This window comes from Dama dama, chromosome 22 (genome assembly GCF_033118175.1).
Source record: "Dama dama isolate Ldn47 chromosome 22, ASM3311817v1, whole genome shotgun sequence".
In the NCBI taxonomy this organism is placed as follows: Eukaryota; Metazoa; Chordata; class Mammalia; order Artiodactyla; family Cervidae; genus Dama; species Dama dama.
The window spans coordinates 22992252-23136430 of NC_083702.1; the positions used below are offsets into that span (position 1 = coordinate 22992252).

The window sequence follows — 144179 nt, forward strand, 5'->3', positions numbered from 1 at the left end:
GAAATCCCATGGACAGGGGAGCCTGGCAGGCTGCAGTCCATGGGGTCTCAAAGAGTTGGACACGACTTAGCGACTAAACAGCAACAACATCTAACCAGAAATAGACACCAGTAAACATTAATGATAATGATGACTCCATAGATTGTAGCCTGCCAGGCTCCTCTGTCCATGGGATTCTCCAGGCAAGAATACTGGGGTTGGTTGCCATTTCCCTATCCAGGGGTCGAACTCGGGTCTTCTGAATTGCTGGCAGATTCTTCACCATCTGAGCCATCAGGGAAGCCCAAGAATAGACACTGGTAAATATTAACGATGATGATGATTTCTGTTTCTGGGTCCGGAGCAGTCAGTTTCTAAGTGCACTCTGGCATCTGCTCTTCTTTTTATTTTAATTAAACTTTTATTTTTTATTTAAAAATATTTGTTTATCTATTTTATTTATTTGGCTGTGTCCGGTCTTAGTTGTGGCATGAAGGATTTTTGCCATGTGGGACCTTTTTAGTTTCACATTCAGACTCCTAGTGGCAGCATGCAGGATCTTAGCTCCCCGACCAGGGATTGAACCTGGGCCCTTTGTAGTGAGAGCACAGAATCCTAACCACTGGTTCTCCAGGGAATTCCCTCCTTTCTGTTTCTTGCTGCACAGATGGTCAGTGGTGCGGGTCTGTGAGCACAGCGGTGCTGGGCCCCAGCAGTGTGCCCAGAACATTAGGTCTCTTGGAGAACTTCTGGCCCAGTGACTGCCTTCCTGCAGCCCTCCCTATGTGGTTCTGCCCACTCCAGGCCTACAGCGGTGCCCAAACCCCCTCTGCCCACCTGTCCACCAGCCTCAGCGGGCCAGCACCCTGGGGAGTTGTTCCCTGCCTGTCTAGCAGTTGTGGACCAACTCTGTTCTGATCAGCCTGGTGAACTTCACCACCCAGTGGGGTGCAATCACAGCTTTTCCAACAAGATCAGAAGCCCAGCCTTTGGCGGGGAGCTCCCCTCCACCTTTGTCTTTCCTTGGGTATTCTCCTTCAGCCTTGAAGTATACTCTAGAGGTCTTTTTACAACTTATAGTTACACTCCTGTCATAGCTTCATAATTCTTTTTTAAAAATCTTTCGGCCATGATGCACAGCATGTGGGATCTTAGTTCCCTGACCAGGGATTGAACTTGCCCTCTGTGGGTTGGTAGTGCAGAGACTTAACCACTGAACCACCAGGAAGTTCCCATAATTCTTTATGTTAAACATTTCCTGTTTACATTGGTTTTTGCCTCCTAATGGGATCTAAGCTGATATACATACATCTCTTTGACAGGGAGCTAAAATGCAGAGTCTTTTCTTTTGCAACAGAGGTTCTTTGTCTCCTGACATCTTGTTTGATCTCCCAGACTAGGATTCCTTTCATCCATGAATTGCAAATATTCGGTTATGGTCTTGAAGGCATCTGCGTACCTGGCCCTCATTCTGCTCCTGTTGTTCAACAGTTATCTCAGCCAGATTGCCTTCACCAGCTTATCTTACCTTTCAAAGTTTATTTACATATTTCTGTAATGACTGGAAGATAAATTCTGTGTGGCAGTGAAATCAAGCCACAATTTTCCTTTCTGTGAAAGATCAGCCCTGACTCCATGGTACAAATAATGAGAAGCAAGGTGTTGAGGCGGTGTTGACCGCTCTGGCGGTCCAGTGGTTAGGGCGCTGCACTTTCCTGGCCAAAGGTCTGGGTTCGTTCCCTGGTCACACGGCCAAAAAAAGAGAAAGAAACGTCTGAATGCTAGAGAGTGGTTTCAATCAGAAGTAGCTACATAGCCTGTATCGCAGACGGTTGTGAGAAGTAAGTGCAGTGTTCTCGGTAAAACACTCAGCCTAGCTCTTGCCCTTTGTGTTGTGAGTTCTCTTCCTCCTTTATTCATTCATTCAGCTCCTCCTTAATAAGCAGCTGCCTCATACCAGGCGCTCTTTATCAGCATGGAGACATGAGGCTGAACAAGGTTCACTTCTTGCCCTCAAAGAGTGGCTAGTCCAGTCTCCTGTTGATGATATTTATCTGTTTATGATTGTGCTGGGCCTTTGTTGCTGAGCAGGGGCTCTAGGGTGCGTTGGCTCAATAGCTGTGGCTCCCGGGCTCTAGAGCACGGGCTGTGTAGTTGTGGCGCATGAGCTTAGTTGGGCTTCCCTGGTCGCTTCGCTGGTAAAGAATCCACCTGCAATGCAGGACACCCTGGTTTGATCCCTGGGTTGGGAAGATGCCCCGGAGGAGGGCATGGCAACCCACTCCAGCATTCTTGCCTGGAGAATCCCCTGGACAGAGGAGCCTGGTGGCTGCAGTCCGTGGGATCACAAAGAGTTGGACACAACTGAGCGACTAAGCATGCACTAGCTTAGTTGCTCCTTGGCCTGTGAGATCTTCCTGGATCAGGGATCGAGTCCATGTCTCCTGCATTGGCAGGTGGATTCTTTACCACTGAGCCACCAGGGAAGCCCCAGTCTACAGTTTAATATGCACCAAAGTCTGAGGAATAATCTCTCTCTTCATGCTCTCCCAAAGTAAAGAAGAAATGGATTTTCTGGTAAATGGAATAGAATGAATAAATTAATTCAGTCACAAAATGTACAATGCGGATGTAAAGTCACATGTCTAGAGGGAATTTTCTACGGTGTTAGTTTGACAGGAAGGTTGACAAGCTCGGGTTATTGTTGGACTGTATTCTTTTTCTGTAATTAGCCATGTGTGTGCTTAGTCACTCAGTAACTGTCTGGCTCTTTGCGACCCCATAGATTCTAGATGGGGAAAGGGGGATAGGAGTCTGAAATGGTAGGCAGGGGCCAGAGCATGGCTTTGTAAGTTCTGCAAGCTTGCTTGAATTTTATTCTAGAATAAATGAAGAGATGGTGCAGATTTTAAACAGGGGAGAGTGGACCAGATTTGGGATTTTAGGAAGGTCTCTATACTGAAGAACTCCAGAGTGGCAGAGACTTGAGGGAGGAGAAGAACTAGAGACAGAGATCAGTAGGAAGCTGTGTAGTCTAGGAGAGGGATATAGTGGCCTGGCTTAAGGTGATGGTTTCAGGGATGGAGAGAGGCGGCCCTGATAAAGGTGATGGGGCTGGTTAGTGACAGGGCAGGGGCTGAAGCTGCTGACTAATTACACAGGCATTTCCTGCCAGGAAATTAACTTTTTTTCACTTGTTTATTTAGGCACCCAGTTAAAAGTGTACAATTTGATGGAGACAGATGAGTAGCTACAAGTAACTGGGTGGAGATAGTTTAGCTAGGAGGTATGGGTCCCATTTCCACAGCTTATGCCTGCAATTACTAATCATTAATTGATGTGTCCCCCCCACCTCCCTGCCCCCCCCCCCCCAGGGGAAACCAAGCAAGCTAAGTAATGATTCTCTCTGAGAGTTTTTTCCCCAGCTGTACTGGAAAAATCACACCCCATCTTTCATAACTGCCTCATTTGTTCTCCTGTGGGTCAGACTGGGAGTGTTTATTTGCTTTTTCTGTTTTATTTGGTGTGTAAAACACTAGGAAGATCTGATTAGCTGCTCTGCTGGGGCATCCTTGGCCTTTCAAGCTGTGTTTCTCAAATATTCTTTGGGGACACGTGTTGGCCGTGTAGCCCACAGTTCTTAGAAGTTCTGGGAACATCTGGCAACAGGGGACTCCGGTGACTGCAAAGGGGACCTTGGGCAAAGAATGAGCCTGGTGGTGTCTCATCTGCTGAATTAGGGGACTCTGAAGTTCTAAGATTATGCTTTATTTTAATTTATTGATATTTATTTGGCTGTGTCGGGTCTTAGTTGTGGCAGCACACAGGAAATTCATTGCATCATAAGATATCTTTGGTTTATGGCTTCAGAGCTCATAAGTTTAATAGTTTCAGTACGTGGGTTTAGTTGTCCCACGGCATGTGGGATCTCAGTTTCCTGACCAGGGATTGAACCCACGTCCCCTGCGTGGGCAGGTGGATTCTTAACCACTGGACCACCAGGAAAGTCCTAAGATTGTGTTTTAAATGACTGACCTCTGACAGGACCCATGCTAACCTCTTGTCCAGGAACACCTCATGCTTGCTCCCGGTTCCACATGGGGCCTTGAATGACAAAGTCCACAGCTCACATCTCAGATCTGTGAGAGCCTCTCCTCACTCTTTTAGCCACTGTGGGTCACTCCCCCAGACCTCCATCCCCCCAACCTTTAAAGAATCCCAGAGGAAGAGCGAGCACCTTATAGCAGCACTTAAGCACATGCTGTGTAAGTTCTTCATCCAACAGGGCACTACTCTAAACATCTCCCAGCTTTACTGGAAACACCTTGAGGGCTGATGGTTTTCTGTCCCTCATCCCCAGAGCACCTCTCAGAGTTTCCAGGCAACCACTGTGGATGGACAGATCTAGAAGTCTGGAGAAGGTGTTAACCCCAACCTACAGACTGGGAAGCTGAGGAGGAAAGGGTTAAGCCACCTACTTAAAGTTGTGAAGGCTGGCTTGGGTTCAGGAGCTGAGCAGAAGGATCCCCAGTTAAATAGCTCTCTTCCATGTGTTGTTTTATCTTTCCAGAACCCTGGGCAGCCAGGCCTGGGTTCTGGTTTGGGGACGTCTGTGCCCCGATATGGCTGACACTTCACAGGTGTAGGCAGAGCAGACTTCAAAGGGGGGACCATATTTAGCAACTGTTAGGAGAGGAGGGGACTTCCCTGGGGTCCTGTGGTTAAGACTCTGTGATTCCAACGCACGGGGCGTTTCACAGCAAACTAGCATTTCAAAGTCAGAATCTGACTGATGCTGGTGGTCCACCTCCAGGTAGATGACAGGGTTCTTTCTGGCAGGAGATTTGGGGGTTAGATGGGCCTTCCTGACACAGCTCATGTCAAAGGCTGGCTTTCACTTAGCCAGAGATGGGAGTAGACTTGAATTGGATTATAAAATGCTTAGGCTCGGGAACACCTGCTGTAAAGTGCCCTCCACCCCAGCCAAGATGTTTGCAATGCAAATTGTTTTTCTCACTCAGGGGAACGGGGCAGGGCCCATGGGTGCTTTGACTATGTGTTATTGCCATTGCAGAGTGGAAGACTGGGCGTTTAGTGCTGCGCACCCATGGGTGTTAGATTAGCAAGTGTTGAGTGAGTGCTTCCCAGGGGGAGGTGCCCCTCTGGAGGGGCAGCACGCACTGTGTCGCTGTTACGTCTGGCCTTAGCTTATTCTTCAGCTCATAAATCACTTCTATTTTTAAAATTGGAGTATACATGCTTTACAATGTTGTGTTAGCTTCTGCTCTACAACATGAATCAGCTATACGCATACTTATGTCCCCTCCCTGCTGAAGCTCCCTCCCACCGCACCCCATCCCACCCGTCTAGGTCATCACAGAGCCCCGAGCTGAGCTCCCTGTTTTACGGCAGCTTCCCACTGGCTGTCTGTTTTACACACGGCACTGTGTTTATCTCAATGCTACTCTCTCAGTTCGACCCACCCCTCCCCTCCCCCCTCTCCAAGCACACATGTCCGTTCTCTATGTCTGCCTCTCTGTTCCTGCTCTGTGAATAGGCTCATCTGTATCATTTTCCCAGATTCCACATGTGTGTGTTAATATACGATATTTGTTTTTCTCTTTCTGATTTTACTTCACTCTGTATGACAGACTGTAGGTCAATCCATGTCTCTACAAATGAGCCGTTTTCATTCCTTTATATTTCACCTCATGAGTCACTTCTGTGAAGCCTTTCCTGCCTTCATCCCTCCAGGAGAAATCATCCTCTTTCTTTTGAATTCCCAATTATTTACTTCTCTGCATTTAACCCACGGTCTCATAAATCATGTGCTTAGGTATCTATCTCTCATTAGACTGTGAAGGCCTTAAGGACGGGACCTACTTGACTTCTGTCCTTAACTCCAGAGCCTGGTTCCAAGTAAGACAATAAATGTTGATTAAATGCATGCATGAATGAACCAAACGGCTAAGCAGGATGTCTGTTGACTTAAATTACAATATAAATATGTACGCGAGTGTGTCTGTGTGTGTATTTGTGTGTATGTACTTAAAATCGCTTAGCTTGATGACTCCTTTCACTCACGGCAGTCTACCAAGGACAAAACTAAACAATGATTTCTGAGGAGTAACAATACTTGGTAGTAGTACTACTACCAAGGCAGGTAAAGAACCTGCCTGCCAATGCAGGAGACTTAAGAGATGTGGGTTTGATCCCTGAGTCAGGAAGATCCCCTGGAGGAGGGCATGGCTACCCACTCCAGTATTCTTGCCTGGGAAATCCCATGGACAGAGGAGCCTGGTGGGCTACAGTCCATGGGGTCCCATAGAGTTGGACATGACTGAAGTGACTTAGCATGCACACATGCAACAGTACCAAAGGGATGAGGCTAAAGAAGAGATCAGTCAGTTTCTGGGCCTTCCAACTCAGTCAAGTGCCTTGGATGGAGTAGCTTGGATAACCAGGCCTTTTTCGAGAACAGATTGATGCTCCTTGAGCACATGGGAGAATGAAAATGGGAGAGGGTACTTCTGTTCCATGCCTCCATGACAGATGGCAACAGAGAACAGGGACTTCATTTTTCTATGTGTTTACATATTAATTCATATGTTACTAATATTAGAACATATTAGTTACATATGTTTGTTCTTCTTACAAAGTATCTTAATATCTGGAGCTTTATAACAAATCTGTAAAGCAGTCATTCTGAATCATGAGCCAGTTGAAGGTCGTTGAAAATCTCAGAATGACATGAAACATCTCCCCTGAAAGAGGTCAAGAAACATTCACAAACTTTCTGCAGTTTCAAGTTCAGCAACCTCCTTTGTCTAGAGATCTTTGTGTTGCAAGAGTAATATAATCCCTTCACACAGAAGGTGCGTAGTAAGTACCATTGTGTTATCGACTGAGTTGCTGCTGCTGCTAAGTCGCTTCAGTCATGTCAGACTCTGTGCGACCCCACAGACGGCAGCCCACCAGGCTCCCCCGTCCCTGGGACTCTCTAGGCAAGAACACTGGAGGGGGTTGCCATTTCCTTCTCCAATGCATGAAAGTGAAAAGTGAAAGTGAAGTCGTTCAGTCGTGTCTGACTCTTAGCGGGACTGCAGCCTAACAGGCTCCTCCGTCCATGGGATTTTCCAGGCAAGAGTACTGGAGTGGGATGCCATTGCCTTCTCCGGTCAACTGAGTAATGATACTGAAACCATTAGGTGTTGTTTACTGGGACTCCAAAGAGCTCTGGTACCACAGTCCTTTATGTCTCAGCACAGAAAATAATTCAGCAAGAGGCTAAGTTCATTTGGGTATGACCTAAATCAAATCCCTTACGATTATACAGTGGAAGTGAGAAATAGATTCAAGGGATTAGATCTCGTAGACAGAGTGCCTGAAAAACTATGGACAGAGGTTCATGACATTGTACAAGAGGCAGTGATCAAGACCATCCCCAAGAAAAAGAAATGCAAAGAGGCAAAATGGTTGTCTGAGGAGGTCTTACAAATAGCTGAGAAAAGAAGAGAAGCTAAAAGCAAAGGAGAAAAGGAAAGATATACCCATTTGAATGCATAGTTCCAAAGAACAGCAAGGAGATATAAGAAAGCCTTCCTCAGTGATCAGTGCAAAGAAATAGAGGAAAACAATAGAATGGGAAAGACTAGAGATCTCTTCAAGAAAATTAGAGATACCAAGGGAACATTTCATGCAAAGATGGGCACAATAAAGGACAGAAATGGTATGGACCTAACAGAAGCAGAAGATATTAAGAAGAGGTGGCAAGAATACACAGAACTATACAAAAAAGATCTTCATGACCCAGATAACCATGATGGTGTGATCACTCACCTAGAGCCAGACATCCTGGAATGTGAAGTCAAGTAGGCCTTAGGAAGCATCACTACAAACAAAACAAGTGGAGGAGATGGAATTCCAGTTGAGCTATTTCAAATCCTAAAAGATGACGCTGTGAAAGTGCTGCACTCAATATTCCAGCAAATTTGGAAAACTCAGCAGTGGCCACAGGACTGGAAAAGGTCAATTTTCATTCCAATCTCAAAGAAAGGCAATGTCAAAGAATGCTCAAACTACCGCACAATTGCACTCATCTCACACACTAGTAAAGTAATACTCAAAATTCTCCAAGCCAGGCTTCAACAGCACATGAACTGTGAACTTCCAGATGTTCAGCTGGATTTAGAAAAGGCAGAGGAACCAGAGATCAAATTGCCAACATCTGTTGGGTCATCGAAAAAGTAAGAGAAAAAAAAAAAAAAAAAGAAAAAGTAAGAGAGTTCCAGAAAAACATCTGCTTTATTGGCTATGCCAAAGCCTTTGACTGCATGGATCACAACAAACTGTGGAAAATTCTTAAAGAGATGGGAATATCACACCACCTGACCTGCCTCCTGAGAAATCTGTATGCAGGTCAAGAAGCAACAGTTAGAACTGTACATGGAACAGCAGACTGATTCCAAATTGGGAAAGGAGTATGTCAAGGCTGTATATTGTCACCTTGCTTATTTAACTTATATGCAGGTACATCATGAAAATGCCAGGCTGGGTGAAGCACAAGCTGGAATCAAGATTTCTGGGGGGAAAAAAAAAGATTTCTGGGAGAAATATCAATAATCTCAGATATGTAGATGACAGCACCCTTATGGGAGTAAGTGAAGAAGAACTAAAGAGCCTCCTGATGAAAGTGAAAGAGGAGAGTGAAGAAGTTGGCTTAAAAGTCAACTTTCAGAAATCTAAGATCATGGCATCTTGTCCCATCACTTTGTGACAAATAGATGGGGAAACAATGGAAACAGTGAGATACTTTATTTTCTTGGGCTCCAAAATCACTGCAGATGGTGACTGCAGCCATGAAATTAAAAGATGCTTCCTCCCTGGAAAAAAGCTATGACCAACCTAAACAGCATTTTACAAAGCAGAGACATTACTTTGCCAACAAATGTCTGTCTAGTCAAAGCTATGGTTTTTCCAGTAGTCATGTACAGATGTAAAAGTTGGACTATAAAGAAAGCTGAGTGCCAAATATTGATGCTTTCAAATTGTGGTGCTGGAGAAGACTCTTGAGAGTCCCTTGGACTGCAAGGAGACCCAACCAGTCCATCCTAAAGGAAATCAGTCCTGAATATTCACTGGAACGACTGATGCTGAAGCTGAAACTCCAATACTTTGGCCATCTGATGCAAAGAACTGACTCATTGGAAAAGACCCTGATGCTGGGAAAGATTGAAGGCAGGAGGAGAAAGCGGTGACAGAGGATAAGATGGTTGGATGGCATCACTGACTCAATGGACATGAGTTTGAGTAAGCTCCAGGAGTTGGTGATGGACAGGGAAGCCTGGTATGCTGCAGTCCACAGGGTCACAAAGAGTCAGACACGATTGAGCGACTGAATTGAAATGAACTGAACTGAATTAGAATAGGATGCTTGTGAGGTTTATAAACTGACGGGTGAGGGGTGTGTCCTGCCCTGAGAATTTACTGTGTTACAGTTTTATAATCAAAGGACAAGTGGGGAAGGGGAAAAGAACTTCTTTGTCTTTCTTGAGTAGACACCATGCTTCCATCATCAGCTCCTCCTACAGGTTGGGCAGAGGAGTTTTCTTGTCCCTGGGTGGTCAATCTAGGTCCTCAAATTATTGTTTTTTATGTGTTCAGAGAGCGTATCCTAGGGATCATTAACTTACTGAGCTCACTGGGCAGGATGTGGGTCTCATGCGCCCATTGTTTTATTGTTTTGGGGGCATGTCTCATGCTTCTGTTGCCTGGTTTTGTTGCTAAGCATGCCAGCTTGGTTTTGTGGTTAAGCAAACCTGCTTTCTTGAGGAATCATTAACTTACAGGGTCTCCCGTATTTTCCTACTTACAGTCCCCTAGTGGGATTAACTATTTAGTCACCTACTTTGTCCTTCACTCTGTCCCTATCAATACTGTTACTGAGTCCAAGCTGGTTCTGTCAGTAAGTCTACAGACAAAGTGTTGAGGCAAGGAGTAATGACTTTATTTGGAAAGCTGGCAGACAGAGAAGATGGCAGACTAATGTCTCAAAATAACCATCTTGTTGGGGTCTGGATGCTAGGTTCTTTTATAGAACAGAATTGAGGAGGAGGTGAGGAATTAAAGTAAAAAGGCAAATTAATTTTGCAAATATCTCAGAGCAGGTTTCCTGAGGTTGGTCATTATGCACAGACAGTACCCTTTTCATGAACGAAAGCAATGGGAAATAAAAGTTGAAGTAAAAGAAATAGATTCTTCCCTGTAACAATGCTTGCCAAGGTAACAACCTTGAAAAAGAGGAACAGGTGACCCTGCATCTCATAACATGATCCAGCGTCTCAAAGGAAGGTACCTCCCATCTATCAAACTACACCAAACCAAGCACTGCCTTCCTTAACTGGCTGACTAATACTTTTGTATTTACAATGGCAGACTCAGCTTTGGTGGAAGTTCTGTTTCCACTAAAGTGTCCCAGGGCTAAATGACCCATTAAACCATATCTGTCTGGTTTCCCTTGCCAAGAATGTGTTTATCAGCTTCTTCCTGGGAGGGAAAAAGGATTGAAAGAAGGCCTATAAAGCAACTAATGCTGGGCCTGGCATCACATGGTTCTCAACAGATGTCGGCTTAAAACAGAGAACAGAGACTACCCTGGTGGTCCAGTGGCTAAGACTCCACACTCCCAATGCAGGGGGCCTGGGTTCGATCCCTTGTTGGGGAACTAGATCCCACATGCTGCAACTAAGAGTTTGCATGCCACAATTAAAGACCCTGCAAAGAAGATCAAAGATCCCAGCCCAGTCAAATAAATATTAGAAGGGGGGAAAAAAAAAAACAACAGAAAAAAAACAAAACAAAGAGTTCAGAACACAGAGGAAAAATGGGGAAGGATGTGGAATCAGTGGAGAGGGGAGGGGACAGGAGACCCCGGGCCAGAAGCATCCCCTTCTCTTTGTGTTCCAGAAGCCCTTAAAGTTACAGGTGAGCTGCAGCTAGGAAATGAGGTCCCTGATGAATACTCAGTTATGCCTCTCAGAATGTACAGAAATACAGCAATGGCACCAAATCCTAATCACGGAACACAAGCGGTGAATGGAGGCGGTTGCTAAGAAATGCCAGGCTGGCCCCAGTGAAGTCAATTTGTCAATTCTTTTCACCTGGGAAAGAGAGAGGAGGGGAGGAGCCACAGCTCCTGCCAAAGCTAAAAGAAGCAAGCTGTTTGAGGCCTCAGGGCAGGGCCAGCTGCAAATGAACTCAGCAGGGTGAGGCTGCCAGAGCTGTCAGGGAAATCATGGCAGTGACCCGGCCCTGAGGTCCCTGGAGAGTCAGCCACATGTGGGCCGAGGGGGCCGAGGCAAGTGATCCCCTGAAAATGGCCTGACTGTGGAGTCAGGAGGGCCTGGGTGTGTGCACACGGCTCCACATTCTGCAGGTTGACCGATGTGCAGGCCACTTGCCTCTCCAAACCTGTCTGTTGTTGTTCTGTTCCTAAGTCGTGTCTGACTCTCTGCAACCCTATAGACTACAGGCTTCTCTGTCCTTCACTATTTCCTGGAGCTTTCTCAAACTCACGTCCATTGAGTCAATGATGCCCTCCAACCCTCTCATCCTCTGTCGTCCCCTTCTCCTCCTGCCCTCTATTTTTCCCAGCACAGGGTCTTTTCCAATGAGTCAGCTCTTTGCATCAGGTGGCCAAAGAATTGGAGCTTCAGCTTCAGCATCAGTCCTTCCAATGAATATTCAGGGTTGATTTCCCTTAGGATGGACTGGTTTGATCTCTTCAGTTTCCTCATCCATAATTTGAGGATAATAACATCTGCACTGGAGAGTTTCTGGAAACATAAAATATGAGACAGAAGACCCAAGTGCTACAGAAACTAGACTCTGGATGCCAGGTGTCACAATTGTGGAAAAGAAAGTGAACTGGTCGTCTGAGTCTGCTTGGGTTGCCTTAACAAAACACAACTGATGGGGAAGCAACAACAGAGGTTTATTTTCTCCTGCTTCTTGAGGCTGGAAGTCCAGATCAAAGTGCTGGCAAGGTCGTTTCATTCTGAGGTCGATCCACCATCTCACTGTGTGCTCACATGACCTCTTTTTAAATTTTAATATTTATTTTTATTTGTTTGACTGTGTTGGGTCTTAGTTGAAGCACATGGGGTCTTTGATCTTCCCTGCGGCATGTGGGATCTTTAGTCGTGGCATGCAAACTCTAACTTGTGGTGTGTGGAATCTTGTTTCCCTGACCAGGGATCAAATCTGGGCCCCCTGCATTGGGAGGCCCCTTGGCCTTTCTGAACTTCAGTCCTCTTATTGGTCAAGCTTATTCCCACCTAGAGCTGCTAATCACTGATACTGTATGCATCATGGGCCAGGCATACTGTGCTGTTTACCTCACCCCCAATTATTAACTAATAGTTCAACATTGCAAAGTGTGCATATATACCTAGACAGCATATTAAAAAGCAGAGACATCACTTTGCCAACAAAGGTCCATTAGTCAAAGTTTTGGTTTTTTCAGTAGTCATGTATGGATATGAGAGTTGGACCATAAAGAGGGCTGAGTGCCAAAGAATTGAAGCTTTTGAACTGTGGTGTTGGAGAAGACTCTTGAGAGTCCCTTGGACTGCAAAGGGATCAAACCAGTCAATCCTAAAGGAAATCAAGGCTGAATATTCATTGGAAGGACTGATGCGAAGCTGAAGCGCCAATACTTTGGCCACCTGCTGTGAAGAACCAACTCATTGGAAAAGACCCTGATGCTGGGAAAGATTGAAGACAAAAAGAGAAGAAGGCAGCAGAAGATGAGATAGATGGATGGCATCGTTGACTCAATGGACATGAATCTGAGCAAACTCCGGGAGATAGTGAGGGATAGGGGAACCTGGTGTGCTGCATTTCGTGGGGTTGCAAAGAGTTGGACATGACTTAGTGACTGAACAACAACAATATCACACGCATACAGTATTAATATGGAGGAGAGCCATATTTCTTTACAATGAGAAAATAAAGTTTCCTTAAGTTTCAATCCAGAAATCTTCCTCAAGGGACCCAAGACTAGCCTTGGTTCTGGGAAACTGACTAGTCACCCCAGAAATACCTGGGGCCTTCATCTTTACCAACATGAGGTCGGCTTGGTCTTCGTCCACTTTCCGTTAACTTTGTCTTCTTTTCTTTTGTTGGTGCCTATTTACATTGTTCCCTCCCAAAGCCACACCTGTCGCTTTCTTGAAAAGATGTTTCAAGCGGTGGTGGTTTGGGGTAGCACCAGGAAAATAAGGAAGTGGCTGGCAGGCAGCGGTAGGGCCAACAGCAGTCTTATTTTGCTCTGCACTTGCCTCGGGCCAGGGCGGTTTAGAGGTACCATGGGTGTGTGTCCCCGTTGGTGGGGGGCCCCTGGGGTGTTGCCCAATGCCAGCCTAGCGTCTTTCCACAGGAGTTTCGCTCCAGTTTAAGTCTGTGTTTTCCTTGGAATTAGCCACTGATTGAGCAGCATATGGGAAATATAAGAGTGTTTGGGTAGCTGGACACGAGGGAGAGACTTGACAAGGGCCAGATACCGAAGGACAATTTGGCTCGTTTCCCGGTTTTGCCTGTCTTTCATGCACAGGCTCAGGAAGGTGCCTTCCTGTCTTCAGGGTTGGAAATCCACGTGAGTGCGTGCACATTGCTGAATCGCCAATGCCTCACACTAACTCCATGTGATGCTCCTGACAACACCATGAATTCAGTGAAATCAGCTTCCTTTGTTCAGATGAGGAAACAGATCCTGGAGCTGTTTACAAGATTCAGGGCAGATCTTCCTGACCCCAAGGGTCAAGTCATGGAAATTCATTCTAATGTGAGTCCCTCTCATCACTGACTCCCTGCCCTGGGTCGAGCACAGCCAGAGCGGGAGACAGAGACAGAGAAAGGAGAGAGGGAGGTCAGGGCAGATCCACTGGGCAGGTGTGAGGGAGCTGGAAGAGGAGACTGGCAACTGTATTAGGTTTCTCACCGCTGAACCAGTTTGGGCACTTAACAGGGTTCTCCACTCCAGCCTTGGGGTCACTGGTGGCACCTGTCTCACGTGGCAGCTTCAGCTCATAACTTTCCTTGGAATCAAGACCCTGAAGATGAGCCCAGTAGTAAAGCCAGTTCCAGAGAAGGTGGGCGAGTGTGAGCTATAACCCCTGCATTTTTAATGGTTTGATCACAAGAGGCAGGGCTGGAGGTTGGCCAGCACACTGCCCGCAAGCTCGGGTTCCCCAACAGGCTGCTCCTGGGCCCTCGAGTGTCGTGTCTCCCGAGTCTCACGTGTTTATCCTCCGCACTCACCACTTCTCCACTTTGACCTCCTGGACGTGGGAAGATGGAACCATGGCCGCATCAAGACAAAGACCTGGGTCTCCCGCCGTGCCAGCTGGGCTCCTCTCCGCATTTCACAGAACCTGCTGGATGACACACAGATGCCTTCATTCCAGAGTGCCCTAGTTTCCCAGGGCTGCGTAACAAAGTACAATAGACCAGAGCAACTGAAGTTTGTTTGGGAGGCTGGAAGTCTGAAGCCCAGGTGTGGGTGGGGCTGGTGCCTCCTGGAGCACTGAAGGAGAACCTTCTGGAGGCTGTTGTCCATCCTTGATGCTCCTTGGCTGGTGGCAGAGCAACCCCAGCCTCTGCCTTCCCGTGGCCTCCTTTGTGTCTCTGCCTCGTCTGTACCTGTGTATGTCTCCATGTCCTCGTCCTTTTTTTCTTTTTTTTTTTTAGCCCCAGGGCACATGTGGGATCTTAGGTCCCTGTGCATGCGGGCTAAGACTCTTCAGTCATGTCCGACTCTTTGTGACCCCATGGACCACAGCCTGCCAAGCTCCTCTGTCCATGGGGATTCTCCAGGCAAGAATACCGGAGTGAGTTGCCATGCCCTCCTCCAGGGGATCTTCCCAACACAGGGATCGAACCCATGTCTCTTATGTCTCCTGCATTGGCAGGCCAATTCTTTACCACTAGGACCACCTGGGGAGCCCCCTTAGTTCCCCGATCAGGGATCAGACCTCTGTCCCTTGCAGTGGAACCATGGATTCTCAACCCCTGGGCTGCCAGGAAAGTCCCCTTGTCCTCTTCTTATAAGGACCCTGGTCACTGCATTGAGGACCCCAGCAGAGCCTGCCCGTCCCCCGCCCCAGGTGAGCCGCCTTCTTCCTGCTGCAGTGCCTGTCTGCTTCCGGGATGAGTCTGGCCCTCCACTCACCACCTGGCCACGGTCTGCTTGTCTGGCTTCATTGCCTGCTGCCCACACTTGGTGTCCATGCTGCATTGCTGGGCAGGGCTGTCACAACCTTGGTGCCTTGGCAAATTCTGTCCCCTTGGCCTGAAGTGTCCTCCCCCTCACTCACCCTCCTCCCTCTCCACCTGAAAACCTTACCCATCCTTTAAGCCTTGCCCCTCCCCTACCTCTTGGGAGGGCTACTCTGCACGCTGTGGCCTTTTGTGCCCAGCCGTGGCCCTGTGTGTTTCTTCGGTATAGCATGCAACACAATGGATACTTCGTGTTCCAAAGCTGTATTTTTTTCTCAATTTATTTATTTTTAACTGAAGGATAATTACCATATTGTGTTGGTTTCTGCCACACATCAACACGGGCCAGCCATAGGTATACCTATGTGTGTCCCCTTCCTCTTGAGCCTCCCACCCACCTCCCTCCCCATCCCACCCCTCTAGGTTGTCCCAAAGCCTTGGTTTGAGTTTCCTGAGTCATACGGCAAATTCCCATTGGGCCATCTATTTTACGTATGTTAGTATATATGTTCCTATGCTACTCTCTACAATGCATACTTTTGTTCCATTACATCCACCTCCCCTCCGGGTGGAGCTCGTTCAAGGCAGTTTCCTTATGAATCCCCAGCATGTTATACAGAAGATCATCCCCGGCGGCTAAATGGCTAAAAAAAAAAAGGTGGAGATTCCCTCCAGAGGTAGAGACTGAGTAGCATCTTTTTCATATTACGTTCCCTGCGATGCTTGTGTAGTTGGCTCTCAGATGCTCCTTGTATGGTTTAGCAATTGGATGGAAAGGCCACGGTTAGTAGGAAGCTGGCAGGCGCTGAGGTTCAGTGATCCGTGCTGTTCCGAGTGTAATTGACCCGAGGACACAGAATTCCCCTGGGTTCCCCCCACCTCGCCCCACCCCAACTCAGATGCTTCTCTTCCTCCTCCTTCCTTCTTCTTTTGACCTTGCTGAGCGGCATGGAGGGATCTTAGTTCCCTGACCAGGATCAGACCCATGCCCCCTGCAGTGGAAGAGAGGAGTCCTAACCATTGGACCTCCAAGGAATTCCTCACATGCTTCTTAACTGGGATTTAATGGAGGTCAGGGGCGGGAGCAGGTGGTGGTTGGCATGTGGCACCTTCCATCTTGCTGGTGAGGAAGGGCGGGCAGAGAAAAGGGCAGCCCCGGTCTGAGGTTCTACAGCCCTGAATGCCGAGGGGGCCTTGGTGAGAGGGTCCGAGCACCAGGACGTTAGGGAGAGCTGCCTGTGTGACCAGTTCTGTCCTGCAGTCAAGGGTGGGGTCCTGGCTGGGATGGTCGGCTGTGGAGGGGGTGGTGGTGAGGGAGGGGTCAGCAGGGACTGCGTCCTTGGGCAAACCCAGGCCCGTCCTCATGGAAAGTGATCCCTGCTGGCCTTGCGGCTGAATGCAGGTTCCCTCCAGCCTTGGGAACAAGTGCCCTTATTGTGAGTCTCTCTCCTCTCATTTCCAGTCACGTGGGCTTCCCTTCTTGTCCGTCAACAATGCCACCGCTCACTCGAAGTCGGATAACACTCAGAGGAGCAGAACTCCATTTAGACTCCCTTTAGGCTTTTTCTCTCACTGATTTCTAAGGGCCTCAACCTTGCTCTCCTGACCATCAGCAAGTGAAATATTTCAGATACTAGGTCCCTCCCTGTCTTCTTTGGGGGCATCACAAAATTACTCAGCTAGTGCCCTCTCCTCAGGCTTCCCCACCTCCCAGAGAGCTGGACCCGCAAGGATTCTGGGGCAGGGCAAGGTGCCCAGGGTTCAGCATTTAAGGAGGTGCCCACTCTCAGGGCTGAGTTGGTGCCACCTTAAATTTGGTGCCCTGAGGGCCTCACCGCAGTCCTGGATGGGGCTGGGCTGGCTATTGATAAAAAGTTTTCCAGGTGGCACAGTGGTAGACAATCTGCCTGCCAATGTAGGAGACATAAGAGACGGGAGTTCGATCCTTGGGTCGGGAAGATCCCCTGGAGGAGGGCAAGGCAACCCACTCCAGTATCCTTGCCTAGAGAATCCCATGGACAGAGGAGCTGGCAGGCTACAGTCCTTGGGGTTGCAAAGAGACAAGACTGAGTGACTGGGTACACATGGGAAGAGAAAAGGAGGTTAGAAGAGAGAGTGTTGTGACTTCCCTGGTGGTCCAGAGTCTAAGACTCAGCTCTCCCAATGCAGGGGGGCCAGGGTTTGATTTCTGGTCAGGGGACAAGATCCCAATTGCCACAACTAAGATCCAGTGCAGCCAAATAAATAAATAAATATGAAAGAACAAGATGCTGTGCAGGTTAGTCGCTCAGTCGTGTCCAGCTCTTTGTGACCCCTTGGACTGTAGCCCACCAGGCTTCTCTGTTCATGAGATTTTTCCAGGTAAGAATACTGAAGTGGGTTGCCATTTCCTTCTCTAGAGGATCTTTCCAACCCAGGGATTGAGCTCAGGTCTCCCGCGTTGCAGACAGACTCTTAACCGTCTGAGCCACCAGGGAAGATTCCAGAGAAATAAACACAAGATACTATTAAAAAAACAAAACAAAACGGAGAGTGCTTAGAGGCTTAGGTGGGAAATCTGCAGTAAACAGAAATGTGGGGACTGATGGGCACAGTGACCACGGGCAGCGCTTCCAAATAGACATGTCCACAAGCCTCCCCTGGATGCAGCCCTGGGTCTGCCAGCCAGCCAGCCAGCCAGCCGGGAGCAACAGGAAAAAGAAAATGCACTCACGTTTTTCTCATTAGCTTTCCCAGAATTTCTTGTGGGAGTTAGGGATCGGGGGATGTTGGGGGTAGGGAATTCCCAAAGTCATGACCCCCCTCTGCTTTTACCCCCTCTGTCAACTTGATATCTTTTTCTTGGTGTCATGAACCTCATCTTAACCTTGGTGATTCAGACCCCTAAAATACTGGTGCCCGAAGAGCCCTTAGAGACCACCAGCCCAGGGCTTTTGAGTACTGGAACTGGGGCTGGTTCAATTTGGCCAGGACTGAAAGTGTAATATACTGCACTTCTGAGAACATAGTTTGAAGCAAGGCTGTAAAGCAGCTCATTAATTTTTTTTAAAGAAATGTCGATTACATGTTGAAATGACAATGTCTGGGATCTCTTGGGTTAAATAAAATACATCATTAAAATTAATTCTCCTCTTTTTATTTCTTGTAATGTGGCTGGCTGCTAGAAAGTTTAAATTATACCTGTGGCTGACCTTTGTGGCTTGCATGACATATACATGTGACAAGGATGAACCACTTCAGCTTCCTCCTTTAACAGACGAGAAACCTGAGGTCCAGAGAGAAGACCTGGTTTAGTAGAGAGCACATGCTAAAACGTGCTGTCACTTCCGGTCCGTGACAATCACACACACACACACACACACACACACACACATTCACACACAAGTGCGTGCGCAGGCCTAGGAGCCCGGGAGAGGAGCCCGTGGACTTAGACCCTTGAGCTGCAGACCTCAAGGGAAGTCTTCCAAGATGCTAGACATTGGCTGTGATTTCTTGAGAGAGAAATAAAAACTTACAAAGCTGGAGTCACTGTCTCCAAAATACCAGATCCCACATGCCTTCTGGTCCCCCCCGAAAAGCAAAACAGAAGCAATGTTGTAACAAGTTCAATAAAAACTTAAAAAAAAAAAAGACTCTGGAAAGTTGGGGTGTGAGGAGATGTGAGGAAAAAGTTGGGGAGTCCTAGACCTTCACTTACATGCATAGTAACAGGTGTGCTGACCAGGTGTGCTAACGAACCAGCACCTTAAATGCACCCAGCCCCCTCCTTGCATGGCAGTGGGGTAGAGCCTTGCCGGAGGCTGGCACCCAGGAGGCAGCCACTCAGGGATTGTTTGACAAGTCAATAAAAGCAGGTTTCAGTGGCAGAGGAGTGGGCAGTGGAGGGAGGGGGAACCAGACAGAAAGGCAAATTCCTTTATTTCATAATTTTATCTGGCATCCATTCTCTTCCACCTGCATTGTCAAGACCCTAAGAGGGGGTAGTGAGGAAATGAAGACGTAAGGACCTGTCCTCTCCATCTCTCTGCCATCAGGCAGCACTGGTGGGTCTGGGGACAGTTCTGACCGGGGGAGTTGCCATGCGGGGCTGAATATTTTTCTTGGCCTCCACCCGCCTTGACTGCCACTGCGGAGCACCCAGGCGCTGGCCAGTTCCCCCTTTCCCGGGCCTGGCTTCCCAGGGTACCCAGGAATTACATGGGACGTTGCGAACTGTCCAGCCCGTGTCCTGGGCGGACTGGAGTGCCCGGCGGGAGGGCGGAGGTGGCTCCCTCCTGGAGCTGACAGCTGGCCAAATGGATAGGAAGCATCTGCTCTCTGACCCCTTTCTTTACCCTATGCCCTGGGACGTCCCAACCAGCTGATGCGCCGCGCGCTGAGCGGAGCGGGTGCTCTGGGTCTCCCCTCCCACCACCACCCCGCATTGCAAGGGTGACTGTGCCGCTGACGTCAGGCGGCTTTTGGCTCATGCCCTGGCCCGGGGACTTTATTTTCATAACAGCGCGCAGTGCCGTGGAACTGGAATAGGCGTGTCCTCTCCCCCTGACCCTCTCCCGCCCCTTGTCCCTCTGCTCACCCCCTCGCTCCCTCCTCCCTCTGTCGCCTTTATAACTGCTCGGCGCCGCGAGGGCGCGATCCCTGCCCACGGGCTCCCCCAGAACCTACAGGGGCTGCAGTGCTCCCTCCACGCGCGAGAAGCAGCGCCGAGTTCACGTGCCAAAGCCGAGGCTTCAGGGTAAGTGAGGCGCACGGAGCCAGAGCGCGCTGGGTTCGGGGATTGAAATCCTCGGGGGTCGGGGGGGTGCGGAGTAGGAGGGGGCAGGGGGTGCTAGAAGGGGGAGATGCAAGAGGAGAGAGACCCCGGTAATGAACTGCAGCTGGCTGGGAGGGAAAAAAAAATCCCAGGAAAGGAATTCCTGTAGTTTAACTCAACTCAGATTTTTTTTTTCCTGCCTGGACTTCCCAGGCTAAGAGGCAGAGAGCAAAAAGATAATCAGGATAAATAGTTTCTGCTCAGATACACTGAACAAACCCAGTAGGTGGAATCCTGGCCCGGCAGGTGAAAAGTTCTGGGCTCAGTCTAGGGAAAGAGAAAAGAGGGAGGAAGATCTTAGAGGAATGGCAGGGAACTGGCTGGGTGGGCAGGAAGAAGGAGATGGTGACCCCTGCTAGTTTACCCAGATTCTGAGAGGTGTCCATTTATTTTGTCCTTTCACAAGTGTGCCCTTCTGAATTTTGGGAAGTAGATTCTAGAAGCCACCTCTTCTCGTGACATGAGCGTGGCCATCAACTCTGCAGCATTCTCCCTTCTGCTGTCTCTTGAGTTACTCTGGACTCCTGGGTTGAATGTCCATTTGAGTATCCAGTAACAGCCCACCTTCAGGCACCAACCAGATGGTACTCAGCAATGACCCCCAATTGTCGTATATGGTCCCTTAAACCTCCCCCTGGGGAAAGGGAAGCCAACTCAGGTCCAAGGAATTTGTAGGACTTTCCATTCCTGAGTTGCTTCCAGGCTGATGTTTGTACACGCCACACCTGTTGAAGGGTTTGATTGAATCAGCCAGGGCTGTGGACTCATTCCTGAAGGGAATACTTGGGTTACTTGTGGCCCCTGGGAGGGGCGAGGGTGGGGGTCAGAGCTCTGCCCTCTGGTCTGTGTGCTGGTACTGGGAGGATCAACAGAGGTGTCATCTGGGAGACAGGCGCCTCGAGGTGTGGAGCGGTAGATAGGTACTTCAAAGGCACATAGGAATGAGCGGAACTCAGAAAGAGCTAACATCCTGGGAAGTGCTCTTAGCCTTGAGCCGGCAAGCCCGACTTCTCATCCCAGCTCTGCTGGCTTGTAGCTGTGAAAAGGCTGAGCTGGGCTGTGAGTTCCTCCTAAGGGGACTTGGAAGGATCCTCAGCTCCCTCCCAGGGCCAGGGCCGAGAGTCCCCCTCTATCTATATATGTCTCTTTGAGCATCTTCTTTGGAGTATGCTTTTTTGTATCCCACTCCTTAGTGAGAATTGAAGATAACAGGGTGTGAAGAAGAATTTTGACTATGATTTATTCTCATTCTCATTCTGGGGGTTTGTCTTCAGGTTCATTGTATTTTAAAAATCTACAGATTGAGCTGAGGAAAGGAGCAGGAAATGATGTGTAGGTATAATAGGGCCCTTAAAAACAATGAATGGAAGAATGATTTTGCTTGAGGAGTCTTCGAATTTTCTGAGTAGTTTGGTGTGTTTGTTTCTGCTTATATTCCTATTTTGATTGCCTTGTGGTCAAAATATATGGTCTGTGCATTTCTTATTTTAGACTTTATTGTTATTATTTTTTGTGGTCTAAAATATGCTGTTTTGTAAATGGTTCATAACCACTTCAATAGAAGAAGTCATATAAAGAAATTGGTAAACCAGATTCCTGGCCAAAAACATCCCAAGGTCTGTTTTTGTAAATAAAGTTTTATTGGAACTCAGCCATGCTCATTTTGTCTATATATCATCTATGGCTGCTTTCGGCTACAAACAAATGGACTGCAAAGCCTAAACTACTTACTGTTTGGCCCTTTACAGAAAATATTTGCTGATCACAGATATAGAGGATCTGAATTATATTACTAATCATAGAGATCTAATAAAATATAAAGATAGAGCATATTTTGATTAAAGTATCCATAGAACACTTTAAAATTTTACCTTATTGCTATTTATTTTTTCTATTTCATTTGCTGAGGAGTGATAAAGAAGTGTTAAAGTCTCTTGTAACTATAGTATTTCTTTTGATTTCTTTTTGTATTCCTGGTAGCTATTGTGTTATGTATTTTGGTGGTGTATTATTCACTGCATACAAGTTTATGATGGTTATATCTTCAATGTGGAGCATTCTTAATTATTATAAAAAAGTTTTTAGGTCAGCATAATAGCTTTTTGCCTTAACTAAACTTTGTGTGATAATAATAACTCAATTCTTATTTTTCTTACCTTGAACAAGCTATTATTTAACTTTGTACGTGATACATAATACTTACTAAATAAACCTATCTGTTGCTGCTGCTTTTTTTGCACTTATTTTTATTTTTCCTTTTCTTTCCTTTCCACTTTTCTGAATCCTGTTGTTTTAGGTGAGGTTCTTATAGGTTTAATACGGTTTGATTTAGTCTTTTCAAAATAAAAAACATTCCATTTACATTTATTGTAATAATAGTTGCTTGCTATTGTCGTCTAATTTTGGCCACATAGTCTATTCTCTTCATCTTCTCCCACATTAGATAATTTATATTGTATTTTTAGATACACTGAGTATATGGTAGTACCATTCTCGGGGTTTAGAAATACAGGTTTATAAGGAGAGATAAATCTCAGAACATAAATATATCACCTTTATATGTGGAAGTAAAACACTTGAAAGAAGATGTCTTTGAGGTGGTATACCAGAAGAGGAGTTCATCTTATCCACCTATTTTCTTGATGCTTTTCACATCCTTAAATTCTGGGCATAAGAGATTTAATAGTTTCACTCAAAATCTTAAGTCAAAAAAAGTGATTTCCTGTATTTTATTTTATGTTTCAGTAATTTATCTAAAGTTCACATGCATTGTTTAGAATAGAGGAATATGATAATACCTCGAAAAAGTGAAGAAATTGGGATGAACACTGTTCTTATTTTGGGTTGGCCAAAAAAGTTCATTCAGGCTTTTTTGTAAGATCTTGTGAAAAGCCCAAATGAACTTTCTGGCCAACTCAGTGCTTGTTTGACTGCCTATGTAGGAAGGATGATTTATTTTCTCCTAGTTACTACTCAGAAACTCAACTCAGTGATGTTACTCAGATGTTGTTCACACGCTGTTGCGACGATGCATCATTTTTATGTCATCAGAATCCAGATGGGTTACCTGGAAGAGGGGTTCCTGGACATTTTGTTGTAGATACTTTCCATTTACAGCTAATCCTGCACCTAGTACAGAGGAATTTCTGTGGGACTCCACCCTCATCTTAGAACTCAGCCTAGACTAAAACACAAGGATTAGCATCACATATGCAGCTCCCAAAATCTTTCCTTTCCATTACTCACACTTACTAATGAATAACTTGCTTTGAGTTTTATTCACACCCAGTATTAGTCCAAATCATTTGCTCAAAAACCACTGTGCAGAGCATATAGTGAGGGCAATACCAACAAATAGAAGATTTGCTCTATTTCCTTAAAAGTTTGCTTTCTGATAGGCGAGTTAGCACTGATATTAATGTATGCTGTACCAGGGGGCCCCAACCTCTGGCATCTAATACCTGATCATCTGAGGTGGAACTGATGTAATAGTAATAGAAACAAAGTGTATAGTAAATGTAATGAACTTGAATCATCCTGAAACCACCCCCCAACCCCACATTGATTCATGGAAAAATTGTCTTCCAAGAAACCAGTCCCTGATGCCAAAAAGATTGGGGACCACTGTAATATATGACATATCTATGGAAAGACTTGAGTGCTGAAAAATAGTTAATAGTTAATAACTACAATGAGATCACAGGTTTAGAATGAGTTGGGACTGATAACTAAAAAACCCTCAAGGTAGAGGTAAGTTTGGGGTCAAATTTCTAAGAAACATGGTACATGAATTGTGATTAGGGGGAGAAGGGTCTTTCTGGCAAGGAGAATAACGCATCTGGTGAGGCAAAGAGCCACTTTGTCAGAGAAGGTCTTAGATGAGCCCCAGTTCCCTTCCAGAGAGAAAATGCTCTTGGAAGTTTTTCATAGATGTGGGGATGGGAGTTAGGAAGGTTGGAAAAAGTAGGTGGGAGGACTAGCTGGAGAAAAGCCTCGAAGCTCAAATTGAGGCTGAATCTGTTCTAACAGACAAAAAGGAGCTGATATGCTTTTTTTTTAAAAGATGTTTTTGATGTGGACCATTTCTGAAGTATTTTTTGACTTCATTAAAATATTGCTTCTGTTTTATGTTTCAGTTTTTTTGGCCGAGAGACATGTGGGATCTTAGCTTCCCGACTAGGAACTGAACCTGCACCCCCAGCATTGGAAGGGGGAGTCCTAACCACTGTATCACTAGGGATGTCCCCTGGCAGATCCATTTTTTTTTTAATTCCTAAATCCAAAAGTCCATTTTCAGGTCTTCTCTTCTTTGCTGTCCTTGGAGCATCTTACTCCATCAACCACTCTGGGAAGCTGCTCTTTGGTTCCTGGGAGACCAGCTGGGCTTATTTCTTGTACTAACACTGGCAATCTCTTTTGAACAACCTCTGCTGATTCCTGCTTGGTTGAGGCGGTGTTCCAGGGTTCTGTCCTCAGCCCTCTCACTGCCATACATGCTCTCTGTATGATCTGGTATCCACAGCTGTGACCCCTCCAGGACCCCTCACTTGTGCTCACAGCCCAAACATCTCCTGAGCCTCAGACTCGCATGTCTGAGCACCGGGAGGTCAGCACAGCCCGGGTCGTGGAGCCTGGCTTTTATTTATTTATTTATTTTTGGCTGCACTGTATGGTTTCTGGGATCTCAGTTCCCTAACCAGGGATTGAACCCTGGCCATGGCAGTGAAAACCCAGAATACTAACCACGAGGCCACCAGGGAACTTCTAGGAGCCTGGTTTCTAAAAGTCAGGTCATCTTGGGCAAGTTATTTAATGTCTCTGTACCTCACTTTCTGCACTGTAAAAGGGGGCATAATCTGGTGTGAACACACCCACACTACTATATATGAGTCAGAAGATAACCAACAAGGACCTACTGGATAGCACAGGGGAACTCTCCTCAATACTCTGCGTTAACCCACATGAGAAAAGAATCTAAAAATGAATATATGTATATGTGTAACTGAATCACTTTGCCATACACCTGAAACTAATGCAACACTGTACATCAAGTAGACTCCAATAAAATAAAAAATGGGGGCATAGTAACAGAGCTGTTGTGAGGATTAAATGATGCCTCCCTGACCAGGGATCGAGGAATGGAACCTGTGCCTTCTGCAGTGGGAGCTGAGTCTTAACCACTGGACCTCCAGGGAAGCCCCTCCAATTCATCTTAGATTCAACAGATCTAAACTGGGCATCTCTTCCCACAAGCCAGTATTTCTAAGCTCCATTGATTCTGCCTTCCTAAGAATCTCCCACCACTCCTTGCCCATCTCTCAGGCCTCATCTCCCTGGTTTCCTCTCTAAAGCCTTTTTTTTTTTTTAATTTTTTTTTTTTTTTTATTAGTTGGAGGCTAATTACTTCACAACATTTCAGTGGGTTTTGTCATACATTGATATGAATCAGCCATAGATTTACACGTATTCCCCATCCCGATCCCCCCTCTCACCTCCCTCTCCACCCGATTCCTCTGGGTCTTCATTTAAAAAAAAAAAAAAAAAACCCATTAGGGAGGGTGGGTCACTCTTTTCCGTGTGCCCTCAAGATCCCCCAAACACTCTGTAACCCTTATTTATGTGTCAGTGTGACTCTGTTGGTCGTCCTGGGACAGCCGCCACACTTTGGGTCTGAGGGTCTGAGTGATTTGTATACTTAACAGCACCTGACACAAAGCAGACACTAAAATGTTGATTGGAAAAAAAAATGTTGATTGACAGGAAGATTGGCCAATTGCAGGATTGCTTACTTTGGCGACTTCTCAGATGTTTAAATAGAGAGAGGCTTAAACAGACTTATGGTTGCCAAAAGGGAAGGGGGGCTGGGGCTGGAATGAATTGGGAGTTTGCGGTTAACAGATGCAAACTATTATATAGAGAGTGGAAAAACAAGATGGTCATATTGTGTAGCATAAGGTACTGTATTTAATATCCTGTAATAAACCATAATGGAAAAGAATATGAAAAAGAATATAAATATGCATAACTGAATCACTTTGCTGTACCTGAAACTAACACAACATTGTAAATCAACTATACTTCAATTAAAAAAATAAAAATAAGAAAATAAATAGAGGCTGGAGTCAGGGAGAAAAGCTTCAGGGAGCATAATAGTGATTTAGAGATGAAATGAAAGATTAAATTCTATTCCTAAAGATTAAAATTCTATTCATAAAGGGATAATCTTCCTTTGTTACACTGAATATGTAAATTCAATATGTAAATTCTCCAAGAATCAGTCTTATCACCTACAAAATGGGTTGTAGGAATATGAAATGATAAAATAGATGTAAAACCATGTTAATGAGTGAATACACCTGGAAACATATAAACTCTCAGCACCGAGTCTAGCTTTTAAGGGGACTCCATATGTGACAGTAGTTGTCATTTGTATTGTTCATACTTATATTGTGACTATTGTTATTACTACTGAAGGCATGTGGCAATTCCAGAATAGAGAGAAAATTAAAATGTTAGAAAATTGCCAATTTGCCTGGCTGGGATGGTGTGAAGACTTGGCTTGACTTAACAAACACTTGAGTTGTTTTTTATCATCCCCCAGGCAGTTATCCTAAGAGGTCATTATCATCCTCTTCTTTTTATTATTTTTTTTTTGCTATTTTTACTGGAGTATAAACAATTTACAATGATTTACAATGTTGTGTTAGCTTCAGGTCTACAGCGAAGGGAATCAGTTATATATATGTGTGCTAAGTTACTTCAGTTGTTACCCCACAGACTGTAGCCCACCAGGCTCCTCTGTCCCTGGGATTCTCCAGGCAAGAATACTGGAATGGGTTGCCCTTTCCTCCTCCAGGGGCTCTTCCTGACCCAGGGACCATACATAGGGACCTCCCAGGTGATCCTGACCCAGGGATCGAACCTGCATCTCTTGTCTCCTGCTTTGGCAGGTGAGTTCCTTACCACTAGCAACACCTGGGAAGCCCCTATGTATATATATATATATATATATGTGTGTTGTGCCAAATCGCTTCAGGTGTGCCCGACTCTTTGTGACCCTGTGGACTGTAGCCCGCCAGGCTCCTCTGTCCCTGGAATTCTCCAGGCAAGAATACTGGAGTGGGTTGCCATTTCCTCCTCCAAGGGATCTTTCTAATGCAGGCATCAAACCTGAGTCTTCCGCATTGCAGGCGGAGTCTTCACCATCTGATGTCCTCTTCTTTTTAGATGACAGAACGAGATAAATCTCATAAGGAGGAACATTAATTAAGATCAGCTCTGGGCAAAATTCAGGGCCATGGGTGATTCCTGCTCAGATAATCCGGGGAGGGTCACATACAGCCAGCTAGGCAAGCTACTAAGTCTGGGTGTAAGTAACTCCAGACACCCTCCCCACCTCTCTGGAAAAGGGGGGTCTCAGAGGTTGGAAAGGAGCACCCAAGAGACCCTTCACATGCCGGCATTTGACCTTGCATCCCCATCAATGCCTGTGTCGGTCAGGGCCACTTTAGGGTCAGTCCTGCTCCAGTGACCCTGTGGCTCTGTCTAGCAGGCGAGTGTTCCCCTGGTGTCCTAAGCCGGTACTCAGACCCTTCAGCCTCACCTTCAGCCCCGGTCTGGAGTTTGGTTAGGAGTTTGGGGCAGACATTCTTTTAATGACAGGAGACGGGGCAGGAAGCAGGATGAGGGGATGGGAGAAAGAGACTTGGGAATTGTCTACAAAAAGCTGTTCATCCCTTGCTGGACATGGGCTCAGAATGCCTAGTTCAGCACCAGGCTGCCTTTCATAGAGGAGAGAACGGAGGCTCCAGGAGATGGTGTCCACACAGAGGCAGCTGAAACCCCTTTGTCCTAAAGGTCGGAGTCAGCGTCCTCGGAATAGAGCCCAGTGACTCCCTCCCTCCCTGCTTCCCTCTCGTCTTTCCCCCCAATCCCCGCTTTGTTTTTTGTTTTTTTTCTTTTTCCTCTCTCTTTCCTCCATCTTTCATTTGTTTTTTTTAACCTTTCTGTCATGCATTGACTCATCTGAAAAGGGTTTAAGCCAGCACCAAGGGCTGTCGGGGTCTTGGCTGTGGGCGTTGGTGGATTACTGGATGGGAGTGGCTGCCTCAGCTGCAGTAATAAGTGAAGGGGGTCTCACCCTTATGACTCAAGGTCCTTGCTCGTGTCTGGGGCTAGGCTGAAACCTCACCATCTCCCTCCAGAGCGCAGGGTTTAGTCATCAGAGAATTGGGTGGGAGCGAATGACTGGATTCCAGTAAAACCTCTGCTTAGTCAGGATCCAAGCTACCAGGAGGCACCTGGAATCACTTAGTTGCCCAGCTGCGGCCAGACTCCTACCTCAGACCCACCTGAGAAGGATGGGTGAGAGGGAGTTAGAACTGGGGCCAAACACAGTGGGGGCTTATGAGGAAACCCGCTCCACCCCACTGTCTCAAGAGTAGCACTGCTCCCCACCAGATTCTACTTCTATCCACACACTCACTCATCCATCCTGGTTAGGTGCTTGCCCTTTCCTTGTGGCTCAGATGGTAAAGAATCCACCTGCAATGTGGTTTGATCCCTGGGTTGGGAAGATCCCCTGGAGAAGGGAAAGGGTACCCACTGCAGTATTTTGGCCTGGAGAATTCCATGGACCATATAGTCCATGGGGTCGAAAAGAGTCAGACACGACTGAGCGACTTTCATTTTCACTGCGTCAGGCGCGAGGCTAGTGGTCGGGGAGAGAATTTTAACAGCTCAATCCCTGCTTTAAGGAGGCTTTGAATTTAGAAGACAAAGACTCACCAAGGGGCACTATAGGATTTTGTGATAAATGCAGGCAATGTGAAGGCTCTCTGGGAATTCAGGGGATGTAGCTCTCATCAGGGGGGCTTCCCCGGTGGCTCAGCTGTAAAGAATCTGCCTGCTAATGCAGGAGATGCAATCCCTGGGTTGGCAAGGTCCCCTGGAGTAGGAAATGGCAACCCTCTCCAGTATTCTTGCCTGGAGAATTCCATGGACAGAGCCTGGCAGGCTACAGTCCGTGGGGTCTCAAAGAGTCAGACATGACTTAGTGAGTAAACAACAGCAGACTCTCATTGAACCAGGGCATCCAGGGAAACATCCTGGAAGAGGGGACCTCTAAGGTGAGGGATGTCAGGGAGAACGCCCCATACAGATGGGGCGGCAGATTTGAAGCGAGATAGTGGGGCTTACTGGGGAGATAATGAGAAGCACACAAAAGGGGATGATGAGGAAGGCATGGTGAGGCATGAGGCTGGAGAGGTAGGCAGGGGCTGAGGGTGGACAGGTGATAGCTCGTCCCCTGGCCACAGACAGAGTGACTCTGAGAGCCTAAGCCTGGGAATTCCCTGGTGGGCCAGTGGCTAAGACTCCATGCTCGAAAAGCAGGGGCCCAGGTTCAATCCCTGAGCAGGGATCTAGATTCCACATACCACATCTAAAAGATTCCATGTGCCCCGACTAAGACCTGGCACAGCCAAATAAATAAATAAAAATAAATATTGAAAAAATGATATGGGCTCTATCATAAGGTGGTTGCACAACTCAGACAAGTGAGTTGTATACAGCCGTGCTTGATCCATTGTGAGAATGAGTTATGAGACCTTCCCTCCTCTTCAGAGCAGGTCTAGGAGTAAATTGTCTCTTTTTGTCCTTGTTTGGCCTTTGTAGGAGCACCTGCTTTCTTGGTTGGACTCTAGGTCTCTCTGCCCACCCTTTGTTTTTTTGGGGGAGGGGGGTGCTGTGCTGCGAAGCTTGCAAGATTTCAGTTCCCTGAGCAGGGATTGAACCTGGGCCATGGCAGTGACAGTATGGAATCCAAACCACTGGACCACCAGGGAAGTCACATAGGTCTCTCTGCCCTTGACTCTGGTTACGAATGACCTCTAATCTCATTTCAGTTTCTCTCTCTCCTCCAGCCCTCAGGTTCTTCTCCAAGGCTGTTGCTTTTTTATTCTCTTTTATTTGAGTTTCTATTCTCAAATGGTGGTACTGCTCTTTTCTTCCTCAAACCCTGCTTTCTAAAGGACTTCAGCTCCTCCGAACCCTGTCCCTTTCCCCAGCCCCCATCCTGGCGGCTCATCTGGGCCATTCCCTGAGTGACCCAGCACCTTCTCAGTGCAGATCTGCTTGTGAGTGAGTTTGTTCAGTTTTATTTCCCTCTGACAAAACGTAAAGTGCTCGGGACATTTCAGACCCATTGTGCAATCGCTGTAATGTTGGGGAAAGGGTGGAGGAGGACTGAGAGGTGAAATAGGAAGAATAGTTTAAAAAAATTAGTCACTCAGATAAAAAAAATTTACCAAGAAGTTTTCATTTGAAAAGTTTTTCAAATTTTCTCAATTCGAGAGAATTGAGAACTGTGAACCTTAACTGGATATTTGATATGAAAGTGTCATTGTTAATTTCTAAAGTGGGATGAAGTTAAAAAGGAGTTTTCTTCTTGACAAATATATGCTGAAGCAGCTATGTAGAGAATGATGTTTGAGATCTGGCTAAAAATGATCTAGTGGAGACTTCCCTGGTGGTCCAGTGGTTAAGACTCCTTGCTTCCAGTGCTGGGGGCATGAGTTTGATCCTTGGTTGGGGAGTTAAGATCTCAATGAGAGGTGTAGCCAAAAAAAAATCGTTAAGTCTTATGGCCAGGCATAGATCACAAAATAGTTTAGACTAAAAATGGTTTCTCTTATGTTAAGAAAGTCATACCAGGTTCTCTTTCTCCTCGTGTGCTTACAGTGTTGGACCCTGGTCTGGGGGTGCCAGGAGGCCCCAGCACACAAACCCTCCCCATACAGCTGCACAGAAGTGAGGGGCTCAGAGGTCCAAGTTGGGGGCCGGGCAGCACCAGAACGTTCTTTTAGTGGAAAACCTCATCAGTCTCTCAAGATTGAGAGTTCCGAGTAGACTGGTTCAGAGTCCTTTATAATTATCAGATAATTATGACAACAATGACTTGTCAGCCAACAGCACTGCCCTGAGGGGTGGGGAAGGAGCAGTGCCAGGGAGGGGCACGGAGGGTGAGAGAAATACCTTTCCAGCTGGAAGCCGCCCTTGTGATTAATCCGAGAGGAGTGCAGCGGGGAGGGAGGAGAGAGTGAGCCTGGTCCCTTCCCCTGCGGACACTGCCCTTGACCTAGACCGCGCCCTTCCTCTCCTACATCCTCAGCCCCCCTCAGGGGGGCCTGTCCCTCTCCCTGTCCTGTACCCCCATATCAGACTTTGGGGGGCCGTGTATTTCAGGGGTTGCCTGTATCTGAAGCTCATCTTCCTTTCTTTGTCCTCTTGCGTCTCATTCTGCACCGCCTTGTGGAGGTGGAACATCACCCATCCTTTGCTCTGTGCCCTGCATGCGGTTGGGATGACCAGAGTGTCATATCCCTGGGCTGGAGTCCAGGTGACAGACCCCTGGCCAGGGGAGTCCATGGGAAGGCTATGCAGCAGTGGCAGGTTAGAGCTGTTTCTTCTACTATAACAAGGAACATGTCTTATGTCTGTTTCCCCTTTACCAGTTGATCATCTGGAAGAATGATGGACACATAGTGGCACTGGTTGAATGAATGGCTGGGTTACAAAGTGAAGCTTGGAGGGACTTCGCTGGGCCTCAGTGGTTAAGACTGTGCTTCTAATGCAGGGGACACGGGGCCCACCCCTCATCAGGGAACTAAGATCTCACATAGCACCCCTGCAACATAGCAAAAAGAAACAAAAAAACTCCATAAACAGCATACAACAAAACAAAAGCTTTCTGTTGTGTCATAGAAACTTAAAAACAGTCAAATGATTCAGAAAAAAAAATTATATATCTGTTGAGAAGCTATTAGGCTCCTCTGTCCATGGGGTTTTCCAGGCAAGAATACTGAAGTGAGTTGCCATTCCCTTCTCCAGGGGAATTCTCCCGATCCAAGGATTGAACCTGAGTCTCCTGCATTGCAGGCGGGTTTTTTTTTTTTTTTTTTTTTTTACCATCTGAGCCACCAAGGAAGCCCAAAAAGGAGTATGAGCTATTGGTGATATTTTCTGTTGGATCACCTGTTTTCATGTCATCCAGGATGTCCCTCCTTATGAGTAGCTAATTAAGAGCTTGCTATGGGGACTTTCCCGGTGGTCCAGTGGTTAGGACTTCACACTTTCACTGCTAAGGGCATGGGTTCGATCCCTGGTTGGAGAACTAAGATCCCACATGGCCATGCAGCGTGGCCAAACCTATGACAGGGAAGACTGGTTCCATTGCTTTTGGGATCAGCAGTGCCATCCTTCTAAACCTTAATTAGGGAGGGAAAAAAATATGTGACAGCAGAGCTCAAGATGAGGGCTCAGTGGCTAAGAGGGGAAGGCTGACACTCTCCAGAGAAATCTATGGTTCACATAACCCAGATAATACCTATGATTCTCTTGTCTGAGAGAGATTGGGAGGCTTACAGATAATATCCATGGCTGGGCCCAAGGTAGAAAAAAACTGGAGACTGTTAATATGATTCAAGTGTTAGCTTTATTATTTTTTTGGGTGCTCTACAAGGCTTGTGGGATCTTAGTTCTTTGACCAGGGATCAAACTCGGGCCCCGCCAGTGAGAGTGCTGAGTCCTAAATACTGAACCGCCAAGGAATTCACAAAGTATTAACTTTATGGTTAGATAATTCCATGTTCACCAGTTCCTAAGAAAGCACTAGTCAAAAATAGCAGGAACCCTGGCAAGTTCTTTGTGACGTATTCCTTGAGATGTGACTCAAATACTCCATTCAGAGTTCTGGGTTTCCTGGCTTCAGGGAAAATATTAATATAGCTAAATTGCAGGGAGGGAGGTATGAAGAGTCCTTTCCCTTCATCAGCCTTTAGAATTTGCTGTGAGAGGTGGAGAACAGCTAGTAGCTTGCTCTAACGTTGTAAAAACAGAGGTAAAACCCTGACTGCCTGTGCTGACTCGCTTCAGTCCTGTCCCACTCTTTGTGACTCAATGGACTGTAACCTACCAGGTTGCTCTGTCCATGATATTCTCCAGGCAAGAATACTGGAGTGGGTTGCCATTTCCTGGGGCTTCCCTAGTAGCTCAGCTGGTAAAGAATCCACCTGCTTTGCAGGAGACCTGGGTTTGATCTCTGGGTTGGCAAAAGGAAAGGCTACCTCCTCCAGTATTCTGGCCTGGAGGATTCCATGGACTGTATATAGTCCATGGGGGCCGCAAAGAGTTGGACATGACTGAGCAACTTTCACTTCACCTGCCATTTCCTTCTCCAAAAAACCCTGACTAAAGATACAAAATTGTTTTTGAACTGTTTCTGGTCCTCTATGCCTGAGTTAATGGGAGAGATTCACCCCCAGCCCAACTTTGCTTTCTTGCAGGACCAGAATGTCCACAACAGCCCCTGCTGGTTGCCGCTCAGACCTGGACCCCAGGTACTACAAACTCTGTGATAAGAAGGCAGCCTGGGGCATCGTCTTAGAGGCGTTGGCTGGTGTGGGGGCTGTGACCTCGGTGGCCTTCATGATTGCCCTCCTGGTCCTCATTTGCAAGGTGCAGGACTCCAACAAGCGCAAACTGCTCCCCACCCAGTTCCTCTTCCTCCTGGGTTTGCTGGGGATCTTTGGCCTCACCTTCGCCTTCATCATCACACTGGACGGCAGCACGGGGCCCACGCGATTCTTCCTCTTCGGTGTCCTCTTCGCCCTCTGCTTCTCCTGCCTCCTGGTTCACGCCTTCAACCTGACGAAGCTGGTCCGAGGGAGGCAGCCGCTGTCTATGCTGGTGATGCTGGGCCTGGCCCTGGGCTTCAGTCTGGTGCAGGACATCATTGCCATCGAGTATGTGGTCCTCACCATGAACAGGACCAACGTCAACATCTTCTCTGAGCTTTCTCCTCCACGGCGCAATGAGGACTTCGTCATGCTTCTCATCTACGTCCTCTTCCTCATGGCGCTGACCTTCCTCACGGCCTCTTTCAGCTTCCAGGGATCCTTTACTGCCTGGAAGAGACACGGGGCCCATATCTACTTCACCACGATCCTCTCCATTGGCATCTGGGTGGCATGGATCACCCTGCTCTTGGTCCCTACCCTCGACCCCCAGTGGGACGACACCATCCTCAGTTCAGCCTTGGTGGCCAATGGCTGGGTTTTCCTGCTGGCTTACATTGCACCCGAGTTTCAGCTGCTCACAAGGCAACAGAACCCCATGGATTACCCTGTGGAGGATGCTTTCTGTCAGCCTCAGTTCTTGAAACAGAGCTATGGTGTGGTGAACAGAGCTTACTCTCAAGAGGGGGTCATTCAAGGTACAGAACCTGGTTGGGTGCAGAATCCTTCGTGGAAAAAATGGATAAAATAAAATCGTAAGATATTATTACTGTAGGGAACATGCAGGACATGCTCCTGATAAAACATAAGTTCTCCAAAACTCAGGTCTAGCTTAAAAGTCATCCAGCTAGTTAGAGACAAATAGAACTAGAAGCTGGCCTTAGGAGTCATTAGTACTTTTTTCTATTTTTGATGTAGATCATTTTTAGGCTTCCCTGGTGGCTCAGCCATAAAGAATCTGCCTGCAGTGCAGGAAATGCGGGTTCAACCCCTGGGTCAGGAAGATCCCCTGGAGAAGGAAATGGCAACCTACTCTGGTATTCTTGCCTGGGAAATCCCATGGACAGAGGAGCCTGGCGGGCTACAGTCCCTGGGGTCACAAAGATTCAGCCACGACTGAGCACATAGGCACAGACCATTTTTTACAATCTTTATGTAATTTATTACAATATTGCTTCTGCTGTATGTTTTGGCTTTTTGCCCATGAGGCTTGTGGATCTTAGCTCACCAACCAGGGATTGAATCTGTGCACTCCCTGCATTGGAAGGTGAAGTCTTTAACTACCGGACCACCAGGAAGTCCCTATCTAGTACTTTCTATCCAATACCATGTAGGTTTCTCTGAATCAAAACAAGATGGAGCGAAGGAATGGAAAAGGAGAAATTCCCAGAGACAAGTGGGTGAGATGATGGTGTCCTTTATAGAAGACAACGGGGCAACTTTTGTAGAAATGTGGAAAGTTTGTGGATTTTTAAAAATATACATTTATTTAATTTTTGGCTATGCTGGGTCTTCATTGCTATGAGGGCATTTTCTCTAGTTTTGGCCAGTGGTGGCTACTCTCCAGTTGAGTGCAAGGCCTTCTCATTGCAGGGGCTTCTTTTGTGGCAGAGGATGGGCTCTAGGGCACTTGGGCTTCAGTAGTCACAACACGGGGGACTCAGTAGTTGTGGCTTCCAGGCTCCCATGCTCGTTGACTCAGTAGTTGCTAAGCCACACAGGCTTAGTTGCCCCCAGGCATATGGGATCTTCCCAGATCAGGGATGGAACCCGCACCTCCTGCAAGGGCAGGCAGATTCTTTACCACTGAGCCACCAGGGAAGCCCCTGCTTTTGTAGATTTGAATGCACAAAGCACAGTCATGCAGTGACCACAGAGCACAAAGTGGGGAGAAAACTCTTTTATCATAAACCAGCAGGAATCTCCATAAAGTTACTGAGGATTTCTATGTAGCCCAAAGAGCTACATTTTCTTGTCCGTCTCTGGCCTGTGGGAGGGAATTTTGCTCTTGTATGGAATGGTGAGCAGCCAGACAACACTAATAGCCAGAAATTGTCTTTACTCATATGCCTCTGTGCATTGGTCTCTTGAGTTTATGTCAGTCTCTAGACTTCCCTGGTGGCTCAGCTGGTAAAGCGTCTGCCTACAATGCAGGAGACCCAGGTTCAATCCCTGAGTCAGGAAGATCTCCTGGAGAAGGAAATGGCAACCCACTCCAGTATTCTTGCCTGGAAAATCCCATGGATGGAGAAGTCTGGTAGGCTACAGTCCATGGAGTCTGCAAAGAGTCGGACACGACTGAGCAACTTCACTCTCACTTTCATATGTCTCTGTGCATTGGTCTCTTGAGTTTATATCAGTCTCTGGGCCTAATCAGGGAAGGGGAGAGGGTTGGGAATAGAAGGGAGGGACCTCCAAGGCCAGGTTCATAGCTCCAGCTAGTGAATTTCTCTGCCCTTGGAGCCTGTGGTACACGACCTGCTGGTATTATCTCTGTAGCCCTGGTCCCTCTCCTGTGCCCTGGGAAGTCTGAAGGGAGGGGGAGAGCCGGGGGGCAGGGCAGAGGGGATATTTTCCCACCCATCCCCTCCTGTCCATTCCCAATGCTTCAGTCTATCACCTTATGCCTGAATCCACGTTATGGGTCCTTAACTGGCCTTCCATCCTTTAATCCTTTCCCTCACTCCATGGACCACTGTCAGCTCCCTCTCCCTAAAATACTCTTCTGCCCACCCCCTTTCCTGCCCCTATGCCTCACTGGCTCCCCATTATCCACTGAGTTTACCAAATCCTTGGTGGGCTTCCCAGGAGGCTCAGTGAGTGATAAAGGATCTGCCTGCCAATGCAGGAGACATAAGAGATGCAGGTTCGATCCCTGGGTCGGGAAGATCCCCTGGAGAAGGAAATGGCAGCCCACTCCAGTATCCTTGCCTGGGAAATCCCAGGGACAGAGGAGCCTGGCGGGCTACAGTCCCTGGGGTCACAAAGAGTCGGACACAACCGAACAACTCAGCACACACGACTGGTGAGGCTTTTCACAGCCGGAACCCCACCACCCCCAAAGCTGTGCTCTCAGTTCAAACCAAGTCCCCTGCACTTTCCCGTCTGCCTGTCTGGGCTCAGAGAGTGTCTGTCCCTCCTTATTCTCTTTATTCAAAGAGGACATGTCCCTCCTTATTCTCTCCCTTTTCCAGCGTCCCTATTCCCCAGTCTCGCTCAGTCTTTTCTCCACCCATCTAGCTCTAGACCTTTGAGATGCTGTTATCAGAGTCTGTCTCATCTTGGAGTTATTTTCGTAGCTGTCAGATATTCCGGACTCTCCAGTGTCAGCCTTAGGGCAGGAATCATTCTGATTAATCCTTCTATTTTTCACAATATCTCACATACCGAAGGTGCTTAGGAATTTGTTGAGTAAATTGAAGAGGTAAATTTGGTGGGAAATAAATGGATTGCTTTAAATTGCATTGTATGTATGTATTTAGCTGCCCTGTGAAGAGCTGGGCATGACTGAGCATGCACTCAAGCGTGCATGGGCAGCTTGGGAGATCTTAGTTCCCCAACTGTGGATCGAACATGGGCCACGGCAGTGGAAGTGTGGAGCCCTAACCACTGGACTGGAAGGGAATTCCTTAAATAGTTTTTGTGATGAACGTGTGTGTTTACTGGTCTGTTCCTGAGTCTAAATCCCTCTGATTTTGGTCTTTCCTGGTGGTTCAGTGGTTGAGACTCCTCCGCGCTTCACTGTAGGCAGCAGGTTCAATCCCTGGTTGGATCCTCTATGCCACTTGGCCAAGAAAAAAAAAAAAATCCCCCTGATTTCTCCCAAATAATAGAAAATGATTGCTCACAGATTCTATCCCTTCACAAGGAAAATCATGGAATTTCCACCCCTCCTTGTCGGGCAGGTAAAGAGGTGGGTAAAGCCTCAGTAAGATTCCCTCTAGGTACACCTCTGGTCAGATCTGTGTCTGAAAACACTAGCTTCAAATGTGCTTTTGAAGTGGCCTAGGCCTAGGACGAAGAGCCTCTGGAGGGTTATTTTTTTTTTAATTAATTAACTTTTTAATTGAAGGATAATTACTTTACAGAATTTGTTTTGTTTGGTCAAACATCAACATGAATCAGCCATGGGTGTACATGTGTTCCCCTGGAGGGTGTTTTGGAAGGTGTTTCCCTAGTGATTATATGTGGCTAGTTGTTCATTTATTCAACCAATTTTGGGCTGCTTCTGTGCCTGGTCCTAGGCTTGAGGACAGTTTCCTCTGGCACAAAACTGACCATCGAGGACTTCCTTGGTGGTCTGATGGTTAAGACTCTGCACCCCCAATGCAGGGGGCCCAGGTTCAATCCCTCGTCAGGGAACTAAGATCCCAGGTACTGTGACTAAGTCCTGGTGCAGCCAAATAAATAAATCAATATTAAAAGAATTAAAAAGAGAGTAAGATAGCTCTTTAAAAACAGACAAACAACAAAAAACAAAACAAAAACACTGATCGTCTCCCAGGGAGACAGCATTAAACGGATATGTATCATGGTTTATACATGACTCACCTAGGGTGAGCACAGGTTGGGGCGCAGAGGAGGGGACCCTGACTTTTACACTCCTCTCCGTCTTTTTCAGGTGCTGAAGAGACAGGGAGCACTCTCTACGCGCCGTACTCCACCCATTTCCAGCTACAGGTAAAGGAGCCCTTTCCCCTTTCTCGTCGGCAGTGTTAGCACCGCAGGAACATCTGTCCTTCGGGAATAGATGATATTGCCACTCTGATGGCCCCTAGATGTCACCTAGAGAGGATGACGGGTCTACTTTTCCTGTAATCTGCCTCGTGAGGTTAGGACAGGAGACCTGAGCACAGAGCAGGGGAGGGCTGAGAAGAAGGGGGAGGAACGTTAGAATCCTGCCCGGGTTGGAGGAAGAGGTGCTGTGGAAATGGCTGGGGAAGTGGAGTGAGTTGAGCAAGACGAAATGCTTCCTTTTCAGAATCGGGATTCCCCAAAGGATTTCTCCATTCCTCGGGCCCAGACTCGGGTTAGCCCTTACAGTGACTACGAAGGAAGGAAAGATGTCAGTTAACATGACCCAACGGGATGAACGCCGCACGTCAGCAGAACCAGCAGGGAGTCCACGAGGTGAAGGCTGAGTCCTGAGTCTTCCCAGGAGCATCACAGGAAGACCTCTCCTCCCGCATCCTCGGCTGCCTTTCCTCTGTCCTGGGGTTGATGGGGCTGCGGGGACCACAGTTCTCAGCAGCACTGCAGTTGTTCCTTGGTCCCATCCCAAGGCTACTTCTCTCGAGTGGGAGTCTCGGGCAACTCAGGGCAACTCTTACGATCCCTGCCGTTTTACACGTGAATGAGGCTCTGGTCATCTGACCCACACGCTGACCTGTTCAGCCTCCGAAGCCAACTCTTCTGACTCTGGGCTGGCTTTGTGCTGATCACTTGGCTCAGAGCAGGGTTCCACATCTGAGCAAAACCAGCAAAGGACCATCTCTCAGCCCACTCTGCCCACATCTACACTGGAAGCCAATTTACCGGTACCTCCCTTCTTGCCCGGCTGGGACAGGCTTCAAAGTCACCTCTGTGATGCCGCCTAACCAGGGCCCCTAGCGCCAGCTCTCCCAGACGTGCCGTTGGTCCTCAGACTTACCTCCCTGCTGGGCCTCACCAGGGGCCGTCCCTCCAGACTGCACCAGAGTGTACGAGCCCCAGTTCTCTTTGCCAGGAGAATGTGTGCTGTTTTGCTCTGAGTTCCTGGCGCTGATCATCTCCAATCCCCTTGCTCCTCAGCCTCTGTAAATAGATGTACCCTGTGTTCACCCTCTGCATTCTGGAAGTGGGTATTGTCCACACATGGGCAGGGGGTTGTTTCTTGTAAAATAAGTTATTCACCATTCTTCCCTCCAGATGCAATAAAAGTGTGGCCGCAGCCATGTGAGAGGTGGGCACCTGACATTTGTCTTTATGTGGGAGCTGAAGTTCAAGGTTCAGTCCCACTGGGTGTGGACTTGAAAGTCCTCCACGTGTCTCTCCTCCTTGTGTCTACAACAAGTGTGTGTTGCCCAGTTTTAGGGGTGAGTGGCAAAGGTGAGGGGGTGCTGGGAAGGGTCAAGAGTCTGAGGTTTTGCTTCAAGTAAACAGGGGAGTGGCAGCTTCAGAATGGAGTTTGGCAGCCAGGGTCAGACCAGGAGGAGACCTCAGAGCCAGGGTCACATTTCATCTGAGGTTTAATTGTAGGAGGGGTTAAGTCCAGATCTCTCATTTAATAGAATTAGTTCATAATCTCTCTCGGAAAAGACAGGCTACCTAACAATTATCATTTGCTTAATCCCAGAAACAGCTTTGCTGGGCAGGGCAGTATAAAATTGCTTTTGGGTAAAGAAGAAGAAAGAAAAACTGAATGACATTTACAAGATTGATTGCTGAGTTAAGGACTTACCGCCCAAGAGTCTGACACTCTGCTTCTCATCACAGAGAAAACCCATTGTGGGGAGAGGTGTGGTGAGGTTGGAGGGAATTAATGATGCACTGAATTAGGGAAATGGACATTTCACAGAGATTTAGCTGATTGCTTCTCACATGACTTTGCACTAACGTCAGCCTAGTTTTGTAATGGAAAGGGGAGTTACAGGGACTTCTCTGGCATTTCCTTGTGGCTCAGCTGGTAAAGAATCCTCCTGCAATGTGGAAGACCTGGGTTCAATCCCTGGATTGGGAAGATGCCCTGGAGAAGGGAAAGGCTACCCATGCCAGTATTCTGACCTGGAGAATTCCATGCACTGTATAGTCCATGGGGTCTCAAAGAGTTGGACACGACTGAGTGACTTTCACTTCACTCTGGTGGTCCAGTAGTTAAGACTCCACACTTAACCACTTGCCCCACAGTGTGGCCAAATATATATTAATGTATGTATGTAATATATATACATGTGTTAGTTGCTTAGTCGTGTCTGACTCTTTGCGACCCCATGGACTATAGCCCACCAGGCTCCTCTGTCCATGGGGTTTCCCAGGCAAGAATACTGGAGTGGGTTGCCATTTCCTTCTCCAGGGGATCTTCCCAACCCAGGGATAGAACCAGAGCCTCTTACGTCTCCTGCATTGGCAGGCAGATTCTTTACCTGGGAAGCCTCAATATATATATACGTATATATATATATGTTATATACACACACACACACACACACACACACACATGTAGGGCTTTCCTGGTGGCTCAGTTGATAAAGATCTGCCTGCAATGCAGGAGACCTGGGTTCAATCCCTGGATAGGAAAGATCCCCTGGAGAAGGGAATGGCTGCCAACTCCACTATTCTTGCCTGGAGAATTCCATGGACAGAGGAGCCTGGTGGGCTGCTGCTCCCACTTGCCTCACAGTGTGGGCAAATATATATCAATATATATATGTAATATACACATGTATATATAAATAATACATGTACTATCTATCTATAAAACACTCTACCCCAAAACAGAAGAATACACATTCTTCTTAAGTATGCATAGACCATTCTCTGGGATGGATCACATCTTACACCACAAAACTAGTATTAACAACTTTTAGAAAATTGAAATCATAACAGGTATTTTTTTCTGATTATAATGGGATGAAACTAGAAATCAATAGCCAACCTCCCCACCAAAGGAAAACAAAAGAAAAGGGGAATTACAAATGATGATTTGGACCCTTCTAGATTATTCTAGTCTTCCCAAAGAGGCCATAACCCAGTGAGGTTTGTTGTGAGGAGAAAACAATATAATTTCACATATATTATCTGTCACAGTGTGGGTACTCAAGAAATATATGTATTTCCTTCCCTCTTTTCAAAAATTTTTACTTATTTAGCTTTTCCCTTTTTGGCTGTACCTCGAGGCGTGTGGGACTTCCCTGACCAGGGTTGGAACCCATGGCCCCTGCAGTGGGAGCTCGGAGTCTTAACCACTGGACCACCAGGGAAGCCCTCCTCCACTTTTTTCTTTTCTTCTGTGTTTCTGGCCTGTCAACCAAGCAAAGGGAGCTGAGTGAGGGCGAAGCCACCAAACACTCTGGATTTGCTTTCTTTTTAAGGAAAAAATGAGCCAGGCCTTTGTAGCCTCTCAGGGGTCATCGTTAAGTCAATCTCTTCAGAAACACAAGAGGACATGAATATGGTGCCTGTCGCTGGAGACTGCTTTCTCTCCCGAGGGATAGTTTGGACAAGTAGACCATCATGTCTCTGAGTTCTTTTTCTTGCCAGTGGTGGAAGAATGTTCCCCATTCAGCCAGCAATTGTTGCCACCCCCACCCTCCCTTCCAGAGGCTAATCTGACTTCAGGTCTCTGTATTCTGCACATAATTAAACTCTTTTATTAATAGGGACATCCCAGGGACTGGAGGTTTGGACATCTGAGAATCAGTGTGTGACTGGAGGAGAGGGTTTCAGAGCCTTTCCTCTAGGTCTCCATCGCCACCTGTGCTGAAATAGAACGGGCAAATTGAGCCCCGCCTGGTCCTTGAATGATGCCAAATGATTTATGGCTGGGAACCAAGACGGTATCTCCTTGGAACTAAGCGGGTGATAATGAAATGAAGCTCAGCCACCTTCCCCTCATCTATCACTGTCAGATGAAAAAGAGTCTCATCGCCTCTCACTTCAGGCTGAGGCCGTCCACAGCCGCCATACCCTCTGCATCCACTGGATGGCGCTAAAGCCTCAGGCATCAGCCCTCAGGGACTCCGCAAACGTCCACCGCTGCTCTTCCGCGAAGGTCACCGGGCAGGGCTGCAGCTATTCAGCGGGCTTGAGGCAAACGTGCGTTCCATTTTAAAAGGCTTGACCGTGTGAGCTGCTTGCATCCTCTCTCCCACCGACTTTAAAGAATCCGCTCTCCATCTTCTTTGCCTGACCTCCACTGCTCTGTGTCTCATTTTTGTGAAACTCTCCAAGGTATTTCCAGCTCGTTTGCAGGCAACCTGGCATCTTTACAAATATTGGTCTCATGTATTAGTCTCAGTCGTGTCTGACTCTTTGCGACCCTATGTACTATAGTCCACCAGGCTCCTCTGTCTGTCCATGGAATTCTCCAGGCAAGAATACTGGAGTGTTTTGCCATTTGCTCCTCCAGGGGATCTTCCCCACTCAGGGATTGAACCTGGGTCTCCTGCATTTCTGGCAGATTCTTTACTGTCTGAGCTATCAGGGAAGCCCTTATTGGTTTCGTAGGCTGTTGTTAATAGTGTCTAAGAGTATTTATGGGGTGAGAACACTCGGTTTTGTCGGGAAAAGTTTACCAAAACCAGGAGTACAGTCTGTCCCCGGAAATGCAGCAGTGAAACCCCCAGCCGGTGCGTTCTGGGTTTTCCCCCTTCATTTCTAGATTTGTCATCGTCACCGAGAACTGAGTCGCGCCCCTCTGACCTCTCCCTCCTGTCCACTTTCCGCCTGTTACTACTAGGTTTGCAGGTTTGCCACCGTCCCAGCCCCAGCCTGAAACATGGGGTTATTTCAGAACTGGAGGTGGCAGCTTCAGACAACTCTTTCTCAGGTGTTGATGGCTGAGCCCCTGCATCTGGGAACTCAGCCTCCAGGGTGTAGCCTGCTGCTTCTGGAAATTCGCTGGTCCTCCTGTGGTCACAGTCTGGCATCCCTTCCATCGGGGCAGATAATGCTTGGTCCCCTTGACGTCAGGGTTTCCAGGTATGCAGAGGAGTTCGTGTGGCAGAGGATTGGCGTCTGACCCTGGTTTCTGCCACCTCCTGCTTGCCACCACTTCCTTGACCCTTCCGAGTGGGACACTCCAACGCCTAAAACGTTAGCGTTTGAAAAGCTCACGGAGCTTCCTTAGTTGGTCTCCACAGCCCTCATTTTACAGACTTAAAGGACGTAAGTACCCCTGGGCCCTGATTTCTGGTTCTGTCTTCTTTCTAATGTCACGTGTGTGTGTCCATGTTAGACACCTTTCTTTTTTTCTCCCCAAAGAGGGTGTTTGAGGAAAGACTCAAATAAATAATGACCACAGTCAGTATATATCTGAAGCTCTCCTCTCATCTTCCTTACCTGGGAAGTTTTCCTTTCCTGCTCCTGTTTTCTCCTCCAGTCTTCCCTCCCCCGGGCGTGGAAGCTGTGGGGAGAGGGACTGGCTGAGGATCAATATTTTCTGGATCACCCCAGGTCACTCATCCACAATCTCCTAGCCACATGAGTCTTTGCCTCCTAGCTGCAGGGTGAGGCAGAGTTTCTAATCTTCCCATGGTTGAGAAAATTCTTCCACTTCCTTGCATCTCATCCTGAGTCAAAAACTCATGCATGGGGATTTCCCTGGTGGTTCAGTGGCTAAGACTCAGCTCTCTCAATGCAGGGAGTACAGGTTTGATTCCTGGTCAGGGAACTAGATCCCATATGTTGCAATGAAGGTCGAAGATCCTGTGTGCTGCAACTAAGACCCTCAGCAGTCAAATAAATAAATACCACCCCCCCAACCCCAAAACTCATATCCAGCACCTTTTTCCTTCTTGTGGTTTACATATCCCCTTGGCAATCTCTTACTCCTATGGGATTTCTTTTTCTTTTTAAAATTATTTATTTATTTGGCTGTGTTGGATCTTCATTGCAGTATGCAGGCTTCTCATTGCAGTGGTTTCTCCTGTTGGGGAACCTGGGCTCTAGGGTGCGTGGACTTCAGCAGTCGTGGCTCCCGGGGTCTAGAGCACAGGCTCAGTAGCTGTAGCTCACGGGCTTAGTCGTTCCACTGGATGTGGGATCCTCCCGGACGAGGGATCGAACCTGTGTCTGTTGCATTGGCAGGCAGATTCTTCACCACCAAGCCACTATGGAAACCCTGCTTTTCTTGTTTAAAAAAATTAAAGTATAATTGCCTTACAATGTTATATTAGTTTCAGGTGTGCAACATAGTGATTCCATACTTTTGTACATTACAAATTGACCACTGCTCTATGTGGTTTCAGATGGAATATTTCAGAGGCAGTCCTTAGGAAAATGTTGCAAGGAACTGTTGTTTGGGTAGTGACCTGAGCTGTGTGTTCCAAGCCCCAGATCCAACCAGGATCTTCAACAGAAAAGATGAAACTTTAATGGAATTTCGTTACTACAGCTTAACACCAAACTGTCTAGTCTCAGCTGCTTTGAGTCAGGTTCCCTTGCATAATACAATCTATCAAAACTGCCTCATTTAATCAACTCAATTAAAGTTCTGAGGAGCCCATGTAGCTATGCCCTGAGCTCTGGGGTGTGGTGGTAGAGGTTAGCACCCTATCATGTGATTATATAATGCTACTACTTTTCTTTCTAACAAGGAATAATTTGAGATCAACAGCTCTTTTACCCACAAGGAATTGAAATAGAAAAAGCATACATTGTTTCAGCATATCTTTATGAACAAGCTATCTTCGTGAAAAAGGGAAGGATAATGATCATAGGGTTAGATCAAGTCATAAGACAAATATTCAAGAAAAGCTCATTTATTAGCTGGAGATCTCTAGTGGTTTCCCACAGGGCTCTGTTTTTGGGTCTGTTTGGATAACATTTTTATTGACCGCTTAGATAAAAATAAAGCATATTTCTCAAATTTCGCACAGATACAACCTTAGGAAAGACTGAAATAATAAAACCAGAATACAAACATATTGCAATAGACTGGAACAAAGATCCCAGACTTAGAATTAAGTTTAATAGATGTAAATATATTCATGCCTCCAAAAGAAATTACATAAGTATAGCTTGGAAAGGCTTGGTTTGACAGTAGTTTTTAATGGAAAAAAAAAAACAAACCTGGTAGTTTTAGGTGTTGATAAGACTGATAAGGACTAGCGATGTGGCTGAGCAGATAAAAAGCCAACTCAGTCAAAGGCAGTACTGATACCATTGTGAAGTCTGTGTCAAGGCAGGTGCTATTCCCACTGCACTGGGGGCAGGTTCTACCATGTCAGAATATCACATCAGTTCCTGTGGGTCGCACTGTATGGAGGAGCTTCTAAGGGAGGAGCTGTTTTTAGAACTACATGATCTACAGCACGGTTGATGGAACCGGAGATATTTCATCTGGAAAGAAGACGACTTTGCAGTATGCATGACCGTCATCACAGCTGACATTTACTGCGCTCTCCCTGGGTACCAGGTTCCACTTTAAGTGCCTTACTGGTGTCATATACTACTAGTAAAACCATATGAGTTATGATGAACATCGCACCCCCCCCCCCCTTTATCTAGTTCAGTTCAGTTCAGTTCAGTCGCTCAGTCATGTTCAACTCTTTGCGACCCCATGAACTGCAGCATGCCAGGCCTCCCTGTCCATCACCAACTCCCGGAGTTTACTCAAACTCATGTCCGTTGAGTCAGTGATGCCTTCCAACCATCTCATCTTCTGTCATCTCCTTCTCCTCCAGCCTTCAGTCTTTCCCAACGTCAGGGTCTTTTCCAATGAGTCAGTTCTTTGCATCAGGTGGCCAAAGTATTGGAGTTTCAGCTTCGGCATCAGTCCTTCCAATGAGTATTCAGGACTGATTTCCTTTAGGATAGACTGGTTGGATCTCCCTTTATCTCATATCTCTGGAAATGGAAGCACTAAGAGGTTAGCTAATGTCCAAGGTGACACAGCTGCCAAGTGGGGGGCTGGGAGTCAAAGCCAGCCCCAGAATGCCTCAACTGTCTGTAAATAACAACATAGCGCATGGCTCCAGGGTTAGAAATCTGAAGGAGGCAGAGCCTTTAAGTTGTTGTTTAGTCGCTAAGTCACGTCTGACTCTTTTGCAACTCCATGGTCTGTAGCCCACCAGGCTTCTCTGTCCATGGGATTTTCTAGGCAAGAACACTGGAGTGGGTTGCCATGCCCTCCTCCAGGGGAATCTTCCCGATCCAGGGATTGAACCTGTGTCTCTTGTGTCTCCTGCATTGGCAGGTGGGTTCTTTACTGCGGAGCCCCCGGGAGAGAAATCTGAAGGACACAGATCCTGGAAGAGCTGCCTGCAAAGTGGTGGGTCATCTCTTGCTGGAGGTGTTCAAGGTCAAGGGTGCTCTGCTGAGAATGATGTGGGTGAATTCTGTGTTAGGAGTGAGGCTGGACTAGGTAACCTCAAGGAGCCTCAGGACTCTGGACTCTCACTTGCCAAACTGTCATTCTTAGGATTTGATTCTAAGAACCATGGAGGGGTTATCAGTTTTCCACAGTTTTCTCCCCCCTCTCCCCCCCCCCCCCACTTCCTTTGCCCTCAGGTGAAGATAAGAATGTCTTCATGGCTTGGATGTGCCTTTACCGTGTAGTAAGTATAATTATTGGCTGTCATGATCCACCCCTGGCAGGCAGCTGTAATTTATAGAACCCTTCTTCCTAGCCTTGCTTTAGAATGGAAGGTGCCTTGTGAGTAGAGTGAATAGACCCCCCTGCCAAAATATTTCCATTCAAATCAGTAACAGATCAGAAGGCTGTTGATTGAATAAGTGACAAGGGATGCCTGCCACCAGCCATCTCCTACTGACCCGTCCCTGTGACCTTGGCTCCCACGATCTCATGCATCCTTAGGGCTATGTCACAACCCAATGTCATTACCTCATTTTCTTCAGCTTCCTAGACCCCTACTTTTCCCAAGGTGTTCCATCAGCCAGAAATGCTTTCCAGTCTGAAAAACTGGAATATGGTAAAGAGATTTGAGCACAGAATCTAGATACATAGCTGAGGTTAACCCCAGGTAGATTTTCACAAGCTGGTTTGGTTTGGACCTAAAGCTTTGTGTGTGTTCAGTTGCTCAGTCATGGCTGACTCTTTGAGACCCCGTGGACTATAACTATCCAGGTTCCTCTGTCCATAGAATTCTCTAGGCGAGAATACTGGAGTGGGTTGCCATTTCCTCCTCCAGGGGATCTTCCCAATCCAGGGATTGAACCTGCGTCTCCTGTGTTTCCTGCATTGCAGGTAGATTCTTTACCACTAACCCGTTGGGGAAGCCCTTAAAGTCTTAAGTAGGGCCTTCCAATCAGTTCACCTATTGGGATACTTGGGAGTTGATATAAATAATTGAAGACACATGGGGGTAAATGGATACTGCTGGACATTGCAGAAAGAGCCGGTTTGGCCTCTGGTCTTCTCAGACTTGCCTGCTGCCCACTGCTTAGTCCATCCTTATCATCATCCCACTTTGTACCTCTCTCCTATCTCTGCTTCTGATCCTTCTAGTTAGAGTTCTTAATGTTTTTTGTTGTTGTTTTGGAGTGTGTGTGTGTGTGTGTGTGTGTGTGTGGCCATGCCTCGACGAATGGGTATCTTAGTTCCCTGACTAGGGATCAAACCTGTGGCCCCTGCATTGGAAGCTCAGAGTCTTAACCACTGGACCACCAGGGAAGTCCCTGTCCTTAGTGTTTCAATCATTCACTTCTGAGATGAGTTTATCTCTTAGTCTTACCCTTGAGGGAGCCCAGCTCTACAGGCCTCTCCCTGGAGTCTTCCCCCAGCTCTTCCCCTTCACAACATTGCATCTCAGCTCCAACATCGCTTCCTAAGTAAGGCCTCGCCCTGCCAGTCTATTTAACGCTAGTGTCCCGTTGCAGCTGATCTTCAGAGTCACCAGTTTGCTTCAGAGCACTTATCACTTGCAATTACATTTCTTTCTCATTTTACTTGTTTTTGTCCCACTCTTCTGAAAGTTTTAGGAAGGCAGAGAATTCTTTCATGTCCTCTTATAGCCCCAGGGCCTAGCTCAGTGCCTGCACACATATGAGAATTTGTTGCATGAACCAATAAACTTTTGGGGAGAAAGGTAATTTTTTTTATTTATCACAGGCTCATTAGGATTCTGGCTCCTCACTCAGGGGCTTCCCAGATGGCTCAGAGGTAAAGAACCTGCTAGCCAATGTAGGAGACATAAGAGACTTGGGTTTGATTCCTGGGTTGGGAAGATCCCTTGGAGAAGAGAATGGCTACCCACTCCAGTATTCTTGCCTGGAGAATTCCAGTGGACAGAGGAGCCTGGAGGGCTACAGTCCATGGGGTTGCAAAGAGTGGGACACAACTTAGCAACTGAGTATGCGAACACACACCTCACTTAGCGAGCACCGCTGTCGGAGTCCCTCTAGTCTGCTCTGGTGTCTTCCAAGTGTCATTTATTTTTAAATAACTATGATGAATTTCAGTTGATCCACCATCAGATTTTTGTTTGTTTCCGTACAAGAACACTTAACTCCAGTGTGATAAAAGCTATTCATAAACCTGAGGCTTGGAGGAGAGAAAGGAAATTCTTGACTTTGGGGGCTGAGTTCATTTCATCACATCCAAGTTTTATTTCCCTGAGGCTTTTCTTTGTCAAGCTTGGGGAAGTGCCGTTTCCTAGGAGAACTACATAAGAACAAACTTCACATATGAGAAAAGCAAAAAGCAGCCCCCAAGGCAAAAATCAGAGAAGCATTTTAGACTGATCCCCCCTGAAGATCAATGGCAATCTTTTATTTTTCAAGTGCATTACTTTTCTAAACTGACTTGAACCAAATGGATGAATAAGGACCTTTCAGACTGCATAAACCAAACGGGAAATAGATGAGAGTGCCAGCAAAGAGGCTTCAAAGGATTTATCTTCCTACATTTCAAGGCAACTGTTGCTTCCAGCAACAGTTTCTCTTGGGAAAACTGGTGAAGGTGTCCTGGATTGGGCCTGGGTGGCAGCAGGCGAGGGTCAGTGGGGACGTGGCAGGCATGGGCTCGGGCTGGGCTGAACATTACACTGGAGAAGGGGAGAGAAGAGGATGCAAAGGGAAGCTGAATGTTCCCAGGAACAGGACTGACTCATAAAATCTTTCCATTGATGATGCCATATCAAACCAATCACTTTCTGCCTTTTTGAGCCAAATTGGAAAAACCTGGACAGTCTTTGCTCCAAACCAGAGCACAGAGGAAGGCTTCTCTTGTCTACAAAGCAGCACCTCCCAAACTCATGCTGCCTAAAGTCACATGAAGTGATGTGAAGTGTGAAAGTCGCTCAGTCATATCTGACTCTTTGAGACCCCATGAGCCCCTTGGACTGCAAGGAGATCCAACCAGTCCATCCTGAAGGAGATAAGTCCTGGGTGTTCATTGGAAGGACTGATGCTGAAGCTGAAACTCCAATACTTTGGCCACCTCATGTGAAGAGTTGACTCATTGGAAAAGACCCTGATGCTGGGAGGGATTGAGGGCAGGAGGAGAAGGGGACGACAGAGGATGAGATGGCTGGATGGCATCACCGACTTGATGGGCATGAGTTTGAGTAAACTCCAGGAGTTTGTGATGGACAGGGAGGCCTGGCGTGCGGCGATTCATGGGATCGCAAAGAGTCGGACATGACTGAGCGACTGAACTGAACTAAACAGAACTGGACTGTACAGTCCATGGAATTCTCCAGGCCAAAATACTGGAGTGTGTAGCCTTTCCCTTCTCCAGGGGAATCTTCCCAACCCAGGGATCAAACCAGGTCTCCCGCATTGCAGGTGGATTCTTTACCAGCTGAGCCACAAGGGAAGGAAGCTTGTTAAAAATGCAGATCACAGGGCCTTCTCCTGGAAGGTCTGCTGTAGTAGATCGGGGTCCAGGTATGAAAAGTTACACTTGCAATAAGCATCCCAGCTGATTCTCCGGATTGGACAGGTTTGTTGTTGTTTAGTCACTAACTCGTGTCTGATGCTTTGTGACCTCATAGACTGCAGCATGCAAGGTTTTCCTATCTTTCACTATCTCTGGGAGTTTGCTCAAATTCATGTCCATCGAGTCAGTGATGCTGTCTAACCATCTCATCCTCTGTCACCCTCTTCTCCTTTTGCCTTCAGTCTTTCCCAGCATTCGGGTCTTTTCCAGTGAGTAAGCTCTTCACATCAGGTGGCCAAAGCATTGAAGCTTCAGCTTCAGCATCCATCCTTCCAATGAATATTCAGGGTTGATTTCCTTTAGAAATGACTGGTTTGATCTCCTTGCAGTCCAAGGGACTCTCAAGAATCTTCTCCAGCACCACGCGTTTGGGGAAAGGCATCAGAGAGTTAGCCATCTTTGTCCACATTTCCTAGTTCACCAATCTTCCAGGCAAACCTTACCTGTTGCTTTCCCTACCTTTGAACTCAATCCCTAGGAACACTCTAGGTCTGTTCTCCTGTCTGGGAGCCATAGTGTGGTTCTGCAGACAAGACTCCAGTTCCCTCCCTGGAGGGATCTTGGTGGAGACCTCCCAGTGTTAAAGGTGAAACACAGGCATCAGGAGACACAGGCATCAGGAGAGATACCCCTTAGGGATGGAGCAGCCTTCTCCCCTGCTGGGCATTCTGGGGCCCCTTCCTCCTGCCCTGCCCCCTCCCATCAATGATCACATCCCCTGCTTCATCACCCACCTCCGCCTCTAAGCTCATTCCCCAACCTCCCTTTCTGTCTCCACTGCAACTTCACAGCCTTGTATTCATTCAGGCGCTTTCACTTCCAACTCAGTTGGTTCAAAACCACTGATTTATTGTCCTCTCCACCTCCATCTCTGTTTCTCCACCTGGACCCTCTACCTGGGGTTCCCTCTTTTGCAAACTGGAAGCGTGGTCCTCTGAGTCACCCAGGCCAGGATGCTGGCTCCTCTGTCTTCCTCATTCCCTACCTCAAAACCTAAATATCTGTTTAAGGCTGTGGTTTGCAAGCCTGGCTGCCAAACAGAATCATCTGGAAAGATTTTATAACATACCCATGCCTGCGCTCCACTCCCAGAAATTCTGATTTAATTGGTCTGTGGTGAGGTCAGGCCACGGACAGCTTTTAGAACTTCCCAAGTGATTCTAACATGCAGCCAGGGTTCCCACTCTGTTCCCTCTGTTCCACCCTTCCCCACGAGGCAAATCTGATCCATTCGCAGGGCTGGGGCCAGGGTGGGGAGATCAAGGCTCTTAGCTCCGGCACAAAATTCAAGGGAACACCAAGACCCTCCGTCATCAAGATAGATTACAATATTAAAAAAAAAATCAAAATGAGTGCAGAAAGTCCACGATCCACAACACATAGACGTTTTATAAAAACAGGCTGTCATGGTCTGTTTCGTGACCCTGCTTTATTTCACAACAGCAAAAATTATTTCCCATCAGGCTGCGGTCCCTGGGCTGGTGTGGCTGTCACGTCCCTCCCGGGGGTTTATGAGGGTTGACAAAGGGGTGTAAACAGATTGGGCAACGAAGGACTCTAGGTTTCTCTTTTTTTTTTTTTTTTTGACTGGAGAGCTTTTAACTTTTTCCATTGGGTTCAAAACATGGGCGGGTTTGTTGATAAGCCTGTGCCAGGGGTACACATGTGTGCCTCCACCCCAGCTCCCAGCTTGACTTGGCACAGCACTGCTGACTGCCGGCCACTGCTTTCAAAGCCCTCCACACCCACGTCCAGGTTCCTGCTTTCGGGATCTAAGTCCTGTGTGAGCCCAGGAAGCGCAGGTCTCCAGCCTCAAATCCTATTGCTTTCCTCTTTGTGTGATTCAATAAGGAATGCCTCGCCTCTCTCTAAAGTGCCTCGGCTGTCCTTGCAGATATGCTATTACACAGTGGCTGAGTGGTAAAGAATCCGCCTGTGATGTAGGAGCCGCAGGTTTGATCCCTGTGTGGGGAAGATCCCCTGGAGAAGGAAATGGCAACCCACTCCAGTATTCTTGCCTGGAGAATCCCATGGATGGAGGACCCTGGCGGGCTACAGTCCATGAGGTTGCAGCAGAGTTGAACTTAGCGACTAAAGAGCAACAGGAACACCATTACTTTGGGGGTGTTTTCTTCTCTGCAAATCTGGGTCTTTGCAGCCAGTTGCATAGTTGTTGATTTCTGTACTGCTCAGAGATACCTGGCTGAGATGGTGAGTGGGATTGGAATTCAACCTTGTTCCACTTATGGAGCCCCTCACCCCATCGCTCCAACCCCCCTTCCCCCACAGTGTGCTTGGCATGAGGCTGTATCCATGGGGGCTGCGGTCCTGTTTTCCCATTCATCCACCCGGTGTTAGTTGCTCAGTCGTGTCTGACTTTGCAGCCCCATGGGCTGTAGCCTGCCCGGCTCCTCTGTCCATGGGATTTTCCAGGTAAGAATACTGGAGTGGGTTGCCATTTCCTATCCAGGGGATCTTTCTGACCCAGGGATCGAAGCTGGGTCTCCGGCATTGCAGGCAGACTCTTTACCGTCTGAGACATCAGGGAAGCCCATCACCCACCCAGAAGGGGCACGTTTTTCTCACTTGGACAAAGACTCCCTGTTAGTGGCGGCTATGAGTATCATTCCCCACATCTTTCCCCATGAATTCCTCCCTCCCTCCCTTGTAAGACAGATCTCAAGCTTTGACCTCCACTGGGAAGTCTTTCTTGCCCTCGGTCTCTGAGACAGAGTGACTCTGAGTTACCACCTTATCCTCTGCATGTTTTTATGATGTCAGCTGTCCCAGTGAAGTGTAATTATGTGGACAGCTGTAAAACCACACGCCTGCCACAGAAGTCTGGCCTGTATCGGTCAAGTTCAGGGTGGTTCTTCTTTAATCTAAGGATGCCTTTGAAGAATACTGGAATAACAAGTAGTAAAGTCAGGTGAGTACCTCCTTTGTTTTACTTCAAGGTACCAAACAATTGGCTGCGTCAATCAGCCTGGGCATGGCTAGCTGAGATAACAAATTGGGGGCTTACAGTAAGAAAGTTCTATTTCTCATTCACACCGCATGTTCATCATGGAACCCAGGTGGATGGAGCAGTCACTGTTTGCAGCTCTGCTTGCCACTGTGGTGGAGGAAAAAAACTCTTGACAGTCTGGTACCAGTAATGAATTGCTTCTTCCTGGAATCAGTTTTGGAAGTGACATCATTTCTACTCCAACTTATTGGCCAGAATTAGTGTCATGGTCCCACCCAACCTCTAAAGGGACAAAAAGTGTAAGCCTACCATATTCCTGGAGGGCAGGAGAGCATGGAAACATTTGGCAAACAGCACTGATGACTCCAAGAGTCAACACTTTCCATAAAATTGACTGACTTTCTTATTTCTTAAATAGCCTTTTCTACCAGTTGTTTTGGCATTCAGAAAAATTCATTATCAACAGCAGGACATGGCAATAACAACTAAAGCTAAAACCCAAAGCACAGGTTTTTTTGGGAAAATGTTCAGTGACATCTCTGCTCATAAATAAGGATTCTTTGGGGGTATGTGTCTATTTTATTTTATAGTTCAGATTATATTGTAAAAAACAACAGAATGTAGTGGCCCAAGTTAAGTTTTAGATGAGATTCTTGGTGTCTTAGTCACACAAATAAATTGCCTAACCCATCCAATACAGCAAATGAGATAGGTAGTGGATGTGAAAACCTTCTGTAGATTGTAAAATGCTGAAATGTAAATTCTATTTAAAAACATATTGTTGTTAGCTCAACGGACTAGCCATCCCAAAGACCTTTATGTTCTATTAATAAGATCTTCTCCTGCCACGGGTATTTTTTTTTTCATTTCTTTTCTGTTGATTTTCATGGGCTTTTAAAATAAATCCTTAATAAGAACAGAACCACAGAAAACATTCTTTCAGTATGAATCAGCTATATATTCAAAACAAAACTTGAAAAACTCAGTTTTTCCAGGAACAAATTGCCCTGGGAATGACGCCACTGAATGAGATGTTAAGGAATATAAAAATGAATCGCAGATGAAGTCTATACAAGTGTCTCCTAAATACATGTAAAGTCCTCTTTCCCTCTTTAGCATATATTTTAAAAAGCCAGCCCCTCTCTGTATATACTGGTAGAAGATATACACATCCTTAACATTTTCCCCCAAATCTTTAACTCTTAAAAACAATAATTAAGGGATGAATTTCACATTAAAAAGAAATTTTAATTTCTCCCTTTAATTATAGTAAGTGCTCCCTTAGTGCATTTATATCATAGAAAGAACATGTTAGAGTTCAGAAATGTCAGTTCTATAAATTGAAATATATATGCAATGCCACCATTTGTCTCTGTTCCTTGTCTATATTTTACACATTTTTAAATGAATAGCTTTCTCTGTGTTTATAGCATAGACTCCTTTATCCTACAGTTTGTGGACAATTATAGATCTGTCTACTGATAGATCCTATCAGTTTTCTTTGTCTTGAATTCTGTGATGACACAGAACTTGTGCCTCCAGAATTTGTGACTACAGTCATGTGAAAATCCTGTTGAAATGAAAAATTATGTCTAATCTCCAATGAAAGAACTTAAGTGTAAAAGTGTGAATAAATCTCAGATAAAATGTCAAACGTTTAGATGCGAAAGGGTTTCTCCAAGAACATAGAAAAGTCAATATCCTACTCTTAATTTTTACATCAAAAAAAAATCTGCCCAGAGGATTATTTTCCAAACCAGACTTGATTTAACCACATCCTAAATATGGTTCAAATTCTAATAGTTCCACTAGCTTTAGAAAAGTCTGGAAAGATAGACAACAGTATTTCCAAAGTGTACTTAGTATTCTTTGAGTGATAGATGAGATCAGTATTAGAAGTGTATCCTTTTCCTTGGCAAGATGGCAGAGATGACATGATTACTTGCAGCATGCAGTTTTTGGATCAACATCTAGTCTTTACATTGCTTGAACTTTTCTCTGTAAAGGAGATTAAATAATGAAAAAGAATTGTCACAAGGTAAACAGGATCTTCTTAGTGATACCAACGTGGTAGGCTTTGCTATGGAAGTATAAAAATACTTTATTCTGAGAGTATTCCTCATGCATTGGGAGAAAAAAAGAACCACTATTATTGCACAACTGAAACAGCTTCAGGTAGGAACTGAACCAACTGTGAAAATGTTAGAAGGTCTAGAAACTACAGGGCAAATGCAGTCAGCCAGGGACGGTCAGATGTTGTTTGACTACTTGGCAGACAAGCATGGTTTTAGGCAAGAATATTTAGATACACTTTGTGTGCTAAGTCACTTCAGTTGTGTCTGACTCTTTGTGACCCTATGGACAGTAGCCCACCAGGCTCCTCTGTCCATGGGATTCTCCAGGCAAGAAAACTAGAGTGGGTTGCCATGCGCTTCTCCAGGGGATCTTCTTGACCCAGGGATTGAACCTGAGCCTCCTGCATTGCAGACAGATTCTTTACCATCAGAGCCACTAGGGAAGGTTTACAGGCACGCAAAATGCCAATATGAATGCAGAAATTACTCTGGAGCAGCAGAATATCTTTCCTTCTTTAGAGTGTTGGTTCCAGCAGTGGATAGAAATGCTTTGAGTTTAGAACTTATGGTTGCAGGAGGAAGGGAGGTAGGATGTGGGGAAGGGGTAGTCAGGAGTTTGGAATGGACGTGTACACTCTGCTATATTTAACATGGATAACAAACAAGGACTGACTGTATAGCAAGGGAATTCTGCTCAACGCTATGTGGCAGCCTGGACGGGAGGGAGTTTGGGAGAGAATGGATACATATATATGTATGGCTGAGTGCCTTTCCTATTCATCTGAAACAATCACAACATTGCCTATTAATCTGCTATACTCCAATAGAAAATAAAAAGTTTTTAAAAAAGAAATGCTTTGAGTTCACACTAGGAAACACTGACTTCTGAAATCTTAACGCAGAATTGGGATGCATCCATGGAAGACCTTACATGGGTCAAAGGGGCCATAGATAATAATTCCATGAGTCCCCCGCTTCAGTCTTTTCAGCCACGAACATGGCTTATTCTTTGGTCTCTGTTTTCTTCCATCACCCCAAAGGGTGTCGTGACATTATTGATCTCCTCCTTTACCAGCCACAGTTGTTCAGTCGCTCAGTTGTGTCCGCCTCTTTTTGACCCCAGGGACTGCAAAATGCCAGGTTTCCCTGTCCTTCACTGTCTCCTGGAGTTTGTTCAGATTCATGTCCATTAAGTCAATGATGCCATCCAACCATCTCATCCTCTGTCATCCCCTTCACCTCCTGCCTTCAATCTTTCCCAGCATCAAGGTCTTTTCTAATGAGTTGGCTCTTCCTATCAGGTGGTCAAAGTATTGGAGCTTCAAATTCTGGAGAATTTGAATAAAATTGGCTGGGTTTCATTAAAAAAAATTCACCCCTGGAACTCACCACGCTGATTGGACAGTTTGACCATCCTAGCAACCCAATCCTTCTGAATTTCCTGAGACATTCTTTTTTTTAATAGGTTCAGTTCCGTTCAGTCTCTCAGTCATGTCCGACTCTTTGCGACCCCATGAGTCGCAGCACGCCAGGCCTCCCTGTCCATCACCAACTTCCAGAGTTTACCCAAACTTATGTCCATTGAGTTGATGATGCCATCCAACCATCTCATCCTCTGTCGTTTTTACAGGTTACTTTTTAAAATTTTATTTTTATTTATTTATTTTTGGCTGTGCCGAGTCTTTGTTGCTGGGAGGGCTTTGTCTAGTTGTGGTGAGCAGGGGCTACTCTCTAGTTGTGGTGCACGAGTTTATCATTGCAATATTTTCTCTTGTGGCGCACAGGATCCAGGGTGTGAGGGCTTCAGTAGTTGTGTGAACTCAGTAGTTGCAGCTCCCGGGCTCCAGAGCATAGACTGAATAGTTGGGTCGTACAAGCTTAGTTGCTCCGAGGCATGTGGGATCTTCCAGGATCAGGGATCAAACCTGTATCTCCTGCACTGGCAGATGGATTCTTTACCTCTGAGCCACAGGGAAGCCTCCAGAGATATTCTTGAAGACTGTCCATGAAAGGCATCCTAATAATGTTTTAAGTAAAGGTGCATGTTTATGCCTTGGAAGTTCTTTGAGTAAGTTCCGATATATGTTAAAATGCAAATTTAATTATAACTAATCTATCTTTGAAGATAGATAGGCAAAGAAGATCTCCCACTGGAGGCCAGTTGTTTGAAACTGGTCTGAGCCATTTTGTTGGTGTTTAGTCACTAAGTCATGTCTGACTAGGACATTTTAAACAACTCCAAGAGAAAGTTTTTCTTTATTCAGATGTCAAGCATGACTTCTTAGAAGTTAATGATGTTCACTCCCATTCAATGTTAATTGAGAAGCCTTCCTTCATATGCATAATACAGAGGCTTCTGTATCAAGGAAGCAGAAAAAGATTTTCTAGTTTATTTCTCATGAATTATGTGCTTTTGAAATAGATGATTAGGCTTATTCTGAGGAAGAGGCTGCAGAAGTATCTTGTTTACTATCTGAGTTTGAAGGGAAAAAGAGACTTTCATTCTGCCACAAGTTAAGTTAGGTTTCACGTGGGACAACCCTATTGTCCCCATGTCTTCAGAGAGTTTCTGGGAAAAAGTAGATTTGGAACTGATTGTGGAAGGAGGAAAAGAAGGCTAGGAAGGCATGAATTTGACCAATATGAAGTAGATATAACCCCAAGAAAAAAGGGAGTGCTTGTTTAAAAGAAGAAAGAATAATGGGTATAGTGAATGAGGAAACTTCATCAGTGTTGTGGTGCTTGGGTTCCAGAGTACATGGGCTCAGTAGTTGCAGCTCGCAGGCTTAGTTGCTCCACAGCATGTGGGATCTTGTTCCAGACCTGACCACAGGCTAAAATAAGGCATAAGACCTTTTTAAAGAGCCGACTTAAGACTAAATACTAAAAAAAAAACTAAGATCATGGCATCCAGCATGGCATGGCAAATGGAAGGGGAAAAGGTGGAAATAGTGATAGATTTTTTCGTCTTGGGCTCCAAAATCATTGCAGATGGTGACTGCAGCCATGAAATCAGAAGATGATTACTTCTTGGCAGGAAAGCAATGACAAAACTAGACAGTGTATTGAAATGCAGAGGTATTACTCTGCCAGCAAAGTTCCATATAGTCAGGGCTATGGTCTTCCCAGTGGTCACGTATGGTTGTGAGAGCTGGACCATAAAGAAGGCAGAATGCCAAAGAATTGATGCCTTTGAACTGTGGTGCTGGAGGAGACTCCTGAAAGTCCGTTGGAGAGCAAGGAGATCAAACCAGTCAATCTTAAAGGAAATCAACCCTGGACATTCACTTGGAGGACTGATGTTGAAGCTGAAGTGCTAGGATTCTGGTCATCTGATGTGAACAGACAACTCATTGGAAAAGTCCCTGATGCTGGGAAAAGATCGAGGGCAGAAAGAGAAGAGGGCATCAGAGGATCAGATGGCTGAACGACATCACCAATGCAATGAAGATGAACTTGGGCAAACTCTGGGAGATGGTGAGGGACAGGGGGGCCTGGCGTGCTGCAGTCCATGGGGTTGCAGAGTTGGACATGACTGGGAGACTAAACAACAACAAGAAGAATTTTTAAGCTGATGAGGAGATCATAAAATTTAATGTGGAGGGAAACAAATCTCTGATGCTCTGGATCAGGGAAAAAAAATCATCAAGATGAAAGATATCAATTTTACCTGGCAAGGTATTTCATTAGTACCATGCTCTACTGAGCATATCAGTCATGCTCCACCAGGAAGGTGTTTTATAATGAATTTTTTCATTGATTCACTTTCTTTTGGTAAATAAATAAAATCAGAAGATGATCTAAAGTATTTAAGAGAATAGACAGCTTTCACATTCAGTAAATGAGTTTATTTATTTTGTTTATGAGCTTCCTCGATGGCTCAGCAGATAAAGAATCCCCCTGTAATGCAGGAGACACAGGAGATGTGGGTTTGGTCTCTGGGTCAGGAATATCCTCTGGAAGAAGAAATGAAAACCCACTCCAGCATTCTTGCGTGGGAAATCCCTTGGACAGAGAAGCCTGGTGGACCATAGTCCACGGAGTTGAAAAGAGTCGGACACGACTTAGCACACACACACATATTTTATTTATTTGGCTGAGACAGGTCTTAGTTGCAGCACACAGGACATTTGTTGTATCATGCAGGACCTTTCACTGTGGCTCACGGACTCTCTAGTTGTGGTGTCTGGGCTCTGGAGTGCACAGGCTCAGTAGCTGCAGCTCTCTGGCTTAGTTGCTCCTTGGCATGTGGGGATCTTAATTCCCCCACCAAGGATGGAAACTTTCTCCCATTCCCTGCATTGCAAGGTGGATTTCTAACCACTGGACCACCAGAGGAGTCTCAGTAAGTGTGTTTAGATCTTCAAATACTACTTATTGAATTGATTAATTGACTGCAACATGGTAATCATGGGCTTTCCAGATGGTGCTAGTGGTAAAGAATCCGCCTGCCAATGCAGGAGACACAAGAGATGTGGGTTCAATTCCCAATCCAGGAAGATCCCCTGGAGGAAGAAATGGCAACCCACTCCAGGATGCTTGCCTGGGAAATACCATGGACAGAGGAGCCTGGCAGGCTACAGTCCATGGGGCCGCAAAGAGTTGGACATGACTGAGCAACTAAGAACACAAGCTAACCATAAATAGTTTTATCTGTTCTTTTAAGTGGTTCCTCATGGATCCCAACTCAGAAGATGATTGGGGTGTTTAGTGTTATGTGAATTGCTGCATAAACTCAAAAGAATTGATGTTTTCATATTCTATAGTTTTCATAAAATTATATTTTCCTGGATTCATCTTTCTGGAGTTGGTCACTCATGGGGCATGCTATTGTTCCCTAGCTGCCCGGAGCATAATTCCCTGCCCACAGTGTCTCACTGAGGGAGCAGACATATGCAGTCAAGTCTGTACCACATGACCACTGCCAAACACAGCCGAATACACCAGTGGTGAGTACCGGGCCCAAGGGCAGCCAATCCACAGGGTGATTACAAGTTAGCAGGTGGACCACTGCAAAAGAGCGCCCAATCAGAGACACTGGCGATCAGCTGGACCAATCAGAGTCTCTCTCAGGAATCTGAATGAGGTCATACAGGGAGAAAATGAGTCAGCTGGTAGTAGGTGGATGGATAAGTAAAAATACCACAAAAGGAAATAGTGAGGGAAGTGTCAAAGAGTTAGGAGAGGAGTGGTTGTGGGACTGGGACAGGAGAAAACAGGGTCCCCTCAATACCTGCCAGTATTCCATCTCTATGAAGCTGGCTGAGTGACTGTAGAGGGTTCCCAGAGAGGATTTTCTCTCTTTCCTGAAACGTGTAACCTTACAATTCCATTCCTCAGATAGCCTGAAGAAGACACTTTGCAGCCTTACAACCCCCCAAAGCTAACTAACACATGGTCCAAAGTTTGATCAAATAAAATGAGGATAAGCCTCAGAGGCAATTTGGTACGAAGAGGTTCAATTTTACCTTTACTAATTTTAGGGAAAACATGTTGGGAAACAGCATTAGCCATCCTATATGTCTTTAATGGGTTTACTGAAATTTATCAGCTGACTCAAACACCTCTTACCCTTGAAACTAAACGAAACAAAATTGTGTTGAAGGTGTTGTTGTTATCATTTTTTGGATAAAAACTAGGAGGATGGGTGACAATGCTGCAATCCTTTATAAGCATCAACTCAGTGGCTCTTACCTGGCTGTTACTGGTTCATCAAAGCAGGTCACTGATCTCAGTCATGTCTACGCCATACTTGCTGTCGTGGGAGTTCTTATGCTGTGGGAGAAACCTGCTGGATTGCAAGCCCATGAAATGTACAATTGTGGAGATCCTGAGGGTTCTGCTGTGACATTTATTGCAAATTCTGGGTCAATCATATTGAGGGGCCCCTTTTGAAAAAACGGCTAGAGGAGTAATCCAATAGTAAGTTGCTGCTGCCATCTGTACTTTGTCACGTTAGCATGACCCTAAGTTCATCAAACTGAGGTCTTTTGGTCTCATTAGTAAGAGGTGCCAACTTGTCCTAGCATTGCTGGGGAAGAGAATCTTTCAGTTACATGAATGAAGAAAGAGACACATAGTCACGGTAGGGTGGCCAGAAAGATTGTAATTATGCTTGAAGGGCAGGGTCCTGATGAAGGGCCCCAGATGGATGGAGAGGAGCAGGAGGCAGGGAAGGAAGGATGCTTTGTTGGCAGAAAGGCTTCCCACTTGCCCATCGGGGTGACAGGATGATCTTCTGGGTTTTCACGACTCATGTTTTCTGTGGACTTTCTAATTCTGCATCTTGCTGGGGGCTTCCTTTAGCCCATGGAATGAGATATTTCTGTGTGGCATCAACAATCTGCAACAGAAGAAATGCCATCAATAGCTTTCTCAGCCAACAGGGATGATACTCTGCAAAACTATGCCCGAAATATTATCATTTCACCATCATTTAATCCTTTGTTAATGAAACAAAAAAGAAAAAAAAAATGTTGAGTCTACCCACATCATTTTTGCTCTTAGCCATTAATAAGAATCTGTTTGCAAAATTACTGGAAGTTAAAAGTAACCCAAGAAGTTCTTGGCGGGGATAGTGAAGATTTTCTCATCATGTAAATACCCTCTGGAGGCTTAATTACAGCAAATGATATAGCTATGTCCTGGCCTATGTGTCATTCCAGGAAAAGGCAACGTCAGATAACAGACCAAAGGGATTAACCTAGTTATGGTTGCCTAGTACAGTTCATTGAACGAGCAGTCTGGGCATGGCTTTCTCTCTTGGATTTTAGTGACTTCTGACCCCATAATACAAGTGTGTCCCAAAGTGGTATTTTTGGCTGTTTGGCTTTGTTTGTCTTCTAGCCATCATGGCACAAATATAAGTTAACTCTGGTTCTACTCAGCAGTGTCCCTATTTTTGCAGGCATAAAATGGGTGCACCCATCTGGGCGTCCAGGTGATGCTGACACACCCAGCCCAGTTCTTGGGGCGGCCCAGACAGTGACTCAGAGAGGCAGCCAGCATGGTCCAGGAGATGCATTTAGACAACTGATGCTAAAAACAGTTCCTACTCTCATGCATATTTCTAACCTCCCTCCCCCTTGTCCCCAAGGCGAATAGTGAGCTTGCTCCTCTTCACTCTCCCATGAACCTTTCAAGCTGCCATTTCTTTCAGGGACATTCACCTGCATCAGAATTTATTGCCAATGGCAGTGGCAGTGGCAGTGGGGAATGGTTTGGGAAGAAGCAAAAGGCAGGATTTAGCTTCATTGTGCTGCCCTGATGTGGATTCAGTCTGGATGGCTCAGGCTCTGCATGTCTGGAGGAATGACCCTGCCCTGTCTATCTTCTATTGAGTCTGGAAAGCCATTGGAGAGGAAGCCTGATAGCTCGCCTGAGGAAGTGGGCTTCCTCCGTCCTTCCCTGGAGAATGCAGATGAGCACATTTACCTGCAGCTGATTGGGGGCTACCATACGCAGTTAATGCTACATCCTCCTCAGCGCCATCACTGTCTCGGGCTGCAAGCCAAAGGGGGGGAAGGTCTGGGTTAGTGTCAGAGGTTCACCTGGAAACAGCACCTTAGGAGGGTGGGGCTCAGTGGCTTGCAAAGAGGTTCCTTCCTTTAAAAATAAATTCTCCACTGAGGCTACTTTTTTTTTTTTTTTTTTAATTTGTGATTTAAAAAAGAGCATTGTTAAAGCTTCAGAGGAAGGTTGCATACAGATCACAATTGTGTACGCAGGAGAAGTACCTCTGTGCTTAGTAACTGAAGGGGCTGAAGCCTCATCGTCACTTTCATGAGCAAAAGTTGGTATTTGCAGGAAGGAAAATAATCTGAAGGGCTTGTGTTGGCAAGAACGTTTTTCTCCTGTTTTCCATCATTTGCTATTCATTGACTCGGTTTTTACATTGCATAGCCTCATTGTTTCTGTCTTAATACCTTCCAAAAAAAATCATACTAGATTTGTCTGTAGATATTTAAACAAGGGATAGAAAAAAATACCCACAATAATGTGATTCATTAAAATGCACATGGGTCTTGGTTTTAGCGAACTTGATAAAACAATATTCTAAGTAATCTAAAACAGATAAAGTAGGCACTACTAGAATAGCAGCTTTCCTTTCATAAAAAAAGGTTCATGTCTGATATTCTAGATTTTTATTGCTTTTATTTATTTATTTTTTGCCACATCCTGAGGCATGTGGGATCTTAGTTCCCTGACCAGGGATTGAACCCCCACTACCTGCAATGGAAGCATGGAGTCTTAACCACTGGACCACCAGGGAAGTCCCCCTGATGGTTTAGGATCTTTGCAAATGATATCACACTAAAAATTCTCAGTTAAAAGAGCAATTGATTTTAAAAATTCAGTCGATATGCAGTTTTTCAGGAACATGTTTATATCACAGGGCACAGACTATTTATACCCATTTGCTTGGTGTTTTGTAGTAATATGCCTGATTGGATTTTTATTCTTCATCTAGATGTTTTTATATCTTTGAACTAAGTCCATATATCACTTTAGAGAGAATCTTTAAAGACTAATCATTTGAAAGACTTCCAGGGAAATGAAATCCTTAATCCCCTTTGCTGATTTACTTCAGTGTACCAACTCTTTGCATTTAATCTGAATGCTTTGCGCTTCCATTTGAGTCTATTTCTACCATTCATCTTTAACTGGAGACAGGAAACAGGACGGCAGCCTCTTGGGGAGAAGTCATCATGTGTGTGAAATTCCCTGCTAATCCCCTCTTGTTTTACTCTTCTTTTAACTGATTAATTCTGGTCTCAGAACCCAGTGGTAAATCAAATAATTATGTGACTGCAATCACAGCTATAAATCAGAAGACACACATGACAAATGCATGCCTCACAGACTGGAACAAAATGTGTTTTGGTACAGAATTTAGAGAGAACCTGAATGTTGGTGAGAAAGGCACCTAAAGCTCAAGAACTACCATCTCCCTTTCATTTTCTTCACCTTCCCACGTAGGTCTATTGTTCTAACCCCTTCATCATCTTGGAGGTTTTCCACCAAGTCTCTCCAGATCCCCACACTTCTCCTCAGTGGGTCCCAGAGCTGGAATGGGTATTCTTGTCAGGGACTGACCGACGCTGAGAACAAAGGCCTGACTGTTCTTGCTGACCGCACATCTGTCCACACAGCACTGCTCTTGTTTCCTGAGCCGACAAAACCAAACACAGCTGTGAGCTGCTTTCCCACCGCCAGCTCTTGACCCACAGCAACACTTAGAATTTTTTACATTATTGTTATTACATTGTCCTGCTCTGGGTCTTATCTATTTTGCATCTCTTTGTATGTTTTTTCTGAGCTAGGTGTCATTTCATACATTTTCCTGAGTTTGAATCATTCTTCTAATTTTTGACATCTGTATTTTTTTCCAGGTGACCTACATCCTGATTCCCTTCTCTAAGCTTAAGTTTCTGGTTATTCCGCCCAGTTTTGGAGAGCAATCTACATGTTCTTTTCTACACCATTGATTTTTCTTCCCACAAAATATCAAATTACATTGACAATGACTATCTCTGGCAGAAATGAATTTTCTACCAATGCTCTAGTAATAAGGATAGTTATAAGGAAACATTGTGCTTTTGAAAGCTCTTGTTTTTCCATAGGACATTTCTTAGAACACTTTAAATACCTGCCTAATCTTTGGGGGGTATGGAAAATTGATCGCTACAGGTCCCAATGTATTTTGGGTATTATGAAACACCAAGAACTCTCTTTCTCTCTGATTTTGTTTCCTAGAGACATATGACAGCAAACAAAGCAGACACAGAAGTTTTATCTTATTTTTTGGTGAGAACTATGAGAAGTCGTTTCAAGAAAGATTGACTCTGCAACTTTGCCATGAACCTCACATCATCAAAAGTAATGAGAAACTCATATAGGAAGGATGTATAGTCTCAATTTCCGATTCATGGTCAACTGAAGTGAACAGAATTAATGGATGCAGCTATCTGAACAGGAATTAATTTGAATGTGTAATTAGCCATAGATTACAGCTCAAAAAGTGTATGACTTGACAGGAAAGCTTCTATTAATTTTTTTGAGCCTGGTGAATATAATGTGCGCTATGCAATACATAAAATAACATCATCTTTGCACATTAGAAATACATTGTGAAAAATCAGATGCCTATTAAGACACAGAAATGGATGTAAAACTGTGATATTTGGTTATGAATAATGGGCCAGATGTTTCAGAAAGGAATTAATGAGTTTTGATGTCTTTCCAGATCACTGATATTAGCCATTTATTCCCCCAGGTTATTGGAGTCCAAGTCTCCTTATTATCATGGATAATACATTTTATTCTTTAACAATGTATAGTCAGGTGACTTGGTCTTACATAAGGATTCAAATCTGACCCAGAAATTATTATGAAAATGTCACATAAGCAAGTTCTTGATTTCTATTAATGATTACACATCTGAGCTTCTGCTCAGAATTCTCACTTAATGGCGCTTCCTGTCACTTTTTGTAAACCTTGAAGGCTCTCAAGAAGTGAATGGTTTGCAAAGTAGACATCAGAAGTTATTGGGCTTTGTGACTCTAATGAGATGATGAGTCGTACGAATCAGTCTATTATGATGTTTGGGGAAGTTAATTTTGAGACTTAAATTTTAAAAATGTCAGTCACTGCTGCCAGGGGTGACTTTTGCACTTGATGGCCAAAATATTTGGACTTAGCACGCTGTGTCATGCAAGGGCACGACCAAAGCCTAATTTGGGGCTGGTAAACTCATTTTATAGTGGGTGCCTTTCTTTATCCAGTAAGAATACTCAGAGCCACACCCTCTTTATTTAGAACCTCTGAGTCATTTCTGTCTTGGCCTCTCCTCATGAATCTCTGTATTCTGGATGAGCTGATTTTTCAGAAAAGTTTAACCTTGCCTCTGTCTGCCTCTCTAGGCTTGAGCCATTTAGTCACCTCCCTAGGTCTTCCCTGGTGGTCCAGTCAGTAAAGAGTCTGCCTGCAATGCGGAAGACCTGGGTTCAATCCCTGGGTTGGGAAGATCCTGTGGAGGAGGAAATGGCAACCCACTCCAGTATTCTTGCCTGGAGAATCCCATCGACAGAGGAGCCTGCTGGGCTACAGCCCATGCGGTCGCAAAGAATCAGACACGACTGAGTGACTAACGCTAGATCCTGACCATTCCCTTTTTGTTCCTTCCTGCGTTATCCTCTGGCCCTGTTTTTCCTCCTGCTTTGCTCACAGGAGAGCCTCCCCAAGTTCCCCAGAGAGTACCTCTTGAGATCTCCTGAGTCTCTGCTCTGAAGCTGCGTTCGTAAGTCGGGAGCGGGCAGGCATTGCTTGGCAGGGGGCAATCCTGCTGACATGATCGGTAGAGAATGCACAGCTCTGGGACGATGTACAGCAGCAGGAAAACCCATGCGTTGGTGACCAGGGCGATGCAGATGACGGGGTCGTCCCACTGGGGCTGCCGTTGGAGCTGTGTGTTGCCCCTCATGAGCATGGAGATCCACACCACCCAGATGATGATGGAGACGAGCACGGTGACAAAGATGAACCTGCCGTGCTGCTTCCAGTTCTCACAAGGGCCGCAGAAGGTGGTCTTGGACACAAAGAATGTGAGGGCCATCAGGAAGAGGACGTAGATCAGGAGGACCACGAAGTCCACGTTGAGCTGATAGGGTGTCATGTGCACAAACATGCCACCCCTGGTCATGATGAGAGTCACGTACTCAATGGCGATGATGGTCTGCAACAGGCTGACCCCAATAGCAATGCACAGAATTGTCGTCCAAGAGAAGGAGACTCGACCCCGGACCAGCTTCACCAGGTTGGAGGCGTGAGCCAAGAGGCACGAGAAGCAGAGAGCAAAGAGGACCCCAAAGAGAAAGTAGCGGATGGGGGCAGTCTGCTGATTGAGCTGGATGATGAAGGCAAAAGCAAGGCCAAAGAGCCCCAGCACACCCAGGAGGAAGAGGAACTGGGTGGGGAGGACATTCCAGTGGGCGCAGTCTTGGACCCTTCTCATGAGGAAGAGAAACGCCAGGAGCAGCAGAACTGTGACCACTATGCCAACTGCTGCCAGGGACTCCAGAACGATGCCCCATGCTCCCTCGGTGTCACAGAGGAAGTAATAGTCCCCAGTGGACTCCTTGCAGTCCTCATACATGGTGACTTCTTGGTACCTCACTAGAACAATCTTCTGTTCCCTGCAAAAAAAAAAAACCAAGATGAAACAAACACGACTTTACCTTCACCGACAAGAACGTCTGCTGGGTAGTCCTGGACAGGACACTATAATATCTCTGATTCCCAGATGAAGATGCCTGGACACATTGAATGAAATAGCTCAGAACTATCCACCCCTCAAAACTATCCTAGCTCCATCCTGCTAGGAAAGGAGAACCATCTTCATTTGAGGCCTCTGGATCATTCATGAATTTCATGTCATAATTTCCACCAAGGCTTTTTGAAGCCTAAGGCAGAATTTTTTTCATAAAGATGGGGTGTGTGACAACGTCTGCATGATTGCTGGACTCCGGTTATAGCAGGCTCCAGAAAAAGGGTTGCCAACATTAATGGACCATTTGATCATTCAAGACATGAGGTGCTGCTCAAAGGAGACAGGCTCTTCCCAGTCATTTTAATGACTGTTCCTTCTTTTAATTCAAGTCAATCCAACACATTATGCTTAAATACCCACTGTTCATTTGTCAAAAAATTTTACAAAGTGGTCTCTGCCCTCAATTAATTTTTTGGAGAGTGTAGCACCAAACTGTCTTGAGTAGGGTTGTCTAGAAAAAAATCACACATATTCATTTGGAAACAAGTACCTAGCAGCTGAATACCCCCAATTCCACTCCCCTCTGGCTATTCCCAAGCCAGCTGGCTTGAGTGACCCAGGCTGATAGCTGAGGGCATGGTCCCTTCATTCCCACTTACCTCCTCTGTGTCCACGCTGGAGGCTGAGGCTGTAGTAGCTGCGAGGTTGTAACTGCCAATGAGTAAGAAAGAGACAACCTCAGTGTCTTTAATCTCTCCCCAAATGGGCGGAAGGATGGAGGCACCCACTGGGGTTCCTACAGCGCCTATAAAAAGAACCGGAAGGTCAGAAAGACACACCTATTCAAGTTTCCCAGCAGCCTGTCTACAGAGATTTCTTTGGTGAGAACAACTGTTTCTCATTTTACTGCTAACCAGAGGCACCTTGACCTTAGGGAGGTCCTGAAGGGGGGTGTGGCTTTAGGAAAGACCACCTCTTCCCCACAGGCGCCGATGTGATGGGGGGCTGCAAAAGGCCTTCCCTTGGCCACATGAGGACATGTCATTCTTCTTCTGACCTACTCCCTACAAAGAGCTTCTCAAGTGGCTTGGTGGTAAAGAATCTGCCCGCAATGCAGGAGACTCGGGTTCTATCCCTGGGTCAGGAAGATCCCCTGGAAAAGGAAATGGTAACCCACTCCAGTGTTCTTGCTTGGAAAGTTCCATGGACAGAGGAGACTGGCGGGATACAGTTCATGAGGTTGTAAGAGTTGGACATGACTTAGTGACTAAACCACCACCACCACTCCCTACAAAGCCATCTCCAGAGTCTTTCCCACATCTTGATTTTGATCTTAAGATCCAAAGGAGCATCCTTTCCAAACGAATCAAAGGTTGACTGAGCCATAAAGGATTAGAAGGATCATGCACATTAAAAGGTCCACTGGTTGCCATCTCTGTGACTTCAGGGAAATTTGACTTTTCTACTCTGCCACTTTCCTCTCCTTTGGAGGTCCTTCCTCAAGCTTTGGCTGCCCATAAGGTGGGGGCTCTACCTGGACCAGCTCTTCCAGGATTGCCAAGGCCTTTGGTATAACTTCCCTCTCTCCTTGCTCCCCTCACCCTTATCAAAATGCACTCTTATTGGGTCTCATTCCATTGAGGCTTTCCCAGGGCCCAAGACAGAAGAATGTGCAATTAACAGTTCCAGCTCATATTGGTATAACATATTCTTTTTCTCTTGTGGTGATGTATAATACAGAACACAGGACAGGGTCCTGTTTTTATTTTAAAATTTTATTTAAATTATTTTAAAAATTTTAATTTAACTTGATCAAAAAAGTTTTATTGGGATATAGTTGATTTACAATGTTGGTTTTATGTGTATAGCAAAGTGAATCAATTATCCATACACCTACATCTTCTCTTTCTTTGGATTCTTTTCCTGTATAGGCCATTATAGAGTATTGAGTAGAGTTCCCTGTACTGTACAGTAGGTTCCTACTACTTAGCTATAATTAATTTCTAAAAATTGAAAATATTGTTGATTTACAATGTTGTATTATTTCATGTCTGAACCACTTGACTGTGTGTATATATATTATTTTTCATATTCTTTTCCATTATGGTTTATCATGGGTTATTGAATATATGGATATTTGCTTCTAAAATATTATTTACTTATTTATTTTTTGGCATGTGGTGTCTTAGTTCCTTGGCCAGGAATTAAACCTGCACCCCTGTAGTGGAAGCATGGAGTATTAACTGGTGAACCACCAGGGAAGCTCCAACAGAGGACTTCTAAAGACCCTAATCAGTACTTTTTAGTGTGGTTTCAAGTCTCCCCATGATCCGGCCCCTCCTCCCACCATCCAACCAGATTTCTTTCTCCTCTCCAGGCCTTGTTTTTCTTTCAGGTCAGTTTTCTCCCTCCCATCTGCTCACCTTTTCTTAGAGGTTGTCCCTGTCCTGAACTGCCTTTTATTCTATTCCCATTTATCCTCTGTGCTCGATTCCCATTGATCCTGCTTCTTACCCAAGTACTTTCTCTGCCTCGATGATCTAGTTCATCTTATCTCCTCTGTGAGTGTTCCTTCCTGCCCTCATCACTCTGGCCTTCACTGATCACTCCCTCAGGAAACTTCACAGTCTGTACTGTCCAAAGTCATGGAAATAATATTTTCTGCCCATTTTATTTGTATTAATCAATTTATGAAAAACTATAAGAAATAAAATGAATTTAAATAATGAATAATAATAAAACAGAAACAGACTCACAGACTTAGTGAAGGAACTTATGGTTACCAGCGGAGAAGGATGAAGGGAAGGGATAATCAGGGAATTTGGGATCGATATGTGCACACTGCTATATTTAAAATGGATAACCAACAAAGTCCTACTGTATAGCACAGGGAACTCTGCTCAATGCTATATGGCAGCCTGGAATGAAGGGGAATTTGGTGAGAATGGATACATGTATAGTGTGGTTTCAAGTCTCCTGTGATCTGGGCCATGTAGGACTGGGTCCCTTTGCATTCCACCTGAAACTATCACAATATTGTTAATCGGCTATACCCTGATAACAAAATAAAAAGTTAAAAAATAATAAATAATAATAAAAACAATTGTTGATCAGTTACTAAGTCATGTCTGACTCTGCGATCCCATGGACTGCAGCATGCCAGGCTTCCCTGTCCTTCACTGTCTCCTGGAGTTTGTTCAAACTCATGTCTGTTGAGTTGGTGATGCCATCCAACCATCTCATCCTCTATCGTCCCCTTTTCCGGCCCTCAATCTTTCCCAACGTCAGGGTCTTTTCCAATAAAAATAATTTATTAATTTCTTTTATTTGTAATTCATCCCTTTGGTTAGATTTATAGCTGCTTGGGGGTTAGGCTCCACATTTTATGTCCTCATAGCACCTGGCCCTGCAGGAAGCACCTCCTAGGTGATGGATGAACTGATTAATGGAAGGTTCTAAGGATAGAATTCCAGGCTGCATGAAGTTACTTTTTAGCAATGTGCTTTTCCAACACTTGCTTTTAAATGGAAGCCACCTGAGATAAGAATCTTAACAAACTCTGGACAAATTCATTCTGAAGTGGTATTCTATCATCTAGAATCTCCTTAACTTTAAAAAGCCATGGGGTTTTTTTTGTTTGTTTTTTTTTTTCCTTTGAGAGAAGACTATTTTAGAGAGAAGCATCCTCTTTACTCGCTTTGGGCACAATCACGGTCTGTCTGAAGCTGTAAAAGCTTATCTATAAAGTTTACACTAAGGGTAAAGGGATTTTCCAGATGCTGAAATACATCTGGGAGGATTCACCCAAAGACACGTGTGAATGGTGAAGTTGCTGTTAGGCCAGCAGGCGAGGACTTCCCATTGAATTCTTCCAAGATGACCATTTTGGTGACCTTTGGAGGAGAGACAGAGAAGGTCAACCCCTCTGGCTTTAGTCATGGGCATTCCTCACTGTTGTGAGGTTAGAGTTCCTGGCATACTTGTCTTCTAAGGAGATTCCTCCTGACCCCCTGATGGCTTGAGGCAGGTGAATTAATGGGTTAAAGACCACAAAGCCCTTTGAACACCTCAGATAAAAGAACTGTCTCAGGTACTAATTATTGTTATTTTAAAATCTAGGGTAATAGAGTTAGCCCATCTTCTCTAGGCCCTAAGGAAAGAGGGCTCCCTTTGCCTACACACATTCAAATTACTCACATCTCTTTCCTTTTGTCTTTCATGCTGTGACAACATCACACCAAACAGCTCAGGCTTTGATGAATCAATGCATATTGATTACAACAAGTCCATTAAAAATGGAGATAAAACTGTCAAGAGGCCAAACGCCTTTTGCCAAACATCTTTTTGTGTTGTTTCCTTCTCCTAGAAACAGAGCTGGAGGGAATGTTAGAGGTGAACTAATCTAACCCTTTCATTAATAATAATAAGGAAGCCGCCATGATAATAGGAGGAATTTAACAACAGGGAGGCGGAGGCCCAGAGAGATCCCACGAGGTGGGATGTTAGGGGAGACAGCCAGCATTGTCTGACTCCTGGTCCCATTCGTGCTGCGGTACCAGGTTACTTTCCTGATATGTTTCATATTGTGAGGACCAGCCCTAAGAGGAATAAGCCCTTAGATGTGGCACATGGGTCAGGATCAGAAAGAAAGATAAATGTTCATTAGGAGAGTGCATTATATACCCTTTATCCTAAAACAACTGTCATTGTTGTTCAGTTGCTCAGTCGTGTCCAACTCTTTGCGACCCCATGAACTGCAACATACCAGCCTTCTCTGTTCTTCACTATCTCCTGGAGTTTGCTCAAACTTATGTCCATTGAGTTGGTGATGCCATTCCACCATCTCATCCTCTGTCATCCCCTTCTCCTCCTGCCTTCAATCTTTCCCAACATCAGGACCTTTTCCAATGAGTCAGCTTTTTGCATCAAGAGGCTAAAATATTGGAGCTTCAGCTGTCATGGTAAACATGTGAGGACCAGCTGTATGAGATGGGTTGATCTGGCTGGGAGGAACATCACTGATTCTTTTGCTCACTGGCCTTTCCAGATCTGGCTTCATGGGATTGCCGCCAGTGTAGCTGTTTAGGGCCCAAAACACAGAGGGCTCCTATGCTAGAGTCTAATGTCCCGCCATCACCATCTTGAAATTCTTAATAATTTAATCTTGAATTTGTGTTTTATTTATTTATTTTTAATGAAAAAGCCATTGGCTTTAAAAATTTTTTTTAAAGAAATTTATTTATTGCATTCGAGATTTTAAGTCCCTGATATGGGCTTGAACTGGTGTCTCCTGCAGTGGAAAGGTGGAGTCTTAACCCTTGAACCACCAGGGAAGTCCCTGAATTTATGAGTGAAGTCAGATGGGACTTGGAGCCTAGGCTCATGCATGATCCTGCCTCCCATCTCTTTTGTGTCTCGTCACCTGCCTGTCTCCCTGGGACAGGTTCTTGGCCACCCTCTCTCTGCCACCCCTTGGGGCCCCAGGGGCTCTGGTTTCCCCATTTCTGCCCCTGTCCCTAGACTCCCTCCACACTCCACCTGGGCTCACCTGTCTGACATGGATTGGGGTGATAGGCCCTTGTAAAGAGGGGATTGATTTATGTCCAGGCAGGATACTACATTTTCATTTTGCACTGGGTCATGCAAATTATGCTTTTGAACTGTGGTGTTGGAGAAGACTCTTGAGAGTCACTTGGACTGCAGGGAGGTCAAACCAGTCCATCCTAAAGGAAATCAGTCCTGAATATTCATTGCAAGGACTGATGCTGAAGCTGAAACTTCAGTACCTTGGCCACCTGATGCAAAGAACTGACTCATTGGAAAAGACCCTGATGCTGGGAAAGATTGAAAGCAGGAGGAGAAGGGAATGACAGAGGATGAGATGGTTGGATGGCATCACTGACTCGATGGACATGAGTTTGAACAGGCTCCGGTAGTTGGTGATGGACAGGGAAGCCTGGCTTACTAGAGTCCATGGGGTCGAAAAGAGTCAGACACAACTGAGGAGCTGAACTGACTGATGCAAATTATGTAACTAGCCCTGGTCATCTCCTTCAATTTTCTGGCATATGATGGCTAACTTGATCAAATTCCTTTCAGGATGTTAATACTGTAGAGTTTAATTGTATATTATAATATGAAGTTATTAATAGTTGTGAAGAACTGCAGTGTTTTATTTGGGTCAGGAAACTGTGAAAACTCTAAACCAAGCCTTATTTAATTAATAGAGTATTTGGGGGGAGGGAGGTTATCTGACATTTTTCTCCAGTTTTTGCCTATTATAACATTTTAATTGAACTAATATGTTGTTGTTGAGTCACTAAGTCGTGTCCAACTCTTCGTGACCCCATGGACTGTAGCCCACCAGGCTCCTCTGTCCATGGAATTTCCCAGGCAACAATACTATAGTGGGTTGCTGTTTTCTTCCCCAGGGGATCTTCCTGACCCAGGGATCGAATCTGGGTCTCCTGCATTGGCAGGCGGATTCTTTACCACCAAGCCACAAGGGAAGCCCTAACTAATATACATTGCTATTATATTGGGTTGTTTTATCATTATTAGAAGAAAGCAGATGATGGGAAAAATATAGAGGTATATTAAAGTTCAATTTCTGGATCTGGAAGTGTAAACATGACAATACTGAGAAAAATGTTGATTAATAAAAATTTTTATCTTATTTGAGCTGTATTCTGAAAAGGAAGAAGTAGAAGCAAGGTCTTATTATGAAAATTATTTAAATGTGATTTTAAAAATATGCAAAACAACAGAAGTGAGACTCAACATATAATTTATAATGAAATTTTTATAAAAGAAAACTTAAAATCTTCAAAATTAAAAACATATCCAGGGAAACAACATGGTATCCTGTCAATAAATCCTATACATATTTCCAAAGGTAAAATATATGAATTTATCAATGATTTCTAAGTTATCATCTACTATTAATGAAAGAAGCTTCTAATCATCTATTTAGCAATATACTCTGTGTGTGTGTGTGTGTGTGTGTGTGTGTGTGTGTGTGTGTATGTTCAGTGGCTAATTTGGGTCCTACTCTTTGCAGACTCTATGGACTATAGCCCCCAGGCTCTTCTGTCCATGGGGTTCTCCAGGCAAGAATATTGGAATGGATTGCCATTTCCTTCTCCAGGAGATCTTCCCAACCCAGGGATCGAACTCGGTTCTCCTGCACTGCAGGCAGATTCTTTACCAACTGAGCTACCAGGGCAGCCCCATGGAATAGTACATATGATTTTTGAGGATAAAATGATAAATCAGCTAACAGTGAAAAATTATACCTCTTAGTATCCCATAATAGTTCATCAAATCTGTATTACTACAGAACATAGGGAAGCAATGGTTTTACGAAATTACAGTGTGATGTAGAGTCTATGATTCAGCTTGATGAGATCCACTTTTGATGAGATTAGAAATGAGTAGAAAAAACAATTTTTATAGAGGATTTCTTGTGCTGTTTAATTTCACTCACACTGGATTAGGTATGATCTCTGAGTTGGAAAAATAGATTGTTAATTCAACTGTTTAAACTAGAAAAACTGTAAAGGATTTATAAACTTAGACAACAAATGTGACCAAAAATATGGCAGAGTTATAAAAAATGGTTAAAAATGACTAACAACCCTGGTTTATTCATCATGAAGCTTTGTAACCTAAAGATATTTCACTTGAACCTCCTGGATTTCTTGAAATCAAATGAACTGCCAGTGAGCAAAACTTTTAGACATATGTTGTTCACATGTTGGAACTGACTATATCCACTTACTGTGAACGGTGGAATTCCTGGTTGCCAGAAGGTACGATACTAAGCTGAGCATAATACACAAACTCAGAAATAAGATGTCGACTTCTTGAGTTGAAAAACTATCTCATTTGGCCAATATTTGACATGATATTTGGATAATAAAAGTGTGCTTTTAACTGCTTGTTTGAACATTCTTGAGTACAATATTGGAAGAAAACCATGGTATATTTTAACATGTCAAACACGTTTGAAGATTCCAAGAAATGTGGCAGTTTTAGAAGAGGGCTGTAATTCATCAAGAGATGGGGTTGAATTCCCCTCCACTTGAAGCTCTGGCTGGCCTTAGTGATTCTCTTGTAACCAGTAAAATGGGGTGGAGGTGATGATATGCAATTTCTGCCAAGGCTAGGTCAAAATGTGCCTTCCAGCTTCAGTTTTGGTCCCTCGGAATACTCTGGATTATTTCTCCTGAGACACAGCTTCCTTGTTCTGAGAAGCCAAGCCATACAAGAGACTACAACGTAGGTTCTCTGGTCAACATCACCAGCTGACCCCGGTCTCCCAGCAATCATGGCCAAAGGACTAGACATGGGAATGGAAGTCAGCTGGGAAATGGATTCTCTTGTTTCAGTAGTTCAATCAAATCTTCGCCGAACAGAATTTGTGTATTTGTCAAATGCAAGACATACTTGCTTTGCTCTGAGTTTTCTACAAGTTCAAGTTTATTTCTAAAGAGTTCTAAAATAGCCTAGTTGAAGCCAAAGGCACACATCCCTGTAGGCTCAGGTATTCCCAGAGGCACCAGCATTCCATCAAAAAGGATGCTCATTCCAAAGTTTTTAAATTTTCTGTATAAATGGAGTAATGCTAGCTGATGCATATTTTCAACATGATTGTAATACGTAGAATGGAATGTTATAAAGTCAGTTTGAATGAAATAAAGTTAGAGATATGCATTTTTACATCTTGCTTTTCTCTCAAGGTCACAATCATTACTTTTTAGAGGAAAATATGAAGCTTGAAGGAAAAATGTGAATAAAAGATACTTGCTTTTCAAAACTGTGAATCAATAATTGAACAAGGAAGAGAATAAATGACTTCATTTAATTCTTATACTGACATTATGTTTATCATGTAGATTAAGATTAAAGACAAATTTCCAGTGCTAAATATTAAAGATTACTATATTACCAATCACAACAACCTATTTGGGTGAATTTCTAGGGTTTTCAATTTTGGTTGGATTTAAAAAGAACCAGGTCCAATAGTATACCAGATGTACATGCTATTGTGTCCTCAGGTGGTCCACTGGAAAGAATTTTACACACAGGTAAGCACATCTGTTCACTCAACAACAATCATGTCTAAATTTTTGTTTGTGTTATTTGTTTAGAATTTTTATATTCTGTATGAATAGCAATAAAATACTATGCAATGTTGTCTCTGCCATGCTTTTTAAAGTAGACTTAAATTTAAAAATTTATTTATGTATTTATTTTGGCTAGGCTGTGTGGCTTGTGGGATTGAACCTGTGCCCTAGGCAGGCAGTGGAGGCATGGAGTCCTAACCACTGGGCAGTCAGGGAATTCCCAAAAGACTTTTTTTTTTCAGAAGCAGTTTTAGTTTTACAGAAAAATTGAGTGTAACATACAGATTTCCCATTCTCCCCTTTTCTTGCTCCCTACCTTTGTTTCCCGTAGTATTAACATCCTGAGTTAGTGTGGTACATTTGTTACTATTGATGAACTAATACTGATACACTAGTATTTTCTAAGGGCTTCCCTGGTGGCTCAGATGGTAAAGAATCTGCCTGCAATACAGGAGACCCGAGTTCGATTCCTGGGTTGGGAATATCGCATGGAAAAGGAAATGGCAACCCACTCCAGTATTCTTGCCTGGAGAATTCCGTGGACAAAGGAGTGGACTCTTTATCTTCTGAGCAACCAGGGAAGTCTCCTCTGTCCATGGAATTATTTTCTGAGGTCTACTGTTTATGATGTTCACACTTGTTCTTTCTGTTGTAAATTCTAAGGATTTTGACAAATGTTTAATAACGTATATCCATCATTACAGGGTCATACGGTATTTATTGTTCCACTACTCTAAAGATCACCTATACTCCACCTATTCACCCCTCCTTCTCTCCACTTCTGTGCTTGTACTTTACCACTGGGAGTAATGGAAAGTATTGCTTCATAAAACACGTGTTACACATGTGTGGGTGCTTGTCCTGGGTTGAAAGGTAAAATGTAATTCTGATTGTGGATTGGGGTAAGAAAAAAGCTTGAGAAATACTAGCCTCATTAAATGAGTTCTTGCTGGCTCTCTGACTTGAGTCTGGCTGTTTGCTAAGAACTAGCTCTCTGGTCTTGGGCAAATGTCTTGATCTCAGGATGATTTCTGGCTTTTTGACTTGAGTCAGTTTGTGAATAGTGGTGCTGTTCAGAGAGTCCAGGAAGATGGAGGAAGGAAAAGATTTGAGGGGATTAAAGAATCTGAACCAAAAGTTCCATTCTGGTTGTGTCGTCTGAGAGATCTGAATTACTTATGTGAAAACGTCAAGCAAGTTGTTGGATCCATACATCTGGAGCTTACAGATTTATTTCTGCCTTTTTGTACTTTTAAAAAATGTTTAACTTCCTGTTGGCATTGTAGACGTATACCAAGCTGGATGGCTAACAGATGCACCGGCTACCCCTCTCCATCCCTCATTTTCCAGCTTGCTTTCAGCTGCTGCATGAATTGGGAAACACATTCATTCATTTATTCATCCCATATTTATACACTGAACTTTTGCTGGGAGCTGAGGGTACAGAAATGAATAGTATTACCCTGCTCAGTATTCTGTAATAACCTAAATGGGAAAAAGAATTTTAAAAAGAATAGATACATGTGTTTATGTATAACCAAATCACTTTGCCGCACACCTGAAACTAACACAAACAGTGAATCAATTACGTTGCTGTTGTTTAGTCGCTAGGTTGTGCCTGACTTTTGCAACCCCATGGACTGTAGCCCCAGGCTTTTCTGTCCATGGGATTTCCAAGTCAACAATACTGGAGTGAGTTGCCATTTTCTTCTCCAGGGAATCTTCCCTACCTGCTTGGAAGGACCAGGATCCAACGGGTAGAACCCGTGTCTCCTGCACTGACAGGCAGATTCTTTACCATTGAGCCGCCGGGGAAGCCCTACGAAAGGATAAATATAACTCACACTGATGTCTGTTACATAGGAAATCCTGCAGTTATCTTCAAAAGGAAAAAATATTTTGCTATTTGTTTAATGTTGTTTCTTTCTTCCTTCCTTCCTGTCTTCGGTTTTTTTTTGTCACACCATGTGACTTTTGGGACGTTCCCCAACCAGGGACAGAACCCAGGCCCTGGCAGTGAAAGCCCAGAGTCCTAACCACCAGGCCACCAGGGAACTCCCATTGAAAGTTGTTTCTATATGAGATGATGGATGTTCACTAAACTTATTGTGGTAATGATTTAATGACATATGGAAGTTAAATCATTATACTGTACACCTTAAAGTTATACAGTGCTGTATGTAAATTATATCTCATTAAAACTGGAAGAAAAAGTCCCTATGTTGTAGACATTATTTAAGGAGGGATAATGGTCCTCTTTTAGTATTGGGGTCACAAGAACTTCTTTTATCAGACTTTTAATCAAGAGAGAGGATAGACAGGGCTGCTGATTTGACAGGGGGCAAATAGGTTGCTGCTGGTTCTCTGTGCTGTTTCTAGAGTTATAAGCTCATGGAATTTGTTCATCTACACTCTAGGTAGCGGCTTATGCCCTAGAGACACAGGGATCATAGCACTGCCACATTGGCTGAGCCTCAGGATAAATGATACAGGGAGGAGGGAGCATCCGCCTTGTACACTCACTTGTAGAGTCACATTCTGCCTCATTACCTTTCTTGCCAGACAAGGGAAATAGACACTGAACTGAGAGTTCCATGTATTTGGTCTTGGAGTTAAACTGCCTAAGTTCAAATCCTGGCTCTGTTGGGTATCATCTGTGTAGCCTAGAGCATGTTAATGAACCGCTCTGGGCTGCCCTAGTTTATCTGTAAATGGGGTATTGCCTGTGACTCCCTCCTAAGATTGTAGGGTCTAATAAAAAGGGAATTCATGTAACAAGTTTGCGTAGTGCCTGGAACATGGTAAATGCTTAATAACTGTTAGCGATCAATAACTCTTATCTTTAAAAATTCAGCTGATCTACATTAATAAGACCGAGCGTCTATTGTACACATACCCTTGTAGACTTATAAAGTATTCACAACCTAAACATTGAGTTATGTTTTATTCAGCAGGAATTTTTAGGACTTCAAACCCAGGAGGCAGTATCTCAAGTAACCCTGAGAGAACTGCTCTGAGGAGGCAGAGGAGCCAGGTTACACAAAAGTTTTGCATCAAAGGGCTGGTAGTCTGAACCAAGAGCAGGTAATCAAGACATTATTGTGAATTAAAAGGAAAATAAGTTAAGGAATTTAGCACTGTTCTTTGTATGGAAAGATGCAAGAGCCTGGGCTCACTAATGTTATTTATTTGATATGCACCTCAGCTATCTGGGGCCAGCATCCTGTGTTTCACATCCTGAGTGTCCTCAGGGCTCAGCGTAGGGGGAGGCTGCAGTCTGATCCTACTAGATGGCAGAGGGGGAGGTGGGGAGAGAGAGAGAGAGAAAGAGACACCCCCGCCCTTTGGCTCCTCTTTTTATCTGTTTTTTCTCCTCCCCCTGGGCCTGCCCTATGTAAATTGGGCTAGGCAGGAGAGCTGTTTGTTTTACCTGAGGTCCTCACTCTGGTCCTTGGACCGTTCTTTGTTCTATTTTTGAGGGCTTTTCCCTTCCTTGTCTTTTAGCCACCACCATTCTGAACTCCTTTTTCCTATTCTAACAGATTCAAAGACTCTTGAGCTGGGACTTGAGAGATAGGTAGAGATGGATAGGGAGGTGGGGGGTGGGTTCTAGGTGTGGGAGGCAAGGTAAGCAAAGTCATGAAGCATGAAAGTGGGGGACATCGCAGGGGAACCAGCATTTATTCTGGTTCTGCTAGAGGGAAGGGGACCCAGGAGAGAGGAAGAGGCGTGATGTGAGAAAAGGCTGTGTTTGAGCCAGCACATAAAGTGACTTTTTGATGAAATTTTGGGCTTCCCAGGTGACTCTAGTTGGAAAGAACCTGCCTGCCAATGCAGGAGATAGACACAGCTTCGATCCCTGGGTCAGGAAGGATCCCCTGGAGGAGGGCATGGCAACCCACTCCAGTATTCTTCCCTGGAGAATTCCATTGACAGAGGAGCCTGGCAGGCTATAGTACATGGGATCACAGAGTCGGACATGACTGAAGCGACTGATAATTCATTGTCAAGAAAAGGTGATTCAGACTTTACCCCATGTTTGATTATGAGATGACTCTATGAAGCCCACACCTGCAGTCTTCCCTGGCCATTTTCCACCTTACATGGATTGGTTTCTGATTCTGCATGTGTAGATATTGCCTCAGTCTATCTTCTTATTCCTAGAGAATTATGGTTGCTATAGAAATCAAATACTTTAATGGAAAACCTAGAGCTTGTCAAAGGTATAAATTGGAAGGCAAAACCTATGGCATTCAACCAAATAAATAGCCATCTGTGGCATGCTATGAAGCTTTAATTACAGTGCTCAAGATCAAAGTAACATTACTCAGGAGTGGAGAAGCCAAATGTAAATGAAGGTCTTAAAAAGGTGATGACCCTGAGCTCAGCCAAGCATTGCACGGTATAGACAATCACCCGATGGCCCCTTAAGCATTCGTGTAAGCAGGAGGGTGTAGAATTATGTCGTGGTATATACAGGACAAAGTTTATTGGGTGTGATCACAAAATATACAAGGATAATTTTTTTTCTTGAGGGATGTTTTATTTTTTTAATCAATATTTTTTATTGAAGTATAGTTGATTTACAGAAATGTTCATTTCTGCTGTACAGAAAGTTATTCATTTATACATATGTGTGTGTGTGTGTGTGTTAGTCACTCAGCTGTGTCTGACTCTTTGCAACCCCGTGAACCACAGCCCACTAGGCTCCTCCATCCATGAAATTCTCCAGGCAAGAACACTGAAGTGGGTTGCCATTTCCTTTTGCAACATATATATGTATATATATGTAAATACATACTTTAAAAAATATTCATTTCCATTATGGCTTATCATAGGATATTGAATATAGTTCTGTGTTATACATTAGGACCCTGTTGTTTATCCACTCTATAGCTTATATCTGTTAACCTCAAACTTCCCACTCCATGCCTCCCTCAACCTTCTCCTCCTTGGCATCTACCAGTCTGCTCTGTTAGTGATTGCTTGTTTCATAGATAGGCTCACTTGTGTTATATTTTATATGCCATATATAAGTGATACCATATGGTATTTGTCTTTCTTTTTTATTTACTTCACTTAGTATGATAATCTCTAGTTGCATCCATGTTGGTGCAAATGGCATTGTTTCATTTTTTACGGCTGAGTAATATTCCACTATATATATATATGTGTGTGTGTGTGTGTGTGTGTGTGTGTGTGTGTGTGTGTGTATACATATATATATACACATCACATCTTTTTTTAAATACAAGTTTTGGAGTTTCTAAAAATAATTTTATTTATTTATTTTTGGCTGTGCTGGTTCTTCATTGTTGTACAGGCTTTTTTCCTAGTTGTGGTGAGGGGGAGCCACTCTCTAGTTGTGGTCCTTGGGCTTCTCATTGCAGTGGCTTCTCTTGTTGTGGAGCACATGCTCTAGGATGTGAGGGCTTCAGTAGTTGCAGCACACAGGCTCAATAGTTGTGTCTTCTGGGCTTTAGAGCACTGGCTCAATAGTTGTGGCTCACAGGCTTAGTTGCTCCGCAGCATGTGGGATCTTCCTGGACTGGGGATCAAGCCCGTGTCTCCTGCACAGGCGGGCGGATTCTTTACCACTGAGCCACCAAGGAAGCCTTACCACATCTTGTTTACCCATTCATCTATTGATGGACATTTAGGTTGTTCCTGTGTTTTAGCTTTTGTAAACAGTGTTGCTATGAATATAGGGGTTTTTAAATTTTAGTTTTGTCTGGATATATGCCAAGGAGAGGGATTGCTGGATCATATGATAATTCTATTTCTAGCTTTCTGAGCAACCTCCCTACTGTTCTTCATGGTGGGTGCACAAACTTACATTCCTACCAACAGCATAGGAGGGTTCCCTTTTCTCCACACCCTCTCTAGCCTTTGTTATTTATAGACTTTTTATGATGGCCATTCTGACCTGTGTGAGGTGGTTCCTCATTGTAGTTTTGACTTGCATTTCTCTAATAATTAGTGATGTTGGACATCTTCTCACGTGCCTATTGGCCATCTGTATTTCTTCTTTGGAGAAATGTCTATAGGTCTTCAATCCATTTTTCGATTGGGTTGTTCGTTCTTTGTTGTTGAGTTGCATATAAGAATATTAATGACATGGGAAGAGGGTTTGTGGTGGAATGCAGAGCATCCTTATATGTGCAGCTCCAGAGAGCCTGCAGCCTTAAGGCTGTGAACCTGAGCATTACATCTAGAGCACAGTTTGAATATTTGCTAATATCTCTACTGTCTACTGTATTCCAACTTAATCATACAACAATCTAAATCTAAAATATTGGCCATATGTTCTACTATAGGCCCTAGTAAGAGGAGGAGAGGGATGAGCAAGGTCTTCTCATCAACCTCTATTTTGGGAAATATGCGGACAAGAAAGTGGATTGAAGTTGGGAAAAAGATTGCTTTACTAGTCCACAGGTTGACAGTCAGCCACCTTGGTCTCTATCCTATTTTTCACTGTTTAATCCAGAATGAAGATACACAACCTATTAATATTTCCTTGGTTCCTGTCCCTATCTTTTCTTAATTCACTGTTTGACACCATCCCATTACCTGTGTCCTCACCATGGAACAGGAGGCTGAAAAGTCCTCCCTTCGTCATTTGATGATGCTCCACTGTTTGGGGTTTTTGGGGATAGAAGAGAAAGTGACTAAACAACAACAGGATTTGTTTCAGCTGTTTTAAGTCAAACATCTTTATTTTTGGTTTCTTTTTAAAGAAAGCTCTTCTAAGAATTACATATGAAAGATCACACGTAAATCACACTTCTTCGTGGATTAACAAAAATACAGTTTTCATGATTTTTAAAAATCTGTTTTTAGGGGATCCAGAGAGCTGGAAAAATGCTGCTGGGTTTTTCTGGCCTACCACTGAATTGTCTATAAGTCAGTCATAAGGACGCACGTGTATTGTGGGTACATTATTTCCCACCAAGAGAAACAGAGCCTCAGCATCTGGACGGTGCTTATCTCAGGAAATTGGCAGTGACTGGCTCTGAAGGGAAGTTGGTTCTGCTGGAGCGGCACAGGGGCACTGCCTCCTCCCAGGGGAAGTGGGCACAGATGCAGACACCCGGGGAGCTCGGGTTCAGCCAATGACTCATTCACTGCTCTTTACCAGCCAGACCTCGTTGCGACGTCCGTAGGGCTTCATGGGAGGGTCATACCCGGTGCAGAAGTAGAAGTCCGTCTGGTACGTCGCTGTGCCCTCCAGGGCGGAGCGCAGCTGGGCGGCTTGGGCAGCGTAATCAGCTGCCTTGGCATAACCGCCAAACTGCCTGGGGACACAGAGCAAGCTGCAGGTTAACAAAGGGCAGAGTCCCGGGGAGAGGGGGGATTTTTTTTCCAAAAAAGTCACTCATCACTCTTATTTACAACAAGCAGGCTATAGTAGTAAGATTTCGCATCTGCCCCTTCCTACTGGGGTGGACTGAAGCTCACTGAGCCTCACAGCATCTTGTGTAAAATTTGGGTGCATGCATGCTAAGTCACGTTAGTCATGTACAACTCTCTGCAACACCATGGACTGTAGCCCGCCAGGCTCCTCTACTATTTCTTCCTCCAGGGGATCTTCCTGACCCAGGGACTGAATCTGAGTCTCTTATGTCTCCCGCACAGGCAGGCATGTTCTTTATCACTAGTGACACCTGAGAGCCAAAATTGGGGTATGTTTCCTTTTCCTTCCAATTGATTATGAACATTAACTACAATCACGGGTATAAAAAAACTATGTGGAACCTGAAACACAGTACCATTGGCCCTCTGTATTGGTGGGTTCTGGGCCTGCAGACTCAATCAACGGCAGATTGAAAATATTTAGGGGAAAAAAAAAAAACCTTCCAGAAAGTGTCAAAAAGCAAAACTTTCAATTTGCCACCTGCCATCAACTATTTGGTGGCTCAGTGGTAAAGGATCCCCCTGCAATGCAGGAGACTCAGGAGACAAGAGTTTGATCCCTGGGCCTGGGAAGATCCCCTGGAGGAGGAAGTGGCAAAGCACTCCAGTATTCCTGCCTAGAGAATCCCATGGACAGAGGAGCCTGGTGGGCTACAGTCTGTCCATATGTTCAGAGTCAGACACAACTGAGTGACTGAGCACAATGACACACATCAACTATTTACATAGCATTTACAGTGACAGGCATTGTAAGTAATCTAGAGATGATTTAAAGTATACAGAAGGATGTATGCAGATTATATGCCATTTTATATAAGGCACTCGAGCATTCTTGGATTTTGGTAATGGCGGGGTTCATGGAACCAGTACTGTACTAAAGGCGAGCTTCCCTTCCCTTCCTGAAATTTCCCCAAGAGAGGGGAGGCCAACTTTTCCCAAGGCCAAGTCTTCATTGTTTTCTCTAGCTCCCTCTGCTGCCCCAGCTGCTTCTCTGTCTCCAGCTGGGGTGGGGGTGGGGGGAGAGGTGGAGGGGATGGGGGAGGACCAGGGTGTTAGGGTGAAGATGGAACACTGGTTTCTCACACATCCCAGCTGGGACAAGTAGCAGCTTTGTTAAAATACAGAGCAGCCAAAGACAGGGACCCGAGGAAGCCCTGGGAGGGCTCCAAGGCAAGCTTGAAGCATGCGCCAAGAAATCACTTGTAATAAATCCCTGCATGCATGCATGCTAAGTTGCTCAATCATGTCTGACTTTGCGACCTCATGGACTGTAGCCCACCAGGCTTCTCTGTCCATGAGATTCTCCAGGCAAGAATACTGAAATGGGTTGCCATACTCTCCTCTAGGGGATCTTTCTGATTCCCGTGTCTTTTATGTCTCCTGCTTTGGCAGGTGGGTTCTTTACCACTAGCGCCACCTGGGAAGCCCAATAAATCCTTGTGTGTTTGTGTTAGTTGCTCAGTCATGTCTGACTCTGCAACTCCACGGACGGTAGCCCACCAGGCTCCTCTGTCTACGGAATTCTCCAGGCAAGCATACTGAAGCGGGTGGCCATTTCCTACTCCAGGGGATCTTCCCGACCCAGTGATCGAACCTGGGTCTCCTGCATTGAGGGCAGATTCTTTGCCATCTGAGCTACCAGGGAAGATTCAATGAACCCCTTCTCCTGTTCAAATCAGGAAAGCCTTCATTTTCTAATAAGTAAAGAGAATTTTCCTAAATCAGGCATTTCTCTTGATGGCAGAAGGTGGAGACAGAGAAACAATAAAGCTTGTCGTTTCAAGACTATGACTCTCTCCTTACGTCATTGCCTCTGCTCCAAAAATTCATCCTGTGACCTCCCCTAAATATACCACTCTAAATCTGGGCTGCACTAAAATCTTTATTAGAGTCAAGGACATCCCCATTTCTAATGAGCTTTATGACTCAAAGGCCTGAATCCACACCAAGCCAAGATTCAGCCAAATGCATTATTTTTGGTGGGGTTCTCTGACTCATGCTTTGCTCTTTTATAAGCGGTTAGTCAGGCTTGCTAAGTATTCAGCACATACATCACAGGGCTATTGATCTGCAAATACCCAGGATTTCATCTTGAAAGAGCTGGTTATTCCAGTGTCTAGATAACAGCTACAGAACACAGGGCCGAGACCAATTTGGGAGACGTGACGGTTAGTTCTTCAAGTCTATGCAAGAAAGAATGTAAGGCTGATGGAGAAAGGTGAGTTCTAGCTTCACTGAGGCTCCAGTGAGATAAAACTGGATGAGAAGACAGAGGGTGAATATTAAGGAGGTACTGGTTTGGCAATAAAAGCCTGTAAGATACTGGGCTTATTTTCAAAGAATGTCTATAGACTGAGGACCACCAGTCTGCAACCAATCAAATGCTGAATGGGGCGGGGGGCAGGAATTTAGTGCCTCTGCAGCTCCCTCTCACATGTTGATACTGAGCTGTTTTCTATGAAAATGGACAATGCTGACTCTTTAAGCTACTGGTTTCTAGAAACATCCAAAGCAGTGGTTGGTCCTTAACCTTCTTCATTCATCAGCTGGAGGCAAAATGGCTAATTGTGGGCTCACATCCCAGCTCTTCTACTGTCTGTCTAGCTCCTGGTCTTGGACAAGTGCTTTAATGTCGCTAGCCTTCTAGTCCTTCATCTGCTCAGTAGGGACGAGGGTGTCACTCTCAGAAGACTGTTGTGAAGATGACAGATGAGAAAACCCTGCAAACGACTCAGCCTCATGCCCATCACAGAGGAAACTCACAACAAACAGCAGGTATTGTTGTCACTGTACATTATAGTCCGCTCAGAACAGTTGTTCAATTCCCTGACTCCCAAGGTGAGGGACAGCACGGCAATTAAAAGTAAGATCCAGAACCCAGGGCCTAATAATGAAGACCTGGCTCAAATGACAATCTCATTTTCTCAGTGAGGCCTCCTCGCAAAATGCTTTTTATCGTCTAATAGCACTCCCCTCCCATTCTTCCCTTACTCTTCCTCCTTTTATTTCTTCCTTCCTTCTCTCCTTCCTTTCCTATCCTTTTCTTTATTCAGCACGTCTCACCTTCTAACATATTGAATACTATATAATTTATTCTAACATGGTATGTAAATTATTCACTGTTTACGGTCTGAGTTCCGTGGTAGGGAGACTCATGCCCCAGGGGGCAATGATCCTGGTCACTCTTTGTCCACCAGCATATTCTGACCTAACACATATATCAGACCCCTTGGCTAAATGAACAAATTTGCGATAAACAATCAAAGTTGTTGTCTTTGGGCTGACAGACCTAAAGATGAGGGCACTGAATCTGGTGGCCTCCATATTCACTAACTTGTAGAATAAAATCTGAAGCACCTACTAATGGCACAATAGTGGGAATTCAAAGGAAGTGGATTGACTAGGGTCATGCTGAAGGGCAGGCTAAGGACTCTGAGCCTGACCTTAGATACAAAGATGGACTCAGCAAGGGGTTTTAAAGTTAAGGGTCTAGGCACTTCCCTGATGGTCCAGTGGTTAAGAATTATGCTTCCACTGCAGGGGCATGGGTTTGATCCCTGGTCAGTGAACTAAGCTCCTGCATGCCACAACATGTGCCCCCCACCCCCCCAACCAAAAAAAAAAGGTTAAGGGACAGCCATCATCAGACTATAGTTTGAAGAAACCCCTCTGGAGGTGGTAGAGGGATCGGGAAGGGAGACACGGAGGCTAGGAACAGCCAAATGTGAGATAATCAAAGCCTGGACAAAGGCAAGTTTGGGAGGTGAGTTGGAGGGTGGGGAGGCCAGGGCGAGGGTGGGGTGGGGAGAAGGGAGGATTCTCGAGGGCTTCCAGTTAAGTCTCTGAATGGAAATGGATGCCGCCAAACAGAAGAGGAATTCCGAAGAGTCCCATTGGAGAGGAGGGGTGGGTGGGTTCATCATCTGGTTTGGGACATGTTGATATGAAGGTCTCTCTATAAATGAACCACATTCATGCAGCAGTCACTGTGCCCCTAAGTGCGTGGAGGGCATTGTGAAATCTCAGACTCTGGAAAGAACTGGAGTCAGAGAAATAACTGGAGAAAGAGACGGGTCCAGTGACAGACACTGGCATCTGGGCATCACCCGTGAGTGAGTGCTGGCTGTGGTCACGGCCAAGAGGCAGACGACGCCAGGTGGGGAGTAAACAGGCGCGCTGCTCTCGGGAATCCTAGTCCCCAGGTGGTGGGAAGAGGATGAGGACTCAGAAAAGGCCACTGAGAAGGAGCCGTCTGAGTCCAGGGAGACCCACCAGAGTGGTGTGGAGAACGTCATCATTCAGGGATTCTTCCATTCATTACTGGAATAAAAACCCTTGACTCTCACTATTTATTCCCAGGCCGACTGAGATGCTCATAACGAGAATGAAAATCTCCCTCTTGCTTCATCAAGGAAACAAACAAAGCTGAATGAGCTGCAGAAAGATCCATGTGTGTACCTGCCTTCATTCTAACCATCCCTCCCAAACCTCCATCACAGAACCATGCAAATGAGCCAGGACACAAACTCTTCCAGGCCCAGAGCCGTAAGATGTGAAGGAGGCCTCGCTCTGGCTGCCTCACTCCTCAGAGCTCAGCTTCCATGCTGCACTTGGAAGATAACCATGTGGGGCCCCATTTTCCAAGTCCACGGGCATGTTTGCGCCTGTTGAGGAATGTTCATAAGCTCTTTGAGCTCCTCAAAAGAAATAAATGAGTAGTCTATACATTAGACTGTATACAAGTCTGTTAACAAGAGTCTAAGTCTCCATCTTCAAAGCTGCTCACCTCCAGGGCTGTCTTTTTTTAATCTTACTCAACGTCAGAGTTCAGTATTCCCAAGAATTTGGTTGCCATGGGGACCGAGAAAGAAAACACACACCCTGGATTCCAGAAATACAAAAGGAACTGACTAAAAGGTGTGGAAGGGTTGGGGTGGAGGGGGATGAAGGCGGGCTAGCAGATGGACGCTTTGGTCCAAAGTTCAAAAAATAATCAAGTGCTATCTTTCAGGCAGTGCAGTGAGGAAGAGGAGAAATGGAACGACTCTGAGCCTGACCATTCGGCGTGGTCTAGAACTTTCATAATCTACAGGTCGGCACAGATTTGCGGAGAGTCTGCTATGCAGGGAGCTCCTGTGCTAGGCAAGAGACGCCTAAGACAAAGAGCTGATAATTCCATGTCAATGGGAAAGAAGCGTAACACCGCATGGCATTCCATTCAGTCAGACGGAACCAGGCTTAACAAGTTGAGCATCACTGAGCAGGAAATACACGCTTGACAACAGAGAGCCGTAAAGATGATGGGGACGTCTTTCTGCCCCAGCGCGGTCCAACTGTAGTGGTCAGGACAGAAACAGAAGAATTATGCAGGGCAGGAGAAAAGATTAGGATGGAGGTACATACAGAATGCTCTCGGGGCAAGGAACAAGGAGTGATTGGTTCCCACTTAGAACGTGAAGGGGAGGAGGCTAAGGAGGATGTGACATCAAGCTGTTACTGCTGGAGCATCTCTTGTGTTGGTGGCAATGAGCAGAGACTGGGGAGGGGCCGAGAGGTGCTGGGTCAGTGAGTGAAGGTCTGGTCGTGGGTGTTGTACGTGTGTGTTGTACGTGTGTGTTTAACTGGGCTTTGGGAGGTGGGGATGGGATGCTCTGAGGCCAGGTGGAACCCTGGAGTGGGGCTGTGTTGTAGAAGACAGCATGTGCCACGACAAGGCTCTTTACTCCGAAGGATTCACTGCCTGGTGGAAGCTCTGGGACCCAACCCAAAGCCTATCCATCTCCCGTCTGGATTTACTGCTACTCTGGGCTTGGTCCCAACCTCTGGGTGTGCCCCAGGCAGAGGCAGGCGAGGCTCGCTTCCAGAGTCGAACAGCAGGGGGCGGTAGTGCCATGGGTGGTCCTTAGCTTTAGGGCCGGAGGAGACAAACGGACAAGTCAGAAGGGGCAGGAAAAGTGGGAGAACTAGAAATGCTCAAGAGGCCTTGCAACAGTTCAGGCAAGAGATGATGAAGACCGTGGTCATAAGGATGGAGGGGAACGCACAGCAGGGGGTGACGAGGACTCAGCCAGCGACTGATGCGGAAGACGGAGGAGTCAGGATGGATCTGAACGGGATGGGGAGGATGGAGGGGACCTCTAGGAAGGCAGAACACAGAACCCAGTGGGAGGGAATCTGAGTTCCATCAGGGCATGAGGATTTGGGGGCTTCCCAGGTGGCACTAGTGGTAAAGAATCTGGCTGCCAATGCAGGAGAAGTAAGAGACACAGGTTCGATCCCTGGGTGGAGAAGATCCCCTGGAGGAGAGCACGGCAACCCAGTCCACTATTCTTGTCTGGAGAATCAATGGGCAGAGGAGCCTGGTGGGCTATAGTCCTTTGGGTGGAAAAGAATCAGAAGCGACTCAAGCAATTGAACACAGCACACACGGCACAGAGGAGGTTTACTTGGCGAAACCTCCCAGGAAACTTGGGACAAAAGGCAGCAGCACTGGCCCTGCTGATTTGGGTTCATCTACCTGGAAATGGATGACCAAAGCCCCTTGTAAGCACCAGTCTGTAAAAGACCAGAGGGACAGCTGTTAACTCTTAATTCCTCATAGACTTCTGTTCATTTAAAAAGCATCTGCAGTACCTACTACTAATCAATGGACATCACAAGGTCACGAAACAGGAAGACTGAGTTAAGGACGCACTGTGTATTTGAAGGGTGTCTTGGGTGGCACTAGGGGTATAGAACCCGCCTGCCCAATGCAGGAGCTGAAGGAGACGCAGGTTCGATCCCTCCCATGAGGGCATGGCAATCCACTTCAGTATTCTTGCCTGGAGAATCCCATGGACAGAGGAGCCTGGAAGGCTATATAGTTCACAGGGTCGCAAAAAATCTGACATGACTGAAGTGAGTGGGCACCCATGTGTATGTGAAACAGGACTTGTACCTTCGGCTATGTCATTAACTGCCTTCCACAGAAGGGTACTTTTAAATGCACACTTGACTATGCAGTGACACCAAGTGGCAAGTGGAGGAATGATCAGATACTAAAAGCATCAAAGATAAAGTCAGTGTTAGTTGCTAAGCCGGGTTCGACTCTTTGCGACCCCATGGACTGTAGCCTGCCAGGTTCCTCTGTCCATGGGATTTTCCAGGCAAAAATACTGCAGTGGGGGTGCCATTCCCTTCTTCAGGAGATCTTCCTGACCCAGGGAATGAAATCCAAGAAAGTCCATCAGACATAATAAACAAGCTAAAAAAAATTCACCAAGCTATGCTAGACACTCTCCTCTGTTTAGGAGAAGAGAGAAGTTCGTTTAAATTGTAGTAAAGGAAACTTCCACAGACCTGGCTTGAAAAGTACCTTTTAAAGAGAGTCCCTTTTCCACCATGGGGTAGCAGGGTTCCTTGGCGAAATGGCTAATTTCAGCTCTAGAGCAAGAAATGTTAAGATGTGTGCTTAAAATAGCTTGTCCTACCAATAACCAAGGAAGCTACTGGAGATTACCAGGGTCATGTCAAAAGGACCAAGAAACCAAAAGGACCAACCAATCAACTGACCATGGCCAGTGAAGAGGCTCTCACTGGCCAAAGATGGGAAAATTTGAGCATCAATGAGAATAATAACTGCAAACAATTGAAACACATCAATTATGTTTGAATTCATATATTTATATTGATACTCAGAAAACAGAGATCAACAATATCTCCCCTTTGGCGGATGTTAAGAAAAGAAGTCATTATTCTGGAAACTGATAAAGAGAAGGCATCAAGCTAAAGAGAAGGTATCTTGCCTTCTCTCTATGACTTTGTCTTAGGGAAACCAAACAGTAGACGAGGGAAGGTTCTCTACTGAAGTATTCTGGCTACTAAGGGGCTTCCCTGGTGGCTCAGTTAATAAGGAATCCGCTTGCAATGCAGGAGACTTGGGTTTGATCCCTGGGTTGGGAAGATCCCCTGGAGTAGGAAATGGCAACCCACTCCAGTATTCTTGCCTGGGAAATCCCATGGACAGAGGAGCCTGGAGGGCTACAGTCCATGGGTTCACAAAGAGTCAGACACGACTGAGTGACGAACACTTTCACTTTTCTTTCACTCTCAGGGCCTACCCTATATGTACTAGACAACTGTGAGAGTGAGCGCCTCCCTAAATTTTGCACAACAGGCACCCCGCCTCCCTACCTTACTCTCTGCCCTGTGAAAAGACAGTCTTGACATGCTCCAAGTAGAGTTTGCTTTCTCTGCAGCCTCTGCAGTGAAGGCTGGAAAGTCTGAATGAGGACTGCAGTGGGAGTTGGCGGCTCCAGTTCCAGCCGTCCAGCTGAAGTGCACATAGCGTCCTCTGGGGGGCTCTGCGTCACCCAGTCTAGGACAGCCCAGGGCAGCCAAGCTTACACTGTCGGCATTAGCGTACGGAGGAGCCTGGTGGGCTGCAGTCCATGGGGTCGCAACGAGTCGGACACGACTGAGCGACTTCACTTTCACTTTTCACTTTCATGCATTGCAGAAGGAAATGGGAACCCACTCCAGTGTTCTTGCCTGGAGGATCCCAGGGACGGGGGAGCCTTGTGGGCTGCCATCGATGGGGTCGCACAGAGTCGGACACGACTGAAGTGACTTAGCAGCCGCAGCAGCTGTGTTGAAAGCTGCACCCTTGTGGGTGGAGCTGGAGCAGTGCAGATAAAAGTAACTAAGTTTGGAGACCCCAGGAGTGGACAAAAACTGTCCAGTGGGAGATTATTTGTGTATTTTTCATGAGGTTGTTCTAGAGCAGAACCCTGGTGAAGCTTCTGGTCTTGCTCATCTCTCCATGGTTTCACTCCTGTCACACAGGAGGATTTTAACAAATGGGAAGTCCCTGATTATCCAGAAGAGACTTGACTTCTTAGGAGAGGCTGAGGCCTAAAGAATAAAATGATGAAAACACATGCACCTGTTGTTCTCTACAGTCAAGGGACCTGGACCCCACGTGAGGCCCTTCAAACAGCACTAGAACAATAGGATGCATGTGTGCCCTATTTAATTAAATTAAATTAAATTAAATTAAATTAAAAGCCCACAGACCATGAATAACATTCCCTGCCCTTCTGGCATTCAAGGGGAATGTGGGGAATTCAAGGGGGGCTAGAGATATCTCTAGCCCTTTATGCTCCCCAGGTATTCATGACCCCAAACTACAGATTGACCTAGATATTCTGATTCTTCCAGAATTCTGCTGTGGCTAATGTAGGTGTCCAGCTTCAGCTGGGGTTGGGAGGATATTCTCTATATCCAAGTCAATTTGGCAACAGGCAAAGGCATTTACTTGGGCTTCCCAGGTGGTACAGTGGTAAAGAATCTGCCTGCTGATACAGGAGACACAAGAAACATGGGTTTGATCCCTGGGTCAGAAAGATTCCCTGGAGAAGAAAATGACAATCCACTCCAGTATTCTTTGCCTGGGAAATTCCAAGAACAGAGGAGCCTCGTGGGCTACAGTCCATGGGGTTATAAAGAGTCAGACACAACTGAGCAACTGAGCGCACACACACAGCACATAAAGGCGTTTACTTAGATACAATGCAAGTGTTTGTGTGCTGTAGGCTGAAGAAATTCTGAGAGAAACTGTTAGTACTCAGCGTTTCTTACTTAATTCATCAATAATATGAGTTTAGAAAGAGAAGTTAAGAAACAATCCCATTACAATTGCATCAAAAAGAACAAAATAACCAGGGATAAATTTCACCAAGGAAGTGAAAGATTTTTACACCCAAAACTATAAAACATTAATCTGAAAATCTGGAGAAGACAAAAGGCTCATGGATAAGGACTAATATTGTTCAAGTGTCCATACTACTCAAAGCAATCTACAGATTAAATGCAATCCCTATCAAAATTCCAACGGAATTTTTTTTTTTTAAACAGAAGTAGAAAAAAAATCTTAAAATTTGTATGGAACCACAAAAGACCCTGAATCTGGAGAAAGAAGAACAAAGCTGAAGGCATAACATTTCCTGCTTTCAAGCTATATTACAGAGCTATCATAACCAAAACAGTATGATACTGACATAAAAACAGATGCATAGATCAATGGACCAGAATAGAATGCCCCAAAATAAACCCAAGCATATATGGTCAACTAATTTTTAACAAAAGAGCTGAGAATGTACAATGGGGAAAGGACAGTGTCTTTAATAAATGGTGTTGGGAAAACTGGACAGTCAAACACAAAATACTGAAAATGGACCACTATCTTTTTTTTTTTTTTAACTTTTGCCCACACTGTGTGGCATGTGGAATCTTAGTTCCCCCATTAGGGATCAAACCCATGTTCCCTGCAATGGAAGCATTGAGAGCATGGACCACCAGGCAAGTCCCTGGACCACTATTTTACACCATACACAAAAATCAACTCAAGGTGGATAAAAGACTTGAACATAAGACCTGAAACTGTAAAATTCCCAGAAGAAACCACAGAGGGTAGCCTCCTTGACACTAGTCTTGACAATGATTTTTTTTTTTTTTTGTATTGGACACCAAAAACACAGGCAACAAAAGCAAAACTAAACAAGTGAGACTACTTCAAACTAAAAAGGTTCTGCACAGCAAAGGAAAAAGGCAAACTGTTAAATGGGAGAAACTATTTGCAAGTCATATATATGTAACATATGTTAAAAACTCCTATAACTTGAGACTAAAACACTCCAAACAATCTAATTAAAAAAATGGGCAGAGGATCTGAAGAGCCATTTTTCCAAAGAAGACATACAAATGGGCAAAAGGTATATAATTAGGTGTTCAACATCACTAGTCAGCAGGGAAATGCAAATCAAAGCCACAACGAAATGTCACTTCACACTTGTTAGAATGGCTACTATGAAAAAGACAAGAAGTAACAACTGTGGAGAAAAGGGAATCCTTGTATAAAGCTGGTGGGAATGTAAATTGGTGCAGCCATTATGGAAAACAGTATGGAAGTTCCTCAAAAAAATGAAAAATAAAAACCACATGATCCAGCAATTCTACTTCTGGGTATATATCTGAAGGAAATGAAACCACTAACTTGAAGAGACAAAGGCACCCCTATGTTCACAGGAGCACCAGTTTACCAATAGCCAAGATGTAGAAATAACCTAAGAGTCCACAGACAGATGAATGGATAAAGAAGATGTGGAATATACATACAATGAAATATTATTCAGCCATAAAAAGAAGGAAAACTTGCCATCTGTGATGACATGGATTAACTTTGAAGGCATCATGCTAAATGAAATAGGACAGACAGAGATAGGGGAATACTGTATTATCTCACTTATATGTGGAATTAAAAAAAATCTGAACTCATAGATACAGAAAAGACTCGTGATTGCCATAGGGTGGGGAGGTGAGGGGGTGGGAGATATGGGTAAAGGTGGACAAAAGGTAGAAACATCCTGCTATAAGATAAATCTGTTTTGGGGATGTAAGGTACAGCAAAATGACTAGAGTTAACAACACTGTATGTTGCATTACATATTTGAAAGTTACTAAGAGAGTTAAAATTTCTCATCTCAGGAAAAAGATTTGGAATTTTGTCAAATGAAAGATGCTAACTTCCATTGGTAATCATTTCATAACTATCTAATCAAAGCATTATGTTGTACACTTTAATGCAACATTATGTATCAATTACAGCTCAAAACTGAAAAAAAAATAATTTAAATGCAAATGTTCATGGCAGATGATTCAAGAAGTGATTATGAAAATCAAGTGCTACCCTTGGATGCCCAAAGAATTGTCTCCTTACGTGGAATAGACAGTGATGCCTTCCCTGTCTTCGATCTTAATGCTGTCATCGCTGGGAGCTGGCGGGTCACTTTGAAACTTGTTTGGAATCCGGAACCAGACTTTTAGTTTCTTCTGTAGGTCCCCATTGTCACTGGGGAACACAGCAAAGGAAATAGGAACTGTCATCCCCATTCCAAGTCCTGAAAACATAAAACCCCACAGAAAGACATGGGTGTTAGAGACAGAACCTGCTCAGGCCCATGGACCATCTGCTGGTCTCATTCTTTCAAGACAATATTTGCTGTTCTTGAAATTTATAATAGGCATTTCAGGCATTAGTGTGTATCACCACACACATATAAAGTGACTCTTAATTGTACATACTAGAGGTAGTGATTCAAACTTGTCTGGAAAAAATTATTTAGCAATATATATCAAGACTGTAAATATATCAGTGTCTAATTACTTCCCAGGTGGTACAGTGGTAAAGAATCCACCTGCCAATGCAGGAGATGAACGTTTGACCCCTGGGTCGGGAAGATACCCTGGAGAAGATACCCTGGCAGCCCAATCCAATATTCTTGCCTGGGAAATTCCATGGACAGAGGAGCCTGGTGGGCTATAGTCCATGGGGTCGCAAAAGAGTCGGACACAACTTAGCGACTAAACAACAACAGAGTACTTCCTGTCTAATTGCTGATTTTATTTATTTTTAAATTTTATTTAATTTTTCATTTTTGGCTGTGTTGGGTCTTCATTGCTGTGCATGGGCTTTCTCTAGTTGCAGAGAGTGGGGGCTACTCTCCAGTGGCGATGCTTGGGCTTCTCACTGCAGTGGCTTCTCTTGATGCAGAGCCTGGGCTCTGGGCACGCGAGCTGCAGTAGCTGTGGTGCATGGGCTTGGTTGCCCCACGGCACCCCACTTGTCTGCTGGCAAGTGGAAGCGGATTCTTAACCACTGTACTACCAGAGAAGTCATAATTGCTGATTTTAATGAAATAATCTACAATATGAAAAAGGCTATTTAGGGAATAGGATTTTCCTTGCAGAATTTATAATTGTGAAAAATTGGGATTTATATAAATGTTCAAAAGAGGAATATGTCTAAGTAAATTATAGGCACATGATGCAATACAACTTAGCTCTGAATAGTCATGCTTAGGACTAGTTAGCTACAATGGAAAATAATTATGAAATAAGGAACAGAAACAGGATATATTGCACAAACACTATGATTACATATTGTGTGTGACTCGCTCAGTCATGCCCGACTCTTTGCAACCCCATGGACTGTAGCCCATCAGGCTCCTCTGTCTATGGAATTCTCCAGACAAGCATACTGGAGTAGGTTGCTATTTCCTACTCCAGGGGATCCTCCCGACCCAGGGATTGAACCTGGGTCTCCTGCATTGTGGGCAGACCTTTTACCCATCTGAGCCACCAGGGAAGATGCTATTATGATTACATTTTAAAAACCTATTAAAAATAGGATCCTTCAGGACAAGATGGGCCTGATAATCTATGTGAGCCTACTTCTGTTGACTCCAGAAATCCTGAGTCTGCCGTTTGATCCTCAAGACAATGCCTTCCTGTCCTGGGCTCACTCCTATGCTGCATTCCACAATTGGTCTAACTGCTGGGTCTGTGGACCACTCCCTTCTTCATCTGTGAAAGGCGTCCCATGGTGGACATCTCCACTTCAAGGAAAGGACTTTCTCCAAGTCTGCAAATACCTTCAACAATCGCATGTGATGCCTCTTCTTAAACTGATGACATCTAACAACCTTAAGATGGACTGATGTAACTATGGACATAATGTGACTTTTCATTTTGATGTTAACTTGGTTTAATGACTATTTTGCCTTACATCTGTAACTGTATAATGGGGTTTTCTAACCATCTAAAAGCTTTTAATTTACAAATAGTTGTCCGAGCTCCTATGAGTGCCACAGCCTCCTCCAACCATTACTTGGAGTCCCTGGATCAGACATCCTCACTATGAGGATTAGGAGAATATGTTGCCTCACCAATTTAGGGACATCGCCCCTTGTCAGCTCAGAAGCAGTTATGGAATGAGAACGACGCCCCTTTTCCCTAGGCAACATAATTCTCCTAAAAGAAAAGGGGGGAATGAGAGAGTCATTTCCTAGGCAGGTTGATAAGAAGTCTTGGGGTCCCCAGGGAGACAGAGGTCTGGGATATTCAAGGAGGAAGAAAGGACAAACTTTTTTACTTTTTTTCCTCTACATTCCTTAGGATTATATAATAATAATGTATCCTGCCTGAGGACAGTCTTTGGATTAAACCCTCTGGCTAATTCTGTTATCTTAAAATGTAAATTATGGGAGTAGGTCTGGTGAGGTCTTTACAACCTCCAGACATTCTTTGGATTCATTGAAGAGTATATAACTCCATTGCTAACACTAACAAAGGGGGTACTCTTTTGCCCCCTTCTGATGCCTATGTCAGAAGCTTTCTCTATCTCCTTTATACTTTAATAAAACTTTATTACACACACACACACACAAACCTATTAAAAAGCCCTAAAAATACATTCAAAGATGATAATGATTACATTAGAAAAGATGGACTGGGGTGCTGTTTTATTATTTTCAAAAATGTTTGATGAGTTTGTAATTTTTACACACATATTCTTCTGAAGAAAATTTATGACAGTGCTAAGAAGGGAAAGACTTCTTTGTGACCTCCTACTGGTCGAGTTATGTCCAAAGCCTGATTTCTTTGGTTCTAACAAATATTACTAAGCTTGATACGATCTTCTTTCTCATTTATCAACTTGAGATATATCCTAAATATGAAATACATTTTTTTTCATCTTGTATTCTGAACCATTTTGGGTTTGTACTGATTCTAAAGTGCAGACCAAGTTAGAGAGCTTAAGAAAGTCACTCAGTCGTGTCTGACACTCTGTGACCCCATGGACTATACAGTCCATGGAATTCTCCAGGCCAGAATACTTGAGTGGGTAGCCTTTTCCTTCTCCAGGGGATCTTCCCAACCCAGGGATCGAACCTAGGTCTCCCACATTGCGGGTGGATTCTTTCCCAGCTGAGCCACAAGGGAAGCCCTTAAGTGTTAAAGTCCTATTTAAATATGGTTTGCATGCAAACAGGTACACTGAAACTTCAGGCCTCTCATTTTATCACAAAAACAGGGAGACAGCCAGCATGGACTACCAAGTCTTATTATTATTATTAGACCATGCCACGTGGCTTGCAGGATCTTAGTTCCCTGCCCAGGGATCAAACCTTGGACCCCAGCAGTGAGAGCACTGGTACTAACCACTGGATGGCCAGGGAATCCCCATGGACTGCCAAGTGTTTAAGAAGGGGACTAAGAATTCTCAGGCTCCTGATTTGCCAGAACAGAGCTGGGGACCAGCTACGCTCATCACTCACTGATCTTCAGAACCCCATAGAATCTGAGCGACTAGGGGGCTGACTCGAGATTTTCAGCCTGGGAGCAGAGGTCTCAAGTCGGAGGTCAGCTTTGTTCTGTGGCCTGGCTTACCATGGACACACCTTACCCAGTCCACCAATCCAAAGATACGCACTGTAAGGTTAAAAAATAAAAAACGAACAAACAAATGTGTCTTCATAGCAGGGAGAGAAGCATGAACTCAGGGCTACTGAGCGGGCATGAAGTCAGGGGGTCTCCCCAGAGCCTCCCTGCCCACACAGGACAGCAAGGTCTCACTTCACTCAAACAGGTGGGGACAGGCGTCGTGGGGTCCCTTCCCGCGTTTCCCATCGATGACGTGAGACTGCGGCCCGGGCCCAGGTGACCAGAGCCCACCCCTGAGGGCCACTCACCCTTATCGTTGGAGCCTCCCACATACTTCAGGACTTTCGGCATTGCCTCCCTCAGAGCCTCGTCCACAGGCTTATCTGCCACTTCCACTGTGGCAAACTTCCCGCCTTCACAGGCCCTCTCCTCGTAGGAGACATCTCCCTGGAGGCAGAGAAGACACAGCGCTGAAGAGGTGTGGGGGAGCAACCTGTGAGGACTCTGAAAGTGTTAGTCGCTCAGTCGTGTCCGACTCTTTGTGACCCAGCGGACTGTAGCCTCTGTCCAGGGAATTCTCCAGACAAGAAAACTGGTGTGGGTAGCCATTCCTTTCTCCAGGGGATCTTCCTGACTCAGAGACCGATCTTAGGTATCCCACATTGCAGGCAGATTCTTTACCATCTGAGCCACCAGGGAAGCCCCTACAAGGAGTAAAAGTCCAGTTACAAGAGGCCCAAACTGCTAAGGAGCTTTACATGATGAGCCTAACCCTGGTGACAGTGGAAGAGACAGGCCGGAGTATGAAGGACCATAAGAAATAGACTCTTAAGAGTTCTTACAGACCTAGAGACAGCAGAGAAGGGATTGCTGCCAAGGAGGAAGGATTTGGGAGGAAGTGACACAGGGCAGCTGATTTCTCAGGGGCACGGGGGTGTTGCTTAGTGAGACGGACTGGGAAGAGGAGTCACGTCTGGGAGTACAGTGTGAACTGAATTACTCTGATTCTTCCTGAATTACAGCCCTGCTACTAGATTGAGGCTAGTCTTGGGGCCTCAGAGTTTTGTGTGATTGGTGTTGTATTGGTTTGTTTCACCCTTTGCCACATTGTAAAGTTGTGCCTTCAAACTTAAAAAGAAAATCACAATCCATAACAAGAAATACTTTTACAACATGCCTTATCAAGAACATGAAACAACTTCATATAATCAACATTCTCAGAGAAATAACAAGATATTACATCCCAAACCACCCAGAACAGCCCCAGAATGCTGTAAAAACAGAATGGTCTGAGATCAAAGAGCTCTGGGAAATTAAAAATATAACAGAGGAGGAAAAATATGGCAGAAAGGTTGGAAGATAAAATTGAAGGAAATATTCTAGAAAATCAAGTAAAAAGGCAAAGATGTAGAAAATAGAAAAGGAAAAGGATCAAGCCAAGAGATCCAACATCTGAATAATAAGAGATCTAGGAAAAGAGAGGACTTCCCAGGTGGCTCAGGGGTAAAGAAGCTGCCGACCAATGCAGGAGCCACAGGAAACCAGGGTTTGATCTCTGGGTTGGGAAGATCCCTGGAGGAGGAAATGGCAACCCACTCCAAGTTTTCTAGCCAGGATAATTCCATGAACAGAGGAGCCTGGCATGCTATATCCATGGGGTCACAAATAGTTGGATATGACTTTGCGACTGAGCACACATGCACGCAGGAAAAGAGAAATCAAAATGGCAAAGGAGGAAACAACTACAATGACAAGCCCACAAAACTCTGAGGCCCCGAGATTAGCCTCAATCTAGTAGGACTGCCTTTCAAGAAGAGTCAGAGTAGTTCTGTTCGCACTGTACTCCCAGTCATGACTCCTCTTCCCAGCCCGTCTCACTAAGCGCATCCCCTGAGAAATCAGCGACCCTGTCACTTCCCCTTCAAACCTTCCTCCTTGGCAGTGATCTCCTCCTGCATCGACTCTGTCCTAAAGTCATTACCTTTACCCTACACGCCCACACAGCTCTCCTCCAGCCCTCCTCCTCCTCCTTGCCCTTTGACGTCTCATTATGATATTGGGCTTCCCTGGTGGTAAAGAATGTGCCTGCCAATGCAGGAGACATAAGACATCGGTTCAACCCCTGGGTTGGGAAGATCCCCTGAAGAAGGAAACGACAACCCACTCCAGTATTCTTGCCTGCAGAATCCCATGGACAGAAGACCCTGGTGGGCTAGTCCATGGGGATGCAAAGAGTCAGACATGACAGTACACACACAAACAAACACGATATAATTTTGCATTCCCGAACATACAGTAAAGCAGTACTTTGAAACTTAAAAACCCACAATCCAGAACAAGAAATACATTTTTACATCATGGCCTATCACGGACATACATGTCTGAAGCAAAGTTTCACAAAATAACACTTTACCCTTATGGATTGGATGCATGATGATACATGCCTTTTCTTTTTTTAATTGAAGTATAGTCAATTTACAATGTTGTGTTAGTTTCAAGAGTACAGCAAAATGATTCAGACATATATTCTTTTTCAAATTCTTTTCCCTTGTAAGTTATTACAAAATATTAAGTATAGTTCCCTGTGCTATACACTGGATCCTTGTTGGTTATCTATTTAATACATATAGTAATGTTTCTATGTTAATCCCAGACTCCTAATTTATCTCTCCCAGCCTTCCCCTTTTGATGAAACACAAGCTGGAATCAAGATTTCTGGGAGAAATATCAATAACCTCAGATACGCAGATGACATCACACTTATGGCAGAAAGAGAAGAACTAAAGAGCCTCTGATGAAAGTGAAAGAGAGTGAAAAAGCTGGCTCAAAACTCAACATTCAAAAAAACGAAGATAATGGCATATGATGCCATCACTTCAAGGCAAATAGATGGGGGAACAATGGAAACAGTGGCTGACTTTATTTTCTTGGGCTCCAAAATCACTGCAGATGGTGACTGTAGCCATGAAATTAAAAGATACTTTTTCCTTAGAAGAAAAGCTCTGACCAACCTAGACAGCATATTAAAAAGCAGAGACATTACTTTGCTGACAAAGGTCAGCCTAGTCAAAGCTATGGCTTTTCCAGTAGTCATGTCTGGATGTGAGAGTTGTACTATAAAGAAAGCTGAGCACCGAAAAATTGATGTTTTTGAACTATGGTGTTGGGGAAGACTCTTGAGAGTCCCCTGGACTGCAAGGATATCCAACCAGTCCATCCTAAAGGAGATCAGTCCTGGGTGTTCATTGGAAGGACTGATGTTGAAGCTGAAACTCCAATACTTTGGCCACCTAATGCAAAGAACTGACTCCTTGGAAAAGACCCTGATGCTGGGAAAGACTGAAGGCAGGAGGAGAAGGGTGCGACAGAGGATGAGATGGTTGGATGGCATTACCAACTCGATGGACCTGAGTTTGAGCAAGCTCCGCAAGTTGGTGATGGACAGGGAAGCTTGGTGTGCTGCAGTCCATGGGGTCACAAAGAGTCGGACATGACTTAGTGACTGAACAACATAGAGCTGCTAAGTGTCTGAAACTAGGAACCAGAATTTAAATCCCCAGACTCTGGTCTAGGGGCTTCCCTGACAGCTCAGTTGATAAAGAATCCGCCTGCAATGCAGGAGACCCTGGTACGATTCCTGGGTCGGGAAGATCCACTGGAGAAGGGAAAGGCTACCCACTCCAGTATTCTGGCCTAGAGGATTCCACGGATTGTATAAGTCCACGGGGTCACAAAGAGTCAGACACGACTGAGTGACTTTCACTCAGTGGTCTAACACTTGTCACAAGGCTGCAAGCTCCATGAGGGATGAAGTGAGTGTTTTTCAGCCTCTCTCTTTAGGTACAGAGGTAGGCATTTCTGACAGACACTTGTAGGCCCGTGTCAAACTCAGATCAAGGGCATCAAAAATCTTTCAATTCAGTTCCTTCTCTTGCAAATGGAGAAACCAATGACCAGCTCTCTCCAGTAAGAGCTGGAAGGGTGCTTACAAATCCATCAGTTCATTTGCCTCTTATTACAAGCAAGCAGTCCACTGTACAGTTGGACAAACAGGTCCGGAGTTCAGCCAGGGCCTGGCTCAGTTGGGACACATCAGCAGAGGGGTAACCAAAGCTGTGAAAGAGGATGTGTTGCCCAGGGAATGTATATTTGTGCTGCTGTGTGCTCAGTCGTGTCTGACTCTATGCAACCCCAAGGACTGCAGCCCGCCAGATTCCTCTGTCCATGGGATTCTCCAGGCAAGAACACTGGAGTGGGTTGCCATGTGGTCCTCCAGATCTTCCTGACCCAGAGATCGAACCCAAGTCTCCTGAGTCTCCTGCATTGCAGGCAGATTCTTTGCCACCTACACCACCTGGGAAACCCCAGGGAATGTATACAGAGCATTCTATATAAATCATGTTCATGAATCCCCACCCAAAAGCTGTCATTCACCAAGCTCTTTCCTGTGATGGCTCAGGCACCACCGAAGTGTCTACCTGCCTTGGCAGCCACACCAGAGCACCTCCTCATTGGCCTTCTGCTATTTTTGTCAATGTCTTGGTCATTCCTGCCTCAGAGCCTCTGTACCTGCCTCTCCCTCTGCCTGGGGGTTCCCTTCCTTTCTCTGCGTGATAAACTCCTAGTCATCCAACAGGTCTCAACCTAAAAGTCACTTCCTCAGAGAGGATCCCAGTTTAAAACAGGTGCCCCATGATATTTTGCCTTTTCATACTGTTCTTGGAGTTCTCACAGCAAGAATACTGGAATGGTGCTGGGAGCTGCCGGGATGCGCCCAGTCCGTGACAAGCTCATGGGACCAGGATGCGCCCAGTCCGTGACAAGGTCATGGGACAAGAGAGGAACCTGCAAGGCAGCTCTTCCTCACACGGGGCTGCCCCGGGGACCCGATAGGTCCCCTCAAGAATCACCGGGACGTACCCAGACCGTGATAAGGTCATGGGATGAGAGAGGAACCTCCAAGGCAACTCTTCCCCTAGGAGTTGTCCTGGGGGCCCGGTATGTCTCTTTCCTCTTTCTGTCTTACTGTTGTTGGGCTTTGTATTAATTTTTGGAAATGTAACATATAGTGATCAGGCCTCCCTGGAAAAGCCCAAGCCTATTTGGAAATGCTCATGATTGCTCTGGCTTAGGATACGACCATAAACATCAGGTCATAAAGGAAAAGGCAACAGGCATAGCTCGGCTGCTTGCTTAAAAGATTATAATGTTCTAGAATAGAAAAGAGTAGAGGCATTTAGATTTAGAAGTAGAAATACTGCTTCTATTTACTTGCTCGTTGGTTGAGAGGGTTTTCATTATTGCTATTTCCTTGCTGCTATTTGTCCACTGTTTCCCTTTCTTTAAACAACATGGAAGATTATGGGTATTTTTGTAGAGTTAGGAAATGGGGTACATAGGATTTCAATAGAAGATTTATATTAACCAGCTTCACTGCCATTCCCTCACTATTAACAGAGGTGTTTTGCCGCTTCACAGTTAATCACTGTAAACTCTGTAATTTCAGGTAAAGAAAAGTATCAGGGTTTTCACATGGTACTATTCTCAGAAACGTCAAACATGCTTGTGTAGCCCTTCCCATGTATTGTTTTATTGTCTAAAGAATTCATACTATACCTGAAATTTGTGGAACATTGTTTTTGTTAGAGTGAAAATGTTAGGCCATTGAGGCAAGAAGACTAATGTACGGGACATTTAAGAAAAAACCCTGTAATCGGAAATGTTCCAGATGAATTCATAGGGGAAAAACATGGGAAAGAAAAATACTGACAGAAGCACAAAACCGATATCTGATGTAATATGAGTTACACTGAGTTATGCAAGCCCCTTCGCCATGACAAGGCTCTGATCCCTGAAGGGGATTTGACTCGTTGGAAAAGACCCTAACGTTGAGAAAGATTGAAGGCAAAAGCAGAAGGCAGCGACAGAGGATGAGACGGTTAGATAGCATCACCCACTCAATGGACATAATTTGAGCAAACTCCAGGAGATGGTGAAGGACAGGGAAGCCTGGCGTGCTGCAGTCCGTGGGGTCACAAAGAGTCCAACATGACTTAGCAACTGAACAACACTGGAATATAATTACAATGGAAATTGTAATGGAATAATAACGTGTTTAATCTCTACTGGGAACCATAAGCCCCACAGGGTCAGGGACTGTCTGCATTGTTTACCAGTGTTATCTCTCAGCATCGAGGACCATGTCTTTCATATATACAGCAGGGTCTCTATAAGGATTTGTGGGAAAGGAGGCCGTGGGGTGAAACCTGGCTTTACTCTAACGACAAGGAATTCGGCAACCATAGATGGCTAGAGAGATGAGACCCTAGCCTAACTATATATGTCTTGGAGGAAGGCTGCATCACACTGTCTGAAGGAGGTTCTCCAACAGGTACCCCCTGTTTTCACAGCATCTACGTCTGCAACTTCTCATCTGAACTGCTGGATCACTAAGAAAATTCAGGTTTGAGAGATGGGTTATTATCCAACTACTCTTGTTCTCCAGGGAGCTCAATTTAAATAGGTTCTCTCTATTTCTGCAGAAAATAAAGCACCTAAGTTAACACTGTTAGCATATTTGATTCTTCAAATTTAACACCTTGAGTGCATTTCCTTGCTACACGGAACAAAATAATGACCCTTCCTTGCCCCACATTCAGCTAGCTCATGCTCCCAGATACTTGATGAGGATTTCAGCCAGTGGCCACAAACACCAGTTTTCAACATTCAGTGGGAACCATAGTCAAGCCCCAGACAGAGATGTTGTAAGAATGCCTCTTGCTATGAGATTTGCAAAGTCCTCTGCAAGGCTGTTTTTCCCCCTTGCCACTTGATCTGGTGGGTATACACATGGATTTTGGAAGACAGCTTTCTCATTCTAAGGGAATAACAATAATGATAATGAGGATCAAGCTGAGTATTTTCTATGTGTCCTGTATTATTTGACACATTTTATGTGGATCCATTCATTCAACTCTCCAACCACCCAGTGAAATGTTCTTATCTTCATTTTCAGATGAAGCTGGAGCACGTGAGGTTAAGCAAGGTGCCCAAGATATAGCGGCAAGAGGTGGTGCCAGGGTTCCGAGCCAGGCGGTGGGGTCCTAACCCTTGTGCACAGGCTGGAAACAAATCCCATGAAGATGCCCCTTAGTAATATCAGTCCTGCACTGAGAACCCACAAGTCCCGCCCAACCCCACACAGAGAGCTGTGCGTCCTTCTCCCCCTCCAGGCAATGCAGAAGGCACCTGATAAGGTCTGCAGCAGCCTGTGCGCCCGGCAGGTACCTGGAATCAGCCCTGAACATCTGGCTGAACCTAACCTCAAGCTACTTGGTGCATACCATGCGCTCCATCCATTGACCCAGGACAGTGGACAACAGTTTCTCTGACTTAAGACTCTTTCCGAGGAGAGATCATTTCAGAAAAAGATTATTTTCACGATAATAACACCCTGAAAGTGTATATATCTTTTAAAAGGGTTTTAAGAGTCTTTGAATGTTTAATTGTCACACAAGGCACTGTTATTCTCATCTTACAGTTGAGGAATTTGAGGGTTCAGAGAGGTTGAGAGGTTAAGCAAAGTGAAGTGAAAGTCGCTCAGCTGTGTCTGACTCTTTGCAACCCCATCGACTATACAGTCCATGGAATTCTCCAGGCCAGGATACTGGAGTGGGTAGCCTTTTCCACCTCCAGGGGATCTTCCCAACCCAGGGATTGAACCCAGGTCTCCTACATTGCAGATGGATTCTTTACCAGCTGAGCCTGAGAGATTAAGAAACTTATCCCAAATTACCTGTAAGAAAGGGAAAGTTAACAATCAAGTGCTAGGTATTCTGTTGCACAATTTATAAATGGTTCTCATTTAAATTTCAATAAGACGTGAATTATTTTTACCCCCTCATCAGCATCAGAGAGGTTAAGCTACTCAGGACCACGCAGCTACTGAAAGCGGAGTTGAGCTGAGTTCTGACATAACAATATCACTACATTTGTCGGGTGTTTTAGTTTATAAGTCATTTTCATGTTTCTCAAAAAAAATGTAAGATTTCTATCAACTCTGGGAGTGGATGGAGGAGATATATTGATACCCCTTCTACGCTGCAGGAACTGAGGTTCATTCGGGTTAAATGGTTTGCTTCGGCTTGGTAATAATACCCTGTATGGCCCCATAATTCAAACTTCTTATTTTCTACTGGGGTATAGCCAATTAACAACACTGTGATAGTTTCAGGTGAATGGAAGGGACTCAGACACACACATACACGTATCCATTCTCCCCAAACTCCCCTCCAGGCTGCCACATAACACTGAGCAGAGCTCCCTGTGCTATACAGTAGGCCCTTGTTGGTTATCCATTTTATTTTATTTTTATTTATTTATTTTTTGGTTATCCATTTTAAATATGGCAGTCTGTACATATCCATCCAGGACTCTCTAACTATTCCTCCTCCTCATCCTTCTCCCAGGCAACCATAAGTTCGTTCTCTAAGTCTATGAGAGTCTCTTTCTGTTTTGTAAGTTCATTTGTATCATTTCCTTTTAGGTTCCACATATAAGGGATGTCATATGATATTTCTCCTGTCTGACTTACTTCACTCAGTATGGTAATCTCTAGGTACACCCATGTTGCTGCAAACTGGCCCCATATTCTTACCAAAGGTTGAGAAAAGATGCTTATCAGGGAGGTGCATTTATGCCTGGAGACAACAAATCAGTGGTAGGTGACTCTGCACTGAGAAGTGGCTAATAAGGAAAAAGACTTTTGAACAGAGGCACCTTGACTCAAGGAATTGACTTCACTGATACTAACAGAGCTGAAAGGGGCTTCTCAGGTGGCGCTAGTGGTGAAGAAAACCAGCCTGCCAATGCAGGACATGTAAGAGATGCAGGTTCGAGCCCTAGATAGGGAAGATCCTCTGGAGGAGGGCATGGCAACCCACTCCAGTATTCTTGTCTGGAGAATCCCATGGACAGAAGAGCCTGGTGGGCTACAGTCCATGGGGTTGCAAAGAGTCGGACATGACTGAACAACTTCGCAAAAGAGCTGAGAAGCCCAGCAGGGAAGAGTGAAGCAACCCAGAGGTTTGCAAGAGCCCTACAGGGCTGTGGAGGGAGGGTGATGTTACCTGAGCTCGGATACCTGGGTCATGTGGTGAAAACTAGAACCATGGTAACCTGGCCAGTAAGAGTTGGAGCCCCAGAGAAGCTCCTGGTTCCAGAGACCTCATAGGGTGGAGAAGGAGTCGAGAAATACCCTGGTCTCTCCCTTCTTCCCATCCTCCTGGCTCCTTCTAGTCCTTTCTCCCAGGAGACCAAACCCTCAGCCTGCATTGCAAATAATCCTGTACCCCAAAGACAAAGTGGGCCCAAGTCTTTTACAGAAAGGAAAGTTCTCTGCGAGGTTTAAGTTAACAGGCAGATTCTTCAGTGTCAAGGCCAACAAGGACCCTGGAGGTCACTGGGCTGAGTCCACACATGCGTGTGCACAAGGGCGACATCCCATCATAGACACCTCCTCCTGCCCACCTGATCTGCAGTGTTTACAAACATTTGTAACAGTTAAAACTGACACAGTTGCCCTATTCCAACTACAGCCTTAGCCTAACACTCTCTAGTCCTTCCTCCCCTTCTCTGCTTTTTTTTTTTTTTTTGATCACAGTACTGATCACCACCTGATACATGAAATATCTGACATTTAACTGTTCATTAGTCACTAAAACAGAAGCTCCACGAGGACAGGGATTTTTTCCAGTTTTGTTCACTATTTTACCCTGCTTCCTATAAGAGTACCTGACCCTCACTTGGCACTTAACAAACAGCTATTTGTTGAATGAATACATTTTATATCTAGAGATTTCACACACAAGAGTCTGGATTGCTGGTTTTCCTTAAAAACCTGGCAACTCTGGTTCACATCGATGCATGACGTGTGTGCTCAGTCACTCAGTCGTGGCCGACCCTCCAGCCCCACGGACTGTAGCCCACGAGGCTCTTCTGTCCATGGGATTCTCTCCAGGCAAGAATACTGGAGTGGGTTGCATTTCCTCCTCCAGGGAATCTTCCCGACCCAGGGATCGAACCCACATCTCCTGCATCTCCTGCACTGGCAGGTGGCTTCTTTACCACTGCATGACAACTGCCTGGAATCACTCTTTGTAGATGGGGACTTGAGTTCTCACTCCAGTTAGCCTCAGCTTGCCTCAGTCTGTCACCCATTTTCATCACGTGCCTGGCAGCTTGTAGGCATCTGAAAAGGTCACCTTTGCTAGATCTAAACTGCTCATTCTACATATGAGTAAAGAGACAGTTAAAGACAAAGGCACAGGCCTCTGGCTCTTAGCTGCTTAAATAGTCCAGACTCTAGTTGAGGGTTTTGTGTGATGATTGCATAATGGGTACCTGGCCTTGGCCGCCCAGACAACATGGTTTTTTAACAAAAGAAGCACTGGGTGGGGAGCTCAGTATCCAGCCAGGAGGAGCACAAAGTACCTGCCTTCAAGGAGCTTATCACCCAGTGGCAGATTCCTTGTTTTCAGGGAGGAGTCCAATCTGCCTGGGTGAGCTCTGATGTCAGTTTGGGGGAAAACTGCTTTGATGCCTCACTCATTCTGTATTCTAGGCGCCCAGTTTTGGGAGTTCCATTGACCAACAAGCCATTTCACAGCTCTGAGCCTTTGCACAGGCTCTTTTCATTCCTGAGCATTCCTGCATAGCCCCGAGGCCCAGCTGAAGGCACTTCCTCTGCGAAGGCCTCGCCGTCACCCACTGGCAGAATTGGACTGCTCCTTGCTAGGTGCTCCTGGCCTTCCACAGTTACCTCCACGCGGCACGGATCTTGTTCTTTTAAACTCTGCTCTCCACCAAGTACGGTTTGGGAGCTTCTTAAAGATAAGCACTTTTTCAGTCCTTCCTGCAACCGAAGACCTCGCAGCACACAAACATTCAGAACGTTTGTAATGTATAAATGGACCCGTGCATTCAACAGGCGCAGCCCATCTCGTTAAGCTGGGATTCTCCCCTCAAACCCATCCTGTCTCTGTCCCCCCTCCTCCCAGCAGAGCCCCCTTTCCGGTCCTCAACAGCCCTGTGGGCCTACCTTGTCCCCTTTGCTCAGGACCTGCCAAGGCCAAGTCTCCACGCTCCCGAACAGCGAGTTTTTGATCATGCCCAACATGGTGTCGCCGCGGTGCTCAGGACGCGCGGGGAAAGGCTGGGAAGGGGAAAACCGCTGGAGCAGCCGGCGGAGGCAGGGCTCCCGGGCGAGTGCGGGAGGGTGGGGCGCGGCCCTTATAGGCGTGGCGCACTGGGCTCCGCCCCTCAGTGGGGGTGGCCAAGGTGGGCGGGGCGTCTCGGCCTCCGCCCCTCGGAACGCGCTCGGAGGAGCGGGAAGGCCAGAGGGGCGGAGCAGGGACTGCGCTCCGCCTCCGCCTGGCTGTCCGCCGGTATCCCGCCGGGGAACCGGTTTCTGCCAGTCCAAGCCTCCGGTGCTGACTGACTTCTTCGCCTGGATACAGAGGCTCCCCAGGGCGGGACTTAGGTAGCGGAGGTGAACACCTGTCCCCCCACACCCCCAGTCTCTGCCCCCTCCGCGTCCTCTCTCTGGTACTCGGGCGCCAGACTGCAGACCCTCCGGGTTCCTCGCGTGCTTTGCGGGGCCTCCACCCACCGGGCTCTGTACCCAGGCAGGTACCGTACCAGCTTCACAGTCTCTAGCTCTCGCTCCTAGGGACCCCCGACTGCCGCATCTCCACCGATAGAGGTCCTAGTTTGCCCCCCACCTGCCCCCCTGCCTCTCCACCTTTCATCCAGACGCTTGAAAAAGCATATTAACTAGATTTCTACTTAGCACTTTCTTTATCCAACCCGTTTTAGTCACTACGTTAATTTCTCAAATCACAGCTTTTCGGATTTAATTCTATTCAAAACATTCTAACCAATTATATTACTATTTATGGAGTGCTGTCCTTACCAGATATTTTACAAACATTATCTCTCCTCATCACACCACTAAACGTATTTTATAGTCATTTTACAAAGGAGGAACCCGAAGTTCAACATAACTATGCTTTTTGCATATTTGCCCACTGGTTACACTGTCATCTGGGATTGTCAACCTAATTGCCTCCTTTGTGCAGGCTTTTCTGAACCAACACTGAGGAACTTCTTGCTGTGCTTGTATCTTGGGATGAAAGACCTTGAACCCGAGTTGGGTAATGGGAATCAATAACGGTGATACTAACGACTTCCAGTTTTAGGGTAACAGATATTAACTTTATTACCTGTGGATAAAAAGGCTTACTTTTTGACAAATATTTGTTGATTGCTATAAAATAAGTGGCCACTTAATTATTTTATATTTTCTTGACTTTTATAAGATGCCATTGATTTTATAAGAGGCATGTTATTTTACGTCCCATTAACATAGAACACAAATGCTAACAAGTTAACTGTCATGTTGATTTTACAGCATCCAGAGATATTAAAATGTGAAGTAGTGTGCAGGTTGCAATTCATAAGAAATTGTATGTCGCTCTCAAGAGTCCCTGAGAGGGGCTGCTCATAGCCATGTCCATTTGTTATAAGTGAACATCTTCAAGGGTAAAGATCTATTTTGCTTTAGCCTTTTCCTCACTCACAACAGCCAGGGATTGCATAATGACTGTAGAATGATTAACAAAGCTGGTCTTGATATTAGAACTGATCATCTATTTTAGTTACTAAACTAGGTACAGTGAAAAGGGGCCTAATTCTTCATGGGAAATAGATGGGGAAACAGTGGAAACAGTGGCTGACTTTATTTTTCTGGGCTCCAAAATCACTGCAGATGGTGACTGCAGCCATGAAATTAAAAGACGCTTACTCCTTGGAAGGAAAGCTATGGCCAACCTAGACAGCATATTAAAAAGCAGAGACATTACTTTGCCAACAAAGGTCTGTCTAGTCAAGGCTATGGTTTTTCCAGTACTCATGTATGGATGTGAGAGTTGGACTGTGAAGAAAGCTGAGTGCAGAAGAATTGATGCTTCTGAACTGTGGTGTTGGAGAAGACTCTTGAGAGTCCCTTGGACTGCAAGGAGATGTAACCACTCCATCCTAAAGGAGATCAGTCCTGGGTGTTCATTGGGAGGACTGATGTTGAAGCTGAAACTCCAATACTTTGGCCACCTGATTCGAAGAGCTGACTCATTGGAAAAGACGCTTATGCTGGGAAAGATTGAGGGCAGGAGGAGAAGGGGACGACAGAGGATAAGATGGTTGGATGGCATCACCGACTCGATGGACATGGGTTTGGGTGGACCCGGGAGTTGGTGATGGACAGGGAGGCCTGGCATGCTGTGGTTCATGGGGTCGCAAAGAGTTGGACAAGACTGAGCACTGAACTGAACTGAATTCTTCATGTGGTCACGTAGCAAAAACATTTAGGAATCAGAAGACATCTGTTCAGAAGATTGCTGGCCTCAGATTTTTTAAAAAAATATTTATTTATTTATTTTTGACTGTGCCGAGTCTTTGTTGCTGCACGGGCTTTTGTCTGGTTGCAGTGAGGAGGGGCTACTCTCTAGTTCCATGCACAGGCTTCCCATTGCTGTGGCTTCTCATGTTCCAGAGCATGCTGGCTTCAGTAGTTGTCGCTCCTGGGATCTAGAGCGGCTTCAGTAGTTGTCGCTCCTGGGATCTAGAGCACAGACTCAATAGTTGTGTCTTATGGGCATGTGGGATCCTCCTGGATCAGGGATCAAACCCATGTCTCCTGCACTGGCAGGTGAAATTCTTTACTACTGAGCCACCAGGGAAGCCCCAGGCCTCAGTTTTTACATCTGCAAAGATGGGATTTTAATGTCAACAGTGCTGCTGGGTGGATTAAAAGAGCCTGTCAGGTACTTAAAACACTGTGTACGTTGTTAAGGGCTAGACTCTCTTCCTACCAACTCCATCCCCCCCAACCCCAACCCCCTCTCCCCCCTCCCCGCCATCCTCCCTGCCACCCCACCCTTCCAGCCAGCCAGTGGGTTGGTTTTGCTACCAAGAACTGAACCCAGCTGCTTCAAGACTATACTAAAGTTGTTATGCCCGATGTCCGAATCCCCGAGCGGGAATAGAGAAGGCCTCCAAGACAATGCAACTCGCAGAAAGGGAAGTTTATTACTGACTCGAGCCAGGACTCTCTGCTGCAACCAACGCAGTGGTGCGGGTCAGAGAGCCCCGAGCCCAAGCTGTTACACAAATTTATAGGGTGAGAAGTGGATTGGTTACACGTTTGCAAAGCAATTTCATTGGTCAAAACTTCCGCATGCGGGACTTTCCTGGGGGTTTCCGCCCTGTTCCTAATTTCCCAACTGGCAAACAGCGGTCAGTATTAAGTGAAAGCTAATTGGCCCTAACTGGCAAACAGCGGTCAGTGTTAAACGAAAGCTAATTGGTTGTATCCAGGTGGCCTGATAATCTTACCAAGTAGGAAGGCCTACTCTCGCCTCCCAAAGTTAGATCGCAGTCTTAATAAAACAGCCCTGGCTTGGCTTGCTTTTTTTTTCTTTCCTTTTTTTTTTTTTTCATTTATTTTTATTAGTTGAAGGCTAATTACTTCACAACATTGCAGTGGGTTTTGTCATACATTGACATGAATCAGCCATGGAGTTACATGTATTCCCCATCCCGATACCCCCTCCCACCTCCCTCTCCACCCAATTCCTCTGGGTCTTCCCAGTGCACCAGGCCCGAGCACTTGTCTCATGCATCCCACCTGGGCTGGTGATCTGTTTCACTATAGATAATATACATGCTGTTCTCTCGAAACATCCCACCCTTGCCTTCTCCCACAGAGTCCAAAAGTCTGTTCTGTACATCTGTGTCTCTTTCTGTTTTGCATATAGGGTTATCATTACCATCATTCTAAATTCCATATATATGTGTTAGTATGCTGTAATGTTCTTTGTCTTTCTGGCTTACCTCACTCTGTATAATGGGCTCTAGTTTCATCCATCTCATTAGAACTGATTCAAATGAATTCTTTTTAATGGCTGAGTAATATTCCATGGTGTATATGTACCACAGCTTCCTTATCCATTCGTCTGCTGATGGGCATCTAGGTTGCTTCCATGTCCTGGCTATTATAAACAGTGCTGCGATGAACATTGGGGTGCACGTGTCTCTTTCAGATCTGGTTACCTCAGTGTGTATGCCCAGGAGTGGGATTGCTGGGTCATATGGCAGTTCTATTTCCAGTTTTTTAAGAAATCTCCACACTGTTCTCCATAGTGGCTGTACTAGTTTGCATTCCCACCAACAGTATAAGAGGATTCCCTTTTCTCCACACCCTCTCCAGCATTTATTGCTTGTAGACTTTTGGATAGCAGCCATCCTGACTGGTGTGTAATGGTACCTCATTGTGGTTTTGATTTGCATTTCTCTGATAATGAGTGATGTTGAGCATCTTTTCATGTGTTTGTTAGCCATCTGTATGTCTTCTTTGGAGAAATGTCTGTTTAGTTCTTTGGCCCATTTTTTGATGGGGTCATTTATTTTTCTGGAATTGAGCTTCAGGAGTTGCTTGTATATTTTTGAGATTAATCCTTTGTCTGTTGCTTCATTTGCTAGGCTTGCTTTTTGATTGAATTAAGTTGATCAGTCCCTTACCTAAATGCCTGAGAAAAAAAAGAGCCTCTCTGATGGAAAATATACTATGTGTAATCTCTACAGTTGTTACTTAAGCTACTGCTGCAATGACTGTGCAAGTTAAAATCATGCCAAGTGATGTTAATATTTAATGGGAAAAATAACTGTTGCATGACCTTTAAAATGTGTTGTCAAAACATTCAAAATGCTTATTATCAGTTAGAAATGTATAGTTCAGTTCAGTTCAGTCGCTCAGTCTTGTCCGACTCTTTGCGACCCCATGAACCACAGCATGCCAGGCCTCCCTGTCCATCACCAACTTCCAGAGTCCACCCAAACCCATGTCCATCGAGTCGGTGATGCCATCCAACCATCTCATCCTCTGTCGTCCCCTTCTCCTCCTGCCCTCAATCTTTCCCAGCATAAGGGTCTTTTCCAGTGAGTCAGCTCTTCGCGGGAGGTGGCCAAAGTATTGGAGTTTCAGCTTCAACATCAGTCCTTCCAGTGAACACCCAGGACTGATCTCCTTTAGGATGGAGTGGTTACATCTCCTTGCAGTCCAAGGGACTCTCAAGAGTCTTCTCCAACACCACAGTTCAGAAGCATCAATTCTTCTGCACTCAGCTTTCTTTATAGTCCAACTCTCACATCCATACATGAGTACTGGAAAAACCATAGCCTTGACTAGACAGACCTTTGTTGGCAAAGTAATGTCTCTGCTTTTTAATATGCTGTCTAGGTTGGCCATAGCTTTCCTTCCAAGGAGTAAGCGTCTTTTAATTTCATGGCTGCAGTCACCATCTGCAGTGATTTTGGAGCCCAGAAAAATAAAGTCAGCCACTGTTTCCACTGTTTCCCCATCTATTTCCCATGAAGTGATGGGACCGGATGCCATGATGTTGGTTTTCTGAATGTTGAGCTTTAAGCCAACTTTTTCACTCGCCTCTTTCACTTTCATCAAAAGGGTCTTTAGTTCTTCTTCACTTTCTGCCATAGGAGTGGTGTCATCTGCATATCTGAAGTTATTGATATTTCTCCTGGCAACCTTGATTCCAGCTTGTGCTTCCTCCAGCCCAGCGTTTCTCATTATGTACTCTGCATATAAGTTAAGTAAGCAGGATGACAATATACAGCCGTGATGTACTCCTTTTCCTATTTGGAACCAGTTTGTTGTTCCATGTCCAATTCTAACTGTTGCTTCCTGACCTGCATACAGGTTTGTCAAGAGGCAGGTCAGGTGGTCTGGTATGACCGTCTCTTTCAGAATCTTCCACAGTTTATTGTGATCTCCACAGTCAAAGACTTTGGCATAGTCAATAAAGCAGAAATAGATGTTTTTCTGGAACTCTCTTGCTTTTTTGATGATCCAGTGGATGTTGGCAATTTGATCTCTGGTTCCTCTGCCTTTTCTAAAATCAGCTTGAACATCTGGAAGTTCATGGTTCACGTATTGCTGAAGCCTGGCTTGGAGAATTTTAAGCCTTACTTTACTAGCGTGTGAAATGAGTGCAATTGTGCGGTAGTTTGAGCATTCTTTGGCGTTGCCTTTCTTTGGTACTGGAATAGGGGAGACAGGCAATAAATAAATACTCTGTCGTTGTTGTTATTGTTGTGTAGTCACTAAGTCATGTCTGACTCTTTGAAACCCCATTTGTAACCCGCCAGGCTCCTCTGTCCATGGGATTTTCCAGGAAAGAATACTGGAGTGGTTTGCCATTTCTTCCTCCAGGGGAGCTTCCTGACCCAGGGATTGAATCTGCGTCTCCTGCTGTGGCAGGCAGATTCTTTACTGTTGAACCACCAGAGAAGCCCAAATAACTACACTAATAAATATAAAGTAGATCAGGCTCTGTGTGTGTGTGTGTGTGTGTAGACACTGGTGTGCCAGTGTTTGCTACTTCAGATGGAGAGGTGACCTTTGAACCCAGACCTGAAGAAATGAGGGCATAATCAAGGAGATAACTGGGGGAGAAGTTTTCATGTCACTGAGAAGAGCATGTGCAAAGGTCCTGTGGTGGGAGGGTATCCAGAACATTGAGGAAAATGAAGAGGCCAGTGTGACTGGAGAAGAGGAGAAGGTATTGGCAAGAATAGCTCAGTCTGGACCCTGGAGCCAAGCTGCCTAGGTTCAAGGCCCAGCTTCACTGCTTATGAGCTGAATGGGGGACCAGTTATTTGTCTTCTCTGTACTTCAGGGTTATCATCTATAAAATGAGGATAACAATAATATCTTCCTTGTAGGCGTCTTCTGAGGGTGAATAATTACAAAGCGCTCAGAACGGTGCCTGGCTCATTGTAAGTTGAGGAAGATCTGTGTAGTTCTCTGTGTCTTATATTGGTTCATTTCTCCAGCGAGTTCTGGCAAATAGAGATGGGGTGCAGGGAAGATCAGGTAGAACCTGGTGGGTGTGAAAGGTAAAGAAACATGGAGTTGGTATTGCTAAGAGAGCTCACTAGTATACATGCTGCAGAATCAAGTTCTCTGAAGTGGAGCCGGGGTGAGGCAGCAAAGGAGACACAGAGGTAAAGAACAGACTTTTGGACTCAGTGGGAAGAGAGGGTGGGATGATTTGAGAGAATAGTATTGAAACATACATATTACCATATGTAAAATAGATAACCAGTGTGAGTTTGATGTATGATGCAGGGCACCCAAAGCCGGTGCTCTGGGACAACCTGGAGGGATGGAGTAGGGAGGGCTGTGGGAGAGGGGTTCAGGATGAGGGGGACATATGTATGCCTATGGCCGTTTCATACTGATGTATGGCAAAATCCATCACAATATTGTAATTATCCTCCAACTGAAAAAGATAAATTAAAAAAAATAAGATGGAGCTGGAGGCCATTGAGGGAGTATGATTTATGTATGTCAGCCTGGATGGGAATCTAGCATTTTGATCACTTATTCTCAATGCAGGCATCCAGAATATCTGCAGAATTTTCCAGAAGCTCAAGATACTTACCAATCCTTTCCCTAAAGCAACTGAGACAGTCTGCCCACTTATTAGACCCGTACCCCTAGAACGGCCTGCGACAGCCTGTCCCTCAGGACAAATACTTCTTTTTTTTTATGTCATAGACTATGGCTTTGTGGCTTTTGCCTCAATTAGACCCTTGACTCTTTCTTTTTCCCAGAACACTCTTTCAGTTTGACTCAAATCTGTGTTTCCTGAATTATAGTTCTTAAGCTCCACCCGCCCCCCTTGCAATAAATGTTCTTCTTATTTGCAGCTTTCTGTGGGCTTTGTTTTGGGGGTGAGGTTCACATAGATCATTCATCATAAGGACTTTGGCTTTATTCTGAGCAAGTAGAGAAACCACTGGAGGGATGGAAAAGGTCTCCTTGCTACTATATTGTTGAACACAGGTGGTGGGGACAAAGGCTGATGCAGAGAGACCAGGCAGCTGGCCCTGGAGTTGATGCTCAGACAAAGGTGGGAGCTGTGGGGATGGTGCGAAGTGGTTTTGCTCTGGATGAACTTGAAGGAACAACTAACAGGATTTTGCTGGTGCAATGGGCTGTGAGATGTTGAGAATGCCTCCGAGGTGGTTAGCCTGAGCAGCTGGGAGAATGAAGAACCTTAAAAATCCAGCAGGGGGACTTCCCTAGTGGTTCACAGGTTAAGAACCCACCTGTCAATGCAGGGGGCACTGGTTCAATTTTTGGTCTGGAAAGATTTCCATATGTCACAGAGCAACTAAGCCCGTCAGTCAGTCAGTTCAGTCGCTCAGTCATGTCCAACTCTTTTCGACCCCATGGACTGCAGCACGCCAGGCTTCTCTGACCATCATCAACTCCTGGAGCTTGTTCAAACTCATGTCCATCAAGTCGGTGATACCATCCAACCATCTCATTCTCTGTTGACCTCTTCTCCTCCTGCCTTCAGTCTTTCCCAGCATCAGGGTCTTTTCCAGTGAGTCATTTCTTTGCATCAGGTGGCCAAAGTATTGAACTTTCAGCTTCAGCATCAGTCCTTCCAGGAAGGACTGATCTCCTTTAGGATGGACTGGTTGGATCTCCTTGCAATCCAAGGGACTCTCAAGAGTCTTCTCCAATGCCACAGTTCAAAAGCATCAATTCTTCAGTGCCTGTGCACCGCAGCTAAGCCTGTGTACTGCTACTATTGAGCCCATGCCCTAGAGCCTGTGCTCTGCAACAAGAGAAGCCACTGCAAAGAGAAACCTGCACACTGCCACTAGAGAGTACTTCCCGCTCGCCACAACTAGAGAAAGCCTGTGTGCAGCAAAAAGACCCAGTGCAGCCAATTAAGTAAGGTAGAACAGCAGTGGTGGGGGGGCGGCGGATATTTATGGTCCTTCCTCAGGACTGGGTGTTGATGCTGTCTGTCCATCTGCCTCTCCTAAATTCTCCTTTGCTTCATATACTCACCTCTGGGTGGCAATTGTTCAAATGAGGACAAATAGCCTGGAGATTTTAGCTACAGCAAAGTCTAAATTCAGACTTAAAAAAGACATATTTTTTCCAGCCTCAGCTCTCACATCAACATCACATTTTGACTGTGTTCTGACCTCCGGTTCCCTAGAGTCACGGCTTCTCAAGCAGTGTCCTTTCCCACCGCAGTTTCTGCCTCACATTTGTTTGTCAAAGTTGCCCATGTGAGCAGTTTTCCCCAACAAAACCATCTGCACCAGAAGGGCATTCAAGCCTTTTGCGCGCGCGCGCGCACACACACACACACACACACACACACACACACACACACACGACTACAGTGTCTGTAGTGAGTCTTTTCAGTATCTCCCATTCCATTTTCATTAACTTTTTTTGTTGGAGTATAATTGCTTTTCAGTGTTGTATTGATTTCTGCTGTACAACAGAATGAATCAGCTCTATGTGGACATGTATCCCTCCCTCTGAAGCGTCCCTCTCACCTGCCCCATCCCACCGCTCTAGGTAGTCACAGAGCACTGAGCCGAGCTCCCTGTGCTATATAGCAGCTTCCCACTGGCTGTCTATTTTACATGGTGATATATATATAATGTATCTATATATTGCTACTCTCCCAATTCATCCCACCCTCACCTTCCCCCATTGTGCTCACATATTCATTCTCTACGTCTGCTTCTCTGTTCCTGCCCTGCAAGTAGGTATTTTACAGTCAAATCTCAGCATTTAATCTCTTCTCCACACCAATCATCACAGCAAGGAGCACTTGGTCTTGCATAGCTCAGCCCTGAGGTAATGACTGAGAAAGCCTGTCCACAACACACCCCCATTTTATGTCTTTGGCCCCTGATTTGGTGGCGCAGATATTGGGTTGGTCAAAAGATTGTTCGGGTAAATCTGATTGAACGTTTTGGCCAAGCTAATTTTTTTTCCCCCGTCCTGAGCAGGCTTGGCCTAGGGCTTTGGCTCTCTCGTGAACTCTGCCCGAGATCTCACCCTCACTCAGCAGTGAGATTTCAGTCTGGAGAGACCACAGCAGGGCCATGACCTATAGCAGAAGGAGGTGATGTGTACGTGGGAGGAAGTGAGGACCCAATAGTCAACAAAAATTGGTGAGCTTGACATGCCAGGTGCTGGATTAGAATCACAATCTTGCACGTGTGTTCATGATGCTTCTCCATCATGGAATTTCATGCTTCTAAGGACTGGTGAGAATTTATGATCCCTGGTCATAGATTGAAAGAAACTTATAAGACATAGCAACATTATATGGACTCTCTTTGGAGCTTGATTTAAACAAACTAAAGTTAAAAAAATCTTCTTTCCAAATAACCCAGAAAATTGAACCCAGGAATTACTGTCTGTGTTGTTGGGTATAAATGAATGTGCTTATAGTTAAAGGGTTCCTTTGATGAGGAGTAAGATACTTGGTGGTGGTGGTTTAGTTGCTAAATTGTGTCCGACTCTTTGTGACCCCATGGATTGTAGCCTACCAGGCTCCTCTGTGAGATTTCCCAGGCGAGAATACTGGAGTGGGTTGCCATTTCCTTCTCCAAGGGATCTTCCCCACCCAGGGATCAAACCCACATCTTCTGCATCACAGGTGGATTCTTTATTACTGCTGAGCCACCATGGAAACCTACTCACATGCTCTCAAAGTATCTTTCCACAAAGAGTAACAGTGCAGTGGAGAAACTGGACAATACCTCTCCTAAATCATAATTGACCACAATTAATATAACCAACATGGGATACCATGCCTCTGGATCAATACTCTGAGAACAGAAAATCACCCCTGGGTCATTCATCCCAGCCATAGATTTATCACCTGAATCTAACCATAAGGACAACAGAAACCACATAGGTACAAATTCCATGAAATTACTGACCTGTATTCTTAAAAAATGCCAGTGTCTTAAAAGACTAGGGAAGGCTGAGGGATTGATCCAGGTTGAAGGAGACTAAGGGCTTCCCCAATGGCTCAGTGGGTAAAGAATCTGCCTGCAAAGGCAGGAGATGCAAGAGACGCGGGTTTGATCCCTGGGTTGGGAAGATCCCCTGGAGAAGAAAATGGCACCCCACCCCATTATTCTTGCCTGGAGAATCCCATGGACAGAGGAGGGCTACAGCCCAGAGGATTGCAAAGAGTTGAACATGACCAAGCGCCTATGCATGAAGGAGACTAAAGAAACGTGACAGCTAAATGGTGTCTGCGATTGTGGACTGGACCTTGGTCTAGGAAAAAAAGCTATAAAGAAAGTACTGGAATAATCATTTGCATTGGAATGAGGACTGCAGATTAGATAGATGTACCAGTGTTGGAGATCCCCATGTTGATGACTGTGTTGTGGTTGTGTAAGAGAACATTCTTGTTCTTAGGAAATATACACAGAGAATTTAAGGGGTAAAGAGGGCACGGTCCATGTAAACTGTGATGGGATGGTGCAGAGGTGAGTTATAGTATGTACACATACACGCACACGCAGTCTCTCTCTCTTCTAATATTTTAGTGTCCTCCTTCTGGTTTAGTATCCTCCACTGTTGGGGTCCAGCCTCGGCAGGTCCAGGAACACCCACGGGATGAGTGGCGTCAGCGAGGAAGAAGACAGACACACACAGAAGGATGCGTTGAAGAGGTAGCTTATTTTATTTTTAGGATAGCTCAGTTTTTATAGAATGAACGTTACCTCCCCCTTAAGTCACCACATATTACATCAGATATTGGTTTCATGCTCCTGTCAATATTTTTCTTTCCCATGTTTTTCCCCTATGCATTCATCTAGAGCGTTTCTGATTACAGGGTTTTTTCTTAAATGTCCCGTACATTAATCTTCTTGCCTCAGTGGCCTAACATTTTCATTCTAACAAAACAGTGTTCTACAAATCTCAGGTGTAGTGTAAATTCTTTGGACAATAAAACAATTCACGGGAAGGGTCACAGTAACATGTTTGACATTTCTGAGAATAGTACCATGAGAAAAACCTTGGTATTTTTCTTTATCTGAAACCACAAAATCTCAATTTACAATGATTAACTATTAAACAGCAAAAACACCTCTAAAGCAGCAAAACACCTCTATTAACAGTGAGATAATGGCAGTGAAGCTGGTTAATATAAATCTTCTATTGAAATCCTATGTACCCCATTTCCTAACTCTACAAAAATACCCATAATCTTCCATGTTGTTTAAAGAAAGGGAAACAATGGACAAATAGCAGCAAGGAAATAGCAGTAATGAAAACCCTCTCAACCAAGGAGCAAGTAAACAGAAGCAGTATATCTACTTCTAAATCTAAATGCCTCTACTCTTTTCTATTCTAGAACATTATAATCTTTTAAGCAAGCAGCCGAGCTATGCCTGTTGCCTTTTCCTTTATGACTTGATGTTTATGGTCGTGTCCTGAGCCAGAGCAATCATGAGCATTTCCAAAAAGACTTGGACTTTTCCAGGGAGGCCTTATTACTATATATTATATTTCCAAAAATTAATAGAAAGCCCAACAACAGTAAGAGAGAAAGAAGAAAGGGACATACCGGGCCCCCAGGACAACCTCGAGGGGAAGAGCTGCCTTGCAGGTTCTTCTCTCGTCCTGTGACCTTGTCACGGCCTGGGCATGTCCTGGTGGCTCCCGACACTCCACCTGTACTGATCTTCTCTGCGCTCCTCAAGAAGGGAATCTTGTTCGAGATCAGATCCCTTTTCCTTCGCTTGGAATATTCTTCTGCTCAGAAGTTCATTCGGTTGGCCCCTCCTCCTCTCACCTCTTGGCTCACCTCTTGAGAGAGACTTTCCTTGATGGGACCTGAACTGTTCCATCTCCCACAGAGCACTTACTACTATCTAAACATATAGAATTCATTTCTATACTTTGTTTTTCTCTTGTGTCTGCCCCCTTTTACTAGAATGTACACAGGATGAGAAGAGGCATCTTGATCAGGACTCTGTTCCCCAGTAACTAGAATAGCGCCGGAAACCTAGGTTCTCCACATGCGCTTGTTGAATGAATGAAGGTGGGCCAGGGTGAGATGCTATGCGAGGGCAGGACTCCAGGAGAAAAGCTGGCTACATGAACATGATCATTGGAGAGACTGTGCGTATGTGTCCATGTGTGTGGTGATGTCTAGCACTCTCTTCTATACCAAGTACTTTTATTATTATTATTTAAATCAGTTTTTACCTTTTGGCTGTGCCACGAGGCATGTGGGATTTTAGTTCCTCAACCAGGGGTTGAACTTGGTACCCCGTGCATTGAAAGCTCGGAATCTTAACCACTGGATTGCCAGGGAAGTCCCCTAAGTACTTTTTTTTTTAGAAGAGATAAGGAAAAAATTGTGCATAGTTGGTATTTGAATCTTGAGGTTGATCACAATCAGCAGTTTTAGAGAAAAAGAGGAATCCAAAGAGAGGAACTCTCTTGACATGTCCATAACTTAATTGTAGTATCAGCTATTTCTTTCTGATGGCAGGGTCTATGTTAAAATTGCAGTTAGAATGGAGAAAGGATCTGGTTCTTACATCTGCCTGGATGGATTGTCCTTTATTTTGAGAGGTTTCTTTTCCATCTTCTCCTGTTGAGAACGAGGTTATTATCTCCCGATTCTGAGGGATCAGTGCCTGGGTCTCGTCTTTGGCTCTCTTCCTCTTCATTTCTTTGTGATTCCTCTTTTATAATAATTTTGTGTGTGGGCCTGTGATGTGTGCTGGCCTATGATGTGGCTTTAGTTACAGTGTGCTCCTTACATCTCCTGTATCACTTGGGAAGCCTGTTACCAATGCAGATTCTTTAGCCCCAAATCAGAATCTCTAGGAGGGGGCAACAGGGAAACTAACGTTTAAAATTTCATGTATTTTTGGAGTAAACTACACATTTCAGACACTGAAAATGTTCTGAAGGATGTGTTGTAAAGAGTTTCCATCTGGCCCCTCTTTTCCAACCACTCACTTCCCTTTCTCAGAAGTATGTATTATTATGTTAGTTTCATATATATTTTTTTCTGAAGATTTTTTTTTTGTACATAGACTGTCAAATACATGCATATGTTCTTCTCTCCTCTCCTTATTACACAGATGATAGCCTACTATACTCATGTTTCCCGTTCATTGTTTTCTTTTAATTTGCCTGTATATCTCAGAAATTATGCCAAGTTTTGGGGGGAGCATTTTTCAGTTATCATTCCTGTTGTTAATTTCTGGTTTAATTCTGTTATGATCTGAGAAATGCTTTTGTGTGACTTTTAGTCTTTTAAATTTGCTACGATGTGTCTTATGGCCCAGAATGTGTTCTTTTGAGGTGAGTGTTCCATGTGGGCTTGAGAAGAATGTGTATTCCTGCTGTGGTTGGATGAAATAATCTATAAATGTTAACTGGACCAAGTGATTGATAATGCTGCTCACATCAATTATATCCTTATTAATTTTCTGCCTGCTTGATCTGTCAGTTACTAATAGGAATATGTTGGTGTCTCCAATTACAACAGTCAAGAGCAATTTGTCTATTTCTCTATTCAGCTTGGACTTGAACAGCTTGAAGATTGGTATATCTTCTTGGAAAATTGACCCCTTTATCATTATGCAGTGCCCCTCTTTGTCTCTGAAGAGTTTCCTTGATCATGATTCATGACAAAATATTTGGTCTAAATTTTCATCAAATCTATAGAAATATTTTTTTCTGGTATTTTTTTTTCATTTATTTTTATTAGTTGGAGGCTAATTACTTCACAACATTGCAGTGGTTTTTCTGGCATTTTTAAATTCCCTCTTTTTTTTCCAGCTCCTCACCTCCATTTCTTCTCCCATTGTTATTTCTCTGAACAGCTGCTATGCTAGTTTCAATTTGATTACTCAGTTTTGAATGGATTTCCTACCCTCTCCACCCCCATGGAGTTGTATATATAAGAGGTGAGTGGATTTCTGTCATAGATGCTGTAGAAAGAAGTTTCAGGATGGAGTGCTTAAAGGCCTTCTGATAACTTCTGCACAATAAAACTTGAGAATCGTTGTTGATTTTCATGGAGCTCAAGAGAATTGATGGGGTATTTGAACCCAGCTAAGTTAGAACTGCATTTCTTAGAATTTCCTTCCTTATGTGGTTCCAGGTTGAGGTTGGTGATAGAAGAATTTTGTGTAGGATCTTGAAAGGTGGAATGGAAGAAGCAGTCTTTTTTTTATATAATTTAATTTTTATTGACGTATAGTTGATTTACAACATGGTGCTGTTCTCTATGTCTGTGAGTCTTTTTCTCTTTTGTTGATAAGTTCATTTGTGCCATATTTTAGATTCCACAAAGAAGTGGTATCATATAGTGTTTGTCCTTTTCTTTCTGACTTACTTGACTTATATGATAACCTCTAGGCCATCCATGTTGCAGAGAGAGAGACAGAGAGAGAGAGTTATACACTGTAACAGTTATAGTGTATACACTGTAACAGTTACAGTGTATAACTCCACTATATACATTTGGACATTCTTTTTTTTAAATATTCTTTTTTCACTATGGTTTATCACAGGGTATTGAATATAGTTCCCTGAGCTATACAGTGGGACCCTGTTGTTTATCCACCCTATATATGTATTAGTTTACATCTGCTAATCCTAAACTTCTAGTTCTTCCCTCCCACTTCCTTCTTCCCCTTGGCCGCCACAGGGCTGTTCTCTATGTCTGTGAGTCTTTTTCTCTTTTGTAGATATGTTCATTTGTGCCATATTTTAGATTCCACATACAAGTGATCTCATATGTTATTTGTCATTTTCTTTCTGACTTACTTGATAGTATGATAACCTCTAGATCCATCCATGTTGCAGAAACAGCCATTTTTTTAATGCTCTCAAGGTCAGTGGAGGGCATCAGTTGCTACTGCAACTCAGAGACATCATTACTGATCTGCTGGTTTATCTTGTTGGCCTCGAGCAGAAACCTGTAGCTCCTTCAGCTCCTGGTGGAATTTTTCCTTTGACTTCTCTGTGCTTTTGGGCAAAGGGGAAAATACAGCTCTGTGATGAAAGATGACAGAGTCTGGAAGAGTGAGTGCAGCCCTGGGACAAAACAGAGAATGAGTAGCTGTCCATACCACGTTAAAAAAAAGAGAAAAGCGTTTGGTCCTCTTTATTGCTCGGAAATGAAAAGAAGGTGCTTGCCAGATCAGTAGTGTGTACCACGTGACAGAAACTGTGTTGTTCTGTTTCAATAAAGGTGTCACATCTGGTGTAGCACCTGTGATTGGGACAACCCTTACTTCAGTTTGTATCAGTTTGTAGTCCTAGAGGTTGTAGAGTTCCCCGGTGGCTCAGATGGTAAAGAATCTGCCTGCAATGTTGGAGACATGGGTTTTATCCCTGGGTGGGAAGATCCAATAGAAAAGGAAGTGACAACCCAGTCCAGTATTCTGGCTTGGAGAATCCTGTGGACAGAGGAGCCTGGTGGGCCAAGTCCATGGGGTTGCAAGGAGTTGACGGAGCGACGAACACTGAGTTAGTGAACCAGCAGCTGTCAGTCTTTTTTCTTTTCTTCAGAATTAGAAAGGTAAATTAAACTGGGAAATGATGGGGACCATCATCTTTTCCTCCTTTAATTCTTTGAAGGTGGCACTGATTTCTGCAGTTCTTCCCAGAATATGGTATTTCTTCTGATCCACACTATCATGGGCAGACGAGAAGGCAGGAAATTTCAGAGGCTTTCACTTGGCCATTTCTACCCTAATGACTGTTACAGAACAGGCCAAGGAATAAATCCGAGGGGTTTTCCTTTTTTTTAAGTATTAATACATCCATCCTAAGGATGCACTCAGGGACTTGCCAACCACTGGCAGGTCTGTGCACCCATTGTATCCACCATGAGATGAACTTGGGCTAGGACACCATTTCTCTCCCAGATTTCTTATTTCTTTTATTTTTTTAAAAAAATATTTATTTGTTTGGTCACACCAGGTCTTAGTTGTGGCATATAGGATCTAGTTTCCTGTCCAGGAGTCAAACGCAGGCCCCCTGCATTGGAAGCATGGAGTCTTAGCCACTGGACTACCATGGAAGTCCCCCTATTTCTTTTCTTTTCTAAGAAGAAAGAAAAGAGAATTTTGTTCGAGTTAAGTTGAGGACTATAGCCTGGGAGACAGATTCTCAGAAGCTCCGAGAACTGCTCCATTAATCAGGAATTAGAGATGCAGTTTTATACATTTTTAAGGCAAAGAAATTATGTATCGTATTGGCAGCATTGTATCCATAGTTCAACCAACAAGGTTTTTTATTTTTCTTTTCAATTATGCATGTGCAGACAAGACTTTTGTCAATGTGACCCATTGTACCCTTGTATGAGATGAAAAAGAATATTAATCATAGAATTACAATATTGCAATGCTGGCATCTGAAGAAAGGGGTTAACTTTTTCTCACAGATTTTTGTCCTCCTGTGTTGAGGAGATCTAGTTAATATATAATGGAGGTGCACTTTGCACATTGGGAAAGGCCTGCAACAAAGGGGGCATGTCATTTTTCTTCCTTCCTTTTTCTTTCTGTTTTAGTTTGATTGTCCTGCCACAGAATATTTATGATTTTCTTCATCAGGTTTCATCAAGTACCAGTTCCTAAAAGTCAGCCTGAATGTGTACTTTATCTCTCAGCCACAAATGCTATGTGTTTCCAGTTATAGCTTGGAAAATAGTCTAGGCTGTATCATCAATGTGTGTTTCATAGGTAGTGTTTATAAACTGCTAATGATCTCTATTAAAATTTCAGTATTAGAATATTTCAAATTTCTTGTACCTTCTCCATCTTCATAACTTCTTCAGCTCCTGGAAAATTTTTAAAATTGTTTTAGGAAGATCCCCTGGTTCTTCAGGGTGAATCATTTCCCCAAATTTAACATGTTTGGATATGTGTTCAATACATGGGCTAGGTTGGGAAATATATTTTTATGACATTGGGTTCAGTCGCTTAGTCGTGTCTGACTCTTTGTGGCCCCATGGACTAGAGCCCACCAGGCTCCTCTGTCCATGGGATTCTCCAGGCAAGAATACTGAAGTGGGTTGCCATGCCCTCCTGCAGGGGATCTTCCAGACTCAGAGATCGAATCCGACTCTTATGCCTCCTACACTGACAGGTGAATTCTCTACTACTGGACCATTAGGGAAGTCCCTGTCTAACACCTTGATTTTCCATTCCCATACATGCCCCAGTTCCTGTTGCTGCATTTTGGCCAGGTATTCAGATTCACACACTGCATATGCCATATGCTTCCAGAGGAGGAATTCCCCACTTGGGTCCTGCTCAGACTTGCCCCTAGTCATTGGTTTGAAGGCAAATGGGCAAGATGGAGCCAGAGCTAGAGGAAAGCAAGCAGCATTTTGTGAACTACCTGCCTCCGGTGTGGTCTGTTGGGTGATCTCCATTCGAATGAAGTCTATACTCCTTTAGCAAGGGGGAGGGAGCAGCTTGGGCCAACCTGGAAGATTAAGAAGTATTGGGGTTCCAGGTAGTTAGGCCCTTGCACTCAGATATCCCCATCTTAGGTCTCTGATTCTCACTATCATCATATCATGTCCTTAATTTTGACATGAGACCTCTTTAGGCTGTTGTTCAGTGTTCTTCGAGCTCTGCTAGCCCAGCAGTTTGGTATCCCTGGTGGCTCAGTGGTAAAGCATCTGTCTGCAAGGCGGGAGACTCAGGTTCGATCCCTGGGTCGGGAAGATCCCTTGGAGAAGGAAATGGCAACCCGCTCCAATACTCTTGCCTGGAAAATTCCATGGACAGAGGAGCCTTGTAGGCTGTCCAGTCCATGGGGTCGCAAAGAATTGGACACGACTGAGCTACTTCACTTTCACTTTCACTTTTCCAGTATTCTTGCCTGGAGAATCCTGTGGACAGAGGAACCTGGCCATGGGGTCTCACAGAGTCAGACATAACTTAGTGACTAAACAACAACAGAAGCTGTTAAATCCTGAACTTGATGTTCAGCTGCCTGTGAAAAAGGGTAAGAACCTCTTCAAACACTGCCGTGGAGGCTTTCTCACTTTCACTGTAGGTCTAGAGTCGTCTGGTTAACCTGAGCCCATCTTTTAAAGTTTTTGTCTTTTCTTTCTTCAAGGCTTTTAAGGCCATGAACAAAAGTCAGCCGAAGACTATGGTCTTTCTTAGCACCAGTAATCGAGTCCTTACCAGGGTTTGACCTATTAGTGACTCAGTCCCACAGTCCTTTTTCGGAGGGGCCAATTGTTTTAGCCTAGGTACTTCAAAAGGGCAGAGCCTTCGACAAGGACTTGGGTGATGATCATTGTTCTGGAAAATGATCCTCCAGGGAACAGAAGGGAGAATGAGGCAGGAAAGGAGGAAAAGATGACCTGAGAGCACCACAGTGAGTGGATCCCCTCTGGAGAACTAGAGCTTCATGCTGTGATGGATGCTGGGAAGTCACGCAGAGCGTGCATAAGAACTGTTACTTGAAAGAGAAGAAAGCAATGTGTGTGCTGACTCCTGTTCTTATAGGAGGATTGCCCTGTGGAGTACCAGTTCTCTTGCAGTTCTAGTTTTTAGAAAAATTCGTTGGTTCTTTCGTATCCTCTAAAGGTGATCAATGAGATTTTTTGTTTTTTGTTTTTTTAAATATCATTATAAACGTGTGGATTTACTGTATTTTATATGTTTCACTGTACTACAGGCATTATTCTTTTTTCTTCCAGTTTTATTGAGATATCACAGACATCATGCTCATGCTCAGCTGCTCAGTCATGTCTGATTCTTTGCAACCCCAGTGACTGTAGCCCGCCAGGCTCCTCTGTCCAGGAGGATTCTCCAGGCAAGAATAATGGGGTGGGTTGCCATTTCCTCCTCCAGGGGATCTTCCCAACCCAGGGCATACAGCACTGTATATGTTTAAGGCATACAGCATAATACTTTGGCTTACATTCATCATGAAATGAACATCCGTTATCTCATATAGATGCAAAATTAAAGAAATAGAAAAAAATTTTTTCCTTGTGATGAGACTTCTTAAGCTTTACTCTTTTAACAACTCTCATAAATAGCACACAGCAGTGTTAATTGTATTTATCATGTTCTATGTTACATCTCTAGTACTTATAACTGGAAATGGGTACCTTTTGACTGCTTTCATTGAGTTCCATTTTCTCCCACCTCCCACTTCTGGTAACCCCAAATCTGATCTCTTTCTGTGGGGACTTACTTTGAATCTATGGAAATATCTTCTTCTTCATCAAAATTTCTATTTATTTGTCTATTTCATTATACAATCATTATTCCTATTGATAATGCTCTATCTTTGGCTATTGGGAGCCCCTTCAAATTGTTTTGACCGTTGGGAACTCCTTCAAACTGGCTCCTGTGGACTTTTTGACATGATGCCAGTGAACTTTAAGAGCTTCCTTCTTTTCTAGTATGACTTGGTATTGCAGGCTCATTACTGCTCCAGACAGGAATTCATCCATTTTTCCCAAGCATCCACGGTTCCTTTTCGTGGGAAATGGTATTTAGATAATACAGTCTGGCCACTAGGGGTCCCCGTTGGGTTGATCATTGCTTCTAGGTCGTTTGCCTGGGCCGCACTGGAAACATATATATATATATGAAAATATCTTCTAAGTTAATACTCATATTTCCAATTCAAACATATATATGTTATGTAAACATATATACCTTCTAAGTTAATACTGATATTTCCAATTCAAATAAAGTATCACATTTTCAAAACCTAACTTCTTTGATTTTATATTTGTATTTCTTTACTTGTACTTATTAGCATCATTACTTAATTTGCTTTCACTTATTCTATGTCTTTCACTTATTCTATAGTAGTTTCAAGCATCATTAATGAATTATTTATTTTTTTATCCTATTATATGTATATGGAGATGGAAATGGCAACCCAATCCAGTGTTCTTGCCTGGAGAATCCCGTGGAGAAGGGAACCTGGTGCGCTGCTGTCCATGGGGTCGCAAAGAGTTGGACATGACTGAAGTACCTTGGCATGCATGCAAGCGTTGGAGAAGGCAATGGCAACCCACTCCATTATTCTTGCCTGGGGAATCCCAGGGACAGAGGAGCCTAGTGGGCTGCCGTCTATGGGGGTCACACAGAGTTGGACATGACTGAAGCGACTTAGCAGCATTATATGTATATATGTGTGTTTAATAGTTTTATACTTTTATTACTAGCAATATGACCCCTGAATACAATTTAAGATAACTTTGCAATTCTATTTTTCCTTTGGACTGTACCCTATAGGAAAGGTACAAATTGCTGTATTTTGAAGTTATTGAATTAAATCATCTCTATATAGTTAAGCCATCATCTTGATATATTTGATTTTTTGTTCTTAGTTTTCAAGGATTAATATTTTCTCATGTTGATTTAAATTTGGTTTTATGAGTACATAAACCATTTATATTGTTTTGAAGTTAAGAGCTATAAAACAAAGTATTTTCAGAGAAGTTTAGCTTCTAACCCTGTTTCCTCAAACCTCCTTCTTTCCTCCTAAAAGTAACCATTTCCCACGCCTGTGTGCTCAGTCCCTTCAGCGGTGTATGACTGTTTGCGACCCCATGGACTGTAGCCTGCAGGCTCCTCTGTCCCTGGAATTCTCCAGGCAAGAATACTGGAGTGGGTTGCCATGCCTTCTTTCAGGGGATCTTCCAGACCCAGGGATCGAACCAGCATCTCTTACATCCTGCGTTTGTTGGCAAGTTCTTTACCACTAGTGCCTCTTGGGAAGATCCCAACCATTTCCCATTGCATTTTAATTTATTCTTCCATTTTTGAAAACATACATTTTCTCATTTTTCCTCCCTTTTTTGGTAAACGTAGAATACTATACATTTTATCTTGCACCTTGCTTTTTTCACTTAGCTGTGTGTCATGGAATTTATTCCACAGTGGTACATAGGAAACATTTTTTTTTTCACAGCAGGATTGTTCTCCATTGTATGAATTTATCCAGATACAAATGGAAGACAGCACCAAGAGATTTGTAACCAGTAACTAGAAGGATAGAATTATCACTTAGTGTAATGGGAAAGACAGCAAAAGGAACAGGTTTTGGGGGGAGTATCAAGATCTTGTTTGGTTGAGGAGGCATTTTGTTTGAGATGCCTATTAGACATCTAAGGAGAGTTATTAGTAGACAGTTTTAGATAGATGAGTCTGAAGTTCAAGGTGGACAAAGAGGCAATGATTGCCTCACAGCAGAGCAAGGAAGAGGTTGGAGGAAATGTAAACTTGTTTTTACTAACGCATTTCTGCCAGCCAGTCTTCTGCTCTGGGCTCTAGCCAGCCCATCTGCCTCCACCCCTGTCAGCTGTACCGTTTCCACCTCTCCAGAGGTCTCTTATGGTCCATGTCATTGGTTCCTGGAATTCATGTTCTCTTGAAGCTTCTTCCTTGTTTGATTTTGGGGAAGGGAGCCAACAATCTGTGCCAGTTTTCTATCTTTGCAGGAACCAGAAATTCTATTTGAGTTTTAAAATTAAACAAGGGAGAGGAATATTTATTTTTTCAAGAGGAAAAAAATACGGGAGGAACTGCAATTTATTGCCTCTTTTCAAGTATCCTATGAAAACATCCCAAAGAGATTGAACCTGATTAGAGTCAGGTTCAGGAAAACAAAGATTCAACAAAGCTGGGAACTACAAACTGAGAAAATAAAAAATTGACTCTTTATGAAGAAATGTTATAAGGCCTCTGAAGTTCTACTATGAGGAAACAAGTGTCATATGTCCTTAAGAGGTATTTCCCTAGTCTGTAGCATGCATGGGAAAGATTTCAGAGTTCATCAGTATTTGACAGACAAGTTACAATCAACCTTAAATATGATCAGTACGAAAATAGTAGGAGGGGTAGATTATAAAATGAAACTAGGTGACATAATTTGAGGTCAATAAAATATAAAAAGATATTTAAAAATTTCAATGGAAATTAACATCTACATTTTATATAAGTTCTCTTGATTGACTCTAGGTTCTTAGTATTTTTTCTTTTCTATTTCTGTCCTGGTAGCAACTTTAAATTTTTTTTACAAGTGTTACCTGCTTATTATCCAGTAGTACAAGTGAATATGGTGTCAAAAGTGAGAGTTATCTGATAAAACTCTCCTTTCATGAACGCAAGACAATATACCTCCCAGAGATAAACATTCTTGGCAAGTTGTGTATTTCTCTTTCCTGTCTTAGTCTGTTTAGGCTGCTCTAACAAAAATATCATAGATGGGGTAGCTTATAAACAATAGAAATTTGTTTCTCACCGGTCCAGAGGTTAGGAAGTTCATGATCAAGATACAGCAGGTGGGGTGTCTGATAAGAACCTGCTTCCTGGTTCATAGATGGTCATCTGCTTGCCATGTCCACAGGCAGCAGAGACGAAGGAGCTCTGTAATATTCTTTTAAAAACGATGTTATTTATTTTTGGCTGTCTCGGCACATTGGCTCTTGAGTTGTGGTTTGTGAGCTTAGTCGCCCCATGGCATGTGGGATCTTAGTTCCCTGACCAGGAATCGAACCTGTGTCCTCTGTATTGAAAGGTGGATCCTTAACCCCCTGGACCACCAGGGAAGTCCCTGAAGGGCTCTTTTATAAGGGCAGTAATCCTAAGAACTTTCAAGGTCTCACCGCTAATGTAATACCATCACATTGGGGATTGGCTCAACATATGAATTATTTTTTGGGGGTGGGGCACAAATATTTAGTCCATTGTACCTTTTTAGACACAATTTAACCATTTTTACATGCACACACATAAAATAGATCATTATAGATTTATTTCTGAAATTTATCATGGGTATGTTCTCATATTAGTACATTTAGATTTATGTCATTATTTTGAGTAGCTGAAATTCATCTTGTACAGATATTAGCAAACTGTATTTTTATTTAATTGAAACGACATACAAAAAGATCAAATTGAAGTGAATCATACCTTCTTTTATTCTTCTTTTTTAAGATTTATTTTATACCTTCATTTAAAATTAAATATTGTAAACTGAAGTAGTACTTGGTCATGGATCCCAGTTGTAGCTCTTCTTTTCTAAGTTGCCATTTTGTAACTTCTGTCCCTTCCCTAAAAGACATCACAAATCCACTGATCTGTTCTGTAAGGCTAAGGTGTGGAAAGCAGTGCTTTTTGTAGTGGAAGCAAATAGACTATTACATCCCTTATCTTTAAGACTGGGGAGTGGAGGAAAATATATTCAACAATTTTTCAGATAAGAAAACAGAGATGTAGGATTAAAATTAAGGTTAAAAAAGAATTTGTTAGGGATTCTATGGGATAGGCAGAAAAACTTCATACAAAAACCCTTTCTCTAAAGTGCTTTCTGTTATTTAAGGTCGGCCTAGTAAAGAAGAAAGGAGTTTCATTCTTAGACATGAGAACAAAACCTCAGGTCTTTGGGGTGAGCCCAGAAACAGAAACAAGGAGAGATTCTGTGATGTCGTAGGTCAAACTAGCTCCAGGTACATTCTCTTCTCTAGGTAATCCAATCTTGCTCTTCAATGGGCATTTTCAGCTTTTAGAATACATGTCTAAGGTCTTTAGAGATTTAAAGCCCAAGCAGTGAGAGAAAACATTTCTAAAGGGAAGGAGAAATTAATGCCATGAAAAACATTTTCTCTAAGGAATATGAGGCTTGACTGCGGAAGGAGAAATTAATGTCAAAGGAAACTTCTTGCATTGGGAAACAAAACTTCATGTACTTATGAGAAAGAGGAAGGAGGAGGGAGAGAAAATATTTTTGATAGGAAGGAGGACATAACTTCAAGTAAAATTTCATAAGAGCCCTGACTCAGTATTTCAGGCCTCAGAAGGGTTGCCATACGGAATGAGGATTAGGCCTTGTTCAGTGTGGCTTTGGGAGGGAAAATTAGATTGTGTGGTGGTGGTCATTGGTAACCATTACAACATAATCCAGTAGTGGATTTCAGCTGCATAACCACCAGCTCTCAGGAGCTGATAATGTCCAAGCAGGGATGAAGTGACTGAGGATTACAGAAGCAATTCCTACTCGGTGGGGATTAGATTTGCAGACCTTTGAGACCTTCCAATATTGAGATCAGTGCTACTAAACACACACTTGAATCCCCTTCAGCTGGTCTGACACTGGACATGGTGAGGAGGTGGGTGTTGGGGGTGTGTGGGTCTTTTGTCATAGACTTAGTGAATAGGGTGGCGAGGACCTTAGGAAATATTTCTAGCAGAGCCTCATCAGTACAAGCAGTCTGACTTAAAATATATTGCATGGGACTTGCCTGGTGTCCAGTGGTTAAGATTCCACACTTCCAGTGCAGGGGGCCCTGGTTCGATCTGTGATTGGGGCACTAGGATCCCCCATGCTATGTGGTCAGAAAATACATGAAGTGAAGTGAAGTGAAAGTTGCTTAGTCGTGTCTGACTCTTTGTGACCCATGGACTATACAGGCCACGATCTCCAGGCCAGAATACTGGAGTGGGTAGCCTTTCCCTTCTCCAGGGGATCTTCCCAACCCAGAGATTGAACCCAGGTCTCCCGCATTGCAGGCGGATTCTTTACCAACTGAGCTACTAGGGAATATGTAATAATATATATATACATATTGCAAAATTCCTGGGTGTGTGGGTGGAGGCAGGGTCAGAGAGCTACCCTACGGAGAGAAACTGGAGCTGGCAGGGCAGTGTTACGGAATGGCCCGTGTGCTGGAGGAGATTTAGAGCACTTCCACCAAGAAACTTCAAAGCCTGGGATGTCCTGAGGCACAGACCCCCAACAGAAACCCCCTTTGCCCCCGTCTGAAGGCAATTTGTCCTTTAGTCTGAAATTGCCATTCTAGATTTACATCGAAGGCATGAAATTAAAGTTAGTGGATGAACAGCATCTGAAGCAAATACATTGAGTGTGATTAACATTAAAGAAGATTTTTATTCATTATTCCATTTTAAACTAAACTTTTGGCCAATTATTTTCCTTTATACATAAGAACATGTAGTTTAGCATGTACTAGAAACTGGAAGAGATGGTGTGTCATCAATGAGATTAATATTTTAAAACCTGGGTAATGATGTCATAGAAGACAGATTGAAAATTAAATTGTTATTCCACTTGGAAGTTAGTTAGTGTTAGTCACTCAGTCATGTCCATCTCTCTGTGACCCCATGGACTGTATCCTGCCAGGTTCCTATGTCCATGGAATTCTCCAGGCAAGGATACTGGAGTGGGTTGCCATTCCCTTCTCCAGGGGATCTTCCCGACCCAGGAATTTCACTTGGAAAGAATTATATAATATAAAGCCAAAAGGCAATAAAGTGAAATTCTTCAATATGAAACATTTCTGGCTCTAGTTTCAAGGTGAAAGAGAAACAAGTTACACAGATTTTTCTCAATAAGAGAAGTCAACATTCAGTATTGAAGGCTGAAAAGAAATTTGTATTCTGAGAGAACACGTTAACATTATGTGAAATGTCTCTTATCGGAAATCTACTTGTCCTAAAAGATTTTATTACTGAAGGAGAGAGTGGTTGTATGTAAATAAAAATCTCTTCAATAAGACAACAGAGTTTCACCACTTTAAGGTCAAGGTATTAAAGAGAAACATAAAAATAAACATGTTTCACAGGAATAAGGAAGTATAAAAGAATAAAATCTTATCTCTTCCGGCGGTTGAATGAAATACTCAGCTGTGTCTGACTCTTTGTGACCCTATGATCTGTAGCCCACCAGACTCCTTTGTCCATGAAATTTTCCAGGCAAGAGTACTGGAGTGGGTTGCCATTTCCTACTCCAGGGGATCCTCCCAACCCAGGGATCAAACTTTGCATCTCCTGCATTGCAGGCGGATTCTTTACTGCTGAGCCATCAGGGAAGCCCATAAGAAAATAGCTTCATGTAAATCTAAGAATCCAACTACAGCCCATGGAATTCTCCAGAATACTGGATTGGGTAGCCTTTCCCTTCTCCAGGAGATCTTCCCAACCCAGGGATCAGAACCCAGGTCTTCCACATTGCAGGCAGATTCTTTACCAACAAGCCACAAGGGAAGCCCAAGAATCCTACTAATAGTCTTTAAAGCTATTAAATACTGATGAGGCAAAAACAACACCAAAACCCCTGAGGTCCTTAAGGAGACAGAGTGAAGAAGAAATATGTCTAATGTCATGGATGAGTAACCCCATGCCATACCTTCTCTCTAAATAATCCTCCTTGGTTTAGTTTTCAGGTTCTTCACAAATTCCCAAGTGTTCTTTCTCAGCTCGACTGTACGTTGATGCTTTTTGGTCTTGAGATGGAAATTTCAGAGCCTCAGAGCTAGAGGCCATCAGAGGATTTCTTATCATTGTGACCTTTATGACTCCTGTCCTCTGCTTGATATTGTCTTCCTTAAAGTTCCCAGTGGTCCAGGGACTTTCCTGGTGGTTTGGTGGTTAAGAATTTACCTGCAAAAAAAAAAAAAAAGAGGAAAGAAAAGAATTACCCTGCCAATTCAGGGAAGGTCCCACATGTTGTGGAGCAACTAAGCCTGTGCACCACAACTACTGAAAGCCACGTTCTCTAGAGCCTGTGCTCTGCAACAAGAGAAGCCACTGCAACGAGAAGCCCAGGCACTGCAGAGAAAGCCTGCTCACGGCAACGGACCCAGCACAGCCAAAAATGAAAAACAGATAAATTTTAAAAATTAAAAAAGTCCCCTGTGATCCTCCACCCAGACTGAGTGTGTCTATGTCCATAAGGACACGGAGGAGAGAGGGCAATTGAGTGTCTGCAGGTGTGACCTGGTGACATGTCCAAGGACTTAGGTTGTTTTTCACCCCATGTGGCAGAGCAAATACTGTGGGTTCATGGAGATGTGCCATGACATCCTCTACTTCATTTGGGTCACCAAGGGGCAAGTTTACTCCTGTCCTCTTGGAAGCATGAAAACATACAAGCTCAGTGTTTTCTGGAAAGAGCAGCTTTTAACGGTGTAAGAAAATCCTGATGCTTGTGTTTGCTGTTTAGCCTGGCTTCTGGGAAGAAGTTTTATGAATTGCGTACCTTGCTTAAGTACAATAATTAGGAAAGTGTTAGTGTTAGTCCCTCAGTCATGTCCAAGTCTTTGCAACCCCATGGACTGTAGCCCACCAGGCTCCTCTGTGCATGGGATTTTCCAGGAAAGAATACTGGAATTGGTAGCCATTTCCCTCTCCAAGTGATCTTCCCAACCCAGGGATCGAACCTGGGTCTCCTGCATTATAGGCAGATTCTTTACTGTCTGAGCTACCAGGGAAGCCCAAAGTGAAAGTGTTAGTTAAGAACGATAATTAGGAATAGTTCTTAATCTCATCTGCTTCCCTTTAGAAGAAAGAATCACTGTATGGCTGGATTATGGTCCTTGGTACCACACTGAGGTATCTGTACCTCTTATGTGCTTGTTCAGTCACTCAGTTATGTCCTACTCTCTGTGACCCCATGGACTGTAGCCCACCAGGTTCCTCTGTCCATGGGATTTTCCAGGCAAGAATACTGGAGTGGGTTCCATTTCCTCCTCCAGGGGATCTTCCCCACCCAGGGATTGAACCTGTGTCTCTGGCGTCTCCTACATTGGCAGGTGAATTCTTTACCACTGAGTCACCTAAGAAACCCTATCTGTACGTCCTACATTGGTTGTTTAAAACTGGACTAGAGAAGAAGAAAGTAGTTTGGGGGAGAATCTAAGAGCAGGAAGAAGAGAAAATAATACTGGGGAAACCCATTGTATATTAATATAAGAGAACAAAACCTCACATCTATCAAACCGAGACACACAAAAAGATTATTTGAGGTTATTGAAGGTTTTGGGGTCCAGTAAATTCATACCCATGTTCCCTGCAGAGTTCTGATTCAAGGGAGAAGAGACCAAAGAGATGGGCAGATGGAGATTAAAATATCAGCTTCACTGTGGAAAGAAAGCTAAACTGAGTGACACAGCTTAGATCTGTGGCCAAAAGGGCTTGCACGTTCTTCTTTGAATTAGAGAGGCTTGCTTAGTCTGGCATAGCAGGAAAACTGCAGGTTCCTTAAATCACAGAAGAGAGGAGAACAAAATGCACGCTCACAAAGCAGACAGATCACTCCTAGTCTTCCCTTCCTTGGTTTCTCTACAGCATTTCACCCCCAAACACTGCCTCCCACCAAATTCCACTGGTCATCCTTTGATTTAAACCAGTGGCTACTCCCACTGGTTTCCTGGCTGGTTCAACCTCTTTTCCATGAACTATGATGCTGAAATGCTGCAGGGCCCACTCTCCTCCCTTCGTTTCCCCTCCTCTCTGCTTTATACTCACTTGTTTAGTGACCTCATTCAATAATAAGCTATATGCTAATGCCTCCCAAATTTACATCTTCCCTTAGGCATGCGTGTTAAGTAGCTTCAGTCCTGTCCAACTCTTTGTGACCCATAAACTGTAGCCCACCAGGCTCCTCTGTCCGTGGGGATTCTCCAGGCAAGAATACTGGAGTGGGTTGCCATGCCCTCTAGGTGATCTTTCCCACCCAGGGATCGAACCTGTGTCTCTTCGGTCTCCTGCATTGGTAGGCGGGTTCTTTACCACTCATGCCACCTGGGAAGCCCCTAGGGCTTCTCCCTGAGCTCCAGATCCTTATATCAGCTGCCTAGTCCCCATTTCCCCTTGCACATCTGATTGGATGTCCAGTTTAGCATATCCCAGCACAAACCTCTGACCTCCCCTTTCCAGCCTGCGTCTCCTCTGATCCCCTTTTCCAGTTGCTCAGGACAAAATTTCAAAGCCTCCTTGGTTCCTCTCTCTCTCATACCTCACATTCAATTTGTCAGCAGTTCCCCAAGGGTCTACCTTCAAAATAAATTAAGAAGTTTAATACTTGTTTCTACCTCTGGGATGACCACCCTAGTCGGAGCCACCGTCAGTTCTTGGCTGAATGATTGCTGTGGCCAAAAGTTGTTCATCACTCCTACCATCCTCACAGTCTGTTCTCAGAACAGCAAACTGACCCAAAAGAATCCCTTTAAAACAAGTTTTATTTACTTATTTATTTTTATTGAAGCCTAGTTGATTTACAATATTGTGTTAGTTTCTGCGGTACAGCAAAATGAGTCAGTTATTCATATACGTATATCCACTTTTTTGATTCTTTTCCCATATAGGTCATTACAGAGTATTAAATAGAATTCCCTGTGCTATACAGTAGGTCCTTAATACTTAGCATTTTTACATATATTAGTATGTGTATATCAATTTCAATCTCCCAATTTATCCCTCCCCCTGCCCCTCTCCCCCTTGGTAACCATGTTTGCTTTCTGCATCCGTGACTCGATTTCTGCTTTGTAAATAGGTTCATTTGTACCATTTTTTTTTTTTTTTTTTACGTTCTACATAGAAGTGACAATATCTAAGTCTTTAAAAATCAACACTTTTGTGCCCCTAAACTTTAAATCATCCCCTATTTAACATACACTAAAAGCCAGTTTTTGTTCATACCTGCAAAGTCCACATAACCTGTTTCTGCTCTGGCCGTATCTGAGCTCATCTTTTGCTAATTACCCCCTAGAACCATCCTTTCCAGCCACATTCTTGCTGGTCCTCCAACAGTCCAGGTATGCCTCGGGCTTTTCACCTGCTATTTCTGCCACCTCCATGTTGGAATCTATGTTCAAATGTCACCCTCTTACTGAGGTCTTCTCTAACCATCAAATTAAAAATTGGAAACCTCCTCCCCCATTGCCAGCCACTTCCACACTTCATTTCCTCTTCCCTATTCATTGGAAGGACTGCTGAAGCTGAAACTCCAACACTTTGGCCACCTCATGCAAAGAGCTGACTCATTGGAAAAGACCCTGATGCTGGTAGGGATTGGGGGCAGGAAGAGAAGGGGATGACAGAGGATGAGATGTCTGGATGGCATCACCAACTCGATGGACATGGGTTTGGGTGGACTCTGGGAGTTGGTGATGGACAGGGAGGCCTGGCGTGCTGCGATTCATGGAGTCACAAAAAGTCAGACATGACTGAGTGACTAAACTGAACTGAACTGATTCTATTTTTATCCATGCTTTATCACCATCTGATACATTGTATATTTTATTTATTTACTTATCTTGTCCCTGACCTGGCTCCACTATTTTGTTTGATCTTACATCTCAGGGTCTAGAATAAAGCCCAGAAAGTAGCAGTCACTGAAATATTTGTTGAATGAATAATTTAAAAAGTGAATGAATGAATATGTACCAAAGGGGAAGCAGCCATGCTAATATGCTTTCCTTCCTTTTTGCTGATCTCACCAATCAGAAAACACTTCTTCCATGGTGCCCTAGCAGAAATGCTGCCATATGGAAATCTGGGATTGGGAATAAGTGTTCCTCCAAAAAGTGATGGAGAGAAATATAAAAACCCATATCAAAGTATCTCCTCAAATAAGACCAGTGCTGGATTTTAAGACTGCAGAAGCGGAGGAAAGATTAGCTTCATGCAAAGTTGTCCAAGTGAAGAATAAAACTCAGGTTTTCATGATTACCTCATACAAGGACTTCCCCTGGTGGTCCAGTGGCTAAGACTCCACGCTCCCACAGGGATCTGGGTTTGATCCCTGGTCAGGGAACTAGATTCCACATGCCACAGAATATCCTGCTTGCCACAACTAAGACCTAATGAAGCCAAATAAATAAATAAAAATATTTAAGATCGGCTCATACAAAGAAATAGATGAGCCAGTTGTGTTGGGAAGGAGAAAATACCTTTATGCAAAATTTCATCTGTAAGTCCCCACCTGTGGTCTCTAAGAATGGGGTAAAGGAATAAAAAAGTAATTACTTAGATGAAAGAATAAAACGTAGAGGTCTTGATGACTAAAAAAAGATTTATGATAAGAAAGAAGTAAAAGAAATGAATGAGATTTGAAGAACTGGATACATAAAAGGCAGCTTTATACCCACGGTTTCTGGAAAATTTTCTCAGAGCCTTTAGCTCTTTAAGGACAAGTGCTTGGAAGGAAACAAAAGTAAAAGAAAAAAGAATGAATGAAAATACTTGTGGTGGCAAAGGTGGAGGAGATTCATTTGTTTCACAACCTCTGCATAGTCTATGACTACATACATCCTCTCGGCTCTGCCATTTTCCCTCTCAGAACCTCAGATAACACCCTGGAAATGAATTAAGCATCACATCGAGTTCCATGACATAACAAACCCCAGGTTGATGAACTAAGCTTGTTGCCAAACCCAGAAGAATGGCCAGAAGTATTATATATGGCAATCAGGTTTTATCAGATTATATTGGAGACAGGTTATAATAAAATATTTAAGGAATAATAAGGTGATGATGAAAATATTTACAAAATAATTTTTACGACAAATATTTGAGAAACAATTTTTAGGTTTAATGTAATTCAGAAGTTACCTTATTATATAGGGTTCCTTGGTGGCTCAGATAGTAATAAATCTGCCTGCAATGCAGAAGACTCAGGCTGGATCCCTGGGTCTGGAAGGTTCCCTGGAGAAGGGAATGGCAACCCACTCTAATATTCTTGCCTGGAGAATTCCATGGACAAAGGGAACCTGGGGGGTTACAGTCCACAGGGTCTCAAAGAATCCAACACGACTGAGCAACTAACAACTACATTATTACAATGTGCTTCAAATAAGGAAAGCTGAAACTGTTAAATGTATAGGAGTGTGAATAATGGCTGGGGCTTCCCAGGCGGCGCTAGGTTAAGAACCTGCCAGTGCAGGAGACGTAAGAGACGTGGGTTCTGTCCCTGGGTCGGGAAGATCCCCTGGAGGAGGGCACGGCAACCCACTCCAGTATTCTTGCCTGAAGAATCCCATGGACAGGGGAGCTTGGCAGGCTATAGTCCCTAGGGTCACATAGAGTTGGACACGACCGAAGCAATAGCATGCAGCACGTGAATGATGGCTAGTATTCAGTAGGATTATATGTTAAGGAGAAATTACTTTTTATATATGATAACTTCATATGATGGTCATTTACTGTTCCTTGGGACAGATTAATATAGAAGGAAAGAGTTTATCTCCATACGTGTGTGTTGGACTGTCATCTAAGGCGATAGCTCCGAATAGCCGGGGGCATCACTCAGGGCAGAGAGATCCAGGGAGCCGTGGTGTCTGTACGTGATTCAGTTCAGTTCTCAGATGGTTCAGTCCTGTGGGTGCTTGGCTGCTGGAGTGTCAGGCGTGTGTCAGGCTAGGAGTAAATACTCGAATTTACAGCCAGGCTCCCGGGAGAAGGAATGTGAGTTTCTTAAGTGTCAACAGGTTGCATAATAGAAAGATAAACAGCACCCATATTTTCCTTCTTGCTAAAACAGGAAAGCAGGTAAAGAGTCAGAATTTGTGCCTGGTCTCCACTTCCTCTAGTCTATTTTCTCCACATAGAAGCCAACTAGATGATATCTGGACAATAAAAAAGGCTGAGCGCTGAAGAATTGATACTTTTGAACCGTGGTGCTGGAGAAGACTCTTGAGAGTCCTTTGGACAACAAGGAGATCAAACCAGTCAATCCTAAAGGAAGTCAACCCTGATATTCATTGGAAGGATCGATGCTGAAGCTCCAGTACTTGGGTCACCTGATGCGAAGAGCTGACTCTTTGGAAAAGACCCTGATACTGGGAAATATCGAGGGCGGGAGGAGAAGAGGGCGACAGAGAATGAAAAGGTAGGATGGCATCACCAACTCAATGGACATGAGTTTGAGCAAACTCCTGGAGATGGTGAAGGACAGGAAAGCCTGGTATACTGCAGTCCATGGGGTCGCAAAGAGTCGGACATGACTGAGTCGCTGAACAACAAGATGATATCACTTTTATTGATAAAAGTCTTTCGGGGTCAA

The 144179-nt window shown here is 44.6% G+C and overlaps 3 protein-coding genes, 1 non-coding gene and 1 pseudogene across 5 annotated transcripts; 3 read left to right on the top strand and 2 right to left on the bottom strand.

Moving 5' to 3' along the window:
• Positions 1–19766: 19766 nt before the first annotated feature.
• GPRC5A (G protein-coupled receptor class C group 5 member A) lies at positions 19767–39567 on the top strand. Its single transcript, XM_061124112.1, has 4 exons — positions 19767–19990; positions 33412–34340; positions 38264–38322; positions 38624–39567. The coding sequence occupies exons 2-4, from the start codon at positions 33419–33421 to the stop codon at positions 38714–38716; spliced, it is 1074 nt and encodes a 357-aa protein (XP_060980095.1). The 5' UTR covers positions 19767–19990; positions 33412–33418; the 3' UTR covers positions 38717–39567.
• On the top strand, positions 35755–35827 carry TRNAC-ACA (transfer RNA cysteine (anticodon ACA)). The gene has a single exon. It is a non-coding gene; the product is annotated as a tRNA-Cys (tRNA).
• A 15592-nt stretch (positions 39568–55159) lies between the features above and the next one.
• On the top strand, positions 55160–60629 carry LOC133043085 (eukaryotic translation initiation factor 3 subunit E-like; annotated as a pseudogene).
• A 775-nt stretch (positions 60630–61404) lies between these two features.
• GPRC5D (G protein-coupled receptor class C group 5 member D) lies at positions 61405–68320 on the bottom strand. 2 transcript variants are annotated; one of them, XM_061124113.1, is made up of 4 exons: positions 68213–68320; positions 66545–67479; positions 62724–62788; positions 61405–61628 (listed from the first exon to the last, which is right to left on the bottom strand). In XM_061124113.1, the coding sequence occupies exons 2-4, from the start codon at positions 67437–67439 to the stop codon at positions 61539–61541; spliced, it is 1050 nt and encodes a 349-aa protein (XP_060980096.1). In that variant the 5' UTR covers positions 67440–67479; positions 68213–68320; the 3' UTR covers positions 61405–61538. The 2 variants fall into 2 exon arrangements, with proteins under 2 accessions (XP_060980096.1, XP_060980097.1); XM_061124114.1 differs by lacking the exon at positions 62724–62788 and having other exon boundaries at positions 61586–61628.
• A 15045-nt stretch (positions 68321–83365) lies between these two features.
• On the bottom strand, positions 83366–110631 carry HEBP1 (heme binding protein 1). Its single transcript, XM_061125047.1, has 4 exons — positions 110454–110631; positions 99664–99802; positions 95850–96030; positions 83366–83976 (listed from the first exon to the last, which is right to left on the bottom strand). Exons 1-4 carry the CDS (start codon positions 110529–110531, stop codon positions 83799–83801), a joined length of 576 nt encoding a protein of 191 aa, XP_060981030.1. The 5' UTR covers positions 110532–110631; the 3' UTR covers positions 83366–83798.
• Between the last annotated feature and the right edge of the window lie 33548 nt (positions 110632–144179).

Coding starts and splice junctions, on each gene's coding strand:
- GPRC5A (XM_061124112.1), top strand. CDS start 33,419: ATGTCCACAACAGCCCCTGCTGGTTGCCGCTCAGACCTGGACCCCAGG. Junction 34,341..38,263: donor TCAAGAGGGGGTCATTCAAG/GTACAGAACCTG, acceptor CGTCTTTTTCAG/GTGCTGAAGAGACAGGGAGC. Junction 38,323..38,623: donor CCACCCATTTCCAGCTACAG/GTAAAGGAGCCC, acceptor CTTCCTTTTCAG/AATCGGGATTCCCCAAAGGA.
- GPRC5D (XM_061124113.1), bottom strand. CDS start 67,439: ATGTATGAGGACTGCAAGGAGTCCACTGGGGACTATTACTTCCTCTGT. Junction 62,789..66,544: donor GACTCAGGAGATCTCAAGAG/GTACTCTCTGGG, acceptor TTTGGCTTGCAG/CCCGAGACAGTGATGGCGCT. Junction 61,629..62,723: donor ATGGTAGCCCCCAATCAGCT/GCAGGTAAATGT, acceptor CTTCTGTTGCAG/ATTGTTGATGCCACACAGAA.
- HEBP1 (XM_061125047.1), bottom strand. CDS start 110,531: ATGTTGGGCATGATCAAAAACTCGCTGTTCGGGAGCGTGGAGACTTGG. Junction 96,031..99,663: donor GGGAGGCTCCAACGATAAGG/GTGAGTGGCCCT, acceptor TTATGTTTTCAG/GACTTGGAATGGGGATGACA. Junction 83,977..95,849: donor GGCATCACTGTCTATTCCAC/GTAAGGAGACAA, acceptor CTGTGTCCCCAG/GCAGTTTGGCGGTTATGCCA.